General features: G+C 36.3%; 2 protein-coding genes across 3 annotated transcripts; one reads left to right on the top strand and one right to left on the bottom strand.

Annotated features, from left to right (window-relative positions):
* Window positions 1-38240: 38240 nt before the first annotated feature.
* On the top strand, window positions 38241-77725 carry LOC149822544 (uncharacterized protein At1g51745-like). 2 transcript variants are annotated; one of them, XR_016426221.1, is made up of 4 exons: window positions 38241-38880; window positions 41895-42946; window positions 76166-77405; window positions 77532-77725. XR_016426221.1 is itself a non-coding variant. In XM_089981623.1 (3 exons), exons 1-3 carry the CDS (start codon window positions 38699-38701, stop codon window positions 77272-77274), a joined length of 2343 nt encoding a protein of 780 aa, XP_089837749.1. In that variant the 5' UTR covers window positions 38241-38698; the 3' UTR covers window positions 77275-77725. The 2 variants fall into 2 exon arrangements, 1 of the variants encoding a protein (XP_089837749.1); XM_089981623.1 differs by having other exon boundaries at window positions 76166-77725.
* An 8896-nt stretch (window positions 77726-86621) lies between these two features.
* LOC149822543 (cyclin-A2-4-like) lies at window positions 86622-124672 on the bottom strand. The gene is made up of 12 exons (XM_089980299.1): window positions 124560-124672; window positions 113679-114024; window positions 113233-113443; window positions 112503-112636; window positions 102637-102729; window positions 101297-101430; window positions 88973-89048; window positions 87962-88038; window positions 87829-87862; window positions 87562-87714; window positions 87321-87467; window positions 86622-87153 (listed from the first exon to the last, which is right to left on the bottom strand). Exons 1-12 carry the CDS (start codon window positions 124670-124672, stop codon window positions 87097-87099), a joined length of 1575 nt encoding a protein of 524 aa, XP_089836425.1. The 3' UTR covers window positions 86622-87096.
* Window positions 124673-144179: the final 19507 nt, after the last annotated feature.

Raw genomic sequence — 144179 nt, 5'->3', positions numbered from 1 at the left:
AAAAAATATATCTCACTTCATAGAATGCTTCAAGAGAAGCTTAGCAAATACATGGGGCTGAGCCCCTTATTTATACACAGCAAGGGACCCAAGGAGGGGCTCCCATAGAGTCGTTGGAGCCCCTCCAACGGTCATATTTATGACCGTTGGAGGGGTCCAACGACTATGTGGACCCCTCTCAAGTGAATAAAAACAAAAAAGAAAAAAGCAAAAAAAGGAAAAAGAACAAAGGAAAAAGAAAAGGAGAAAAGCATATCAATGATATGCGTGTACAGGGTGAAATTACAGAAATACCCCTATTGGGTTTTACAAAATAAATATATATATATATATATTTATATATATAGATAGACACATAGACATATATATATATATTATATATATGTGTATGTGTCGTAATCTATGTATATAGATATATATATATAAATATACATCATATTTTAACAGAATACAATCAAGGAAAACAGGAAATTATAGTTGTTGGAACATATGCAGCATCATGTGCAGACTATAACCAAACCAACCATACTTAGCGGGAGTTACAACCTAGAACTACCTGTCAGTATATAATGATAAGTCACTTTTAGGGAACTACCACAGAGATGATTGTATTCGAACTGCTACCTTGCATCCTCTGCTTGTGGTACACATGAATCCCCATTGTGTGTAACATCCAACTTGAGGGGATAAAGATATTTGCAAGAAAACCGACTCAAGTATTTCTCTTTCACTTGCAGCATCTGCCCACAAAAATGGACATTCTAAGTGCCTAGTAGATTGCCAGCTTACAAATGAATATCTTTATTAGATAAGCTCATATGATGGTTCTTACTTAAACGCAGATGCTCTTCCAGACATATCACTGTTTCGTCTATCGCACTGCCTCCAAGGTTTTATTATGGCTCTTCAAGAGACCATTTTGTCGAGGAAAACGAAATAATAGAGAAAAGAGTTTACGACACAAAATCAAGACACTGAACGCGAATCAAGCTCGAAAACAACTACTCTGATTCAGAACCAGCAAATCTCAAGCGCAATTGACACTGGTTTAGCACAATCGAGTCCATCCGAACTAAATTACAAAAACCACATACAAAAAATTACCAAAAATGACAAAAAATACAGAGAAACGTGTTGCTGATCCATAGCAATTTCAGCAACTAGAACAAACAAAAACATAAAAAAAAAAAGAATATGAAGGATTTACCATATGGCAAAGATGGTCCAGTTGTAGAGAGAGAGGTATAGACGCCGGAGGGCTGAAGCGAAGCCCGCCATCAACAGAGCTTCCTTAGAGAGGAGAAGGCGAATCAGAGAAGAAAAGGGAGTGGAATTGGGTGGATTTCTCCTCCTTGTTATTGAGTAAGATAATTGGGGGAAAATTTTAGGGTTTTAAAGAAGGGGAAGAAGGGGAGAGGCAGAGGAGAGCATGTTCTCATTGATCCAAACATCCCCACCTCCATTAACGGCATCATAGAGAGCATTCAATTTGGAAAACGAGCAACCCATTTTCTCCCTACAGTGAACCCACCATGGTCGGTCGAACGATCAACCTCGTCGGTGCTGGCGCCCCTCCAAAAAGTGAACCCACCATGGTCGGCTGGACGATTAAGTTGCGATCATTCGGCGAGATTGGTTGGGTGGTGGTGCTGAGTGGAGGTGGATCGAAAGAGAGAGAGAGTCGGTGCCCCTCTGCCTTGCTCAATCGATGGAGAGAAGCATCGACGGGCATGGCGCAAATGCATTTTTTTTATGTTCTTGCAGTTCTTGTTCTTTTTGTAACGGGGGGAGGGGTGGAGCAAAAATTACACCAAAATGAACGTAGCGGACGCGTGGAACGCCGTCCGCCGCGTCCAACGTTTATTGAAAATCGTTGTTCCCAGCGTGATTTTCGTCCGAATCACGCTGGGAGCGGCACATCAAACATACCCTATAGGATTTTCCAAAGACATTGTTATGTTAAGGGCATTTAATTGACCATTGACAGTTTCCATCAAGGTTTTCGACACGAGTTAAGTTGATGGGCTATTATGGTCAGGTTAAACACAAGACAGGGATGATTTTGGAATTTGAAATGAGGCAGAGACAGATTTGGGATTAGCCTATAAGACAGGGACTGATTAGGAAATAAATATTATGCATTTTTAAAACATCTCGTGAAGCTAGTAAACTATGTCACATTGGTGTGGGTGCGGCAATGCGGCACTTTAAAAAAACTTGGGTGCGGGGGTGCGGGAGGGTGTATATATATATAACTTGGGGGCAATGGGGGGCACGGGCTCGAGCTAACTCCCCCCACCCCTCCCTACCCTATAGGATTTTCCAAAGACATTGTTATGTTAAGGGCATTTAACTGACCATTGACAGTTTCCATCAAGGTTTTCGACACGAGTTAAGTTGATGGGCTATTATGGTCAGGTTAAACACAAGACAGGGATGATTTTGGAATTTGAAATGAGGCAGAGACAGATTTGGGATTAGCCTATAAGACAGGGACTGATTAGGAAATAAATATTATGCATTTTTAAAACATCTCGTGAAGCTAGTAAACTATGTCACATTGGTGTGGGTGCGGCAATGCGGCACTTTAAAAAAACTTGGGTGCGGGGGTGCGGGAGGGTGTATATATATATAACTTGGGGGCAATGGGGGGCACGGGCTCGAGCTAACTCCCCCCTCCCCTCCCTCCCCCTATTTTTTTTTAATGTGGGAGGGGGCTCGAGGTACCCCCTTTCATAGATTTTTTTTTAGTCCAAAATGGACTCGGTCAGAGTTGATCGAGTTCGTTTTGGACAGATATGATCTTGGTGGTTGACCGCACCCAGGGTCATTTTGACCACACAGGGTGCCGCACCCGCATCACAACGATGTGTGTGCGGCACACTATTGGGCAAATCCATGTGGCATAGCTAGTAAACCTTAAAAACTGCCATATACTGCCACAAAAGATTATAGTTGAAAAAACACTTTCATAAATAAGCAAAAAAATGCATACAAAAGCAATGAGACCAGAATAGAAAATTCCATCATTAAAATAACAAAATGATAATAATGCAAAGGAAAACAAGAAGAAGAAAGACATAAGACTAGAAGGATAACCTCAAGAAACTTAAGATTGTATGAAAGTAGAAGCATACCAATAGCTGCTTTATACTGATTCACTTTCAGCTAATAAATTTGACACCTCGGGTAATGATGGCATGACAATTTGCAATTCCTCTCCATCAACACCAACAGCTTCAACCTTCAAGGAAACAATGGGGGCATTAGGTTTCTTGAGATAAAAAAAAACAAAGATTTTGTTCCAATCCATTTACTGCTGTTGACAAATGGCCACTAAATACCTTTGCTCCACAACCCAATAATAAATGCACATGCAGAGCTCGTCTTGGCCTTTTTCATGATCCTTCGCTTCTGGATACTTTTATTGTAGCAACTGAAGATTTAAGTTCAGCATCATAATGGGACAAAAGATATCTACCCTCATAGAAATCATATCCATCGCCATCATCCTCAAATAGAACACCCTTTGCTTTTCCTGTGTGAAAATACAGTTACATTCAATAACTATAACAAGTAATCTTAACAAGGCATAAGCAGCACATATGGCCAAACATGCACAGACAAAACTATGCTCCTGAATGCATTCGTCTGATAAACCATCCTGGGTTCTCAAATCTTTCTGGATGAAATATAACACAGTGATTCTAAGACCAGTAGCATCCATTTATACTGTTTTCTCCAATCTTTCTGGATTTATAATAACAGTGATTCTAAGACCAGTGGCACCCATTTCTAGCCTGAACATCTTGCTATGATGATATTCACAAATGGGAAGAACAACAAAATCAGAATTTTCAATAAGCAATACATAAACAACAATGCAAACTATAAATTAAATCCATAAAAATGACCTCAAAGAGATCTCAAGTTTACCTAGTTCATCTAACGCTACAATAAGAGTCAGGTCATCAGCTGTCTTTGCTTCCCCCACACTTTGAACAGGACAACCTACAGGAATAATTGATCCACCTTGCAAATACAGGACAGGCAAATCCTGCATTGTTCAGACAAGGCCAGAAAAATATATCACAATTATCCATGATGATTTAAGACATATCAACTCAAGATGACTAGAGATGCTTACAGGATGTGAATCGCCAAAATCAAATCTCAACCAAATTCCCTTTGGCAAGACAAACTGTAATTCATCTGATCCTTTGTCCGGCACAGTGCTGAAATTGTTCCAAGAAAAATAATGGGTATAGGATGTCAATATATACTCTATTTTTCTAGAGAAACAATGATGAACGGGACCATTCAGCATATTATTGAAGCTGAAAAAGGGTTGCCATGTGTAAAAGAAGCATTCGAGCCAAAAAATAAATTGCAAATCTGTTCTGAGAGCTTCCCAAAAAAATACTAATCTATTATCAAATATCAAGGAAGACCTTATTTTGTCAAAATAATCAAAGAGGAGTACCTAGCACACACTAATATAGATCCCAAAAGGAATTCATTTTCGACTTTCCTCAAATTCTGATCCTTGGAGTCTGCAACAGAACCAACAATTGATGAGATAGACATTCTCTCTGAGCACCAATAAGTACCAAGAGAACTCTTTAGATTAAAGGAGCATGCCTGCAAAAAAAATGGGAGCAGCCACAGGAGTACCCATTTTGTGAGCCATATAAAAAAGAGTATAAATGTATGGTATAAGCCGGTAGCGTCTCAAAAGTGACAAACAGCACACTTCTTCACACTAGAAGAGAATACACTGAGTTAGTATTGAACATGAAAACATAGGAAACTTATTCCACAGAAAAAAGAAAGCACATAAACATAGGCATGGACACACACACACACAACAAACAAGTACAGAAAGGAGGAGAGAGAAAAGGGTAAATCGAACAGAACTATAAAGAACTTTCGTAAAGGTCATTATACAACGCAACAATGACAAGCAAAACTATGATGCAGGACAAAAATATGTACTAATCAAATATGACTAAGAATAAAAATAGATGCCATGAGAGATGCTGCACCAAGGTTATCTAGGATACTCAAGCACCAGCAGATATATTTATTTGTGTCAACCAAGTTGATAGCCATTGGGTCAGCTTTGATGTTTTGTTGACAAGTTACTAACAAGGACCATATATAAACTAAAAGGAACCCCTAGCTGGTTCATTTTAGTGCAGACATAATTCTAAACTAATCCAAATGATATCACATCTGCAGCCAAGTGTTTTACAATACTATTTTGATTAAAAAGTGTGAACTTGTGATAATCTAGTTTAGTCTTTTAGAGTTTTCATAGTTATGCATGAGCAATCATGGAGCCAATGCATTATGATTTTGATAGGTGGCTGAAGCATTAGGTAAAGTACTTGACAGGCCAATAGACATTTGTCAAGGATTAGCCAAGCAAAGGCAAGTTATGACTGAATATAACCAAACGCAAGTCTGATCGTGCCTAAGAACTAATCAGGCTGGGTCAGGCCTAGATAAAGATCTTTTGCAACAGGGCCTCGTTTAGAAACCACCTACTGAAAACATGTCAAACATATATTAAAGCCGCGTAACTTGGGAATTTAAATTTTTAGCTTGGGGTTTGTTTAATTTTTTGTGTTTTGTTTTTTCCTTTGTTTTTATTCCTCAAATGATCCAATGCATCTTGAACATGTGCATTCTGTCTAAATAGAATATCTTGACTTCACTTACGTGGTACAATCTGTCCCTTAACAATGAGTTTGTACACATAAAGATAGACACATTTAGCTAGTTTTATAACTCTCCATGTGCCCAAACGATGGAGAAACAGGACTCAGCTGACCATATGTAGTTGGGATAAGGCTTGATGATGATGATGATGATACAATCTATGGCCATGTCCAAATCCAACCATTTATCGATATGCAACATAGGTTTAATTTTTATTCAATAATCTGTTAGGAGATGAGAGGGGTGATGGGAGTGGAGAAGGAAATAGGAGATGAGGCTGGGGTTGTAAACATCTTTGTGAGGATGTACTTGAAATGGCCTATCTCCACTCCCATCGCCATTCTATTCTCCCAAAACGGGGTTCCCAAGCACCTGTCAGGGTAGGTGGCATTTATTAAATCTTCATTAAATAACATCTCCCCTCTCATCTCCAGTTCCCAAACAGAGCCATAACTGCATTCAAATCAAGTCCTACCAACAGAACTACACTATTCCTATAGGCATGTATGTTCAATTTAAAAAGGAAAGCAAGAATAGTAACAATATATACTAATATATTGAGATAAGGAAACCTCTTCGCCGAAAGCCCATGGCTCATGATCGACTGTTCCTGTCTCTGAATGTCCACGGCAGAATGGCAACATAGTACCGATTCCCATCCATCTACCAAAAAGCTTCGGTGTTGCATTCCCAGCAAAACCACCGATATCTGGTCCTGACAATGGCTGTCCACTAAGACCCTAAACAAGACAGCGAATATTAAATAACAGTCAAAACACTAAAAGCAATGGCTTAAATAACAATTCTGAGAATAAGCATGCAACTATTCTGAGAATAAGCATGCATAATAAGATACCTCACAATTAAAGGCCCAGTAAATGAAATGCAGGAGATATCTAGTAATGTTTAAGCTCCCAAAAGAAACAAGATATTAACATGAAGATTGCAAATTATGTGATCTTGAAGGTCTCTTTTAGCCTGTCATAGAATTCTTTTCTAGCACTCATTTTTTTTCTTTTTTTTAAAAGCCTTTAGCATGTTGGATTAGGTGGGAAGAAGAGGAGGATAGATTAAAGCTATGTCACATGGATACTCCATTTTGACTCTTGTTCCCAGTCCCCTTATATATACAAGTCATACTAGAACCTCATAAAAATAGTCATATCCCCAGATCCACAGCCCTATCCATGTGACGTAGGACTAAAGTTGGTAGGGCAAGCAACTTCATGGTTTTCATGAACTGAAACAAATTATGAAACAAAAGTACAGTAGAGCATCCTGTCAAATCTTTTTTCTTGTTTTAGGATATATATATATATATATATATACAGAGAGAGAGGGAGAGAGTGGTGAATAGTTTAAATTTCATGGTTTAGAGAGTATTTTCCTGTGGATAAGCCCTTGCATTTCCTGGTATCTTATGTGAAGGCAAGCTACTACAAATCATAGGAATGAGGCACCAGAAGCATGCATGCACAAGTTTCACCACACTGAATGGATCAATTTCTTAAAGCGGGCTAATGGTGTGGGAAATCAGAAAAATCCTTGTCTGGCAACAAGGACAACAGGGATGAGCTTTCAGCAGTTCCTCCACTAACACGACAGGCATAGCTTTGCAGCATTGATGGTAGTGCAGGACTGGCTCATCTATCATTCTCCCGAAGCAAATTTTGTTCTTCATGAAGGAACAACAGTACAACACAAGGAGGTTGACAATCGTTCCTGTTTCAGAGATTAAAATTGTTGAAATTGAAAAGTAGATCTTCAAAAAGGAACTACCTTAAGAGAAACTTGAAGTTTAGATTCCATATTGTTTGTTGCAGTATGCTAGAATTGAAGTATATGTGAAAGGTCAATTGTGAAATTATTAATACAATAATGTTAGTTTAACTTTAATCTTCTATTTCTGGATTACTTTCTATCATAATCATTGATGAAAATCATGTGAAAGTTATATGATAACCTTTCAAATGTTGGAACTTTGTCCTAGGACAATCATATTGCCAGATATCACTCTAATGCATATAAAAAAGCTACTTAATGCTTGAAATGCTAACCAATAATCACATATTTAGAAGAGTATTCCATGAGACAAAACATTGTCTTTTCATAATGTCATTACTAATAAAAAATAACATGAAATTTATAGAACTGGAATGGTAATTGTGACACATGTGCCTTACTTACCAAGGAAAGTACCATTGGTATACTCATATGCAAGTGCTCCCTTGTTGACAGATTGTCTCCAGTCCATGTTGCAGCATACCTTTGGCTGCCGATGTAACCAGCCCTTGTGAGAACAAAAGGGCGTCTCTTTTCAGTAGCCAACTTCATTCCTTCATATGTAGACCTTGCCATCAGCATCCCATAAACCTATAAATAACTGGCTTGTCAAGAAAAGAGAAATAAAAAAACGAAAAAGATCTTGTACCAGCATTAAATATCATCTGTGAATAATTATTAAATGTCAAAACGAATTCAGAAACATATAAAACAAATGAATTGGTCAGCATATAAAGAAATTAGCCAGTGCCTCTCAGTGCCACATATTGAATAGCACAGACAGAAAACAAGTAGATGGATCATGAGATTGGAGAAAATTACATTGTGATAATGTGAGTGGTTTTGGCATCCACCAAGCTCACTATCCCCTTTATGAATGTTGCTCTCTGGCATTGTTTTTGTTACAGCCTGAAGGAAAGGCAAAGTTGATTTTATGAGAAGATGACATTCTGAAAACCAAAAACCAGTGGAGAGAAAGGACAGATTAAAAAACCTGATGAACCATATGTTAAATTATGTAATCAAACTTGTAATTTCGCATATATATTTTATATATATAAGGTAATACATATACATATATATAATATATGTATATGTATTTACCAATTATATATATAAAATATATATATTCCTAGTAAGGGTAGTTTAGGAATTTTACACATATTCTTTTTCAAGAATATGTTTTTCTAATTATTTTCTTTTTTTCTTTTTCTTTATTCTTTTTTATTTTTCGCATTTAATGCTTGTACTAGCATTGGGAGGGGCCCAACCCACTAGTCGTTGGACCCCTCCAACGGTCACATTTGTGACCGTTGGAGGGGCTCCAACGACTATGTGGAGCCATGGGCAGCTCCTCTTGTATTTTCTCAAGGGATTTGGGATTATAGCCCAACCTCTTTAGTGTTTATGAAACTTATGGGTGCAAGTGCACATTTGTGATTCGGTGTGTTGTGCTTGTTGTGCACAAGTGTTATTGGGTGTGTTTGTTCACACATTTATTCTTAAGGTGTTGCGTTATCGACTAAAGTATCTTGTTGAAGATACTTTCACATGGTATCAGAGCCTCGTTGAAGAAGAAGAATTACGATTCGCCTCCTCTTGCATTCCTCGAAAAGCGTGCCTTCATATTTTTTTAAAATCAAAGGGGATCACCTTCTTCGAGCAATATTTTAGGCTCCTCTCTTGTCAAGAAAGACGCGAAAAGTAATTAAGGTATGTACTATCCCTTGCATTCTTTCCTCTCTAATGGGCGAAAAAGACTCCCATTTCTCCCTTGGGTTTAAGCTTAATGGTTCAAACTATCATGTTTGGGCCGGTAATATGGAAGCTCATATTAAAGGAAAGGGGCTTTGGGGTTACGTTCATGGATCCATACCGGAACCGGAACCCAAAATTACCATTATTGAAGGAGCGGATATTAAGATCCTTGAAGGGGATGAAAGACAAAAGGCTCTTGAAGAGTATTCTAAGAAACATGATGATTGAGAAATGAAGAACTTCAAGATCTTATCTTGGATATTTTCATCCGTTGAGACCAAGATAAACGCCAATATCATCAAATTTAAAAGGGCCTCCGAAGCTTGGGTATATCTTGAGAAAATGTACACCTCAAGAGATCTATCCCACAAGTACTTTCTCCAAAAGAGGGCTTTGACTCTCCAACAAAATGACATGACCATTCGGGAGTACTTTGCCGAATTATCCTCCATTTGGGACGAGCTTGCCATCCTTGAACCTAAATGGAGTGGTGAGGCAATCGAATTAAGGCACAAACAACTTGAAGAAGATCGGTTCTTTAATTTTTTGAATGGCCTTAGACCCGAATTTGAACAAGTTCGGTCCTCTCTTCTCTCCGCCTTCACATCCCCCTCTCTTGAAGATGTTATCACCAAGCTAAGTGGTGAAGAAACCCGTATGGGGATTGGCAAAAATAATCCTAGCATTCTTGTTACTTCCTTTACTCAAGAAGATGGTGAAATGGCTAATGCCGTGTCAAGACTGGGAAATAACATGAGGACCTATAGACCTCCTCATTTCAAGAATCAAGGTCAAGGAGGAAATGATCGGTATGGTAAAAGAGACTATAGCAAAGTGACTTGCTATCATTGTAAAGAACCCGGACATATCAAACCTTTGTGTCCTAAATGGAAGAAATTGATTGCAACGGCTATGGCATCTCAAATTGAAGAACGCCCTTCCTCATCAAGCGAGTCTTTTTCTCTTCAACAAATCGTAGAAGCTCTACAACCTCTTCTCAAGGGAGGCACTTCTGGAGCCGCTATGTCATCTCCTTCCCCTGGTAAGACATTTTGGCTTTTAGATTCCGGGGCATCCTTTCACATGACCCCTAGCTATTGCTCTCTTTCAAATTTTTCTAAAAACTCTTTTCCATCCTTTGTATCAACCGCGGACGGAAAATCTCTTGAGATTAAAGGAATAGGGAATTTTGAAAAATAAGACTTCTTTGTTCCAAAAATTCGTTTTATTCCAAACCTTAACCTAAATCTTCTTTCCGTTTCCCAACTCTCGGACCATGGTTGCGATATAAAATTTTCTTCTAATAAGTGTTGGATACAGGATTGCCAGTTCGGGAGATTGATTGGGGAGGGCTCTAGAAGAGGAGACCTCTACTACGTTGATTTTCTTCAAGTTCCCAAGAGTCAATTTTGCAACGTCGTTCAAAACAAAGATATTCATGTATGGCATAAGAGATTGGGTCATCCCAATATAGTTAAAATCTCCTATTTGCCTTTTGTTAAACATCTTTGTAAAAGTGATTTTTTGTGTAATGAATGCATTCTTGGGAAAATGAAATGTTTGCCTTTTCCTCAAAGATCCATGTTTACGACAAAACCATTTGAAATTGTCCATTCCGATGTATGGGGACCGGCTCCGGTAATGTCAAAAGGAGGATTTTCATATTATGTGATCTTTGTGGATGACTATACTAGGTTTTGTTGGATCTATTTCCTTAAACATAAACATGAAGTTTTTTCAACCTTTAAAAATTTTCACATGATGATTTCAAATCAATTCAATGGATGTTTGAAAATCTTTAGGTCTGACTCTGGAAGAGAATACCTCTCAAATGAATTTAAAAGTTATCTTGAAAATTTTGGTATTCTTCACCAAAAATCTTGTCCGAAAACCCCTCAACAAAATGGGTTAGCCGAACGAAAGCACAAGCACATCATTGAAACAACTAGGACTTTGCTCATTTCTCAAAACATTCCAAAAAATCTTTGGGCTGAGGCAACCCTTACTTCTGTCTATCTCATAAACCGACTCCAATCGAAAAATTTAAACAAAATTTCCCCTTTTGAAAAACTGTATGTTAAGGAACCTGATTATAGCAGGTTAAGGGTCTTTGGGTGTAAATGTTTTGTTCTCACTGATAAGAATGACGAACTTTCTCCTAAAGCCATTCCTTGTGCCTTTCTTAGCTATTATGAAACCCAAAAAGGGTTTCGTTGTTATGATATCAAAAGTGATAAATTGTATGTTTTCAGAAACGTAAGTTTCTTGGAAAATATTAGTGGATTTGAACGTTGTGACCCCCATAATGAAAATATGGATTATTCTTTTTTATTTGATTTACTAAACAAGGACGATGACACTAGTGATAATGAGTCAGATCAAAGTAACACAAATGAATTTGAAACCGAGGAAAACATCTCCTTACCACCTTCGTCACATCAACCTATTGAATTACCTAGAGACCCTATCACCTACTCTCATAGAGATCAAAACAACTTTAGGAGTGCTCTTGACAGATATAATGATGCCAGTTCCAGTACCTCTCAGAATGAAGTGATCCTTCGTAGAACTGAGAGAAGTAGAAGGCCTCCTTCTAGGTTCATTTCCTATGACTATTTTTCACCAAGATATAGAGCCTGCCTTAGTGCCATCCACTCCTATACCGAACCGAGAAATTTTGAAGAAGCACGAAAGTCCCCTGAATGGATTAATGCCATCGACAATGAACTTGAGGCCCTAAGAAGAGCCAAAACCTGGGAATTTCAAAATCTTCCTGAAGGCAAGAAAATAATAGGGTGCCGATGAGTTTTTAAAGTAAAAACTAAAAGTGATGGATCCCTTGAAAGGTACAAAGCTCGCTTGGTTGCAAAAGGATATAGTCAAGAATATGGTATTGACTATGAAGAAACTTTTGCTCCTGTAGCTCGTATGGTCACCGTTCGATGTCTTATAACCGTTGCCTCTATCAACAAATGGAACATCTATCAAATGGATGTGAAAAATGCCTTTTTAAATGGCGACTTAAGCGAAGAAGTTTACATGGATGCTCCTCCTGGAATGACGACTCCTAAGGGAAAGGTGCTTCGTCTTCAGAAAGCACTCTATGGTCTAAAGCAAGCCCCCAAGGCTTGGTATGATAGATTTAACTCTGTTATGATTGAAAATGGTTTTTCCTCTTGCTTTACTGACACTGCTCTATTTGTTAGAAAATCCAATGCAGAGATTGTAATTTTACTTCTGTATGTTGATGACATGCTCATCACTGGGAGTGATTCTAACGGGGTTAAGAGTATAAAATATATCTTAAAAGATAAATTTGAAATGTCTGACTTGGGTTTTCTGACTTATTTTTTGGGAATTGAAGTAGCATACTCTCTTAGAGGATATTTCTTATCTCAAACTAAGCTTGCTTCTGAGATCATTGACAGGTCAGGTATTACAGATGAAAAGCTTTGTGAAACTCCTGCGGTTGTAGGAGCAAAGATGAAAATTGATGATGGGTTCCCCTTTTGGATCCGACACCCTACAGACAGCTTGTAGGATCTTTTGATGTATCTGAGTATTACCAGACCAGATATATCCCATGCAGTCCATACTGCAAGTCAGTTCTAGCATGCGCCTACATCCGTTCACATGAGTGCCATCTTACGGGTCGTAAGATACATAAAGGGTACTCTAAATAAGAGAGTTTTTCTGTCCTCTTCTTCTGACTTAAAATTGATTGCTTATACTGACTCAGATTGGGGAGGTGACCCAAATAACCGTCACTCCACCACTGGTTTTTGTGTGTTCTTAGGAGACTCACTAATCTCGTGGAGATGCAAGAAACAACAAAAGGTGTCGCTCTCCTCAACTGAAGCTGAATACCGGACCATGGCAACTACTACCATGGAGATTGTTTGGATTCACCAACTGCTAGAAGACATGGGGATCAAAATTGAAGGACCCACCAAGCTATGCTGCGACAACAAGAGTGCAATCTACATTGCAAAGAATCACACCTTTCATGAGCGGACTAAACACATCGAAATGGACTGTCACTATGTTCGTGAAGCATATCTCCGAGGAGTTATTGATCTTCCCTATGTCACGTCCGAATATCAGTTGGCAGACTTCTTTACTAAAGCCCTGTGCGCCCCACGGTTCAACTTTCTTCTTGGCAAACTTTCGGTCATCTTGCCCTAAGTTTGAGGGGGGGTGTTAAATTATGTAATCAAACTTGTAATTTCGCATATATATTTTATATATATAAGGTAATACATATACATATATATAATATATGTATATGTATTTACCAATTATATATATAAAATATATATATTCCTAGTAAGGGTAGTTTAGGAATTTTACACATATTCTTTTTCAAGAATATGTTTTTGTAATTATTTTCTTTTTTCTTTTTCTTTATTCTTTTTTTATTTTTCGCATTTAATGCTTTTACTAGCATTGGGAGGGGCCCAACCCACTAGTCGTTGGACCCCTCCAACGGTCACATTTGTGACCGTTGGAGGGGCTCCAACGACTATGTGGAGCCCCTCCAAAGGCCTCCTCCAAGCCCTATATATATGGGCAGCTCCTCTTGTATTTTCTCAAGGGATTTGGGATTATAGCCCAACCTCTTTAGTGTTTATGAAACTTATGGGTGCAAGTGCACATTTGTGATTCGGTGTGTTGTGCTTGTTGTGCACAAGTGTTCTTGGGTGTGTTTGTTCACACATTTATTCTTAAGGTTGTTGCGTTATCGACTAAAGTATCTTGTTGAAGATACTTTCACACCATATTACCTTAAAAATGGCAGGTTCATTCATATCGTTCCAGATACCATCAACACCATTGGATATGAAATCCTTGACCAATTTCGCCCACCAGAGACGAGCCTTTTGTTGTGGGAAAAACACAAGGCCCAGGCCACACCTCCCCTAAAATAGCACGAGAAAGGGAATTTAGAAGATTAGCAGTAGAAGGCTTTCCATCCACTTAGTACAACAATAAATTGTATTCTTAAGAGAAGTTACCAACAAAAGGTTTCCCATCTGCTTGTAGAATCCAGACATCACTCTCAGAGCCGCTATCATAAACGAAGTAACCATTTTCATACTTAATGCCAGGATCAAGCATCCAGATAGCATTGAAGCCATTCGAATGAAGATCATCAACCAAAGATTTTGGATCTGGGAAACTCTCCTGACAAGAAAATTGGAATAAATCAACAATTTAGAAATTGAAGCTTCCTAAGAATTCCCTCATAACTACAACTTAATGGATCCAACTAGAGTATCCATTTGAATAAAATATTTTCCACATGCAAATATATGATTCTGCATTAGAACATGGATATCTTTTGGGAAAATTTACAAGAACACCTTCAGAAACTCCACATATAAATATATACTGAAAACAAATACCAGACACATTCTTAAAAATAAAAAACAGAATTAACAAAAAAGGCCCATCACCCAAAACTTCGCTATTAGTAATGTGGTTCACATTTGGGTTGCTAAATTGATCAAAAGACACTAATGTAACATGACTATCAGTGCCATAATGAATGATGGCTTGTCCAAGGTCATATGCAGAGTGAATGAAGTCAGATACTCAGATATGTCTGGCATTAAGAACATCCTATATGAAGGTAGGATTTTGACATACTGCTATAGAATTTATCAGAAACCATTCAACATTTTAACAATCTTGTACATGCTATAAAGGGCTGGAAAGTGAATCATTCTAATTTTGAAGCTGCTGCATTCTATAGTCTGAAATATTGTTGTGTTGTAATATTTTTCCTTATGATGTATTTTACACACTCCTGTTTGCTTTGCACAACTTGGAGACTCATTCATACAGAAGGACAAACCTCCATACAGGGAGGGTGTATGATCATTTTTTGCAGTGTTGATCTTCAAACAAATAATGAAATCAAACAGCAGAATAGAATCCAAGCTGCTAATTGAAAGTAAAATCAGAAAAAAAGGTAAGAAAAAAAAACTTTCATTATTAGACCCGAATGATTGATGCCATTATCCAACAGTGAATTGCTCATTAGGATCTGGTGGATGAACTCCATAGACTGACTTCATTGTCAAAAATAAGAAACACTATTTTGAAAAGAGATCATATGAGAAGAATGGCATACTTGATCAAAGGTGAAACAGCGGAAGCCATCCATGTAGTCGATGTCCATCCACATGACATCACAAGGTATACCCTTTTCACGAAATGTTTTAGCCACCTGTGCAAACAATGCCAAGAGGTGAGTGAATATGTTAACTATTCTAATAATTAGACATAAGGAAGTCCAATCTGAAGACAGACTTGTGGTAGGTTAAAAATAAAGACCAAGAATATGTACCCAATGAAATTGCCAGAAAGCATTATCTGAACCAAGACCAATAGTTACTTAAAATGGTTTCAGAAAAGTAGGCGGGCTGGGCATGCTTCAGAAATGGTTCATACTAGATGTCTAATACATAAGAAGCATAAAAGCTTGCCTACCTTAAGAACTTTTTCAGCTGAGTCGTAACTCCAGCGGCATTGATGATAACCTAGCGACCATTTTGGTGGCATAAACACGGTCCCTGTAAAAATGGAGGGGTAGTGTGGGGTTTGATCAATTGGAGAACTTGCACACAAATTTGAAATGAAAAAATTATCTTCTGACCAGATAAGCCCAAAATCAAGCAGGTCCCCAAATTCATTAGTATAGCAGGGACAAATTCAGCATTGACTTGGAAATTAGACCAAGTTTCAGGTGAATCCAAGTTCAAGATGACCTAATCAAACCTACATCTAAACGGAAGTGGTAAAATTCCTCAGGCGGTGTGGTTACAACCATCTGAAGGCAGAGAGCCAGAGAAAACCTATGACTCAACTCATGGTCATAGGTTATCATCCATGGCATTTATTAGTTTACCAAGTTCCCAAAGATTGAATAGAATAATGAAAGAACCATATTTCCAAAGGCATGTTATTGAAGGACAACATAATTTCTTCAAATGTTTCATGCAAAATCACAAATCATATTCAAAGAGTACAATCATGTAAAAGGTATTGGGTAACTCACAGAACAATAGATGCCTTGAGTAAAATCATGGAAATGGTTAAAGATTTAAAAACTCAAGGATTTACCAATTGCAAGAGAAAGAGATGCCAAGACTTCAGAAGGAGAAGGAAACGGGCCAAATGTCACGACAGGATACACAGGAGGAGCTAGAAATCTTATTGTTGACTCTTTGCTTAGGTCAACCTGCTAAGAAAATTGTACACCAACTAAGAAATGTGTATCTGAAGAAAGGACTAAACCAATGGATATGATTCTTATCAACAATCTTGGGAGGAACAAAAGGACAAATAGACCTCACAACGACGGGTTGTGTCAGCAAGAATCCCTAATGCATCACCATTTGGCAGAAGAGCTAGAACCCAAGGATGTGATTGGTACAGTGATGTAGTTCCAGGTCCATAACCCCAAGCATCAGTATTCCAAGTAAACACCTGAAACAGAACCAAATGGGTTTTAATACATTACACAAAGTCAAAAGTATGATCCAGAAAAAGGAAAAAATTTGTTTACTTACTCTTGTTCCAGTCCGTTCAAGTTGCCCACTTACTTCTCCAGTCCCATAGAAAGAAGTTCCTGCAGGAAGCTAGAATAAAATAAAACAAATTAAATCTCATTAAAGCATACAAGCATATATAGTCTGAAAGCAAATTCAGTGACAAATAACTGATGAATGAGGTTCAATTACTAGAGAGAATAATTACAAACCTCAATTACAACAGTTTGCTGACCATTTGTACATTCACAAGAAGGAATATATTCAGGTGACCTGTGGGTTGTGACATCCAGATCTCTATCTTTAGCACTTGAAAATGAAAGACTGGGATATGTTGCATGCCTTTCATCCCCAGAACAATCAAATCTGAAAACTCCCTCTTCAATAACAGGCTGAAAAGTCATCTTCTTAGTCTCCATTGTGCATTCACGTTCAGCCATCATGGACATAAACTGATCCCCGTTCATATTTTTAACAGTCTCCTTTTCGCTCTTTTGAAATTTGGTTCTGCACGCCAAAATTCATATTAGGATCTTTCTTCATCTGTCATGTATCCTGTTGTTTGAGATCTGATCACGTATTAGTAATGTTAAAGCATGAAGCAAAATGACACACTTTTGACACATGACAAGGGATAAGCCACTTTAAAAAACACTAATCTTTTTCTTTCGCAGTCAGATGGCTAAGTTGGGCCCAAAAAACTAATTTTAGCAGCTTGTTGTATAAAATCAATATCAGATAATAGTTCTGATTTTTGAAGTGTTATATACCACAGGCTCAAATTTCAAACATGGCAAACATCCTAACAAAGATGCACACACACACAAGTGTGCATGCCTATATACATACAATGAAGAACTGATAGTGTTCTTCATTGAACTGATAGTGTTCCAAGTGTACATATCCTTGTACCATTATATTTTATTATATAAATGGAAATTTTGTCTACAAGGTTATACAGAATTCAACTTAATGAAAAACTGTTATAACAAGCTGTTAACAACCTATGAGCAGCTGTTCGGCAGTATCTTATACAAGAGAGATAGCTATAGTCTATACTATCAATATTCCATAAAACAATCCTACAACTCATGAATCAATTGCACTAGATTGCATTAAACAGTGCCTGACATATGGTTTCATATGAGAACCCTGATTTCATTGTGATTTGGAAAACACCAAGTGTTGAGCACCTCCTTGCTTTATTTAGTAAACTAACCTCTTTATTTAGTAAACTAACCTCTTTACCAATTTTAAGCAAATGGTTGAAGTTTTTGGGTGGGAGCATTGCTGGATTGGTGCCTCGTCGACCTGTGGTAATTTGCCTCCCTGCATTTGCATCACTGCTAGCTGGGTAAGGTCAATTAGAGCAATTCTGTCACCTGGAATGATAGGCTGCCACTGACAAAGGCTCACGACAAACACAATCCTACCTCATGGCCTCTTACTTCATTTTCTCATAGAAGCATTACATTGCCTCAAGTCTACAATAATCAACATAATAAGGAATAATCTCTCATACAGATGATCCTTTTCTCAGAAGGCTTGTCATGATATATGGCATGTCTTGGCACAACTATGAACTAAGATGCATCAAATGACAGTTCATCTCATCTCAAAGCATGCAGATGATTTCTTTTGGAGTGCCTGATACGTCATAAGACTCATAACCTATTTTGATCCTCCTTAAACTTAGTCCCATTTTTCAGGCTGCCCCCACCAGGGCTGTGGACAAAGAAACTTACAACCGACTAGTCATATCCACGGAGAATAATTTGGCTATTGTCCATGAAAAATAGTATGGCTGTAAGAGATTGTAAAATCTCTAAGTGGTTTATTGCATATAACTCTGACTATGCATGTTAACAACCTTGTTGCCCTCTAAAGAGTGAGCAGAACATAGTGCAAGAACACAGCGTGTTCAATTTTGTGGGTAAGTAGATGAGTATGAAACCTTGCACGTTAAATAATACTCTCAGGATTAAGAACTTCGGATTGCATGAATCAAGCCAATTTAAAGTCCCCTCACCGTCTTGGAAAAACCGAGTCTTTACTCATTAGTCATGCAGGAATATGTAGCTTGATCCTATTCTGACTCATAGGCTATCTGTGTTCTTTTGCTGAATATGGCCCATGTCAAGGCAGGAGACAAAGTCATCCACTGAGCCAGATCAATGCAACTAGGTTTCCAAAGAGAGGTGACGATGTTGAATCATTTGATTTCAAGCTAAGTAGTCCTTTTGCGAATCACATCCCTATGAAGGCCAACTACATCAAAAGAATGACAATTGATGAGAGCGACCAGTCCACACAATTCACTCCCTTTGTTATTTGCTCCACATAGTGGTATTCTTCAAGGCCAACATCACCAGATCTCATTAACGAGATTTCTTATAATGGGAATATCTCACTGTAAATTTGAAAAGAATTGTTTTCTCCGGAAATCCAGGAAAAAATATTGTCATATATAAAAATGTAAAAAAAAGAAGGAAATATATGTAATATAAATAAAAAAATATATACCATCGTATTTTCGGCAAATGATATTCATAGGTAAAATATTGCAATATTTTGAAAACATCACCAATTTGATCATATCACGATATTAGCAATTATTGTTACTGTTTTTATTTATTTTCTACATCTTAAATGTGTTTTTTTCTTCTTTATTTTGCAGTTTTTACTTTCTCTTTACTTATTTTTGTTATTTTTTTAAGACGTGAGAATTTTTTAAGATTTATCACCAAAACTATAATATCGCGAGAAATAGCCTCACGGAGATATTTGTGACTATGGTTAACATTGGTTTGTGAAAATAGTGCCATAAAATAAATCGCAATTTTTTTCAAAATATCATTCGATATTTGTTACTATGTTCAGAAGGTTTCAAGGCTTCGCTCGAGCTAAATGAACCTTCAGCTTCATGAAGTTCATTTCCAAGGGTTAGAACTTACCAGCAACCTTACACCAACGTTCCTATAATGGGCAATCAAGGCGTAATATATCTAACACACCGACATTGTGGAACTATTATATCAATCAATGAGAACGGTATAATTAGTGCTGAAAGACCACGATATCTTTTGTTATGCAGCTGGTTGCCTGGTGCACAACTCCAAATTCATCACAAACTTAAAAATGCTTGTGAATGAAAGTGATAAAGCACCATTAAGCCGAACAAGAAGCTCAATGCACCAGTCGTAGCAAGGCTCAGTCAAAAAATTCTTCCAAACAGGCAGTGCCATAAATAAAGTACAAGTTGCAGAATCATCTTTTATAAAAGCAAAACATAAACAATAAAACGAAACTAATCCATCAACCGATGATCTGAACTGCTCGAAACCAATCGGACAAATCGCAAACTACAAAAGGCTAAAAAAGAAGCTAAAATGCACTTCTCCAATTGATTTAGGGAGACTCAGACGGACCCCTAAATTCTTCCAAACGGACGTTACCATACACAAATGTATAAGCTACAGAACCATCTTCAACCAAAACTCACTCAGATTACTAAAAAAAACTCATAAAGAGGAAATCGGTCCATAATGATCAGAACCACTCGATTCTATCAGACCAATCCTAAGCTTCAAAACTGCACCCCTCACACAGTAAGCCGGAGAAAAAAATCCACACAAACAGCGAAGAGTAACTGTTTTGGAATGCAAAAGTACACGCCAGCAAGATCATAACTCCGGAAAAAAAAAACAGCAAAATCGATAAGATACAAGAACGCGAATTCACGCAACGATACCAAACAAATCGAACACGAGAAATTCCAGGAGAAAACCGGCGACGCTTTCCACGGGCTAAAGTTTCTACCTGAAGTGAGGAAACGGAGTGAAGGAACGACGGAAGAGGCCGATGAGTCCCCCCCGAAGAAGAAGAAGAAGAAGAGTGTGTGGAGTTGGGGAGTAGAGATCGATCGACGAAGAGGGCGACTCCGAGGGATTTAACGACGCCCATTTTCCGATTCCAAACCGAACCGTCGCGAAACGAAGAGGCTTTTTTTTTTCTGATTTGTTTGTTTCTTTTCCTTCCCAGTCCTTTATTTTAATTAAAGCAACCATGCACGCTGATTAAAGCAGAGCTGCCCACTTCATAGCGAACAGACGGCGGTCCATACGTGGCACTCTTTTATTGGTTGTCATTTTATCCCCCGGCAAACGGATGGTAGGCTCCATTTATGAGGACGAAATGTGGGGCCTACGTGACCAAAATTTTGGGCTCTGTCGTCCCTTGGCGGGGTCACCTTGAAGTCGATGTGCGACTGTTCAGTTCTCCTTTTTTTGGGGGGGATGTGTTCGTAAGATACCATGCTCGTCCATCTTGAGATAGACGCTCAGAAAGCCTGGCTGGAGATAAGAGTTTTTTTTCTCTTGCTCGTCCGCGGATGACTTTTTTGGTTTGGGGCTTTTATTCAAAGCTTATTTTGTTATTTTCTACATCGAAAGTAACAGTGATGGACGCGCATAAGTCAAGGTAACCCGCTCAGCTTCGGGGCCACGTGGCTGCCTTTCAAGGTCAGGTGTCATCACATGGTGCACCTGGATGCCTCCCATTTGCTTTTGGGCCCCACAGCTGACAGAGTGTCAAAAAAAAAAAAAAAAAAGATCGAGGACAGCCAATTACAGTGATCAAGTCCTTGCCAACGCGACAAGTTCTCAGACCTTGGATGTAGGGGTGGCAATCGGGGCGGGTCAGAATACCTCAACACAAACATGACCCATTTATTAAATGGGTCGAATGTCTCAAACACGAACACAACCCATTTATTAAGCGGGTAACCCGACTCGACATGATTAACCCGTTTAATAAACAGGTCGGATCGGGTCGACACGACATTGCGACCCATTTATTAAACGGGTCGACCTGATAACATAGACACAATAACTGGTCCGAGTAACCCGAATAACCTCTCTAACCTGAATAACACAATCAGTGAAAACTGAAAAAAAATAAAGATAAAATTTTCTTTTACAGCATATATAAAGGAAAAAGAAAAAAATATTAAGGAGAAAGGAGTTTAGATAATAGCCCGTTTTTGTTTTTCGGTTATTGACACCCTCTGTTGACGGTCATCGAAAATCCGGTGAATAAAGGAATCCAAGTAACTGCTCTAGGGTGTTCCCTAAATACATTAAAGAAAAAGGAAACAGGAAAAACAAAATAGAGTTAGTGGTCACCAGAGGCCGCCGTGTGTTTTCCCGGCTTGCAAATATTCTTGCTCATTGTTTTTATGCAGTGAGAGTCACCAAAAATCCCATTTAAATCAAAGGTCAAGCTAAGAAGAAGAAAACCCCTCTTTTGAGGAGAAGGAAATAGCGAGAAGAAGGGTCAGAGACCCTTCTCGTCAAAATTTTTAGGACGTCTCGAGGGATAGGGAGTATGACGACAACACTCGATGGAAGGTCCAGCTTGAATCGTCGGAGATCACCCATATCCTCCCCGAAAAAGCCCCAAACGTGTTGTGAAAGCGGAATCGGCTTGATCAACACCCACTAAGGCATCAGTCGAGACCTATAGTGGTTGGACTCCATCACCAGCTGACTGGGGCGAACTCCACCGGTGTATCATCGCCAAAACTTGCAACAGTGTTTTTGAGAATAGGTGAGGGTTTAACCCTCTTCGGTTTTCAGAGAAGAGAAAGGGTTGAGAGTACCAACATTAACATAAAACCCTAACACCTAACTTTAATGTTAACACTACTCTCGTAGGGTTAGAATTTAATATATAAATAAACGGGTTGCGGATTGACGAGTTCGTGTAAATGGGTTGACCCGCTTGCCTAACCCGTTTATTAAATGGGTTGGTAGGTTGGCATACCCCTAACACGAACCCGACCCGTTTAATAAACAGGTTAGGCAGGTCAACCTGTTTACGACACGAACCTGTTTAAAACAAACCCTAACCCGGCTTAGAAGCGGGTTGGCGGGTCAGGTTGGCGATTCGGGTCAGATTTTGCCACCCCTACTTGGATGCGGTTTCTCCGTGTAATATAAAAAAATAAAGTAATGAAGAAATTCTGGTGTACATGACATGGAGATGGATACAGGCAAGACTTCGCTAAGGATGCATATTTTTTTAGATATTTGATATAAAATACATTTTTTAAAGATTTTTTTGATATTTATACAAGAAAGAATCGTAGACCTAACTGTGCTAGCTTTGCCTACCCTACTTAGGGTAGCTATTCTAGCAGAGTAAAACTACATGGGCTTATTTTTTTTTAAGATAAAAAAGAAAATGATCTACGTGTTTCTCAAAATGCCTTATAATCTTCAAAATTACGTTTAAAATAAAAAATATTTAGATTTAAAAATACCTTTTTATATTTCGCACACGCTAACTTCCTTTCAAATATGTGACTTCTTTTTTGCATATATAATAGTCTTTCTTCTCTTCGATCCGACAACAAAAACTTGTGTTTTTATAGTTGTTGAAAAGCTAAAACACATGAATATAACTTTCATATTTGAGTTAGAGCCAAAAACTCTTCTATGGTTTTCATTTTTGAGTTTCAAAACTTGAATATAAACATACTGTGCAAACTAGAATAACCAAACAATCTATCTTCAGATGCTATTTTGACACATAAAATGAAGGATTATGAAAACACACATAAAAAAATAAACTATACATAAATACCTTTCTAATGACACCTGATTCGCTAGAAAATGATAAACGGGCGCTGAAATACAACCCCGATAGCGTTCATAAAACCCAAGATAAACAGGCACGGCTGCAAATTTTCTGTTTGTTCTATGATACTCTTTGACCACTTGTACCCGAAATCTGAAAAGCAGTAAAAAGGAAAAAGACATATCGAAACTTAGTTTTTCAATGCCACCAACATCACCTTGATCTAACGAGCGATTAGGGAGAAATGTCATCTAAAAGATAGACTGTTCAATATAGGTGAGAATGAGAAAATTCACTTAAAATATATGCCTGGATGAAGAAGTTCACATAAAATATACGCAAGGATGAGGAAGTCTGCATAAAATGAGAAAGTATGCACAAAATATACACATAAAATGAAGAAGTTCGCATAAAAATAAATGCAAACATCTTATTAAACTCAAACCTTGAAGGGTCGTAAATATCTAACTAAGTTTGCATATACCTCACAAGTTTGCATAAAATAGGTGTGAAACATCCTTTTAAACTTAGAAAACACATGTATTTAAGAGAAAATCGTGTGTTTAGAATGAAAATCACATGCATAAGAGGAACTTCATATAGATTTAGGAGGAGCTCTGCATATATAGGAAAAAAATCTCACATATATTTTTTGTATAACGGTCACTGTTATAAAATATGTCTCTCTCTGATCCGCCATTAAAAAACTATATTTTATAATCATTGAAAAAGTTGAAACACAAACTTATAATTTTTATGTTTTGAGTCAAAGCTGAAAACCCTTATAGGTTTCCCGTTTTTTAGTTTCAAAACCGGAATAGAAGCATACTCTACAAGCAAGAATAATCGAATAGTCTATTTCCTATAAATTTTTTCTCTCCAATATCTTATCAGATCAAAGTAATCTTGATGGCATTAAAAAGCTAACATCTTGATCTGTCTCTTTTTTTTTCTCGACTTTCAATGTAGGTAGTCAAAAAATATCATAGAACTGACAAAAAAGGTACAATTGTGCTTGTTCTAGTCTCTAGAATATGCTTTTATTTTGGTTTTGGAACTCATAAACAAGAAACCTCAAGGGATTTTTTATTCTAGCTCAAAACTGAAAAGTTACAATCTTATGTCTCAAATTTCTAATGATTATAAAAATGCAAGTTTTTTACGTCGAATCAAAGAGATACATGTTTGAGAACAGAGACTGTTCAGTAGAAAATAATAACATAATTGAGAAAGAATTTGCATATATTTAGAAAGCTTGCATGTGTGAAGGGTAAAAAAAACTTTTTAAAATAAGATATTTATGATTTTGAATATATGAAGAATAGTAAAAATTATAAGGCATTTAGAAAAATGTGTCGCATTTGTCATACGATCATTTTTCAGACTAAAAAGGTAGTTCTACCAAAAAGCTTCCAAAACTTATCAAAGGCATGATTCAATCCTGGGACCTTTGGATTAAGGCCACCACGATGCTGTTGTACCACTCTGATTGGTTAGTACATAATTAGTTTAATATCAAATCAAATAACATATTATGAATAAAAATTGCCTAAAATGGTATTGAACACATACAATAGCATGTTATGACCCAACCAACGTGTCCCTGGGACATAGATTTTGGTTTGGATCTGCCCTCACAGATTACTCTTTACCAGATTAGGATAAGCCCTTTCCAGGCCCAATAAATTAAGTGGTAACATAGGGTATGGGCTTTCTTCTCTAGATTCGATTAAAACACGAAACAGATAGAGATTAGAATCCATTCACATGCAAGTTCATGATTAGTGTAAACAGCTAGTTGAATCCCAATCTAGCAAAGACCCTCATTTGAGTCCACATCTGAATACAATAACACTGAATCCACTAATATTGAGATCCCTACCGAATCCAAACAATTTACACTCCTAATCTTGCTTAAGACGTAAGCACAAAGTAGATCAGCCTGCAGTCAATCTACAAAGTATGGATGTTAATCGAGTTTTATATATCAAAAAAGCATGAAAATCATATTTTAAAACATTTTATATATGTGACTTTAAGTTTTTTTTTTCATAGGTATATATGGGAAACTAGAATATTCTTTTACAAATTTGGGTATTTTTTATGACGTAACATGTCATTATTATTTTATAAAAGTCAAGTAATTTGAACACCATTATGACATTATTTTTTTAGGACAATATCACCTTGAGAAAGTAATTTTACATCCCATGAGTGTCACCCCGCGGTGACTCCCTTGGGGCGAGGGGTAAGCTCTCGGAGTTTTATGCTGCTAGGACAACAATTGTAAGTACGTCAGGCAAAGCCAACACGAATAGGTCTATGATCTTAGGGTGGTTTTTCAAATTAAAAACAAAAAGTAATTTGACATCCCTACCGTCCATGACATTGATCAATGGGCACCATTAAAACTTCCAATAATGATAGAGATCTGATCTGATATTTGTAAGACGTGGTTAGGTGATTGTGCCGAGTACTCTATAAGGTATTCGGGAGCGCACAAAACACCAACAATCACTATATGTGCAGTGATTTTTGTGTAAAACATAAAACACAGAAAACCACTACAATCACAATTGTTTTCTATGTTTCGTGTGGCCTGAGTACTATGTAAAACACAAAATACATAAAATCTCTATAAGCATGATGATTTTTTTGTGTTTTTATGGCCCAATACATTTATTTTTCAAATAAGTCAATTTGAGCTTTGTTCAACGGCTTTATGGTGCAATTATATTAGCTTCAACATTGAAAAAATGCATTCTTTTTTTTGTAAATGAGTCAGCTCGAGCTTGGCTCATTTAGCTTGGGCTCTTCATGTGCTTAAGTTCAACTCAGCTAGGTGCAATAATGAACCAAGCTTGAACACCCTCTCTTCAATTCATTCAGTTTGTTTACCAACCTTATGTTGGATTTTTTTTAGGTCGAATCATATCCAACCTAGATGTGTCACATATTGACTTGAGCACATCAAGGGTCTCAACAGTAGAGGCTGCAAGACAATTATGAGAATGTGAAAGGTCTCATAAATGTTCATGCATTGAAACCTCCCATTAAACCCATTAAGAGCTTTTCCACTATAAGTAAGATTCTAAGGGAGCTTGATGAGAGCAACAAGAGTGATACATATCTCTCATTCTTTGGGATTCAAAGGTCCTGCTCACCTCTCGATATAATGGTCAGGGCTCATCGAAGGCATCGATTGGCTGAGGATATTGCCGATAACCCACATCCACCAAAGCATCGTTTGGATCGACTATAGTCAGTAAGTAGCGTTCTCCTTGACTTTTTATGCTAACATTAGGTTATGGGCTCACACATCATACTTCTACTGCATGTATAATGCTATATTGTGTTGTGCATGAAAAATTTAAATGTAACGCCCCAAAATCTTGACTTGTTGACTTTTGAAAGATATTTAGAAAACCTTTCAAAATTCAGAGTTTTGGTTTTAAAAGTCAGCGGAAGCAGATTTTTCTTTGAAAGATGGACAAGTTGATAATGTTGGGTATGTTGGTATAAAACCAGCAGAAGCAATTTGGCAAAAATAGTTGGAGGACAAAAAATGTGTATATATATCTGACAAAGTTTAGTTGGTACAACTTTGAGGGTTTACCCGCGTGAGCAAAAGTATAAAAAGGCAAACCGAAGCAGGTAACCAGGATGCAAGCAGAGAAGGGTGAGATCTTGACTCATCCTGTATCGCGTCATCGATTGTGAGGGGTACCTACTTGTCACATGCCCATAAAATGGGTCATTTCACGAAAAACCAATATATGCGCAAAGAAAGGTTGACTCTGCAGGCAAAAAGTAACTAAATATAGAAACTAACTCAACAAAGCAGTCTAGCATACTCACCAAAGTAACAAAATAAGTTGAGCATTCATAGTAGAGCCCACAATGCATGCAATTATCAATAAATTCAAACAAGTAACTAAATACAGAAAGTGGTTAGGTACAGTAACACTCAATCCCTCAAAAGTCTACAACTAACTTGAAGTGTGGGCAGGTTATTTTTAGTTTCGATATTAACTAACCATACGGGTAAGCACATGGTACGAAACATAGAAACAACCGAGACTGGTCCAGAGGTTTATTATGCTATATATTTTATGATATCCCGAATAGTTGACTGAGTCCGCTCCTAAGAGGACAATCAGTGGTCGAGAGAGTAAGTATCCAAAGGCGTGTGTGGCCCATGAATGCTTCCAATTTTTGCAGAAATGCCTGTAAGCTACCTTTTGTAGCCCATTTTTTCTAACTTTGATGACTGAGGAAGCCAGACCTTTTGCCCGTGGGGTGGTGGTTAATGATTTGTCTATCGAAGTTTTGTACCATCAATCCTCTTTTTTAATGAACCGTGAGAGGCGAATGTGCACGACAAAGGTTTCTTAACCGCCGCCCCATTCTATATGCTCTGGTATGTTAGATCCACATGAGCATCTAGCTTGTGAAGGTGCATCATTACATTTTATGTGGTTCCAGCAAATATGCTCATTGCACGTTTCAAGGTTTCATTTACCGCTCATACTACCCATCGTAGTGCAATCGTCCTTTAAAAACACAGCCACGATGGTAGGCAAGGGTATCTCAAAGGGTAACCCAACATCATCATCTGATAAAGTAATTTATTATATGCTTAGTATGCATAACAGAATCATACAAGGCTTAGGATCTTCATGGATCCCCATGTACCTCCCAAGTGTCTCGACTTTGGGTAAAGCTAACTGCATCTAACAATGCATAGAGAAAGCTAGCTTAGCCAACTCGAGAAGGCAGGATTTTTCATAGAAGAAATCCCCTATTTGAGACTGAAGCGCCCGTATAAGATTTTGTGTCTTTCAAAAAGAGCGAGAATCAGTACGTGCACCTGCACGCCCTGCGAGGCCTGCAATAGCATGGTCATATAAGTCAAGGCCTCGTTCTGGGAGTGGTGGCTCAGTAAGAAATAGTAGCATGCAATAACAAAAATAGAAGTGAAAAACAGAAGCGTAAGATCACAAAGAATTCACCAAAAACCAATACATAATAAGTATTGAAAAGTACATACAGAAGGAAATATGTAAGGTAAATGCAGACAAATAATCTTTTTCATTTTTATAATTACACATTTTAGCATTTTGTTCATTTCTAGCCTTTTTGCACAATTTGCCCCTACCTTGGGGGGGGTTATAAGTGGGGCGAAGGAAATAAAATTGGGAGGAGAGGGGGGAACGACTGGACTTCTATCTCTCTCTCTCTCTCTCTTATGACGTTTTTGGCCATCCACCCTTTCCTTTCCTACTGATCGTGGGGACTCCATTATTGAAGTTGTGTAGGTCGCTCCAACGAAGGAACGAAATTGCAGTCGTGCCGTCATGAGACTCCAACGAGGTAAGGAGTATTGTGTTGTATGTAGTGGTCATTGGCTTGTCATACAACTATGTTGCGGCACCAGCACGGTGGATTGAGTCTGCACCATCGACTTGGGCTAGTGGTAGGATAGTGAGGCCGCCCAAGGTGAACTAAGCCACCTATTTGCCCATGGGGCGATCCTGGAGGTTCATCCAATGGCTTTTGCCATGATGGACCTCAGGGGAGCCATGCACTACTACTACAGACATGTACTTGGCTTAATGTTGGGCTCCATATACCTAAAAAAAGGGACTATATGTTTTACTTGAATTGATGTCGTGGAACTCAAATATATCAGGGTAGGTAGGCTTGAGTTTTTCTTTTATGTGGAATCAGTTCTTTCATGGAATGTAATATCATATATCTAATTACTGTTAGACGCATAACAAAATTAATGGGTAGTCTTAGTGATATGTCTAAACTGAGTCTTTGCAAATGCCAAAGCATGACCATACTTGATTCATGTGATACAGAATGGAAGTTATTCCGTTTAGTAAGGGTTTTCTAAGTTGGTATGAGATTTTTTTTGGGGTTCCATTTAATTATTTGAACAATTTACAGTTTTCTTAATTTATCGTGACGTTTATTTTTTTTCACTCAATAACCTCCATCACACCATGATCGACTTACTATAACTTAGCAGTGTGGAAATCTAAATTGCTGGATTGTTTCTTGATGTTTTTGAATAACCAGTAGCTCTTGTTAACTTCACACGAAGGAACAAAAAAAAAAACATAGATATACTATGCCTGACAATGAGGAAAATGAAATAATATTATGAAGTAACCCTTCTGAAATCCCTGCACAATCAGTTACTTACAAATGTTTGTTAGGACCCTTGAGTTATACTTGATCTCGCATGTTAAAGGAGGTCTATTTGTTTATTCATATGTGTTGTATAGATCTAAAAGTGTTGGGATATTGGATGATCTCTAGAAAAAAAAAAAAACAGGATTATAGTTTTCTGTGGATTCATATAAACACGGGTACTTTATAAGTGCCTCATAGATATTTTTGGTTTCTCTCCTGCATATACCTTAACCTCTTAAGGCCACAGTTACACAGGTGGCCTTATGTTTTGGCCCAAGCCCTACCAACACCAACCCATGTTCTTTTACCTGTTAGGGTGTGTGGGTTAAACCAAAACTAAGAAGGAAACAAATAACACTATGGGTTGTCTTTTCCTTTGAAACATCAAAATCGTTATGAACATTATCAGGTGGTTGGAAAAAAAATGAAAAAGAAAAGAATGCTTGGGTTATAACATGGGGTAACGTGATCCAATAGGATTCATGTAACCCTGACACAATCTGACTGTGCAGGTCACCCTGTGGGGGATCGGTTAGACCTGGTTGGTCTGGCTGGTTTGCTCCAACTAAGCAGGGGCATGGCCCATTGCATAGGGTAACACCTGCTGCTCCTATTGATGATGTCGACACCACTTGTGCCCATGACGCTGCTAGCCTGCGGGGCTGAGGAGCGTCGGCACTCGGGCTGCAGGCTGACCGAATCTGTTGGGTGATCACATGACGTCGACACCAGTGTGTTCGGCTGAATGAAATAGTGAATCACCACATTGGACGACACTGGCATTTCCAGCATGTGGCTGAAACAACAGCCTATTATTGTTGCTTCCGACTGAACGTCGGCATTGAGGTTGCAACTCTGTGTGGGTTTGTCGTAGACAGCAGAACCCCATGCATAGTTTTGGTGGGGGACGGCTTGACCCTAGCCTTGTTTTCGGTCACACCATGGCCGTGAACCGTGATGACGTGGTGGTCAATATGCTCTCAGGAAGTCATCATGGTGCGATATGGCACTATGACCGTAGACGAAGATATACGATATATATATATATATATAACAAGTGAATTAAGCCACAAGACTGACATAGCTCATGGGTTGCAGAGGTGTGTACCCTAGCAAAAATTCTAAATGTTATTGTGGGCCCCAGGGTCGAGCGAGTCTTGTGAAATCTCACTCCTTGGTGGTTCTTTTTATGGCACCCTGGCTCTAAGCGGCATACAATGTATGTGAACCCGGAGATGGGTTCGGGATTTTGGAAATCCCTTGTGGCGCGATGACTCGCACAAGAAAGCAAACAAAAAGGTGAAATGAATGCAAAATCATAAAATTGTGTGGTTCTGGGTAAACCTGAGAAATAGTATATGTTACCAGACCCCTCTTGGTGCGATGGTTCGCACATGGTTATAAAGAAAATGTGAAATGAAATATAAAAACATAAAACCTTTGAGATTCTGAGTATACCTGAAAGACGATATATGTTACAAATTCTCTGGGCTCTGGGTATACCTGAAAGACAGTATATGTTACCGGACCCATGGTCTACCTTGGAGAGGGTAGGTGGTACAAGCTTCGTAGATGTTCTTGTTTTTTGTGAGAGCTCGGCATCTCACCGGGTCCTCAGTCCACGAAGTTAGGGGGTCAGGACTTCCAATGTATCCTAGGTGGTAGATCCAAGTCTTCTGCAGAAGTGTCATAGGGTACATCTTGATTCTGGTTCAAGCCACTGAGGAGTTTTCTCTCGGTCATGGACTGTCTCCTTCACCACAACAAAGCAGTGGATTAGCGACAACCTCATTCCATCGTTATTCTGTCGCTAACCGGCTTAGCGATAGATTAGCAATGAAGTAGCGACATATAGCTTTCGTCGCGAATTTTTCGACGCTAACTGGCGACAGAATAAATACGTCGCCAGTTCCGTCGCTAATTGCGACAGAATAACGAACGACAGATTCCGTCGTAAATCCGTCGGTACTAAACGACGACCTCGGCTTGGTGACAGATTTACACTCGTCGCTAAATTATATGTATAGCGACGAATATATCTGACGCTAATCCGTCGTAAACAATAACAAAAATAAAAAAAAATATTTGAAAATTAAATATCAAGAACGCTATAATTTATATTTCCTGTACAATTTATATTTCCTGTAAATAAAAACAAAGTACACATAAAATTTCATATAAAAGGAAACCAAAACAATTAATCGTTCCACTTTAAAATTAACAAGTTTAATTATTTACAATTCAACAATTACATTTTCGAAACAAAAAAAAATAGAACAAATTCAACACATTAATCTAATCATCGCCAAGATTTTGTGTGTCTTCTTGTTCATTGCCTTGATATGTCCCTTCAGCTCCGTTACGCTAATTATCGCTAGCAACATACAAAAGAAAAGAACAGTCAGTATTGATAAACAAAATATATTGAAATAAATTATACATTATATGTGATTCTATCATGTGCTCATATGTGTTCTAAGGCAGTAAAAAAACTCTATATGTGATTCTATCATGCTCATATGTTCTCTAAGGCAGGCAAAAAACTCTATATGTGATTATATCATGAATGATATGTGTTCTAAGGCAGTAAAAAAACTCTATGTGTGATTATATCATGCTCATATGTGTTCTAAGGCAGCCAGAAAAACTCTATATGTGATTCTACCATGCTCATATGTGCTCTAAGGCAGGCAAAAAGCTATATATGTGATTCGATCATGCTCATATATGTTCTAAGGCAATCAAAAAATTGAATATGTGATTATAGCATGCTCATATGTGTTCTAAGGCTGTCAGAAAAACTCTGTATGTGATTCTATCATGCTCATATGTGCTCTAAGGCAGGCAAAGCAAAAATCTTTATATGTGATTCTATCATGAATGATATGTGTTTTAAGGCAGTAAAAAAACTCTATATGTGATTCTAGCATGCTCATATGTGTTTTAAGGTAGTCAAAAATTTGAATATGTGATTATAGCATGCTCATATGTGTTTTAAAACAATTAAAAAACTGAATATGTGATTATAGCATGCTCATATGTGTTCTAAGGCAGTCAAAAAAACTTTATATGTGATTCTATCATGCTTATATGTGCTTTGAGGCAGGCAAAAAACTTTATATGTGATTATAGCATGCTCATATGTACTCTAAGGCAGGCCAAAAACTCTATATGTGATTATAGCATGCTCATATGTGCTCTAAGGTAGGCAAAAAGTTATATATGTGATTCGATCATGCTCATATGTGTTCTAAGGCAGTCAAAAAACTGAATATGTGATTATAGCATGCTCATATGTGTTCTAATGCAGTCAGAAAAACTCTATATGTGATTTTACCATGCTCATATGTGCTATAAGACAGTTAAAAAGTTATATATGTGATTCTAGCATGCTCATATGTGTTCTACGACAGTCAAAAAACTGAATATGTGATTATAGCATGCTCATATGTGTTCTAAGACAGTAAAAAAAACTGAATATGTTAAGGCAATCAAAGTTACATGAAATCTAACGACATGCAATATATTTCATGAAACTTTCATACCTAAGAGGGACCTGCAATCGAAGTTTCCCTGTTCAGCAAATAACTGTTGAACTCAGCTCGGAGAACGTCGGTGATGGTTTCATGGAAGTAGTCACGCATTGTATCCTTAACGATCTGACGTACATCATCACCAGAAAGAATAGGCTGCTGCTTGGAGCATATGTCGACGGAAGAAGTCTGTGAGCCATAACTGGAAGAAGCAATAACAGGTGAAGTATTTATATTACTCCCAAACCCGAACACACGACCCTTTTCAGGTTCACCTGCTGCATGATCAAATGGTGGATGTTGAGTAGCATCATCGCCATATCGCTCTACCATTTGTTGCTCATATGCCTCCTACAAAATATTGTTTAAAGTATGCATTAATAATTAATGATAACATTATGATAACTTGCATATTGTAATGATTATTAATAAAATAAATACATATCGTTGTCATTCTCGCCTTCTCTGATACGAAGTCTCCCGTGGTCTTCTATTTATGTTTTCAACAAACACATCCTTATATGGTACAATGCCTCATTTTTCTACTTCCTGCGAAGTTAAATGATAAAAGATTTAGTTAACAAGTTTGCAACAATACTTATAAAATTAATATTATATATTAATGAGTTACCATTTTCTTCAGATGGCGCTCAAATGTCTTAGATCCATTTGTGTATAGATGGGCTTCGGGCATTTTTGCTCGATTTTGTGCAGCCTTCGCAGAGCGATTTCGAAGTGCATCCTCCACTCACTTATCGCACATCGTAATCATTCATATCAAACAAATGACAAACATGTACCTGCAACAAACACACTTCAATATTTCACTAACTACTACCATGCCTAGCATGGAATCCGTACTCAAAAAATAAGAACACTTCTATATTCATACATTAAAATCATGCTCAGCATGATCTCCGAACTCCAACAAAGCAACTCTGGATATCAACAACTAAGTGAGTGTGTGAACAATAAAGTGTTACATCTAATAAATTAAATAACATGTGATGTGCTTGCATCACTTACTCACCACGGGTATTTACCAGATTTGCATTGTTTTTGTCACTTACTTACCACGGATAGCTGAGCACAAGCGGGTTCCATTGAGAAATCTGCAAAAAACACTATTTTAAAATGAAGTAACCACAAAAAAAAACTAAGGCAAATGAAAACATCTTGCATATTCCTTGAGAAGCCCAGTACCCAATGACCTACCGAAACCACAGGGGGTCGACCCCCTGTCGGAACGCAGGGGGTCGACCCCCTGTCGGAACAGCAGGGTGTCGACCCCCTGTTGTCGACCCCCTGCCGGAAACTGCAGGGAGCCGACCCCCTGTCGGAACGTAGGGGGTTGACCCCCTGCGTTTCGCAGGGGGGCCGACCCCCTTAAGGTATTTTAGAATTTACCTTTTTCCGGGCGGCGGCAAACGACGATCGGTGTGGCCGGCTAACGGTGGATGTTGGGGCCGGCGAACGGTGGACGGTGGGGCCGACGAACGACGGAAGGCTGGCGGGAGTGAGAGCAACGAAAGAAGAAAAGAAAAAGAGGGTTGGGATTAGGGTTATGCGACAATTTGCGATGGATTAATTCCGTTGCTAAGCCGCCATAAATCAAAACATGTAAATGGCCACGAAATATATTTTGTCGCCAATTCTGTCGCTAATTAGCGACGGAAGATTTTCCGTCGCTAAATGCTGCGTCCGTTTTGACAAAATATTTTATCGCAAAATCCGTCGCTAATTAGCGAAGGATTGTGAGATGGGATATATTCCGTCGCTATTTTCGTAAATTTCATTGATTATAGGGACGGATGTGTTTCCCTCGTTAATCTGTCGCTAACTAGCGACAAAATTATTCCATCGCTGATAACCTATTTTCTTGTAGTGCTTTGGATTTTCGTACGGCTAGTCATACGAGTTATTAAATAATAGACCCTTGTATGGTCTCGGTCCGCTATGAGGTCTATGCCTCTGCATACCCACAAGGTAAGAGTAAAATAAATATTAAATAATTTTAGTTGATTGAAAAACTCATTTCTGAATAATTATGAACTATTGATATGACATTTGTAGAACTTATGGAACTACAACTCATGCTACTGTGACTAAATGTACTTTTAATTCAGTTATCATGAATTAGAGAGCATAATTATTTTCTTAGAATGATGTAAATTTCCATGCTAGTTATATCTGCAGATGTTGCATATATTTGTACACAGGACACTGAGCACCACATATAAATATAATGCTTCTTACGCAAACAGGGGAGTCTGACCCTTCTGCTTGAAATATTTTTAAGGTAACAAGTCGTTTAAAACATCGGGGCGTCGTTCTGGATTGGGTCAAGAGATCTCCATCATTTAGTGTTTTTGGTTGTGTTGGACTCTGATTAGTGTAGTTACTTTTAATTTATATAAGGGATATTTTAATGAATGAATGAAGTTATTTTGTATTACTTTGTGACTTATATGTAATGCACTCGACTTGTGTTTTCACACTTCCGCTATTTCAAAAAAAAAAAAAATTTACTCCAAAAATTTTTACTATAAAAAGTTGGGGCGTTACAACATACAGAAAAAAATATGTAAGGTAAATGCAGACAAATAATCTTTTTCATTTTTATAATTACATATTTTAGCATTTTGTTCATTTCTAGCCTTTTTGCACAATTTGCCCCTACCTTGGGGGGTAGTGATCCTGTGTTCGTCTGCGAGCGTAGGTACAAATGGCCTCGGGCCACAGGGTGTGAGCGGGCTCCATTGCTCACACTGCAAAGATACAACGAGTTAATATGATATTAAAAAGACAAGAGAGGGTCAGGACAGGAGCACAACGCTCTGCCATAAACTTAAATTCGACATAGGTCCCGCCCCTACACGCCGAAAGGGTAACAAAAGTAGGAGGAAAACCTGCAGCCAGACCGAGCTCAGCCCCGCCAGATAGCCCAAAAGGAGGCAGAGGCTACCCTTGCTTGCGCGCTAGAAACAACTCTTGCAGACTCTATGGGCAAGCCGAGAGTGGCAGAGCCTGGCCCCTGTCGACCTGTAGAAAGACAGTCAGGGGCAGGGGATTGGCCCCTGCCAACTTGTCGGAACATAGAAGACAGCAGGGGCTCAGCCCCTACCGACTTGCCAACAAGAAGTAACAGGAGGCGGCAGGGGCTCGGCCCCTGCCGACCCACAAAAGCCTAGGCGACAAGGGCTTGGTCCCTGCCGTTCTGTCGGAAAACACCAAGGCAAAGGGGAGGGGAAGAGCCCCCTCCCTTGCCTGCCGAAAGATCACAGAGGCAGGGACGGAGCCCCCCTGCCTGATTGACGCAAGAGGCAGAGAGGCTCCACTCCCTGCCTGCCAAAAAGATTATAGAGGTAGGGGGCAGAGCCGCTTGCGAGAAGATTATAGAGGCAGGGGGCTTTGCCCTCCTGCCAGACGAGAGGTGGCAAGGAGGCTTCACTCCCTGCCTGCCGAAAATCTTGAGTGGCAGGGGCTAAGGCCCCTGCTTGACAGAAAAACGAAGGGAAAGAAGACAAAGAATGAAGAAAATGAAGAAGGAGAAAGAGAAGAATAAGAAGAAGACGAGGTGGTATGGCCATCAGGCTGGAACCCGCCTCGCCTGCCGGACAAATAGGAGAACGAGGAGAAGGTGCAGGGAAGGGGCCGAGCCCCCTCCACTGACACTCGCACCCTGGGCGAGAGAGAGAAGAGGGCCTGACGCCCTCCCCTCTGTTGTAGACAGGAAAGAAAATAAAGAAGTTGAAGGAGACAGTTAGGTGAGCGAGAGAAAGAGAGGTGTACCTCAGAGGGCTGGCGGGGGTCGTCGATGCGATCACTGGAGAGGGGAGCAACATGAGGTCATCGGTGAGGGACTCGGTAGGGAAAAAACTCAGGGAGGGTGATAGAAAATGGGGGAGGAGAGGGGAACACAGGGTGGCTGACGGTGCTACAAAAAAACAAAGGAGAGGGGGAGCAACGGTGCAGGGGACACAGGGAAGAAGGAGGGCGACATGTGGGAGAGGGGGCCTGCCGCCTGCCCTTCTCCCCCTGTGTAACCTATTAAGGTTACGCAGGTCGGTGGGTAGGTGGGGTGGTGCCCCAACCTCGATGCCCTGTAGGATCCGAGTTGGGTCTGAATATGGGTCCAACTATTTCTATTTTTTATGTATATTTTACATTAAAACTATACTTTCATTCAAAAAATATTTTTATAGAGAAAACATGTAAGTAATCAGAGTTCAAATCCTAAACTCAAATGCTTCATGTATTGAGATATTTCTTCTACAAGTTAGCACAAATTTTTTGTCTTGATAATGAGTTTGCAGAGACATTATTTTGTAAAAATTATATCTCTCAGAATACTCAGGATTTGTGGCTCAGATTTTAAGGTATGTTAGTCTAGATACGAAAGAACACACTGTCAAAAATCTTAAAGGTCGATTCCTCATAATTTGGAAAGAAAAATTTATGAAGATAGTCCAAAATTTATAATTTTTTGAAACACGTTATGTCAAATAACATAAACAATGTGTTATAAGCTTTTTAGCTCTATGCTAGAATAAAATTAAATTCTAGATTTTTTGTCGGCATTATTTTTTTTTTTGAATGATTTATATTGTACCATGTATATATACATTGCAATATTTGAAAGCCTCAAATTTCAAAATATGACTAGATTTTTTCTTGCCCGTATTTTTTTTCCAAGAACAAGATTCGTCACTATGAAGTCTACCACACGAGGACTTGCATCAAGGGTCAGCCGGCTAGCTCAGACGAACCGAGTCTGTAATAAGATTCCGCATCGCCCGAGACAAAACGAACAGAATCTAATAAGATTCCGGATCACCCGAGACAAGACTAACCGAGTATCTTTCAAATCACGTTTTTTTTTACGTCACCCAAAAGATTCAGTGGGTAAATAACCGCGGTGAAAAAGAGTTTGCCCTAATTACCTTTCCCCATTTGTTCTTGTGAGTCTTAACCCTAACCCTAGGTGGGGCTTCAAACCTCTGGTTAAGGAAACATACCCAGGGCAGACCCGCCCTTCCCCTTCCCCTTCCCCTTCCCCCTCTTCCCTTCTCACACTGCAAATCTCGTGTGCTTCTTCTGCACCTCTGCACATCTCCGAAAGTACCCACGAGGGAACAGGAAGAGGAGCGAAAGAAGCAAAAAATTTGAAAAAAGTCATAAATCTCGTTGGGAACATGTTTGGATCTCGGGAAACATTGCACCCATTATGAAGAAATCCCGGAATTTTATGATTTGGATGGTTTTATCAGGATTTCGCAACTACCCACATGGAGAAAACGAGTGTACCGGTTGGATTCCGAAACCCTAGTTCGTGAGCGATTTGTGGGTTTTGGGACAACTATGTGTTATTTTCATGGGTTCGATGGAGGTTGAGCTGATGGGAGGTGACGATTTGATCAGATCTGTGTGCATGTGAGGTTTTTTTTTCTTGGTAACTAGGGTTTTTTTTGTTTGTGGGTGTTGGTGGTTTTGATCGGAAGGATGGGAATTCCGGAGGACGAGGCGGTGGATTGTGGCGTGGGCACCATAGTGTGGGTGAGGAGGAGGAACGGGTCGTGGTGGCCAGGAAGAATTCTGGGTCCGAACGAGCTTTCGGCGACACATTTGATGTCGCCGAGGTCAGGGACGCCCGTGAAGCTTCTTGGAAGAGAAGACGCGAGCGTGTAATCTCTCTCTCTCTCTAACGTTTTCATGCGGTGGTTGAATTTGATCATATTTATTTGTATCTGTTTTTTGTTTCTGATGCATTTTCATTAAGTTTTGGCTGCGTTTTTTACTTTCTCTGTGTGGTTTGCATGAGTTCAGGCAGATTGTATATGGTTTCTATGTCTCTCTCTCTCTCTGTGGTTTGCATGAGTTCAGGCAGATTGTATATGCTTTGTATGTATTTTTGTCTCTCTCTCTATCTCTGGTTTTCATGAATTCAGGCAGATTGTATATGGTTTGTACTTTGTATTTCTCTCTCTTTCTCTCTGTGGCAGATTGTATATCGTTTATACTTTGTATTGTTGGCGGAACCGTTTTCCTGAATGTTGTGTTGGTTGAATGCTGAAAATGGGTTTAGATGCTCATTTTGTTGCCGGTTGGAATTGGGTGTCATCTTTAGCATATTTTTCCATATTCTAGCTTGATGTGGGTATGCGTGAAAGATGACAAGCTTAAGCAACTAACCCTTTTCTAGATATCGTACTATTTGCTCTGAATCATAAGATCAGCAATGATTACACTATTGGAACATGATGGAGGTTTTGCTATTCATGTAGTTTGATGGCCAATGTCAAGATACTTCTCATCCACAGCATTCCGACACCTTGAATTGGTTGCAGAGAAAACTCTACCAGACATTCTTTCTATGTCTACTTGTTGGATGTGCTGGATTTCTCTTTTTTGTTTTCCAGATTAGTTGGAGTGGGTTATTGTGGGAATAATTAGAATAATGCTGATGCAACCATGTAGTTGTCTATTTAGTAAATGATTCTAAAGTCATTCAAGCTTCATGTGGCAACACTTAGATGCTTCCGCCACAGCGCTTGGGTAGTGATCTTGAAAAATAAAACACAAGGACTTCACGGTTGTTGGACTAATTTGCTGATTATATGGGCCATTCAGTGAAACTTATCTGTTATTTTTAAGGTGTTGCATGATTCTTTGTGAGGAATCATAAGAACTGCATCCGAGTGTACAATTTGTCACTGCTTGGCTTGGATTGTTGTGGGAATCATTTGAGCATGGATGCTGGTGTCTATTCTGTGGTTGTCCCTTTAACTAATGTTTCATGTGATTTAATCATCCTTTTGGTTTGTTCATGAAGCCAAACACATAGTAAACACTTTCAATTTGACTCCGTGAACAATCACTTATATCCTAATCTTTTTGTACCATGCATATTTTCATTTAAGTAACACTATATATGCCGTGTGGATTGATGAATAAGTCTTCCTTTTACGGAAGTTGGAGTAGACCATATTCTTGATATTTTTGTTGGTGATCTTTTCCCTTTTCTATCTACTATTAAGAATAGTTATGTAAAGGTTTAGCTAGAGCTGTTGAGCAATATTGCATATGTGCTTTGTCTCTTTTTTTTGTGCTCAGGGTTGACCTTGTAGCTTGTGTAGCTATATCCTTTTCTATTATGAATGTAAAATTCAGCCTTGAAAAATTGGGGCAGTTCTGATAAGAACAGTATTTTTTGCTTTTGAATGTTTTTATTGGTCTCTATCTATTTTCGTTATTTCGCTGCTTTGAATTTGTTTTCTCTCATTTTCAAGTTCAGTTTCCATTTAGTTTGGCTTTAAAAGTTTCTAATGTTTTCAAAAGATTACGTTGCCTGAAAGAAAAAAGGCCAGGCCTTTAGAGTTTTCCAGAGGCCTACAGGCATAGCTTTCTTGCTCCAGATTTTTGTTGAGGTGTACATTTGATAAAGTCTACCACTGAAATTGTCTGTGTCAAAATTTTTGAAAAGTATGACATTTATAAAACCCTGTTTCTTGGGTAAAAATTTTGGCAAACACTTCATGTGGTAATTGGATCAAAGAAAGAATGTAAAAAATAATTAATGTCTGATCATTCAAAACCAGTTGTGGTAAGAAAAGTGAAACAATTGTGGTCTCTAACCAATTACTATTTCTTTTCTCTTAATTATTTTGTTGACAAGAAAATTTTCTTTTTCTATGAGACTTTGTTCTCATATGTTGATTTTTTTTTTGTTGAGCATCTGTTGACCTGCCAAATCAGCAACCTTTGTGACTGCAAGTGGTCCATCTCGAGTCAGTTGAACCTTTACAAGCACAAGATTTGAATTTATTCAATTGGTCAAGTAGCCTTGATGAGCTGCCAAGTTATGGCTTGACTATGTCGCACATATACTCCATTTTTCCTTGATCAAATTTCAAAAGCAGTTACCCAACGTTCCACTCAATTGGATCAAAGAAAGAATGTCAAAAATTTGGGCATGACATATTTGGGAATTTGTGACTAACCATGCTTATGATCCGGTTGAAGTGTTTGAATTCCTTGGGTTTTCTTGAGCTCTTCTGAAATAGTGTAATGTTCATGAGCAAGAGTTAGAGAGATGTCTGTTACCCATATCAACATGATGCTATTTTAAAGGAGCTTGCTTTTCTTAATTTGATCATAGTTGTGATTTTATGCCTCACAAGAAAAAGTTTTAATTGCATTTGGTGGGTCCGGAAGTTAATAATCTACTTGGCTGCACCATAGCCTAGGAAGGAAGAAGAGATGTATTCTTGGGAATGAAAAACCAGACTGGTGCCTATGCCATTCAAATTTGTGTGCATGCGTGCTGAAAGATTGAAGGGGTTTCACTTGATCCAAGCATTTTTCATCTGGCCATTTTCCAGCCATGGGGATGACCGAAAAAAATGCATGGTATTACTGTTGCTAGGCAATGCCATTTTCATTTCCAGTGACTTCCCTTGTATGAGAAAAGGGAGGAACAGGTTGGTGGTTGATCTGACAGATGAAGAGAAATGATTGGGGTGGGGATCAGGGGAGAGCGACCAATTGGGTCACAGGTGGTGCACTGGTGCACCTACACTTCGGTGTGTGTGTGCACTTATATGAAATACTGTAGCATTGTGGAGTATTTGGAGTTTCTTTTATTCAAATTAAAATTTCTACCACTTAAATGTTAACGTGTGAGGGTTTTACTTTTCAGGGATTGGTACAATCTGGAGAAGTCCAAGCGTGTGAAGGCATTTCGATGTGGTGAGTTTGATGACTGTATTAGAAAGGCTGAATCTTCCCAGGGCCTTCCACCAAAGAAAAGAGAGAAATATGCCCGTCGAGAAGATGCAATTCTTCACGCTCTAGAGCTTGAAAAGCTGCAACTTGAAACCAAGCAACAGAAATTTGGTGGTGTATCTAACTCTATGGGTGATAAGAGGTTTTCTATTATGAAAAAGGATTTGGAGCATTCTTTTCCTTCAAATACTAAATTCAGGGAAGATGATGCTAGAGGTACTGGTAGATATATAAATGTAAAATCACACTCTCTTTCTAGAAAATTGGGTTCATCCATGAATGAGGAATATAGGTCTAGTCCTTTAGCCATACAAAAGATTAAACAGGGAAACCAACTACACTGGGATGATAATACTGAAACCATGCCTCGGATGAGGGGCCTCCAAGATTTTGGCCTTAAAACTGCATCATTAAAGAGAACAAATTCTACCTTCACAACATGTGAAGGTAACAGAAGAATGCCTTCATCTGAAAATCTCATTAGTGCTATTTGTCCCACTCTTCGTGGCACTGGAACTGCAAATCAGACAAGCAGCAAGAAAAGTTCTTTTGCTATAAAAAGGAAGCGGTCACTTGGTGGCTCATGTGAAGAATCACTTGTTAAAAGGCGTGATAGGCGGCGTACTCTTGTCCAGGTATTGCAAAGTAGTGCAAAACTACAAGCATGCCAATCATCACAATCTGATGATATGGGTTTGCCTATTTCAAGGCCAGGAGAAAAAGTGCAGATGGGTATTTTGGGCTCCTCAACAGGGGAGAAAATTCCATCATATGATAATGATAGTATGGACCATGCAGAATATTTTCCAGATCAAATGCACACATCACACCAGTTTGGGATGGATAAGTCTCTTCTCTATCCCAGTTCTTTGACAGAGGATAGGTTGGTGGATGAGGGAGAATCTGATTCTTGTGAGCGAGATCCACTTAATCATGACATGGAGGAAGAGGATACAATGCTTTCAGGTTTGAATTATTAACTTCTGCTCTATCAATTGTCCAAGAAAACTTTTTTGTATTAATGGTCCATATTTCTTCTTTTTGAAGACTTCAATGTTTATTAGTATACAATGATATTGCCCTTGATGTCCCAAGTGTTTGATTTATTGTTACATGCTTATATGTGTTCATAGTTATGGTATATATGATTTAATATAAAATTCATGGGTCTTCTTGTATTTTAGTCGTTTACATTGTATGGTATATTATTGACTGTGAACTGCGATCAAGACATATCTGGATGCTTATACATTACACATTGGAAATAGCTGGTTAAATTTGAAAATGGTTTTAAATGTTTATGTATTTTATCTATTATTTAAAGTGAATTGGAAATAACATATTACAAATATTATAGTTGCTTTGGAAACTATATATGGAGCTTCACTTGTATAGCTTCTGCGTGTGCATGTGTGTGTGTGTGTGTGTGTGTGTATAGGGCGCTTCTATGGTGGTACCTTATGGTGGTGCACACTTGATTTACAAAGATCTGAGCTTCAAAAGAAAAATATAATCGTTTGATCATGATTAGTATATTCTATTTATTATTTTCATGTGTTAAAGTTGACTCAAATACGATGTTTTATATCCAGATTGTAAAAAGTGTATCCTAGCTTGTATTGGTCGGGCCCGAAATAAGATATCATAAAAAATGTAATTTTTCAATAACAAATAAAAAAATTGAAAAAAGTCCTAGAAATTCATAACACATGAAACCAAGGTTGTAAGTAGCGAATAGTTACCCGTATCGGTCGGGCCAATAGTAACATCGTATCGTATCATAAATTTTTAATAAAAAATCCAAAAAAATCAAGAAAAATCAAGAAAAATCAGAAAAATTTAGTAATTAAAAAAATCATATCACATGAAATAATGATGAATTGCACAACGTACAACTATAAAATCACATATGAAGCATTTATGTCTCTATAAGCTACATAAGACATGATCAAACATTAACTATCTCACATGAATAAATCAAAATATTAAATATCTTGCAATTAAGAACATGCCACAAGACTCATGCTTTCATACTAAATAAATAAAAATATTATGGCAATAGTTGCACTCGATTTTCAATCGGTTTTCACTCATTACTTGAGTGCCTTATTGCCATGTCGGATCATTTGATGCCATATTTGTTGGAGGAGTGTGGAGCCTGATTTCTACCTTGATATAAATTTTTTATTTTCACAATAATTTTAATCATAATAAAGATTTTTTACCTTAACCCATTTTCTTGATTGGAAACATGGTGAAAATGCATTTTTTTTACTTTAACCCACTTCTTTATGTGAAAAACATTGAAAATGCACTTCTAATCGCCTCTAGACAAACAGAGAAGTTGGCCCTCAAAAGGTATTTAAAATCCAAAACGAAAAAAATAATTTTTGGCCTTTTTAAAGTGTGTTGAAGGTGTATCGTACGACACGATACAAGGGTGTACTGTACGATACAGGTACAATATGAGTGTGTATTGTATCGTAAACCCCAAAAGTAACGATACATATTGTATGCTACAACACATTACCGACAACCTTGCATGAAACAATGATGAATTGCACAAGATACAACCATAGAATCACATATCAAGCATTTATGATAAGACATCATCAAAGATCAAATAATAAAGATATTAATGCATGCATATCTTACAAAACAATGCGAAATATAAAAAAAATCTTGCAATTTAGAACATGTTACAAGACTCATAGTTTAATAATACATAAAAAAAACAAAATAACAAATTTATGAATACTTACGTTTTACATAACCAACTTTTTCCAAATTATAAACAAAAGCAAATGTATATGATTTCAATCATCATCATTATCTTCCTCTTTTGCTTGTTCTTCTCCTCGTTCATCATTCACATTCACATCCTCCCCAATATATGTAGTCTCTTCATCATCTATCTCATGTGCTCCTTCCACGTTGATCCATTAAATGTCCTTTTAATTTAGAACACTTGGTTCTTTTTGAGCCCATGCATCCAACACATTAAAATGTTTTAGAATGATGGGATCAAATTGCTCCTTATACCTCCTTAATGATACCTTCTCAATTTGTCTAAAAAGATGACATGAAAAAATTAAAATTAGTTGAGTTTTAATGACATAAAAACAACTTTAAATAAACATATTAAAATGATAAATAAACTTGATAATTTTATATACTTCTGCCATAGCCGCAAGTTGTAGTGAACGTAGACAAGGTCATTGAGCCTTTTATGCTCCAATCTATTTCTTCTTTTTTGATGGATTTGTTCAAAGACACTCCAGTTTCTTTTGCATGTTTGACTAAGAATGCGAATGAAAAATACTCTTAAATTTGAAACATCACTCTCAAATCTAGTCCACCACACCTCTAAAAATAAAAAAAGGAAATGAGAAAATAATAGATACAAAACATCATAAATAAATAACAAAATAAAATTGAAATAAACAAAAATAAATTACTTGGATGCATTGCGGAACGGTTCCACACTGCTTCAGGTCTTGCCATATCATACATTTCATTGTCATACATCTTTATTTCTTCATGAATTTTATATTGGATGCAATATTCAAGGATCGACCTCTCGATGCAATCCAATATTCTCTTGTTTACTTGTCCAATTTAAATATAGGGGAGTATCTAAATGCAAGATTCAAATAATATGATGTAACATGAAGATGTTAAAGAAGCTCCTCAGTCCACCTATGACCTATGTGGTGGATCATTGGTCATAGGTGGATTGAGGAGCCTCTTCAACATCTTCATGGCCTATAGAGATAAACTATAATTGGCCTGTCTTCACTGTCAACCAATCTAAGCACCTTCACTAAAGGTACGATGATTCTCAATAACTTTATACGAGAGTCCCAGAATTCACTTCTAAATACAACATTCATAATTTTTCTTGGCTTTCTTTTTGTTGCATTGGGATATGCATTTCACTTATCTACAAACAACAACAACAACAACTACGCCTTCATCCCAAAACAATTGGGGTCGGCGATATGAACCAAAAAAGAAAATCATTCTGGGTCATCCACATGAATCCTTCTCCTCCAATCATTTCTATCCAATGCCATGTCCTCGGTGAGGTTCAAAACATTCATATCCTTTCCTATCATCTCCATCCAAGTCTTCCTAGGCCTACCCCGACCTCTTTTAACTAATATATTTTCCCATTTCTCCATCCTTCTAACTAGAGCATCATTAGGCCTTCGCCGAATATGTCCAAACCACCGTAAACGATTCTCTCTCATCTTATTTTCAATGGGTGCAATGCCTACCTTCTTACGTATCGCCTCGTTCCGAATCTTATTTTTTATTATATTTTCATACATCCATCTAAGCATACGCATCTCAGCTACACTCATTTTTTGAATATGATGTCTCTTGGTAGCCCAACATTCTGTACCATATAGTAAAGCGGGCCTGATAGTCGTCCTATAAAACTTTCCCTTCAACCGCAATGACATTCTACGATCGCACAACACTTCAGTTGCACTTTTCCATTTCATCCACCCAACCTTTATTCTATGATTTACATCTCCATCAATTTCTCCATACTTTTGAATGATAGATCCTAAATATTTGAAACAGTCATCCACTGGTATTTCTTGCTCACCAAGCTTCACTACACTCCCATCACTACTTCGTTGCTTACTAAACTGACATTTCATATATTCTGTCTTACTCTTACTCAACTTAAAACCTCTTGCTTCCAATGTCTGTCTCCATAATTCTAACTTAGCATTAACCCCAACTCTAGACTCATCAATCAAAACAATATCATCAGCAAACAACATACACCACGACACATTTTCTTGAATTGATCTCGTAAGCTCATCCATCACTATAGCACATAAGAAAGGGCTTAAAGCAGATCCTTGATGTAACCCAACCATTATAGAAAAATTGGTTGTCACCCCTCCACAAGTACATAAATTGGTTACTGCTCCTTCATACATATCTTTAATTATACCAATGTACTTGGGAGAAACACCTTTCTTCATCATTGTCCACCAGAGAACATCCCTAGGTACTCTATCGTATGCCTTCTCCAAATCAATAAAAACCATCCTCTCTCTATATCTCTCAATAAGTTGTCTAAGAAGATGTATCGCTTCCATAGTTGATCTTTCAGGTATAAAACCAAATTGATTCTTCGATATCATAACAACCTTCCTCAACCTAGATTCAATCACCCTCTCTCAAAGTTTCATAGTATGACTCATGAGTTTTATACCACGATAGTTTGTGCAATCTTGTATATCACCCTTATTCTTATATAGAGGCACCAAAGTACTCTTCCTCCACTCATTAGGCATCTTATTTGTCTGCCAAATCTTGTTAAAAAGATTTGTCAATCATTCTAAACCTTGCTCTCCCAAGCATTTCCAAGCCTCGATAGGTATACCATCTGGCCAACTGCCCTTCTTGATTTCATTTTCTTCAAAGCCTTTGCAATTTCTTTCTTTTGAATCTTGCGTATGAAGTTACGATTCATCTCATGAAAAGGAATGGAGAAGTCTCCAAGATCCTGAGCATGACTTTCATTAAATAGCTTATCAAAATAATCTTTCCATCTCTTCTTAATCTCCTCATTTTTGGCTAAAACCCGTTGCGTATCATCTTTGATACATCTAACCATACCCAGATCCCTCGATTTCCTATCTCTCATTTTTGCAAGCCTATAAATATCCTTCTCGCCCTCTTTGGTATCCAACTTGTCATAAACCTCCTTATATACCTTATCCCTCACATTTCGAACTACTTTTTTTAGCTTCCTTCTTTGCTATCATATACTTTTCCAAATTCTCATTATCACGACTCTTACTTAGATTTCTATAACACTCTCTTTTAACCTTAATAGCTAATTTGACATCCTCATTTCACCATGATGTATCCTTACCTAGCGGTGCACCGCCTTTAGACTCACCCAATACCTTCTTAGCCACCTTTCTCATGCCTCCCGCTATCTTATTCCACATTGATTCTGAATCCTCCTCGAGACACCAATCAGCTTCCTTAACTACCTGCTCTACAAACATTCTTTATTTAGCTCCTTTCAGTGCCCACCACTTAATTCTAGGATCTATCCTATGTCTAACCCTTTTACGACATTAGCTCCTTTCGGTGCACCCTCCTCCTTTATCCGGGCTTGGGACCGACAATGTATAAACTAAACAGTTATACACGGGCAGAGATATGCATTTCACTCATCTGATGAAAATAATTTTTTAAGTGCAGTTTTATTCTTTATTAGACTTTGCATTGTCAGAAAGTTCGTAGCAAATATAATAATTGCTCTACGAATCAATTCATCACCATTGGTGTTCTTTTTCATTAAGCTCAAACTCATGATTGTAAATAAACTTTGTTATTTCTTAACAACATTTAACTGTTTGTTTTATCTCGTCTATGTTGCTGATATCTTCAAGCATGAGGTCTATGCATTGGGCAACACATGGGGTCCAAAAAAATGTCCCATAATTTTCTACCAATTCTTTACATGTTGCTCTATAATTTGTTGCATTATCAGTGATAAATTAAACTATATTTTTAGTCTTCACCTTTTGCACAATTTCATCAAACACCCTGAGCAACACATTTGTTGTCTTGGGTGTATCAAATTTATAGATTTCAAAAGCATAGTTCTTTTCAGGTAATAGACACGAAAATTTATCAAGGTCTTTGTTTTTCTGTCAGTCCACCCATCTGCCATGATGTTACATTCGGTTTTCTTCCACGACTGCCTCATCTCATCTCATCACAATATGCCTTCACTTCATTTACATTGACATTTAAAAAATTTCTCCTCAAATCATAATATGAAGGCATTTTATATCTAGACCCAATACCAGTTATGACATCTGCCGTGGCTTAAAAAATGAAATAATTTTGCCAGAATGCAGACATCATAAAACCATCTCTCAACCGTGACATTCGCTTGCTCGACTAAATGTTTTGGGGTCATAGCAGTGCGAATGTCGGGCTACGACCCAGAGCCAGTCCTAGGAGGGAAAAAACTCCTAATAGAGCCTTTAACTCTACCTCCTCTAGAGGAACTCCCTTCTCCTCTTCTCTTTCTCCACACACTACCACTACTATTAGCACCAACCACACCTTTCCCCTTCGTTATAGAGCTTAGTGGTTTTGATGCTATGTTAAGGACTTTAGGATTAGAAGTAGGAAGCTCATCATTTACATCATAAACATCATTCCATTGCTGCACATGCCCCATTTTTGCTTCATTTATCTCCTCTTGTTTTTTTCTTCTTCTCAAAGTGGTAAGCAACGGTTGACATTGCCATTTTCACGGCCTTCGGTAAATTCCTTGACGTACATGGAGAAACATTGTGATGTGTTCTGGCCAAATGATGCTTAAACTGGGAGATACCACTAGAAAAAGTATTATGGCAAAACTTGTACTCGATTTTCAATTGATTTCCACTTGTTACTTGAGTGCCCCATTGCCATGCCGGGTCATTTGATGCCATCTTCCTCCAAAAAAGCTCAATAAGAAGCAAATAATATGGTTTGTTTTACCTAACCCACATTCTTGAGTGGAAAAAGGGTGGGAATGCATTCTTTCTTGAGCAAACTGCAAAATCCCTCTTCCTCGCACATGGATCGGCCCCCAATTCTCTCTCACAGTACGGCGTGGGTTCTCCTATAAATCTATAATGGTCTCTACACAAATGAGAAACTCGACCCTCATGAGGTCTTTAAAACCCAAAAAATAAAAAATAAGATTCGACCCTTTTTACTGCGTGCTGAAGGTGTGTCTTACGATACATGATTGTATTGTACAATGCAATTGATATGAATACGATACACACTTGTATCGCGATGCGAGTATGTATTATATCGAAAATTCTCATAGTAACTGCACATATCATATGATATGGTACAAAACTTCTGTTTTATACAATTTCAAAACCACCCTTATTTTCATGAATTGTGGACCGTTGATTCACTGTCTAAAAAAATGAAATCTTGGTGTATTAAACATGAAAAAACCTTCTAATATACTAAATAAATCATACTAAATACATATGCATGGTTAGATTTACCATTTGGTGGCTAGATCTATGCAAACAAGAGTGTGTACCACTGTGGTATCATGGTACAGAACCACCATATATTTTTCCTATATATATAGGCTTATGTAACACACCTTTTAACTTAACATGGTGAAATTGAGTGAAGTCACAATAGGATGCTGAAAAACCGGCATCTCCTTGGTTCATGTAAAACTATCTAATTTTAGGTAATTTAAATAACAAGGATATTAGAAAAATGTGCAATCACATGGTGAATTTCTTGTTAAATAGATTTGAAGGATAAATAACGGGGAAAAAGAGTGGGATTTCTCGAATCCAATTCTTAATAGAATCAATGTGGATAGGTGGGTTATTTTGGCATCATCTTGAAGGGATGCAAAGATGATTAACAAATACATTCAAGGGGTAGTCCGGGATGATTAATTTAATCATCATCTTACATGTATAAATTTCAATGATTTAGATTTAATCATCTTGTAAATATAACAAATATGCTAGGAGTCTAGATTGTCTATGGACCTTGTGCCTAGATAAAATTTGGAAGGAAAAACCATTTCAGTGGTTTCCCATTCTAAATGATGCGTAACATATAATATGTACATCAATGTTATTAAAAACGCGCCTCAAAGCGCAAAAAGTGCCTCTCGCCTCAAGGAGAGGGCCTTTGTGCCTTGAGGCGCAGGTATAAAGCGCAATACCCCTAAGGCGTGCACCTCATAGGCCGTGAGGCGAGTCGCGCCTCGGACTGAGGCGCACACGCCTCGATTTATTTGGCTTCCAAGCCCTTATCTCACACCGTTTTCAAGGGGAAGGCTTAAAGGCTTCCATATTAGTGATATCTCCATGTATCTTCATAGCAATAAGGGCGAAACACGTTGCATTTCACAATCGTTGCGGGCCAACATACTTCCAAGATCGTTAACCTTTGTAACGGTTTGAACGCTGGAACGTTGGAGCCGATTCTCAATGATATGGAGCACGACCCAGGGTCTAGCCCAGCATTGCCAAGTGGGTATTCAAAAGTCCAAAATTGGTTCATTGGATAAGGTTCTCATGGACGAAATATGGAGGAACTGCAATTACGCGGTGCGTCCAACAATAGGTAGGGCAGAGGGAATTATAATGGCCTGGCACGAGGATTTGGTTGGTCTGTGGTGAATTTGGGAGATTTCTCAATTTTCATTCTTTTCCTGAATGGTGATCCCTTATCGTTCATCTTAACGGCAATCTATGAACAGTGCATAAGTGCCCGTAAAGAACTTTTTTGGAGGGAGATTGAAGAGGTTGCTCGAGTATTCACCCCCACAAACTTTGAACTGTTGGTGTGGAGGGTGACTTCAACTCACTCTTGATAGTTGACGATTCCAATGGTGTGCAGCAATACACAAGGAATATGCGGAGGTTTGCTAAATTTTTTAGATTTCAAGCTAAGTCACACAGACTCGGCTAGGGAGGCGCCGCACCCGAGTCGACACGCCCCGACACGGGTGCGGACACTGTTGCGGCTTAGGACACAACCCAGACTCGGTCAACGAATCGAGGCCGAGTCCATCCTCGTTTTGGACTCGATCAACGTTGACCGAGTCCAAAATGTCCATTTTAGGCCAAAAAAATGTTTTTTTTATATTTTTTTAAATATTTATATATATATATATATATATATATATATATAGCATGAGTCTCAAACATAAGCCCCAGGAAAAAAAATTCCGGGGGGCGCTGCCCCCCCCCCTGGACCCCCCTGAAAAAAATGAATTATTCTTTTACTAGGAAACATACTTTGGAGTTGTTTCAACATAGAAAACCTTTTACTTTCTTGTAGTGTGAAGTTTTTATGTATTATGCCAAAAATCTGTCCAAATATCAAATATCACAATCTAAAATACGTTTTTACTAAACTACAGAGGTCACGTTTGTAGGGTCTAATCCTTCAGGCTGTCAGTATATTGTTAGAAAACCCAATGGGGTTTGTTACTATATTTTGGACCCATTTTTCTTAGGCCCCTGCAAAAACATAGTTGCAGGTGTTGTTTGCTTGATCTAAACCAATAGATCTGTTTGTCATTGCTTATTTACTAAAGAACATGCTTTGGTTGTTTTAACAAAAAAACCTTGAATATTTTATAAAGTTTCAGTGCAATATGAGCCATTGATTTTTCACCTCTCTAAAAAATACATATGGGCATGAAAAGTACCTAATCTAATACATGTTCTCTATTGAGGAAACTATGATAAGCACACCTAACACTTTATATAAGCAAAATCACCTGCAACCTTTTGTTTTTTTGTCTAGGGCCTAAAATGGGTCCTAACTAGTGTGTTTCCTCCCTTTTATGCTATGAGCAAATTTATACCCTTAACAAAAATTAAAATGACATGTTGGTTTCAGGCGCCACCATGAGAATTTTAGTGATTTATAAAAGTTACATTTAATAGCTAGACTTCAGAAATGCACAATATATTTTGTAAAATCATTAAATTGCTCATGGGATGGCAATTAATGCATGAAAGTCACATTTTTCTAAAATTTATTAGGGATGTAAATTTGTGGTGAACTTGCTAACATCCAATTGTAGAAGTTTACAACTCCTATTTTGTGATTTTACATAAACGTATAAAATTTGTTAATTACTTCAGTTGTTTTCTATGTCACATGGGTGTGGGTGCGGGTGCGACACGGGTGCGGCGTAATTTTAAAATTTTTGGACACGGGGACTCAGCTATATATATATATATTATTTTATTTTATTTTTTTAAAAAAATTATTTTATTTTATTTAAAAAGTGCACAGTCACAGCACTGTGCACTGTGCACAGGCACTGTGCGCACTGTGCACAGGCACATCACTGTGCACAGGCACAACACTGTGCACAGGCACAACACTGTGCGCACTGTGCACATGCACATCACTGTGCACAGGCACAACACTGTGCGCACTGCGCACTGTGCACTGTGCACTGTGCACTGTGCACTGTGCACTGTGCACTGTGCACTGTGCACTGTGCACAGGCACAAGCACAGTAAACAGGCACAGGCACAGGCACATGCACTACGCACTCTCTTTTTATATAAAAAAATCGTTTTTTTAGTTTTTTCAATAAACATTTTTGGACTCTGTCAAAGTTGACCGAGTCCAAAATGTGGACGGACTCGGCCTCGACTCGTTGACCGAGTCCGACTCGGCGTTGACCGAGTCCGACTCGGCGTTGACCGAGTCCGACTCGGCGTTGACCGAGTCCGACTCGGCGTTGACCGAGTCCGAAGCCGCACCCATGTCCGCACCCGTGTCGGGGCGTGTCGACTCGGGTGCAGCACCTCCCTAGCCGAGTCCGTGTGACAGGTTGTTTTCTGATTCATTTACTTGTCCCTCTTTGATTCCTTCTCATTTATTAGTGTAACTTGGTGGCTGCCCATTTAGATTAATACCTAATGCTGTTTTAATTAGTTCACATTTCAGTGACATTATCTATATATATATATATATATAAACCACCTAACATTTCACTTATAGTGTTAGCTGCCTGCTTTTAGAATTTTATGTTTCAGACACATTTGGTAAAATATATACATATTTATATAGGTATATACTTGTTTATGTATATATATACATTTATATCTGTATATATTTATATATATTATGACGTGATTAGTAATGTTCTCTAGGGGCATTTTAGTCTTTTTTATTTTACATAATAGTAGCTGCCCATTAGGGGCAGCATTGTAATTCCCCCTTTTTCTTTTTCTTATTTTTGTCCTTTCACTAAAGTGAAAGGGCACTTTTGTAAAGGGCTCATAGAGTCGTTAGGGGACATTCCATCGACTATATTTATAGCAGTTGGGAGTCCCCAAGGCTCTATGCACCCTCTTGTTGTCTATTTAAAGGGGCTTCTTGCCTCTTTCTTGTATGCTTTTCTCAAGCATTCTTAATAGACTTTATTTTTATATTTTGTGTGCTCTCTCTATCGTATACTCTTTGTGAGTTGGTTGTGCTAGCCTTTGTGGCTTATTGTATCTTGCCTATTAGAGGCTTTTGTGTTTATGCACTCTTTGTAGCCCTTGGTGGCATTGTATTCGTGGATATTTGGGTTTCATTACATGGTACAAGAGACCCTAAGTGTCTACACTCTTGGGCCTAATTGATTGAAGTACTTGTGAGCGATCTACTCAAGCGAATCTCTTTTCTTCATCTCTCTCCTCTTTTTATCGTCATGGCCGACAAAGATGCAAAGATCGATCTTTCATTCAAATTGAATGTAACCAATTGCATAATGTGGTCGGGCGCTATGGAGAACAACCTCAAAGGAAAGATACTTTGGGGCTAAGTGACACAGTTCCCGAGCAAAAATTGAAGCTCACAAAGAATGAAGGAGGTCAAGAGAGCTTTAAATGAAGAAGAATAAAAAAAGCTATTCAAGAATACCAATCCAAAATGGTGGATTGGGAAAGTGACCATGATAGGATATTGGCATGGTTCATGAGCAACATCGAGTTTAAAATTTGTGCAAATCTTACAAAGTTTAGAAAAGCCAACAAAGCTTGGTTTTTTATAAAAGGTATGTCTATTTGAGACCTTTATAAAAAGGCCTTATTAGGCAATTTTTCTTAAAAAAAAGATAAGATCTACAAATAAAGGAGATATGTCTATTCAAGACTATTATAGCACCTTATCCCCATTATGGGATGAACTTGCTCTTCTTGAACTCATTGGGGTTTAAAAAGCGATTGAGATGAGGCAACATCAGATGGAGAAAGAAAACTTCTTTCAATTTCTTCACGGCCTCCATCCTAAATCTGTGGAAGGGGATCTTTGCTCCATAGAATCGATCCTCTTCTTCTTAACGAAGCACTTGCCCAACTTTGCCAAGAAGAGACAATGTAAAACATTTAAGCCTCCTCATTTTGGGAGGAATAACTATGGAGGAGGAAGAAAAATTGTATGTCATTTTTGCAATGAGCCAGGACATATCAAACCCGATTGTCCAAGCTTAAGTAGTAAGCGACTTCCATTGGAGAGAAGACATCCAAAGCAATTAAAGAATCAAAGAGGGATGAAGACATTAAAGCATCCATTGCTCAACTTACGAAAACTCTCCATAATTTATGAACTTTTCTACTCCATCTACTTCTGGTGCCGCAATCTCATTACTTATCGGTATATCTTCTTGGATTCTTGACTCGGGTGCTTCTTTCCATATGACTCTGAATGACTCCTTTTTACTCGAACAAAGCACCAACTCTTTTAAATCCTTTATTTCTACCGCTGTGGTCATCGCAAAAATTTTTCCCTTCCCTACGGTAGAGAGGGGAAAACGTTTCCGCGAGTCAAACTTTGACCAAAGTTTGAAAATTGTTTTGAAATACTTTCCTCCGTTTTGAAAATAGCGGGAAATATTCCGAAGAATGAGACTCAACCTGTCAGTACGAGGTTCGACCGTTCCTGCCGCCTTTAACAGGGTTAATCGAACCAATGATCAAATGTGTGCTTGACTTAATTAAATCATCAAAATTGTGTTCTATCCTAAACGCACAGAGAATTCAGGCATGTACTTGAAATTTTGTAAAATGCAAGTTGAAAAACATGATGTATGCTTGGAAAAGGTTTTAGAGTTGGAAAAGATTTCTAAGACAAAAGGTGGAAATCGATTTCTTGAGGAAATCCTGGGAAAATGGAAAGAATTCTCGAGAAAGGATAAACATTGAAGGGAAAATGTTTGTCTGGAATCTCCAACTTTGCAAAATTTCTTTAGAAAATGATTGAAGATTCATAGGAAAATTCTTTTGAGACAGGAAATCGAATCTTAGAAAATGAGAATCTTAGCCTTGAAGCATTGAAAATCGATTTTTGATTTTTGAGAATGATGAAAAACTCTTTTTTGAAATAATTAAAAATGAATTCTAAGAAAAGAATATTTTCCGGGAAAATCACGGGAAAACTAGGTTCGGGAAAATCCAACTTTGAAAATTTTCAGAGTCTCTTGAGGAATCGATTTCCTTAGAATGAATTTTTCTTGTGAAAAAGCATGAGAAATGCATGTAATTTCATGATGCCAATGATTTGAATGGATGGAATGCACTTTGATAAAGATATTCAGAAAATTTCTGAGAAATTCATTGGGAAAATGTGTATTAAACCAAAGTAAATTCTTTACATATTCCTGTTAAAATATATGTAATATATATATATATATAAATATATTTATCATACACTACCCGATAAGGGGTATTTCTGTAAACTCGCCCAATAGGGGCATTTTAGTCTTTTTCTTTTTCTTCTATTTTCCCTTTTTCTTTTTCTCTTTTCCTTATTTCTTTTTTGCTGTTTTTTTAATGTACTTTTTGTGCATTTAATGCACAGACATTGGGGGGCCCAACAAATAGTCGTTGGTCCCCCAACGGTCACAATTGTGACCGTTGGGAGCCCAACGACTCCTTGTTGGGACTCCCAATGGTCCCTCTCTCTTGCTTTTCTCTAACTCTCCCTCACTCCTCTCTTGCCTATAAATAAGTGGGATCTCCCCCTTTGTAAAGTGTGGCTTCTTCAAGCCCTTTAGTGCATTTATAAGATTTTATGCTTTCTAGCCATTATTGGCTTTTGTGTATGTCCTCTTTTGGACTTGTTCTTGATTTCTATATGTGAATGTCCATTGTAGGACATACTTTTCTTTTTCGCATATTTCATTACATGGTATCAGAGCCCTGGTTGTGCTCTTGATTCATATAGCTAGTTGTCTTGTTTTATCTCTTTCTTTGTTTGTCCTCCATTCTTGATTATATAATGGAAGGAGAACAAAAGATTGATCTCTCCTTCAAGCTTAACGGTACTAACTACATGATGTGGGCCACCGCCATGGAGAACAACCTCAAAGGTAAAAAGCTTTGGGGATATGTTATGGGCACCATTAGGGAACCTCAACTTGAACTTACAAAAATTGATGGTGATCAAGAAAAAGCTCTAGAAGGAAATGCTCGCATGAGGGCTATTGAAGATCACCAATCCAAGGTAGAAGATTGGGAGAGTAAGCATGCAAAAATTCTTGCATGGTTCATGAACAACGTGGAGCTAAAGATTTGCGCTAACATTGCTAAATTCCGCCTAGCAAATGAAGCATGGTTCTTTATGAAAGGTATGTATACCCAAAAAGACCTTGCTCGTCAATTCTTTATCCAAGAAAAAATCCGTACCATTAAGCAAGGTGAAATGAGTGTAAGAGATTACTATAGCACTCTTGGACCTTTATGGGATGAGCTATCCCTTCTTGAACCCAAATGGGTATCTAGTGAAGATGTGGAGATGCGAAGAGAACAAATGGAAAAAGAGCACTTTTTTCAATTTTTACATGGGCTTAGGCCCGAATATGAACAAGTTAGGTCCTCCCTTCTTCATAGGTCTAAACCGCTTCCTTTGGAAGATGCCATAGCCGAAATATACCAAGAAGAAACACGTCTTGGCATGATTAAAGTAGGAGTTGAAGTTCTTGCCGTATCTAAACCCGGCAATCATATGAAAACATATAAGCCTCCACACTTTGGGAGGCAAAACAACTACAATGGCAATTATAGGAAAGCCATTTGCCATCATTGTCAAGAACCGGGTCATATAAGACCTAATTGCCCAAAGATAAATGAACCTCCAAAAGGGAAAGTTGCTATTATTGAAGGAATCCCACAAAAGAAGAAGGAGCCAATGAAAGGGAAAGAGTCCTTTTCTCTTGCTCAACTATCCGAAGCACTTCAAATTCTACTCAAATCGCCATCAACTTCGGGAGCCGCCATTGCCTCTTCTTCTCCTCCAGGTACGCCCTCTTGGATTCTTGATTCTGGAGCATCTTTTCATATGACCCCTATTGAAAATGGACTATCCAATGTATGTAGCAACTCCAAAAATTCTTTTGTTTCAACCGCCGATGGTACCTCTTTACAAGTTAAAAGTTTTGGAACCTTAGATTTTTCAAAAGATTTTTTTGTGCCAAATGTAAGAGTAGTACCTCAACTTAATTTAAATCTTTTATCCGTCTCTCAAATATGTGATCATGGATGTGAAATCTCCTTCTCAACCAAGGGTTGCTCTATACAGGATCTCCAGTCCGGGAAGCGGATTGGGCAAGGCCATAGGAGGGGAGATCTCTACTACATGAACCATTTGAAACTTCCCATCAACTCATTTTGTAATCATGTCCAAGATAAAAATATAGAAACTTGGCATCAAAGACTTGGACATCCAAGCTTCTAAAAAATGTACTCCTTTCCTTTTGGAAAGAAATTTTGTAATGAGAAACATTTTGTTTACAAGAGTTGTATTTTTGGAAAAATGAAATCCACCCATTTTCCAAAGAGAACATTTGTGTCCAAAAGACCCTTTGAATTAGTTCATTCGAATGTTTGGGGTCCTTCTCCGGTCATATCAAAAGGAGGATATTCTTACTATGTTACTTTCATTGATGATTTCAATCGATATGTGTGGATCTATTTTCTCAACCTAAAATCCGAAGTTTTTAATTTCTTAAGAAATTTCATATGATTGTCAAAAATCAATTTTCAACTAATATTTTCATTCTTCGATCCGATTCCGGTGGAGAATATCTATCAAATGAATTTTAAGAATACTTAGAAACCAATGGCATTTGTCATCAAAGGTCATGTCCTAGGACTCTCCAACAAAACGGTCTAGCCGAAAGGAAACATAGACACATCTTGGAAACCACTAGGACTCTTCTCATTTTCAAAGAAATTCCAAAATGCTATTGGGCCGAAGTCGCCTTAACTTCCACTTATTTGATAAATAGAATGATATCCTCATCCTTACAAAATATATCTCCATATGAAAAACTCTTTGAAAGAACACCCGATTTTAATAGATTAAGAATTTTTGGGTGTAAGTGTTTTGTCCTCACACATAAAAGAGATAAGTTGTCTCCCAAAGCTATCGAATGTGTGTTTTTAGGATACGGAGAAAATCAAAAAGGTTTTAGGTGCTTCGACCCCAAAAGCAACAAACTATATGTATCCAAAGATGTTACCTTTTTAGAAAATGAGAATGGTTTTGAGAAAAATAAAGATATTGATGAAAGCGAATATGCCTTCTTATTTGATCTTCTCTCTCAAGAAGATGTGACTCCTCACATAGAGGATGTTCCTAATGATTTAGAGGATACTCCTCTTAGTAATGATGAAAATGGAAGTAATGATTTTGAAAATAGGTCAGTTCAAACCTATGCTAGGCGTGGTCAAGAAACTCCCATAAGCGCTTTAGAAAAATATTCTCAAATTTCCAACATAGAAGAAACCTCTTTAAGGAGATCTAGCCGAATCTCCAATCCTCCTAATAGGTTTGTTTCCTATGAGTCACTAACACCTAAATATAGGGCATGCCTAATTGCATTACATTCTTATCATGAACCATCACACTATAATGAAGCCAAAAACATTCCTCAATGGGTTGAAGCCATGAAACTAGAACTTAGTGCCCTTGAAAAGGCTAAAACTTGGGAAATAACTTCATTACCCACTGGGAAGAAGTCTATTGGATGTAGATGGGTCTTCAAGATTAAAACTAAAAGTGATGGGTCATTAGAACGTTATAAAGCTAGGTTGGTAGCCAAAGGATATGCTCAAGAGTACGGAATAGACTATGAAGAAACCTTTGCTCCCGTAGCCAGAATGACTAGTGTTAGGACTCTTATTGCGGTTGCATCTGTTAAAAAATGGCCTATCTATCAATTGGATGTTAAAAACGCATTTCTTAATGGCGAACTAAGTGAAGAGGTCTATATGGATCCTCCGCCAGGAGTATCTATTGGAGAAAATAAAATTCTTAAACTAAAAAAGGCTCTATATGGGTTGAAACAAGCTCCAAAGGCTTGGCATGACAGATTTAGCAATGTAATGACTAGCTTAAATTTTCGTTCATGTTATATTGACACTGCGTTATTTGTGAAAAATACAGGGTCTTCTGTAGTTATTCTACTACTATATGTTGATGATATGATCATCACTGGAAGTGATGAGCAAGGAATCCATGATATTAAGAAAATTTTAAAAGAAAATTTTGACATGTCTGACCTTGGTTTCTTAAGATATTTTCTAGGTATTGAAGTTGCATATTCTCCCCGAGGATATATTCTCTCTCAGATGAAACTTGCTGCTGACATTTGCTCCAAGTCTGGAATTTCGGATGATAAGAAGACAGAAACCCCTGAGGTTATCAATGCAAAGCTAAGGTTGGAAGATGGGACACTTCTTGAGAACCCTACTCCCTACCGTCAACTCGTTGGGTCTCTGACATACTTATCCATCACTCGGCCAGACATAGCTCATGCAGTTCACTCCGTCAGTCAGTTTCAACATGCACCTACAACTGTGCACATGAGTGCAGTCTTAAGGATTGTCAGATATATTAAAAACACCATAACTAAGGGAGTTTTTCTTTCCTCTTCATCATCCCTTGATTTAATTGCTTATACAGATGCTGATTGGAGAGGAAATCCCAATGATAGAGTCTCAACTACCGGTTTTTGTGTTTTCTTAGGTGACTCTATGATTTCTTTGAGATGCAAGAAGCAGCATAAAGTATCATTATCCTCAATTGAAGCGGAATATCGTGCAATGGCCACTACAACCATGGAGCTTGTGTGGCTTAGAAGTCTCCTTTGTGATATGGGCATCGTCATCTCAAATCCTTCGAAGATGTGTTGCGATAACAAGAGTGTTATCTATATTGGAAGCAACCACACCTTCCATGAGCGTACTAAACACATTGAGATGGATTGCCACTATGTTCGAGATGAGTACCTAAAAGGAACCATAGCACTGCCCTACGTCACATCCGAGTACCAGTTGGCGGATTTCTTCACCAAAGCTCTTGCTGCTCCTCGCTTCATGTTTCTTCTCAACAAGCTTTTCGTTGTATCCCCGTAAAGCTTGAGGGAGGGTGTTAAAATATATGTAATATATATATATATAAATATATTTATCATACACTACCCGATAAGGGGTAGTTCTGTAAACTCGCCCAATAGGGGCATTTTAGTTTTTTTTCTGTTTTTTCGAAGGGAACTCCATAGATGTTAAGCGAAGAGATCGTCGAGGACGACGATGGCTTGAGTGGGGGAGGATGTTGCACCCAAAATCTCAGAGAGCTTTGCAACGTGCCATAGGTATGAGACTTGGTGCGGTGCATGGGGTTGAAGAGACGCATGCATGCCACTGATAGTGCTCTGTGCCTAAGCTTGGCACTGGGTTGTGCAACCATTTAATGCACAGCCATTGGGGGGCCCAACAAAGAGTCGTTGGGCCCCCAACGGTCACAATTGTGACTGTTGGGAGCCCAACGACTCCTTGTTGGGACTCCCAATGGTCCCTCTCTCTTGCTTTTCTCTAACTCTCCCTCACTCCTCTCTTGCCTATAAATAAGTGGGGTCTCCCCCTTTGTAAAGTGTGGCTTCTTCAAGCCCTTTAGTGCATTTATAAGATTTTATGCTTTCTAGCCATTATTGGCTTTTGTGTATGTCCTTTTTTGGACTTGTTCTTGATTTCTATATGTGAATGTCCATTGTAGGACATACTTTTCTTTTCCGCATATTTCATTACAATTCCGACTGTGGCCGTGAACATGTTTAGAATTTAATTGATTTAATTCCACAATATTTTGCAAAATGGAAATATGATATGATTTTGAAGATAGCCTAATAGTGTAGGCTCAGTATGACTAATAGGAAGACAGTAAATCTGGGATTCGTCCGTATTCTGACTAGGGCCAAAAATACAGAATCCTCCGAGTTTACTAACTCCTTAATAGCGGGTGCACGTGCCATTCGTGTTCATCCATAGTGGTTTTCAAAGAAAATGCATGATTCATATAATCAGAATATTACAGAAAGAAACTATATGATATGCACCATAATCTAGGCAGTAAAATAAATCTTATTCCAAGATTACATTTGATTGTTATACTGCTGACATAAAGCAAAATAAAATAAATAATAAAAAAAATAGAGCCAAAAGAGACCACATCTTCTGGATTTTCCTGCAAGGTGAGTTAGTACGGGAAATACAATGTACAGAAGAGAAATCAGAAATCTCAGTTTGACTCCAATGAACAGATGATTATGCCTAAATTGTGATGGAAATATATCTATACATGAAAACATAGTTTATAAAGTGTGATTGGAATACACATGAGAATGCCTGAATGCAATGCTTCAATTAAATGAAAATTTGCCTTTTCTCTGAATGCATGAGAATAGGTATATTTAAATGCATATACATCTATCTAAGGTAATGTATATATTCAATGAAGAGAGGTCGTGCCCATGTTTAATGAGGAGATATGTGGGGATATATATAAATAACACTAACACAAAAGGGGAAATGGCTATAACATGGACTAAATGTAGACACCTAAGATTGCCTAATAGGTTATATATGAGTAATCTAGGAATGCCTAAGTAACCTAAGTAAATGTATACCCTATTGAAATGGAGAATGCCTAGATAGCTTAAATGCATGTATTGCTATAATTGCAATATATATGATCAGATTTTTATGCATATGCAGAGATATCGACATATAGAGAATGTATATACAGATGTGCATACCAAAAATTAGGGTGCATATGTTACAAAAATATACAATGATATACCATGAAAACCTCAAACAATATTCTATGGATGTGTACAGTGATAAGCTGTGGGAACTTCATGTGATGGACATTATGAAGTGCAGGCGATGGTGGTTGGGTGATTAGTGCAATGAGGAGGTGCTATACTAATGGAGGTGCAGATATTCCAACATAGGAAAAGGCATTTTTAGGGCTTGGTGACACAGTGAGAGAGCTATTTCTATTAGCTTCAGAAACACTATTAACCTAGGTTTCATTTTCACATACAGAAAATTCTGAAGTATGAACTGTCTCCACAAAAAAAAAAATTTGCTCCTGTTTGAGGGATACACTAATATCATCCACAGGAAACTGTGATATTCATCTTTTGTAATACAATAATTTACATTTGTGGATGGCACCACAGTGGCAGGCTCTTTGATTCTCCTTCTATTCTGATCAGCTAGTGTGATCTATGAAATTCCAATTCCTTGGTGGAAATGAAGATGTATATGGGAGATCATCTTGTATGATAAAGGGACAATCTGATATACACATATTTGTGAATCAGTCCCACTTACCATTGTTCAGCAGAAAGCACAGATACACAGAGCATTAGAAAACATTGCAGGATCTCTGTATATATTAGCCTTTATAATCATATAAACACTTCTCTACCTGAATTATAAGTTCCAACCCTCCAACAACTGGAGATATTAGATCCAATGAACAACATACGGATTCAAGGAATAGTGCACACAAAATTCTCCAAAAGTTTGATCAGATCACTTTTAGGACCAGGTATTAGTTAAACTAATCTAAGATTTTAGAACAGCAACACAAACTTTCATGTTTTGGATGACCCGAATGAAATCAGTGATAGCTCAGGTTATTATATTTCATATAGTAAATCAATTGCAGGCACCGGTCCTTCAAACCCAGTGTAATAAACTGATTAGCAGATATCAGATTTTCAAAATTCAAACAATAGATTGTTCAGCGAATCAGACTCTGACATCAGACTTTTGGAATTTAAGCAGTAAAATTGACTTCTGCGGCTCATATACACAGAAGAAGGGGTATGACCATATCGGTCATGTTGCTGAGCTGAATCTGATATGAATCAGATCATCTTTAGTTCCTGAAGGTGATTTAAATCAACAAGAAAATCCTGAGCTTACTCATTACGGGAGAGACTCAGAGAAACCAACTGAATCAGTTTGGTGAGACACGATCAACTCCTCATTCTACGAGTTAGAGATGGAAGCAGATGGGTCGTTCTTTACTTCTCTCTTACATTGGAGAAATTGAGGGGATGTGGATATGGAACGAGAGATTAGTAAATCGAATGGCAGCGGAAGTGATGACTTGAGGGAAACTTGAGAAATGTAGGCCATGATCAGGGTATACTGATCTGATGATACACTGCAGATGGCTTGCAGGCATCATTCAAGGCCCATTTTTTTTTTAGACAGATCGGTCTGATGGCCAGGACAAGATCGTGATTTTTCAGCAAATCAGATCTGATGCTCCCACCCTCGAACCATAGGTGTGAGCAGGGCAGATCGATGATGCTGAATGAATGGCCGACCAGGGGGATATGAATGATGACGCTTGGGCAGCCTATGAGATCATGAAACACGTCAAATTTAACCAAAGTGCACAGAGTTATAATAACATGCTGTTAAATAACAAATGAATGAAGAACAAGGCTGCCAATAAAGGGGGTTAAAAAAAAAACGATGGAAGGGATGTAGCCAACAAAAGGGGCTATAACTCCTATCGCACGATGAATATCAATACTGCTATAGGCATATTGATATTGCATAACATGCTTCAATGATGATGGGAGACGACTGTGAAAATGTCTACGAAGAGACAATAAGCATATAAGCATAAATACTTAAAAAAGAAGTGCACGAAGGCACTCTCACAACACTTGAACACAATACGCAAAAAGCGTATAAATAATAAACATGCAATAATGCATGTATTTCATAAAAAGGAAGCAAGTGCTTGAGACTCTCAAGCTTGTTTTACAACAAGGGGGAACACCCCTATTTATACAAGAAAGAAGAGGTGCAAGAGGGGGCTCCCCAACGACTCTATTGGGGAGACCCCCAATGCACCTTTTTGAATATGCAAAAAGGAAAAAAATAAAATAAAAAGAATTACAAAAATAAAAGGAAAAAATTACAGCATATTCCAAATGGAATATGCGCAAAATGTAAAAAGACGGAAATACCCTTTTCGGGTAAAAAAAGAAAAATGTATAAATATATATACTTATATATAGAGATACGTATACATATAACATATGTATACGTATCTCTATGTATATAAGTATATATATTTATACTTACAATAATGTTTTTGAGTATATATTTTAACACCCCCCTCAAACTTACGGTGTGATAACCGCAAGTTTGTCAAGAAGGAAATGAAATCTAGGCGAACAAAGAGCTTTTGTGAAGAAGTCCGCAAGTTGATACTCAGACGTCGCGTATGATAGATCAATGACCTTCAAGTATTCTTCCCTGACATAATGGCAGTCCATCTCTATATGCTTTGTTCGCTCGTGAAAGGTGTGGTTTTTGGCAATATAGATTGCACTTTTATTGTCACAGCACATCTTTGTTGGTTATCTGATAGGCACTCCCATATCTTCCAAAAGGCGTCGAATCTATACAATTTCCATGGTAGTGGATGCCATGGCTCTGTATTCGGCTTCAGTGGATGACAGAAAGACCTTCTGTTGCTTTTTACATCGCCATGAAATCAAAGATTCACCTAAGAAAACACAAAAACCAGTGGTGGAGTGACGGTTACTAAGGTCACCTCCCCAATCTGAGTCAGTATAAGCAAGTAATTTTAAATAAGAAGAAGAAGATAGAAATACTCCCTTATTTACTGTGCCCTTTAAGTATCTGATGATGCGAAGAACAACACTCATATGAACGGTTGTGGGAGCGTGCTGAAACTGACTGGCGATGTGTATAGCATGTGACAAGTCAGGTCGAGTAATACTAAGATACATTAACGAACCTACCAACTGCCTGTAAGGGGTAGGATCGGTTAAGGGAACACCATCGTCAATTTTCATTTTTGCTCCCACAACTTCAGGAGTTTCGCATATTTTGTCATCAGAAATCCCGGATCTGTCAATAATCTCACAAGCAAGTTTAGACTGAGATAGAAAATAACCACGTTGCGAATAGGCAACCTCAATTCCAAGAAAATATGTCAGAAAACCCAAGTCTGACATCTCAAATTTTGAAGTCAAGACGAACTTAATACCCTTGTCTCCTTGAACATCATCACCTGTAATTAACATATCATCAACATAGAGCAATAATATGACAATCCCTGCCTTAGATTTTTTAGTAAATAGAGTAGTGTCAGTATAACATGAGGAGAAACCATTTTTCAACATTACACTGGTAAATCTGTCATACCAGGCTTTGGGAGCCTGTTTCAAACCATAGAGAGCCTTTCGAAGACGAAGAACTTTATCTTTAGGAATCTTCATGCCTGGTGGGGCATCCATATACACTTCTTCGTTAAGATCGCCATTTAAAAAAGCATTTTTCACATCCATTTGAAAAATGTTTCAATTTTTAATAGATGCAATAGTAATGAGACATCTAACTGTAACCATTCGGGCTACAGGAGCAAAAGTTTCTTCATAATCAATTCCATACTCTTGCCCATACCCTTTTGCAACTAAGCGAGCTTTATACCTTTCCAGGGATCCGTCGCTTTTAGTTTTAACTTTAAAAACCCATCGGCAACCTATAGTTTTCTTTCCTATGGGTAGAGTTTGGAAATCCCAAGTTTCAGCCCTTTTGAGAGCACTAAGTTCATTTTGCATGGCTTCTTGCCATTCTATACATTTTTTAGCTTCTTCAAAATTCCTTGGCTCAAAATAAGAGTGAATGGCACTAAGACAATCCCTATACCGGGGTGAAAAAGAATAAAAAGAGACAAAACGAGTTGGCGGCCTCCTATTTCTCTCAAATCTTCGGTGATCGAGAGTAGGTACAAGCTCACTATATTGGTCAATGACACTTCTAAAGGTGTCTTGGTTTCTACGGGAGTAGGTTATCGGATCACTTGAAATCCTGTTTTCTTGATCATTGAGAGGGTTATGTTCTTCAACATCACCATCATTTCCCTCATCGTGATTTGATGATACATCATCATCACTAGATATATCATCATTACTAGCCAATAAATCAAAAAGGAATGAGTAATCAAAATTTTCTTGTTGAGAAACATTTTTTTCAAATCCACTCTCATTTTCTAAAAACGTTACATTTCTAGAAACATATAACTTATCATCTCGGAGATCATAACAACGAAACCCTTTTTGAGTTTCGGAATACCCAAGAAAGGCGCAGGGGATAGCTTTGGGAGAGAGCTTGTCATTTTTATCCGTAAGTATAAAACATTTACACCCAAAAACACGTAACCTATTATAATCAGGTTCAAGTTTATATAAGATCTCAAAAGGGGATATTTTTCCTAATATCCTAGATGGTAAGCGGTTTATCAGATAAACAGAAGCGAGGGCTGCTTCAGCCCAAAAGTTCTTAGGAATGTTTTGAGAAATAAGCAGGGTCCTAGTGGTCTCAATGATGTGCCTATGTTTTCTTTCGGCCAATCCATTCTGTTGAGGGGTTTTAGGACAAGACCTTTGGTGAATAATTCCGTGATCCTCAAGATATGTTTTAAATTGGTTGGAGAGATATTCTCCTCCAGAATCACTTCTAAAAATCTTTATATTACTGTTGAATTGATTCTTGATCATTGAGTGAAAGGTTTTAAAACATGTAAAAACTTCATGTTTGTACTTTAGGAAATAGATCCATGAATACCTGGAGAAATCATCCACAAAAATAACATAGTAAGAAAAACCTCCTTTTGAAACAACAGGTGCGGGTCCCCAAACATCGGAATGAACAATTTCGAAGGTTTTAGATGAGAACATAGTTCTTTGCTCAAAAGGTAAACTTTGCATTTTTCCGAGAATACAATCATTACAGGAAAATGAACTTTTACATAGATCCTTTGCAAAATGTAAATAAGATAACTTGGTGACATTAGGATGACCAAGTCTTTTGTGCCATATGTTTATATCTTTGTTCCGGGCAACATTACAAAATGATTTTGGAACTTGGAGAGATTCCATATAGTATAAGTCTCATTTTCTAAAGCCTTCCCCAATCAATTTCCCGGACCGGCGATCCTGTATTAAACATTTGTCACATGAAAATTTAATATCGCATCCATGGTCCGAGAGTTGAGAAACAGAAAGAAGGTTTAAGTTGAGTTTAGGTATAAATCTAATTTTTGGAATGAAAAAATCTTGAGTTTCAAAATTACCTATTCCTTTAATTTCAAGAGAGGTTTCATTCGCAGTGGAAACAAAGGATGGAGAAACATTTTTTGAAAAATCGGAAAGTGAAAACATGTTTGGGGACATATGAAAAGATGCACCTGAGTCCAAAAGCCAAGAGACTTTACCTGGAATGGAAGAGGTAGACACGGCGGCACCGGATGTAGCTCCCTTGAGAAGAGGTTGAAGGGCTTCCACTATTTGATTCAACGAGAGTGACCCACTTGATGATGCCTCTTCCTTTTGTGGTACACCGATGGTGGCCATAGCGAGAAGCCTCTTCCATTTGGGACATACGGGCTTGATATGCCCCGGTTCCTTACAAAAGTGACAAATAGTCTTGCTATAGTCCCTCTTTCCTCTTTGTCCACCATCTCCTCCTTGATTTTGAAATTTGAAATGAGGACTATAGGTCTTTACATTATTTCCGGGTCTTGACACGACATTGACCTCATTGTTTTCTTCATGATTACAAGGAACCACAAGAACATTTGATCCTTGTTTACATAAACTCATACGAGTTTCCTCACCACTTAATTTGGTGAGAACATCTTCAAGAGATGGAGGAGTAAATGAGGATAGAAGTGATGACCTTATTTGCTCAAATTCCGGTCTTAACCCATTCAAAAAGTTGAAGAACCGATCTTCTTCAAGTTGCTTGTGGCGGAGTTCAATTGCCTCTCCACTCCATTTTGGTTCAAGCATGGAAAGCTCATCCCAAATGGAGGAGAGATTGACATAATATTCCCTAATGGACATTTCACCTTGAGTAAGGGAGAGGGCCTTCTTTTGAAGGTAATACTTATGGGATAGATCTCTTGATGTATACATTTTCTCGAGATAATGCCAAGCTTCCGATGCTTTTTTGAACTTGATAATGTTGGCATTAATCTTTGTTTCGACGGATGCGAAGAACCAAGAAAGAATCTTGAAGTTCTTCATTTCCCATTCGTCGTGCTTCTTGGAGTATTCTTTAAGAGCTTTGATCCTTTCCTCTCCCTCAAGAATCTTGATTTCATTTCCGTCCATCACAGTTATTTTGGGTTCCGGTTCCGGAATTGTGCCTTGCACATAACCCCATAATCCTTTACCTTTTATGTGAGCCTCCATGTTCCCGACCCAAATATGGTAGTTGGACCCATTCAACTTGAAGCCAAGAGCGAAGTGAGACTCTTTTTCACCCATTAAGGAGTAAAGAAAAGAAGAAGGCGTACCAACACAATGCTTCAACTTCTAGCTTGCACAAGATCCTTTTAAAATATTTGAGAAGCAAGATCCACCACTTCAACTTCTAAGAATCCGAAGGCACGGTTTTCGAGGCACTCGAAAAAAGAAGAATCCCACGATCCTTAATCACCAACCGAGCTCTGATACCATGTGAAAATGTCTACGAAGAGACAATAAGCATACAAGCATAAATACTTAAAAAAGAAGTGCACGAAGGCACTCTCACAAAACTTGAACACAATACGCAAAAAGCGTATAAATAATAAACATGCAATAATGCATGTATTTCATAAAAAGGAAGCAAGTGCTTGAGACTCTCAAGCTTGTTTTACAACAAGGGGGAACACCCCTATTTATACAAGAAAGAAGGTGCAAGAGGGGGCTCCCCAAAGGAGTCGTTGGGGAGCTCCCAACGGTCACAATTGTGACTGTTGGGGGCTCCCCAACGACTCTATTGGGGAGACCCCCAATGCACCTTTTTGAATATGCAAAAAGGAAAAAAATAAAATAAAAAGAATTACAAAAATAAAAGGAAAAAATTACAGCATATTCCAAATGGAATATGCGCAAAATGTAAAAAGATGGAAATACCCTTTTCGGGTAAAAAGAGAAAAATGTATAAATATATATACTTATATATAGAGATACGTATACACATAACATATGTATACGTATCTCTATGTATATAATATATATTTATACTTACAATAATGTTTTTGAGTATACATTTTAATAACGACAGGAGGAAAATAATAGCGTACATGAAGAAAACAAGGAAATCTAGAAAAAGAAAATGCTCAAGACACCAGTTAACAGAACAATAAAGAAAGAGATGGAGTATTCATTTACCGTGACTGGTGCTTCAGGGTCGACTTTCGAGAACCAGTCGAAGGGTAGGCTTCTGCAGGAAAAGGGGTATTTCTTCTGTGTGCCTTGCAGATCTGTTGGAGTCCCTTGATTCTTCGGCTTGAGGAAGATGGAAAATAGGAAACCGTGAGGTGCGAGTGAACGAGAAAAGGGGGAGGCGATTGAAGAGCCAGGGGAGACCCCATAGCCAGCGAGAAGCCCCCTTTTTAATGATCGCCCCCTCTCCTTTATCCGAGAAATCCGAGCTTTTCAAAGCTCTTCAACCAAATTTTGAAGAGGTTTAAAAACCTTAAAACCGAAGTTCAATTTTTTTTTGAAAATTCGCTCTTTTAGAGGGGGACGACTTCCTAGCTATTTGAAAATTTCGGTTCATTTTACCTAAAGTTTAGGTAAAGTGACCATTTTTGAGGAGGGCTCAGATGTGGCACCCTCTAGGGAGTGGGACCCACATCTACCTTTTATTGTTTTAAAATTCAAAACAAAGGCTAAAAAATGAAATTCGAGACTTCTTTTTTTTTGGAATTTTCAAAATAAAAACTAAAAAGAAAAAAATGAAATTCAAAATTTCTTTTTGGAATTTTCATAATAGAGACTAAAAAGAAAAAAATGAAATTCAAAACTTCTTTTTGGATTTTTCATAAAACTTTAGACTAACTTACAAATGAGAAATAAAATTTTGCTTAATTGCGAAAATTTTGAAAGAAAGGTGGCCTTTCAGGACAAATTCCTAAAACGATTTTTCTCTAAAATTGCTGATAGAGGGGTAAAATGGAGAGATTTTATAAAATTCAAATTCCGTTGGGAATAAAATTCTACGCTCAAAAAAATCATCCCCTTCTTTAAGTAGAATCGATCCATTTGATAAAATTTGAAAATCCATATTGAAAACTATCCGTTTTCCTAGAAAGTATTTTGAAATTCGGGGCCCTGGGGGTTAAAATGAGAGAAATTGGCAATTTAAAAAACCCTGAGATTTGAAATCAATTTTGAAAGAGTTACAAGTCGAATCTGGATTGAAAATTTTGAAAATCAAGAGTTATGGATCTCGAGATGACATGTTGTGCTGTGAAGTGATATGAAATGTTCATGCGATGATATGTAAAGACATGTCTTATGAAATGCAATTCTGGATCAGGAATTGGTGATTTTAGTCTCCTGTCAAGGGTAAGACTTTGAAAATTTATGATCTGAAAATGCTTCTGAGCCTAAATAAAGAAATTTTGAGAATCGGGGTGAAATCTGGACTCCTGCGGGATCCGAGCTCAGAAAATGACCATATTGCCCTCTGAGAATCTCGGGGGACAGACTCTGATGATTGTATGGAAGTGTGAGTGAAAATTTTAGGGTGTTTACAACCGCCAATGGTACATCCTTAGATGTTAAAGGAATAGGAAACCTTTAAAAAGTTTTGGGCAAATCAAAAGAATTTTTGGTTCAAAAAATTTAAATTATTCCAAAACTTGACTTAATTTTCTTTTCGGTTTCTCAAATATCCGGTCATGGTTGTAGAGTTTCTTTTTCACCTACGGATTGCTTTGTACATGATCTTCGGTCTGGGAAGCTGATTGGGTAATGCCATAAGAGTGGAGACCTCTATTATATGGACTTTTTGTCTTTACCTTTCAAATCTTTTTGTAATCATATTCAATCTAAGGATGTTATCACTTAGCACCTATGTCACAGGGATTCGGCTAGCAGGGTGTTGCACCCACGTCGACGCGATGCAGGTGCGGCATCGGGTGCGGTCAACACACCTAGGGACATTTTGGTCCAATTTTTGGACTTAAAAAAAATTTGCCAAGAATTTTTTTTTGCCCTATATGTCAGGGATTCTCCAACTAGGTGTTGCACCCACACCCGATGCGGTCAAGCTGACCCTGGGTGTAGTCAACACACCCAGGGTCATTTATGTCCAACTTTTGGACTTTATATATATATATATATATATATATATATATATATATATATATATATATATATATATATATATATATATATATATATATATATATATTTTGCCGCACCCCCGCACCGAGGTTTTTTGAAAGTGCCGCACCCCCGCACCTAGGTTTTTTGAAAGTGCCACGCACCCGCACCCATGTGACAGCTTAGCACAAAAGATTTGGTCATCCAAGTGCCTCCAAATTGTATCTCTTTCCATTATTGAAGAAATTTTGTAATGAAAAAAAATTTACTTGCAATGATTGTATTCTTGGCAAAATGCATTCTTCTCCTTTTTCTAATAGTATTTTTGTTTCAAAAAAAACCTTTTGAGTTAGGTGCATTCAGATGTATGGGGACCGATGCTGGTCATGTCAAGGGGAGGTTACTCTTACCATGTTATTTTTGGTGATGACTATATGAGGTATACTTAGGTTCAAACAATCACCTGTATCGTTAAAGATAATTTCTTGGCGAGGGTATTTTTCAGAGAGATTTTCAAAAGTTGATAAATCTCGAGAAAATCTTGGGAGTTTAAAAAATTGAAAAAATATAAATAACAACAAAAAACCCAAGAAAATAATAAGTTTTGTATTAGTTTTTTTTTTTTAAATATATAAAGAAACATGTTTTAAAGGTTTTAAAATATAAAAGAAACAAAAAATAGGAAATGCAAACTTAAATTTTAAAACAAAAAAACTCAGAAAATATCGCGTTATTATCGCTATATGTTCTATTTGCCGATATTTCAAAAATGTCGCAATATATTTTTGATATTATCGACAACCTTGAAATTGCTGATAATATCGCAATATTTTCAAAATATCGACGATATTGGTGACTGGGTTCAAATCTTTGATGTTTTTTCAATCTTTAAAGAATTTCATGTTCTAATCAAAAATCAATTTCAAACTAATATATCTATTTTTAGATCTGATTCGGGTGGTGAATACATATCAAATGAATTGTAAAATTATTTTAGACAAAATTGAATTATACATTAAAGATCTTGCCCCAAAACTCATCAACAAAATGGTCTTGCTGAAAGAAAATAAAGGCATATTATTGAAACAACTAGAACACTTCTCATTTAAAAAAATGTTTCAAAAATATATCTTATCAATAGAATGCCCTCTTCTTATCTAAAAAATATTTCACCATTTGAAAAATTATTTTAAATATCCCCAGATTTTAAAAGATTAAGAGTTTTTAAGTGTAAATGTTTTGTTCTTTTTTAAAGAAATGATAAAATTTCACCAAAAACTCTTGAATGTGCTTTCATAGGGTATGGTGAAAATAAAAAAAGATATAGATATGATTTCAAAAATAACAAACTTTACATTTCAAGAAATGTGACATTTTTAGATGACCAAAATGGTTTTGATCAAAATGAACCTAAGTAAGAAGTTGATTACTTTTCTTTTTGACTTATTACCTAAAAACAATTCCGATGCATCAATTGATTGTGGTAATGAGAGTATCTCTCTTGATATTGATAAAGATAGTTCCTTTGACCGGGATAACTCCTTTAATGAGAACTCCAATGAAGTTTGTGTACTCGGCGTGAAGGAGAAAGTCATTAAAATGCTTTTGAAACTTATTCACAAAATCTTCCATTAGAAGAACCTTTACCTATAAAAACTCCTAGGATTTTTAGGCCTCCTCAAAGGTTTGTGTCCTATGAATCTTTTTCCCCGAGACATAGGGCTTGTTTGATGATGCTCTATGCCTTTCATGAACCCTCTAACTTCCATGAAGCCAAATAACATTCACATTGGGTAGATGCTATGAAATAAGAATTAGAAGTTCTTAGCAAAGCCAACACATGCGAAAAACTAAATCTCTACCATTAGGAAAAAAAGTCTATTGGGTGTCGATGGGTTTATAAAATAAAGACCAAAAGTGATGGCTCTTTAGAAAGATACAAAGCTAGGCTAGTTGTAAAGGGATATTCGCAGGAGTATGATATTGATTATGATAAAATCTTTGCTCCTGTTGCTAGAATGACTAGTGTTATAACTTTAATTGCCTTAGCATCCATCAAACAGTAGCCTATTTACCAATTAGATGTAAAAAATGTTTTTCTCAATGGTGATCTTTGTGAATATGTCTATGTGGATCCTCCTCTTGAGTTTGATATAAAGAAAGAAAAAGTTTTTAAACCAAAAAAGTCTCTTTATGGTCTTAAGCAAGCTCCAAAGGCTTGATATGACTATTTTATTTAAATTGTTATTGATAGTGGATTTGTTTCTTGTTATACTGACATCGCCCTTTTTGTTAGAAATACAGGAAGTAGTATAACTATTTTGATATTTTATGTTGATGATATGATTTTCACTGGAAGTGATAAGAAAAGCATTGAAACAATTAAAAAATGTTCTTAAAAGAAGTTTTGATACATCTGACATTGGATTTCTAAGGTATTTTTTAAGTATTGAAGTTGCATATTCTCCTAGAGGGTATGTGTTCTCCCAGAAGAAACTTGCATCAGATATAATTGGAAAATCTAGACTAACGGACAAAAAGAAGGTAAATACTCCAAAAGTGGTTAACGCAAAGATGAGGGTCCACGATGAAACTCCTTTAGAATATCCTACTCATTATCGTCAGTTGATTGGGTCCCTTATATATTTATCTATCAATAGGCCAGATATATCACATGCGGTTCACAATGCAAATCAATTTCAACACACCTACAACTCGTCACATAACAACTGTCATGCGTATTGTCGGATATCTGAAGGAGACATTGACAAAAAGGCTTTTCTTATCCTCTTCTTCATCTCCTAGTTTAATTGTTTATACTGACTTGATTGGGGTGGTAATCCCAATGATCGTATTTCTACTACCGATATTGTATTTCTTGACGATTCACTGATATCATGAAGATGTAAGAAACAACAAAAAATGTCATTGTCTTCCATTGAAGTTGAATATAGGGTGTTGACGACCACTATTACTGAAATTGTATGGTGCAGAGTCTGCTTAACGACATGGGAGTCACCATCTCTACTTCTTCGAAGATGTGTTGCGACAACAAAAGCGCAATCTACATTGCCAGCAACCACACCTTTCATGAACAGACAAAACACATAGAGATGGATTGTCATTATATTCATGATGAATTTTTGAAGGACACTATTGAACTTCCTTATGTTACATCATAATGTCAACTTACCAAAGCATTGCCATCTCTTCGGTTCTCTTTCCTTCTAGGCAAACTTTCGGTGATCTAACCATCATTTTGAGGGAGGGTGTTAAAATATATGCATATTTATATATGTATATACTTGTTTATGTATATATATACATGCATTTATATGTATATATATTATATCTATTATATATATTATTATGTAATTAGTAATGTCCTCTAGGGGCATTGTAGTCTTTTTCATTTTACATAATAGTAGCTGCCCATTAGGGGCAGCATTGTAATTTCTCCCCTTTTTAATTTTTCTTGTTTTTATCCTTTCACTAAAGTGAAAGGGTACTTTTGTAAAAGGCTCATAGAGCTGTTGGGACGTTGGGGATATCTCTATGAGCCCTCCTTGTGGCTTATTTAAAGGGGCTTCTTGCCTCTCTCTTGTATGCTTGTCTCAAGCATTCTTTAAAAGACTTTATTTTTATATTTTGTTTCTCTCTATCCTATACTCTTTGTGAGTTGGTTTTGCTAGCCTCTGTGGCTTATTGTATTTTGCCCATTAGAGATTTTTGTGTTTGTGTTTGTGCAGTCTTTGTAGCCCTTAGTGGCATTGTAGTTGTACACATTTGGGTTTCATTACAATGTTTAGTCCTAAAATCATCCAGTTTGCCTTTAGTTAGTAAAAAAAAGTGACTGACACTTTCATTATTTGATTTGTGTAACAAAGACCATAAGATGAGTTGTTTTGTAAACAAAGGACAAAAAAGTCATTTTATACATCAGGCAGGTATTTGAAATGCATTTGAAAAAAGTAGGCGGTCAAATGTAATAATGCAAATATTGGGCGGCTTTCTTTGAGTAGCCGATTTAGGGTTTTTTTTGTAAATTATTCATTGTCTTCACCTCTTTTCTTGTTAGCCTGATTACATTTCTTATGATCTATTGTGCACAGATACCTCTCAGGTACTCACTAGACCAGGATCCAGAAACACAGACAGATATATCCGATATGGTTCCTCTTATTTTCGAGCTAAAGGGAAGTCTGCAAAGATGAACAGTGAGGATCTTGATGATTCAGGATATTCACGTTATGCATCTCAGTCCCATCCTTTCAAGCAGCGTGCAGCCAATGGCATTGATGGCGTGTCCAAATGGCAGTTGAAAGGAAAGCGCAATATGCGGAATCTAAGCAAGAGGCATACGGATGTAGCTGATGGATGTGCTGATGAAGATTTCTTTGAAGCAGAGGAGAGTGTAATGGGCATGAATCCAAGGCCTTGGTTATCTCAGGAAGCTTTGGGTGGGTATTGGGAAGAATCTGATGATTGTTTTGATCCAAGGTTTTATGCATCTGAACTTGACCCGATGTATGATAGTGGTCAAGATGGTGTGTCTGAATCCATGCTAGTCAATGTCGACCTGAAGGTCCAAGCAAACTACCAAGGTGAGCATGTCCCTCTAGTTTCCTTGATGAGCAGACTGAATGGAAAGGCCATAATAGGACATCCCGTGCAAATTGAAATCATGGAGGATGGTTCTTCTGAGCTGCTTCTTGCTGACTCTGGTTTCCATGATGATTCCAGTGAGAAAAATGAAAGCACACCAGTTCCACCTGTTTGGCGAACAGCGAGAAGAACAGCCATGCAACGAGTACCCAGATCGCAGCCCTCCGTGCAGGAGAATGAGAGCTTGGCAAACTACTCATCTCTTGAGTCTAGACCTCCACTGAAGAAACTCAACAATGGAAATGATCATCACAAGAGTGGGTCAAGAAGAAACAATAACCATGCTCCTGTTCCTATTGATAAGTTGTCAAGAAAGCTCCCGAAGAAAGTATGCTTATCTAACCAGAAAATCCGGATGCTTTCTTCATTTGCTACTGAACAGGAAGGCAGTAGTAAGAATGGGAAACTGGAGTCAGCACCTTTAGTAACAAGCATTCCTGTGGAAGCTGTTTTCGAGAGGTTAAAAGAGTCCTTTAGCGTACCTTCTGCTCATGTATCCATGAACAAAGATGCAGCAACACAACCTGATCCACAGAAGGATATAGCAGAGTCCTAATCCATAATCACTTTCTTGGTTTGGCCTGGTTCTGTGGCTTCCACTATATGAATGGGGCTTCCTTCAAAGTGGAGTCTGCCTCTCCCTCTTCTGGGGCTAAAGAGGTGCATCTCCCATGCTACCCTTTATAGGTAAATTTTGATCAATCAACTATTGTAGATGGAAATTCTTCCATGTTCTGAAACATGATTCATCTTGTATACCATTCTGGCTTTGGAAGAGTGGTTGTGATTTACTCCATTTGCATGAACCTCAAGGTCGGGGACTGGTGGCCATAGCTGGATTGTTAACACTGCATCAATTACAGAGCCTTTCTTCTGTATAGTACTTGTTGAACATGGAGGGGGAGGGTCCAAAGAAGTTTTACATGGATTATGGACTAACTGGCTCCTTGTAAATTACTGCAACAGTTTTTAGCATATTGATCTAATCTAATCATGCTTCCAGTGCAGATTAAGTTTGAACAGAATTCTGTCATCCAACAATGGTGGTAAGGTTTTTTTTTGTATTTATAGAAAATGTTGTGACCATTGGTTTCCCACGTCTTCATCTCAATAGTTCATCTGTTTTTTGTCGATGTACTCATGTAGGTGATGGTTAAATTCACGTAGTTGCGATTTATTTGGTGTTTATTTTGCAATTTGTTAAAAAGGAGGATTATTCAACCTACTAATGAGGATTCATATGTGGGTCCTCTCTAAAAGAGAGAAAAGAGGATACACGTGTGATTGGTTTGAAGTAACTTAGCATATTTCCTTTGTTATGAACGTGCCACATGAAATGTCCTTTTTATTGTTATCAAAATGACAAAATTCTGTAATTCAACTTTTTGGTTCGTTACGTGTGTATGTGCTCACGCATTCACTTTCATGCCACCCCTCTGTTGGTTCGTTAGTTGTTTATGATAAAAAAAACTGGCTAAAATTCAAAAATTCGAAGCCACCAAGGATCAATTGATTTGTGATAGTAGGTTGAATGACAAAACCTTTTCAATTTTGATTAACTTGTATAGGTTGATTACAAAACAATCCTTGATGCAGTGAGACGACATATGAGAGAGAGAGAGAGAGAGAGAGAGAGAGAGAGAGAGAGAGAGAGAGAGAGAGAGAGAGAGAGAGTCATTCTTATATTGGGAAGCGAGTCTAAGGCAGTTGTGAGTTGTGGCACTTGGAATATCCCTGCGACTAATCAACAGGCAAATAACTATTGTACAGTAAAAATAATGTGTTTCTCTAAAAACCCCACAATTTGTTAATATCTGCTCCTTGACAAAAACAGCAAATAGCTAACTTTGTTAGGACAATTTTACCTTTTGCATGTGTGAAACTGATGAAGTTTGAGACTGCAAACTCTTAAAAGGAGATTGTTACTTTTTTTTCATGACATCCCGAAGTTCACAGACATCCTTTTAAACCCAAGCATTGAAACTTGGCAAGTACTTGATTAAGTGGTCATGTATATCTTCTTAATATGTGAAGTACTCAAATATGCGATGTTTTTCACAAATATGTGATTTTTTTTAAGAGATAGTAAATACATATCGATTTACGCAAATTTTTGGCATGCGAACTTCGCATGTTTTGCTACATAATATATAAAGTTGATTTTGTTCATTTTGTTTCTCTTTTTCATTTGATTTTGAAAAAAAATATAACCCTTTTCCCTCTAGAATCATAATAATTTTTTCTCTCCCCTTGCAGTGAGTCTCGTGAAATTTTTTTGCTACATTCTGACAAGGTTGCATTTTCATCTTTTCATTGATTTTCTCGGTTATGTGAATTTTATACGAACTATATATATATATTGTTATATTTTATTTCAAACTTTTTTTAGATATGAACATTTAATAGCCCAATGCTTATTTGTGTTTGATTGTTGTGGATGTTTTTTTATGTTTATTGTGTTTTATTTAATATTTGTCATCGAATTTACCGTTTAGGGTTTACAATGTTCAAGTTTTTTCATAGATATATATTTATTTGTGTTATAGTTGATTTATGTTTGTTTTCTTGTCCTTTAGTTAATATTTAATATTTTTTTGTTAGTATAATGGAGCTAGGGTTTACTCTGCATAATCATTGAATAGGAATTAAGGGGTTGTTATATGGGTAGTTGGGTTTTAGAGTGTTTATTGTAGGTAGTTATGTTAATTAAATGTATGAAGTGTATATAGATGATCTTTTCTCACATGCTATTTTTATTAGATGAATGATATGTTGTGTGGTTGGTGTAAATCGTTAATGATAAACTCTGAAATTGTTAGAGTACACTACTATAATACTAATCACCCTACTTGGAGATCTATAATCGTTTCAAAAAATAGTAGCTATAAAAAATTTATGACTTTGATGTCTCGTAAAACCAGATATGTGGAAGAGTCAATGATCCTCCGATACAAATTTTCTCTGAACCTTGATAGCTAATATAAATTGATGAATGTGTTGTACGATGATGATGTGAAATCGATGTTATTTTGTGATGACGTTTACTTAGTTGCTCATAAAGCTAAAGAATAAGTGGATAATGCACATATATCTAAGGCACCATGTATCGAGCTCAGTCTTTTGGCGATCATCTAACGGTCCCAAACAATGAAGGATATTGACGTCCCAACATTTAGCTTAAGCACACAAAGGGCATGCAATTGCACGAACCGATTAGAAATATAGATGTTTGACATATAGGGTAATGAAGAATGAACAATTGATGTTATACATGATCAAAGATCACTGCAGAGAATGTGGAACCACATGGGCAAAACAGTACCAATGATCTTTATCGTATTAATTTGAATGACATCCAGCCTTCTCAGGCCGATGACAAAACTTGCTACAAGTTGCTGGACTTTATAATTTATTCTTGAGATGTAAGTATTATGATGCATGTTATATTTTATGGTTAATTTTGAATGTTGGAGATGTAAACATGTTAATGCATGGAAGCAACATAAGAACTAGATACAATACATTTTGAATTAGTTTGTGCAACCAAATAATCAATTGGTGGTAACAACTATCATGTCAATGGTGGAGAATCGGATGATACCAACAATGATGACTATGCCATGTCAATGGGAGAGGAAGACGTCAGTGATGATATGGGACAAATGGCATTTGAGAAGCTGATCCCTTGGTATGTTGTATATATATGGACATTTATTGGGTAGTATAATTATTTTATGATATTACACTAATGAGACGTAGTTGAATATGTTCTCATTTAATGAATTCTCCTACAATGAAAATCATTGAAACAAAGGATCTCGTTTGTATGACAACTTGCATAGCGAACATTTTAATGATTGTAAAAACTTTTAGTAGCTAACAACATGCTCAAACAATAAAGAATTTGCTTTTGACAAAATGTTTAATGATCTCTAGCACTATCGCGAGTTTGTGAAATATCATATGATTAAGAATAACTATAAAACAAAATTTTTAAAGAGATGCAATAACATTCACTGTCATATGCACAAAAAAGAACCCACAAATGACACTTGATTACTCTTGAAAAATCCATTGCACAAAAGTGCATGGAGTAGGGTTTTTTCAAGTGAAGAAGTATCAAAGCACACATACATGTGGTGGATCACTAAGCAACCTTATAGTGAAAAAAGTGCATTCTAAGTGGATTTCAGGTGTTATCCGCAAACATATCCACGGCAACCCGAAGATAACTCCAAGAGAAATCATGAATAACATCAATCATGAGAAATGTGTGGAGTTTACTTACAAACAAGCATGACATGGACGAAAACGAACTAAGAAGACAATATATGGTTTATTCAAAGAGTTCTTCAGGATACTTATCGCCCATTTGAATCATTTGATGAAGGCTAACCGAGGATTACTAGAATACATTGAGATCGATAAGAAATATCAATTTTAGTACATGTTCTTATCCTTTTGTCATAGATGGATTTTTGAAATGATGCCTTCCCAGTTCTTATGGTAGATGATATATTCCTAAAAAAAATACATAAGCATATTATTGTCGGCCTAGTATTGATTCTTGTGGTGATATGTTTTGATAGCATTTGTTGTTGTTGATAAGGAGTGAAATAATTCATGGGTGTAATTTTTTAAGCATCTAAAGAAAGAACTCACATGCTTTGATGAATATAATAAATGAATACAACTTACATTTATTTCAGATAAGCATGAAGGTCAAAAGTATCTTGTCCCCCCCCCCCCCCATGGCCAACATGTCATGTTGGATATTGCATGAAGCATTTGACATAAAACTTTTCTAAGAAATTTGGTTTAACACTCAGTGCACTTTGGTAGAGTGTAGTTCGAGCAGCCATGAGACGACAATGTAATTATTTTCTTTAAAAAAATTGAGGGCAAGACAAAGTTACATACAAATATGTTGTCACTGACGTGAAATAAGAACATTGGACTAACAGTCACTTTCCAACGAAATACAACAAAGAGCTTCAATTTATGGATTCTCGTCATACGTGACAAGCCCCTAATTTCTCTTATTAAAATGCATCATTTTGTGTTGACGAAATTTTTTTAGAAAAGAAAGAATACTATGTAGTATATGTCAGGCGTTGTAGTGTCGAAGGTAAAAGAAAAGCTAGAGGAACTGAAGAGAAAAACACAACTATGTATGCAGGTAGTGCATTGACACCAACATCGATACGAAGCCCATGCCCAATCTTATGGTTATAGTGTTGATCTTGATAAGCAAAAATGTTCTTGTGAAGAGTGATAGGGTAGTAAGATTCAGTGTGAACATGTGATCACATGCATTTTGTATAAAGGAAAGCTATCGGAGGATTACTGTAACAAGTTCTTCACAATTGAATCGTATCAAACTGCATATAATGCATACATTAATTCTGATGATAGATAATGTCTTATACATCGCTCCATTGACTCTTATATTTGTCTATCCATCAAAAGTGATTTGTAAAACAGGGCCACCTAAGGTGAAGAGACGAAGAACAAAATATAAGGATGTTGTGCTATAGAAGTACAATATATGTGGTGAGGTACGGAAGCATGAATAGCAATATGTTAAAGTACGTATGCTTTGTTAAGAGTTGTTTAATAAATTACTTCAATGACTCTTATATCTTCTATGCATATATTAGATATGTCTTAACTTAGTATATGATTATTATATATATAATTATGGTATATATTTTTTACTCTACATGTAATACTTGGGCAAAAATCGAAAATTGAACTTTACACAAGTACGATCATATGGTATGGGTGAGATAGGAAAGCAATGGACAACGAACAATCACAATTGATTAGTAGTTGCAATTGATCACAAAGAAGGGCAACGATGTGAATTTCGATCTATGGATTCATGCACAGACGACTAATAATGTATGAACATGCTTATTCTTTTGAATAAATAAAATGAATGCAATGTATGAGCAGATTCAAATTTGAATGAATGAATGCAACATATGATCATGCTAATTTTTTTGAATGAATAAAATGAATGCAATGTATGAGCATATTCAATTTTGAATGAATGAATGCAATGTATGAGCATATTTTTTTTTGAATGAACAAAATGTATAAGTAGGTTCATTTTTTTGAATGAATGAAATGAGTGAAATGTATGAGCAGATTCAATTTTGAATGAATAAAATGAATGCAATATATGAGTATATTTAATTACATAAAGTTTATTTTGAATAGTCAATGTAAATTTGTATGAATGGTCAAACTTTAAGAATATAAATTATGAGTTTAAATTTTGGATGTTCTTTAAATATTCTATAATATGTAATTTATGTTTTATAAGTAAAGATATTACTTAAACAGTTAAATTGTAAACTTGCGAGGATGACGAATTCCGTATAAAATATAGGTGAACAATAACAAGCATTTGCGGGGATGAAGAAGTCAACATAAAATATAAGTGAATAATGACCAATATTTGCGAGGATGAGGAAGTCCATGGGGTATATGCGAACTTAGTCAAGTATTTACATAAAATATATGTGATCTTTGTTCACTATTTGCAAAGTTACATAGTTTAGTTTAACTTCACATATATTTTCATAAAATTCACATATATAGAACAAAGTTTGCACAAATGTATTTGCGAACTTCATGTAACTGAAACATGTCAAAACTTTACAAATAGCGCACAAGAGATTTACAAATTTATCGAAACCTTAAATGCAAGTGTCCTCATATTTTTGCAAAAGTCCTTACCAGCATTAATTGTAATGCTTTGATAGTAAAAAAATAATGGTTCACATTTTAGGATTTGTTTTCGCCTTTAAAAAGCAACGATGGAAAAGATTTTGGAACAAGAGGAGGAAGTTGTAGTTGAAGCGAACAAGATTTTGGAGAAGATAAGAGGTAGAGATGCTGACGTGATGAATGATGTTGATCGTCATCAACAAAATGAGCAGTCCCCGGTTATAGAGAGTGCGAAGAGTGTTGGCAGTTTCACCTCAATCATTTGCTCGAGAGAAGAGAGGATTTGTGAACAAAAACAGTAAGCCTACTAATATTAAGAAGTCAAATATTAAACCATTGATGTGAAGCTGTGTCTGATTGAAAATGAGCTCTTGGAGGAACAAGTGTATGCTCTGGGTCAGATTACAGAATTCACAAGCTTAAGAGTCGGATTGTAGAGGAGGCAATTTCACCTCAATCATTTGCTCGAGAGAAGAGATGATCGATGGACAAAAACAATAACCCAACTGGCATTAAGAAGACAAAGAATGAACCCTTTGATGTTGCGCCTTTCTCTATTTCATCAATTAATGACCTTGTGCGACATAGTCCGTCGAACCCTCTAATATTGAGCTATGTATTGTGAATGCTTGTAACATGTGCATTTTTTGAATAAATGAAATGAATATATATAAGAGAAGGTTCATTTTTGAATGACTAGAATGACTATATATTTATGGAAATTTTTTTTTTGAATGAACAAAATAATTATAATAAATATATTATAAGCACATTTAGTTTGAATGAATTGAATGAAGTTTTATCGCACCCTTAGACTAAAAGGTACATTTGTAAAAAAAAATTATAGACATCACGAAATCCACATAAAATATAGGAAAAAATGAACAGTATTTATGATAATGAAGAAGTCTGCATAAAATATATGCGAGGATGAGAAGGTTCACATATATTTTATGCGAACTTCCTCATCCTCACAAATATTGATCATTTTTTTCTATATTTTATGCAAACTTTGTGAGGTCTTCTTGATAAAATATATGCAGATTTTCTCAACCTCACATAAAATATATACGAACTTGTTTGCATTCATTTTATTCTTTCACAAAATAAAAGCACTCATATATTGCATTCATTCTATTCTTTCAGAAAATGAAGTCGCTCAAACATTGCATTCATTGTATTTTTTCACAAAATGAAGTCGCTCATACATTGCAATCATTTCATTCTTTCACAAAATAAAGTTGCTCATACATTGCATTCATTCACAAAATAAAGCTTCTTATAAATTGCATTATGTCATTCTTTAACAAAATAAATGAATAGTAATACATTGCATTTATTTTATTCTTTTACAAAATAAAGTTGTTCATACGTGCATTCATTCTATTCTTTCACAAGAATGTTGATTCTCACTGCCTCTTTGATGGAGAGAAAAACATAGTATTTGTAGAGATACCTCCATCTCTTGAGCCTCAAGAATGCTGCATATCACCGCATCTTTAATGAAAAAAAAATACAATATACCATCATTGATTTTAAATTCTATGTTGTTATCTTAATTTTTTTTGTCCTACCCATACCATGTGATGGAATGCCGACTTTGAGATATACCAACTCTATGTTGATGAAGAGAAAATACACTATACCTTCAATTTTATATCATCATTGTTCATGTTCACTATGATAAGAATAAATTTCCAGATGATCAACTCAAGCACTACGCGAACCTCATGAGTTTTACACATGCAAGTATAGGGGTGGCAAAATTTGACACGACCCGCCAACCCGCTTCTTAGCCGGGTTCGGGTTTGGCTTAAATGGGTTCATGTCGTAAACGGGTCGACCTGCCTAACCCATTTATTAAATGGGTCAGGTTCCTGTTAGGGGTATGCCAACCCGGTTGACCCATTTAATAAACGGGTTAGGCGAGCAGGTCAACCCGTTTACCCAAACCCTACCCGCCAACCCATTTACTCAAACTCGACCCGCCAACCCGTTTACCCGACCCGACCTGTTTATTAAACGGGTTAACCGTGTCGTGTCAGATTACTCGTTTAATAAATGGGACAGATTCGTGTTTGCCACAACCGACCCATTTAATAAACGGGTCAGGTTTGTGTTGAGGTATGCTGACCCGCCAACCCGACCCGATTGCCACCCCTACATGCAAGGGGTAAAAAGGTCCTAACAAAGTTGGCTATTTGTGGTTTTGGTAATCAAGTGAATTTTAGCAAATTCTGAGGTTTTTAGAAAAATGTGGTCATTTTCTGCTCAATCAACTCTCTTGGTGAAGCTGACCAATCTTTTTTGTTTTTAAGTAGAGAAATCTAATCCAATAATTTAAAATTTATCCTATTCAAACTATCACAACCGTAGCCTTCCTCTAAAAAAAAGAAAGGAAAAACAATTCTATACCCCAAAAAATGCCAATATGCATTCAGGGGATTGGTTTCCTTTTATGTATGACAATCGATTATATGCTTGTTCATTGTTCAAAAGATTCAGGTCATTCACAAGACTTTCTTTTATATTGATTGTCTTCTTACATAAACTTTTCAATATGTAAATGAAACCCGCAAAGACTACAACTCCTTGCTATTTTTCATAAACCTTGGATTGTGTTTTGTCCACTTAAAATGGTTTTACGAGTCATAAAAAATTGGTAGAGAGAGACTATCGTATTCTTAACCACGATATTGTAGATGGTACACTCTTAATTGCATTGGATCTAGCCACCAAATCTTGGATTTTTAACTGTATAGATGTGCATGGCATAGTTCACTTACTATGCTAATAGGCTTAATCATCTTCAGCATACCATAAGATCCAGTTTTCAAAATGTAAAAAATCAACTGCTCACAGATCCTGAAGATGACGGCTTAAAAATGACCCAAAATATTATAGTGAAAACAATAACTAGAACAATGTCAACATTGTAGGCTAACTTTTGTTTTTAGAATTTACATCCACATAAATTAAGGTGTGCCACCATAAGTTATGATGGTTTAATACCATAATAGACAACAAAATGATGGCCGCTAAAATATTATAGATTTACATCTGTCAATTAGGTCTGTACCGAACAAAGCAGCAAAGCAGAGCAATTATATTTAAGCATGTATATGTTCATCAAATGATACAAATTTTTTTTGCTGGATCATCAAAACAAAACCTCATTTTTTAGTGGATTGTCACAACAATTTTGTTGCTGGATTGAAAGAAAAAGAGACTAGGAATTACAGTTACCACATACACAATTGCTTGCAAGCAGTTAAAGCCGCAGACTAGAACAGACTCTTTTTTTGATAGGCCAAACTAGAACAGACTCTGTAGCACTAGTATGACAAAAAATGATAATGTAGGAAAGCTTGGTTAAAGTTAGTCCCTGTAATTTGAAATGTAACACTGACTGCCTCCTGCATATCTTTATTCATGGTCAACAGTTCATGGACCAATCTATGGCAAAGAGACATGAAAAGATGGCACATTGTGGCCCAGATCGATATGTTCGGATCTTGGTCACCTAAGGGTAGCAGCTGCATTACTGGACAGGATAAAATCCATCCTAAAATGCACGGAGAGAATAAAATTGCAATGGTTCTTCAAAACTAGCAGACAGCCAATTGGTTGAGTTTTTGTCTCAAAGAAAGAGCGTATCAAGTGGTTTTGTAAACGACAAAGCTGCCACGGACTTGAACTGCCACCATCACAAGAAAAGGTAATTCAAGACAGTATATAAATGACTTTGTTAACAATGCAAGCTTAATATCCAAAAGCTAATAATATTAGCCTATTTTACCAGGTGGAGGGTTGAAAGCTTAAAATAGACAAACCAGAAATCAGGGTACATTATCAGACAAGTACCTTTTGTTGGCTATACTTCTCTCTAATTGCTTTAAGAGAGATACTGGTAGTGGGATCATTGGCATCCATTTGCAGACGATGAATTTCAAACACTACATGTTTTAGATCCAATGCCTTATAATTGGTGTAGTGCTCCAGGGTTGAATTCTGCAGAATATATCAAACACCAAATAGACAAATTTTAGAAGTTGTGGCTTGTCTAAAATTATGAAACAAAGATAAAAATGCAAAAAGAAGAGACCCAAGGGTGTGATGATTGGTCCAGCGTCCATTTGGCTAGGAACACAGCAGATGCAGCTATAAGAGAAGGGAGGAACTTCAGGAACCCATAATCAAGTAATGTAAGTTCTGCTAGATAATTTGCCAAGAACTCCAATGCATAAGTTTGATCCATCTGAACCAGGTCATCAACTTCAGTAAACAGGATCCATGGTCAACTGTGACTAGAATTTTAAGAAATTCCATATCGAAAAAAAAAGTGACTAGAAGTTCAAGAAATTCCATATACCATATGTGAAGCTTGTGCTGCTCGCAGAAACCGCCTGAAAAAATCACCATGACATAAAAGACAATTCTGGTAGACGTTACTTCAATAGATAACCAAAATAATTGCTGTTAAAAACTGTAAAACGATCATTCACCGGAGAAATGTCTTTGTAGTGGGTGCAGTCAACTCAAAGCACAAATGGTTCAAGACATCAACCTCCATCTTCAAGACCTGTTACATTTTCATAAGAATGAGGGAAAGCCCTTTAAAGGTCCCACCATCTGTAAGGTAATAGCAATTTGACTAGGCCTAGGCCAAACAATCTCTTGCAGAGCCAAGTAACAGACTAACAGGTCCTGCCAAAAATTGGTGACCATGCTGACTAATTTTGCAAATACAGATCCGTCAGAAACAGTCACAAATATCTAGTCACAGATACTGGCAATCTTTTGATTTTCTTGAAAAATGTGAAAAATATATTTGCCACATTTTCCCTGGTCTATATGCAATATTTTGAAGAAAACTTACAAATTGATTTTTTTGCATTTATTTATTTTTTGAATAAAACGTGATGAAAATGCTTGGTAAAAACCAAAACATTTTTAGCTCCCCCACCCCCTCCACATGAGCAATTTAAACATTAGCTGTATCCTAAGTCCCCCTGCTAATTACTTGATAAATTTACTTATTTGTCAAGATTATCAACCTAGCAAGAAAACTTATTCCCAAGCCCATGACTGAAAAGTCACTCTTTTCTTCAATGATAAGTAATCCAAAGACCCATCTTCCCTAATATCTTAAAAAGGACGCTTATAGTGTTTGGTTTTGTGAGTCTTGAAACTTCAAGCAAAAGGCAACAGTAGTTGCCTATGAAAATTTTTGCATGATTGAATATAAAAGAAATGTTGTTACATCATAAAGGAACAAATGATGCAAGATAAACTCTTCATTCTAAATAGAAATTTACTAACTGGTGAGGAAATTTTCTGGATCTGCACAATAATATTTTATGGCAAGAATCCCTATTTGATACTTGAGGAAATGCTTCATTTGTTCAGGTTCGCTCTTTGTAAATTGCAAAGATGAAAATAAAAAAAGTAACGTTAACAGGTTTGGTATATAAGTGCAACATGAACATGTTCAAGATCAATGAAAATGAGCATACCTGTTCCCTATTGTATGTATTATCCGTAATCAAGCAAAAATCCTCCACACGAGGTGCACATATTTCTTCATACTTCCTGAACACCAAACCGGTAACAATTGTAATGAAATCTCAAATAGAAATACACTCACAATGCTACTAAGAGCATACAAGAAAGTACTCAAGCACAAGGTCACAAAGGCAATACACTAGCCACCAATGGGCAAATACAAGGCCACTAGGGCACACTCACAATAGCTCACAATGGCACACAAAAGAGCACAAACAATATAAATTTTTTTATTTTATTCACTGTAAAATGCTTAAGAAAACCATACAAAATATATGGGAGAGATCCCACATATATAGAGAATAGAGGGAGCAAGAGGACTAGCCCAACTAGCTGTTTGCCTAGTCCCAATGGTTAGAAAAGATTCAAAAAAATAAAAAATGAAAAGTATAAAAATGCCCCCAAAGGACATGATCTATTACAAGAAAGAAAAAGACAAAAATGCCCCTAATGGGCATGACCTATTACAAATACAAAGAAAAAAAAAATACATAGGAATCCTATATATATATATAATAACTATACAAGTTAACAACAATCAAAGTATTGATCACCATGACTGATATTAGCAAGGAAAATTTTATTTGATGTTCATCCAAAATACTGAAATACTGCTGGTTCATGATATATATTAAAATTTAATTGTTAAAACTGTTAAAATAGAACATGAGTATGGGTCTGGATTCCAGATCCATATGCACATTAATACGCACGTTCTATTTTAACATGTTAACGTGTGTAGGGTTTTCATTAATGGCATTTATGTAATGTAGCCATTGTATTTTGTTTATATGTAATGTTTAGGGCTCGGTGGCTGTGTTGTTGAAAACATTCAGAGCAGTCCTAGCTTTTGTGCAGCTTGAAATGAAACGGGGATCTTCGAAACACGAGCTTAGATTCACAAGGGCAAGTGTCAAGAATGACACTAAAGCATAACCCTTAAAAAGGGTATAACTGAAAACAAAATAAAAATAAAAATGTATTCTTTATTGATATGAAAAATCAATTGCTTAAGAAGCATTGGAATTAAAATACAAGAGGGGCTGCACCCCTTTATATACACAGCTGAAAGAGGACTCAATAGAGCTGTTGGACACAGTCCAATCCAACAACTCTATTAAGAGTTGTTGGACTGTGTCAGTCCAACAGCTCTATTGCTAGTCAAGTCTGGACAGGACTTGACTAGCAACAGTCATTCTAGTTCAAATTGAACTAGATGACATAAAGACAAAATAAAAATAAAGAAAAGAATTATAGAAAAGAAAGAAATAAAAAATGTATTTATATATATATTATTATATATATGTACAGTTTTACATTTTAACACTCCCCCTCAAACTTACGGTACAATGAGCGAAAGTTTGTCTAAGAGAGTGAAATTGGAGAGTAGCGAGAGGCTTTGTAAAGAAGTCTGCTAACTGATATTCTGAAGTGACATATGATAGATCAATAATCCCGTGTAGATATTCCTCTCTGACGTAGTGACAATCCATTTCGATGTGTTTGGTGCATTCGTGGAATGTTCTGTTACTGGCAATGTAGATCGCATTTTTGTTGTCACAACACATTTGTGAAGCCTTTGTTGCTTCAGCTCTCATGTCAGCAAGCAGTCGTCGGAACCAAACTACTTCCATGGTCGTGGTTGTCATGACTCTCTATTCAACTTCGGTGGATGAGAGAGATACCTTCTGCTGCTTTTTACACCTCCACGAGATCAATGATTCCCCTAAAAAGACACAAAAGCCAGTGGTTGAGTGTCTGTTATTGGGATCACCTCCCCAATCAGCATCAGTATATGCAATTAAATCAAGAGAAGAGGAGGAAGATAAGAAAAGTCCTCGTGAAAGAGAGGACTTGATGTATCTGATAATACGCATGACTGCTCCCATATGAACAAAAGTAGGAGCATGTTGAAATTGACTTGATGTGTAAACAACATGTGTTATATCTGGTCTGGTAATGGATAGATAGGAAAGTGCCCCGACAAGCTGTCTGTAAGGAGTAGGGTCTGCAAGAAGTTCTCCATCATCAATCTTCATTTTAACATTAACAACTTTTGGAGTGTCAACTTTCTTATCATCAGTAATACTAGACCTGAAAACAATATCAAAAGCAAATTTAGTCTGAGATAATAAATATCCTCTAGGAGAATAAGCAACTTCAATGCCTAAAAAATATCTCAACAAACCCAAATCAATCATTTCAAAATAAGATTTAAGAAGTGTTTTGATTGTTTCAACTCCCTGTTTATCGCTTCCGATGATGATCATATCATTCACATAGAGAAGAAGCACAATGATCCCTGCATCAGAATTCTTAATAAACAAAGCAGTGTCAGTTAAACAGAATTGAAAACCAATATCATTCATAACACAACTAAACTTATTATACCAAGCTTTTGGTGCTTGTTTAAGTCCATAAAGAGCTTTTTTTAAGTGGACTTTACCCTTAGGAATACTTAGACCAGGAGGGGGTTCCATGTATACTTCTTCAACTAGCTTTCCATTTAAAAAAGCATTTTTGACATCCATTTGAAAAATAGATCATTTTTTGATAGAAGCTAAGGCAATTAAGGTTCGGACAATTGTCATACGAGCCACTGGAGCAAAGGTTTCTTTATAATCAATCCCATATTCTTGGGCATAACCTTTGGCTACTAAACGGACTTTATATCTTTCAAGAGTACCATCACTCTTGGTTTTAATTTTATAAACCCATCGACATCCTATAGTTTTCTTCCCTAGAGGAAGATCTTGAATATTCCATGTAGAAGCCTTTTCAAGTGCATCTAATTCAGCTTTCATGGCTTCTATCCATTTGATATTATTTTTTGCTTGAAAATATGTGGATGGTTCTTCGTATGAGTGAATTAATGCAATAACTGCCCTATATGTGGGTGAAAAAGACTCGTATGATACAAACTTTCCTGGAGGCCTCGAGACTCGGGATGATTGTCTAGTTGGAATGTTAGAATATTTTTCAAGTGCAGATGGAGGATTAGACTCTTGTCGCCTGGAATATTAAATACTAGTATCTCACAAAGATGGGGATCGTTCCGGAACCTTAACTGAAGCTCACAAAGATGAAAGGAGATCAAGAAAAAGCTCTTGAGGGAGATCCTCGTCTCAAAGCAATCGAAGACCATCAACGTCAAGTGGAAGATTGGGAAAGCAACCATGTAAAAATTCTAGCATGGTTTATGAATAATGTTGAACTTAAGGTATGTGCAAATATTGAAAATTTTTGCTGAGTCAATGAAGCTTGGTTTTTTATGAATGGTATAAATACCCAAAAAGAACTTGCAAGAGCCTATTTCTTGCAAGAGAAAGTTAGAACTACAAAACAAGGGGATATGAGCATCCAAGATTACTATAGTGCTCTAAACCCTTTGTGGGATGAATTGGCTCTTTTAAAGCCTAAATGGGTGGCTATGAAGGATGTTGAGATTAGACAAAAACAAACGAAACAAGATAGATTGTTTCAATTTTTATTGGGCTTCATCCCGAATTTGAACAAGTGAGATCCTCACTCCTTCATAGATCCACTCTTCCTCCATTAGAAGATGCCATTGCCAAAATTACTCAAGAAGAGACTCGGCATGGCATGAGTAAAAGCGTGGATGATGTTCTTGTCGTATCTAAACCCGACAATCATGTTAAAACCTACAAGGCACCTCATTTTGGAAAACAAGGGAATGGTGGAAGGAAGATGATTATATGTCATCATTGTTATGAGCTGGGACATATCAAACCCACATGCCCAAAATTAAATGGAACCTTCAAGCCTAAGGTGGCATCCGTTAAGGAATCCTCCACTAAAGAAGATGAAGGCAAAAACAAGGATCTCAAAGACACTCTTGGTCAAATATCCTTGGCTCTCCAACAAATACTAAAGGCTACTTCCTCCACCTCTGGTGCCGCCATTGCCTCTTCATCTCCTCCCGGTATGTATTCTTGGATTTTAGATTTCAGAGCATCTTTTCACATGACTCCCCATGAAAATGCTTTAAACAACGTATGCATCAATTCAAAAACATCTTGTGTTTCTACGGCCAATGGAACCTTTCTCAAAATAAATGGCATTGGAACTCTAGACCCTAAAAATCTTCAAAACTTTTTTGTTCCAAAAGTAAGAATAGTTCCTAAACTAAATCTCAACCTTTTTTTCCGTGTCCCAAATTGCCGACCATGGATGTAAAATATCTTTCTCATCTCAAGGGTGCTTTGTGCAGGATCTCCAGTCCGGGAAGCGGATTGGGCAAGGCCATAGAAAGGGAGATCTTTATTACATGGATCACTTGATACTCCCTACAAAATCTTTTTGTACTTATGTCCAAGATAAAAGTATTGAAACTTGGCATAAAAGACTTGGACATCCAAAGTTATTCTAAAATGTATCTTTTCCCTTTTGGAAACAAGTTTTGTAAATAAAAAGATATCAATTGCAAAGATTGTATTTTTGGAAAGATGAAGTCTACTCCATTTCCTACAAGAACCTTTATTTCATCTAGACCTTTTGAATTGGTGCATTCAGATGTATGGGGACCATCTCTGGTTCTATCTAAAGGTGGTTATTCATATTGTGTAACATTTATTGATGATTATACTAGATATGTATGGATTTATTTTCTTAACCTTAAATCGGAAGTTTTTACCTTTTTTAAAGAATTTTGTGCAAAAATTAAAAATCAATTTCAAAGTCACATATCCATTCTTAGATCCGACTCCGGAGGAGAATACTTATCAAATGAATTTCAAACATATTTAAAACAATATGGCATTTGTCATAAAAATCATGCCCTAAAACTCCATAACAAAATGGTCTAGCGGAAAGAAAACATAGGCATATCCTAGAAACCACTAGATCATTACTTATCTCTAAAAATATTCTTAAAATTTTTTGGGCCGAAGCTGTGTTAACATCCACCTATTTAATCAATAGAATGCCATCCTCAAAATTAAATAATATCTCTCCTTATGAAAAACTTTTTAAAATTTTACCTGATTACAATCGTTCACGCCGGGTATAAACATGTAGATTTTCACCATCAATTGGCGATATTTCAATATTATGTGTGTCTTCACTATTATGTGTATTTTCTAATATTTCCGAATGACTTGAAGATTCATCATTTGTATCTTCTAAAAGATCATTTAAAAACATATATTCAATTTCATTTCGTTTGTCTAAGATTTCAAATCCGTTCTCATCTTCTAAGAATGTCACATCCTTTGAGACATATAACTTATTGTTTTTATAATCAAAACATCTATAGCCCTTTTGATTTTCACCATATCCCAAAAATACACATTCAATTGCTTTTGGTGATAGTTTATCTCTTTTATGTAAAAGAACAAAGCATTTACATCCAAAAAACCTATTAGTGCTTTAGAAAAATTCTTGCGACTTAATGAACCTCTAGAAGAAACTTCCCTTAGGCGCTCTTCTAGAGAATCAATTCCACCTAATAGGTTTGTTTCATATGAATCTCTCTCACCAAATTATAGAGCTTATCTAATAGCCTTGCACTCATATTATGAGTCTTCTCATTATAATCAAGCAAAAAATATATCACATTGGATTGAAGCAATGAGGGTAGAATTAGATGCCTTAAAGAAGGCTAAAACTTGGAAATTGGTTCAACTTCCTCCAAATAAGAAAGTTATTGGTTGTCGTTGGGTTTACAAAGTAAAGACAAAAAGTGATGGTTCCTTAGAACAATATAAAGCAAGATTAGTAGCTAAGGGGTACTCACAAGAATACGACATTGATTAAGAGGAGACCTTTGCTCCTGTCGCTCAAATGACTAGTGTTCGAACTCTAATTGTTGTGGCATCATCTAAGAAATGACCTATAGTTCAACTAGATGTTAAAAATGTCTTTCTTAATGGTCAACTAAATGAAAAAGTATATAAGGACCCTCCACCGGGAATTAAGCTTGAAAAAGGTCAAACTCTTAAATTATTAAAAGCTTTATATGGTCTCAAACAAGCCCCTAAGGCTTGGTATGATAAATTTAGTACTATCATGATTAAGTTAGGATTTCGTTCTTGTTATACTGACACTGCTCTCTTTGTTAAAAGTGCAGGTAATAGTATTGTTATTCTTCTACTTTATGTTGATGATATGATCATCACAGGCAATGATGAAAGTGGTATTATTGATGTTAAAAATATGTTAAAAGATAACTTTGATATGTCTGATTGGGGTTTTCTCAGATATTTTCTTGGCATTGAAGTTGCATACTCTCCTCGAGGGTATATATTATCCCAGATGAAGCTTGTTGCAGATATATGTTCCAAATCTAGAATTTTTGATGACAAAAAGGTAGAGACTCCAGAGGTTATCAACACTAAACTATGGTTGAAGGATGGGGTTCTTCTGGATGATCCTACACCCTGCAGACAACTCATTGGATCTCTCACCTATCTGACCATCATCAGGTCAGACATCGCTCACGTTGTTCACTCTGCCAGCCAATTCTAGCATGCTCCTACAACTGTGCATATGAGTGTTGTGCTTCGGATTATTCGTTATATAAAAAACACTATAACTAAAGGGTTATTTCTATCCTCACTCTCTTCATTAAATTTGCTTGCTTATACTGATGCTGACTGGGGAGGAAACCCAAATGATAAAATCTCAACGACGGTTTTTTGTGTATTTTTAGGAGATTCGCTAATTGCTTGGAGATGCAAGAAACAACAGAAAGTCTCATTATCATCTACTGAGGATGAATACAGGGCTATGGCAACTACTACAATGGAACTTGTGTGGCTTCGAAGTCTTCTTCAAGATATGGGAGTTGAAATTTCCGATGCTTCGAAGTTTTGCTGTGACAACAAAAGTGCCATCTATATTGCCATCAATCACACCTTCCATGAGCGGACCAAACATATAGAGATGGACTATCACTATGTCCGTGATGAGTATCTCAGTGGAACAGTTACACTGCCATACGTCACATCCGAATATCAGCTTGCAGACTTTTTTACTAAAGCACTTCCTGCTCCTCGCTTCCTGTTTCTCCTTGACAAACTTTCGGTCATCTCCCCGTAAAGTTTGAGGGGGGGTGTTAAAATACATACATACATATATATATACACACATACCATAATACCTAATAGGGGTATTATGGTCATTTCACAAGTACCCAATAGGGATACTTGTTTTTCTTCTTTTTTATTTTTCTGTATTTAATTTATTTATTTTTGTTTTTTTATTTTATTTTTTTAAGCCACATAAAAGGGGCCCACCATAGAGTCGTTGGGGGCTCCCAACGACTCTATGGGAGCCCCCTTTTGGCGCACCTTTTGAGGCCCTTGTGGCCTCCCTTCCTCTCTTCTTCTTCTTGTATAAATAGGGGTGAACCCCTTTGTAATATGTATTCTTAAGAGCTCTCTCTCTCTTTTTAATAAAGAGATTTTTATATTTTGTGTTGTGTATGTATTGTCCCTTAGTGGACTTGGCTATTGTTTGTCCATTGTAGGACATTGTAAGTACTTATAGCACTCTTTGTATTTCCGCATATCTCATTACAATAGTGACTCCCATGTCATTAAGCAGACTTTACAACAATACAATTTCAGTGGTAGTGGTTGTTATTGCCCTATATTAAGCTTCGATGGAAGACAATGACAATGCCTATTATTTCTTACATCTCTATAATATCAACGAATCACCAAGAAAAATACAATATCCTGTGGTAGAAATACGATCATTTGAGTTACCGTCCCAATAAGAATCAATATAAGTAATTAAACTAAGAGATGAAAAAGAAGATAAGAAAGCTCTTTTGTCATTGTCTCCTTAAGATATCTGACAATATGCATGACGACTGCCATGTGAATAGTGGTAGGTGCGTGTTGAAATTGACATGCACTATGAAACACGTGATATATCTGGCCTAGTGATAGATAAATATGTAAGAGACTCAATCAATTGAAGATAAGGAGTAAGATCTTCTAAAGGAGTTCCATCATTGATCCTCATGTTTGCGTTGATCACTTCTGTAGTATCCATCTTCTTTTCGCCAGTTAGTCCAAAAATTTCAATTATATCTTATGCAAGTTTCATTTGGGAAAACACATATCCTCTAGAGGTATATACAACTTCAATACCTAAAAATGCCTTATAAAGCCAATGTCAGAAATATCAAAGTTTCTTTTAAGAACATTTTAATTGATTCAATGCCTTTCTTATCAATTCCAATGATAATCATGTCATCGACATATAATAACAAAATAGTTATATTGCGTTTTGCATTTCTATCAAAAAGAGTGGTGTCAGTATAACAAAAAACAAATTCATTACCGATAACAATTTTAGAAAAACAATCATACCAAACCTTTGGAGCTTGCTTAAGACCATAAAAAACCTTTTTAAATTTAAGAACTTTTCCTTTCTTAATATCAAACCCAGGTGGAAGATCCATATAGACTTCTTCACAAAGATTACCATTTAGAAAAACACTTTTGACATCTACTTGGTAAATAGACTATTGTTTGATGGATGCCAAGGCAATTAAGGTCTTAACAATAATCATCTTAGCAACATGGACACAAGTTTCATCATTATTAATACCATACTCTTGTGAATATCCCTTTGCAACTAGCCTAACTTTATATCTTTCTAAAAAGCCATCAATTTTGGTCTTTACTTTATAAACCCATCGACACGCAATAGACTTTTTTTCTAATGGTAGATTTATTTCTTTGCAAGTGTTGGCTTTGCTAAAAGCTTCTAATTTTAATTTCATAGCATCTACCCATTGTGAATGTTGTTTGGCAAGTTAGAGTGTTCATGATAGGCACAGAGCATCATCAAACAAGTCCTATATCTCAGAGAAAAAGATTCGTAGGACACAAACCTTTGAGGAAGGCTAGAAATCCTAGGAGTTTTTCTAGCTGAAGATTCCTCTAGATGTTCTAATGGAAGATTTTGTGAATAAGTTTCAAAAGCATTTTGATAACGTTCCCTTTCACGTCGTGTATACACACGAACTTTATTGGAGTTCTCATTAAGGGAGTTATCCTGATCAAAGGAGTTATCCATATCAACATCAAGAGAGATATTCTCATCACCACAATCAATTGATGTATCAGAATTATTTTTAGGTAATAAGTAAAAAAGAAATGAGTAATCAACTTCTTCCTTAGGTTCATTTTAATCTTATAGAAATGTCATAACATCTAAATCCTTTTTTATTTTTCAAATCATAACATCTATATCATTTTTTATTTTCACCATATCCTATGAAAGCACATTCAAGAGCTTATGTTGAAAGTTTATCGTTTCCTTAAAAACGAACAAAGCATTTGCACCAAAAAATTCATAATATTTTGAAATTCAAAGATATTTGAAACAATTTTTCAAAGGGTGAAATATTTTTTAGAGAATAAGAGGGCATTCTATTGATAAGATATATAGCGGTACATTTTTTTAAATGAGAAGTGTTACAATTGTTTCAACAATGTGCCTATGTTTCCTTTCCGCAAGACCATTTTGTTGAAGATTTTTTGGGCAAGATCTTTGGTAGATAATTCCATTCTGTCTAAAATATTTTTGAAATTCATTTGACATATATTCACCACTCGAATCAGATCTAAAAATAGATACGATAGTTTGAAATTGATTTTTTATAAGAACATGAAATTCTTTAAAAATTGAAAAAACATCAGATTTGAATCTAAGAAAGTACACTCAAGTAAACCTAGTATAGTCATCAACAAAAATAACATAGTAAAAATAACCTTCCTTTTACATGACCGACGTCGGTCCCCAAACATCCGAATGCACTAACTCAAAAGGCTTTTTTGAAACAAAGTTATTATTAGGAAAAGGAGAAGAATGCATTTTGCTAAGAATACAATCATTGCAAGTAAATTCATTTTCATTACAAAATTTTTCCAAAAATGAAAAGAGATACAATTTAGAGGCATTTGGATGACAAAGTCTTTTATGCCAAGTGATAACATTCTTAGATTGAATATGATTAGAAAAATATTTGGAAGGTAAAGACAAAGAATCCATATATTAGAGGTACCCTCTTCTATGACCTTGCCCAATCAGGTTCTCGGACTGGAGATCCTGCACAAAGTAATCCGTAGGTGAAAAAAAAACTCTACAACTATGATCGGATATTTGAGTAACCGAAAAAAGATTTAAGTTTTGAAATAATTCTAATTTTTGAAACAATTTTTTTTTCTCAAAATTTTTCAAGGTTTTGTATTCCTTTAACATCTAAGGATGTGCCATCAACGTTAGAAACAAAGGATTTAAAAGAGTTGGTGCTTTATTCGGATAAAAGAGAGGCATTTGGGGTCATATGGAAAGAAGCACCCGAGTCAAGAATTCAAGAAGACATACCAGGTGGTGATGAGATTGCGGTACCGAAAGTAGATGAAGTAGAGGAGTTTTTCATAAATTGTTAAAGAGTTTCCGTAAGTTGAGCAATAGAAGCTTTAATGTTTGCAGCCCTCTTTGATTCTTTATTTGCTTTTAATGTCCACTCTCTAATAGAAGTTGCTTTCCACTTAAGCTTGGGACAATTAGGTTTGATATGTCGTGGCCGACAATTTTTCTTCCACCATAGTTATTCCTACCAAAATGAGAAGGCTTATATGTTTTTACATTGCTTTTCGATCTAGAAAGGATATGTACTTCATAAACTCCCTTGTTCATTGAAAGACAAGTCTCTTGGCAAAGTTAGTCAAGTGCTTCATTAAGAGGAGCAGAGGTTCTATGGAGCAAAGATCCTCGTACTTGCTCAAATTCGAGACAGAGGCCTTGAAAAAATTGAAAGAAGTTTCCTTTCTCCATTTGATGTTGCTGCATCTCAATAGCTTCTTCAACCCATTGAGGTTCAAGAAGAGCAAGTTCATCCCACAATGGGGATAAGGTGCTATAATAGTCTCGAATAGACATATCTCCTTGCTTTATAGATCTTATTTTTTCTTGAAAGAAAAATGCTTAGCAAGGTCATTTGTGTGTACATACCTTTCATAAAAAACCAAACTTTGTTGGCTTCTCTAAACTTTGCAAGATTTGCACAAATTTTAAGCTCAATGTTGCTCATGAACCATGTCAATATCCTAGCATGGCCACTTTCCAAATCCTCTATTTTGGATTAGTATTCTTGAATAGCCTTTTTTATTCTTCTTTATTTAGAGCTCTCTCTTGACCTCCTTCATTCTCTGAGAGCTTCAATTTTGGCTCGGGAACCATGCCACACACATAGCCCCAAAGTTTCTTTCCTTTGAGGTGGTTTGCTATAGCGGCCACCCACATCATGTACTTGGTTCCATTAAATTTGAATGAAAGATCGATCTTTTCATCTTTGTCAGCCATGATGAGAAAGAGAGAGAAGAAAGATAAAGAAAAAAGATTTGCTTGAAGAGTAGAACCTTCACAAGTACTTCAATCAATAAGGCCCAAGAGTGTAGACACCTAGGGGATCTGATACCATATGATGAAACTAAATGTGCACGGATACAATGCCACTAAGGGTTACGAAGAGTGCACAAACACAAAAGTCTCTAATGGGCAAAATACAATAAGCCACAAGGGCTAGCACAATCAACCCACAAAGAGTATAAGAGAGAGAGAGAGAGAACACAAAATATAAAAAACAATATCTATTGAAAATGCCTGAGACAACCCCACCACAAGAAAGGGATTAACCCCCTTTATATAGAGAAGAGAGGCCATATAGAGCCCTTAGGAACCACCCCAACAGCTATAAATATAATTGTTGGACAGCTATAAATATAGTTGTTGGGGAGGTCCCAACAGCTCTAATGGCTAAGGACCATTATTGTAATGAAACCAAATGCTGCCCCTAATGAGCAGCTACTATTACATAAAATGAAAAGACTAAAATGCCCTTAAAGGACATTATTGATTACATCCTAATATATATATATATATATAATATATACATATGCATGTATATATATACATAAACAAGTATATACATATATATATGTATATATTTTAACATCTATGTCCAATAATACTTGTACAAACAAGTCCTCCCAAGAGAGCGTTCCTCACAACTGCATCTGTATGGATCACAGCCAATAGGATATTTGGCAAAATTTGAAAGTATGCAGTGCAACTATAAAATAAGAACTTGCAAAGTGATCTCCATGCTAATACTCACAAGTGACAAAAACACTAAATTCTTTATATGCGATGCAAAATCTTGTTATAATAGATCACAACTTCACAAAATAAAAAAATTGAAGCAGTAATCTGGTTGGAAAATTGCTCACGATGCAATAAACATGCATGTAATCCCAACTAGCTGTAGCATCTTCCTTTCAACAGCATTGCCAGAGAGGAACCTATCAATGTAGTAGACAGTGAGATGAAGAGTATCTGGAACAAGTCTATATTCTTCACAGACCTGAAACCAAAAGGAAAATACATCATGAGATATATAGTAATCTCATACAAGATCACAGTTTTCACAAACCTAAAGCCAAGAAAAAACTACCCTCTCAACCAAAAACGTTAAAAGTCAAATTAGAGAGAAACTGCAAATTGTTCATATTAGAATTCCAATATGATTCAGATATGATGTGCTTAAGCTGATGTTAGTCAGATTTATGTATCCATTTGTTTGACTGTGTTTGTATGCATGAGAGAGAGAGAAAGAGAACACTTTGGTGTTCAAGATGCCCCAATAGCGTCAGGGAACTTGGAGATCCCAAGGGTTTTGTGACATAACTGCGGCAACCTAAACTCATGAGAGTGGCATACTTGTGAAGCATCTACCGACACTTTCCATACAGGTTGACTGCTCTTCTTTAAAGTAATAAATCTGCTTACATAGTATTTGTTGTAGTATGTAGAAGCTACACATTTTTTCACAATAATCATGTCATGGATGCTGATTTTTTGTTTATGTTTATTATGCATGGATGCATATTTAGAAAATCAAAGCAACTCACCTAATAATCTTAAGACAATTGATTCGTGCATACATCTGTATGCATGAGATGTGTGTTTATGCAGCAAACTTCTTAGCAAAGTGAGTCTCTAATCCACAAAACTTGTGATTTTGTTTGGTATTTTCCTTCTGTCTATAATTGGTCTCTTCATAACAGATGGCAAAAGAAAAGTTATTTGATGATCCTCTGTTTCTTTGGCAGATTTTTCTTTATAATTGGACTCTACATACCAGATGGTAGACTTTTATTTATTTCTATATCAGGTTCTAATCCAACTAGCTATAGTGTTCTACTAAACACAAGGCGAATACCAGGCCTCAATAACATGCAAATGTTGTTTCTACTCATAAATAAGATATTGCATGCTCTTGCAAATTGATGGTTTAGATCAAGCACATATAATCTCAATAACCATGAAAACAGCTAAAAATAAAGGACATGACCCTGGACCCAAACAGAACTGCAGGATTACCTGCTAAAGCAACTCAACACAAAATGCTTCTAACTTGGAAAATATGGCCATTTAGGTTACTCCTTTCCAACAGAGAGATGGGCCAAGTTGCTTCATTCAAAACCCAAGACAAATATTTATTCGGACATTTCAAATAATAGCATGAAGCAGATAAAAACCAGAGAGAGAGAGAGAGAGATGGACCAACCTCAACAAGCCAGTCTACAAGAATTGCACGCATAGCTGGAGAAATATCTCGTTGTACCATATTCATGTAATTATTTGATGGCCTCCGCTTCAACTGGAGATACAATGGAGAATCAAAATAAGAAACTAAATGTCATCCGACTAACAAATCAAATAACTTTCACAAAGATTCATCAAAGGACCAGTTTTCATGTGAGTGTGTGCGCATGTGGAGGGGTGGTGTTATAGAAGCGACATACTGACTTAGGACAAGTTTAGATTGCAGCCAGCCAGTTTATGAGTGTGCCTACTGTAATGAAGTGCCGAATAAGAGAAGCGAAGTCTCCAAGAGCAAACAAGAGAGCACGCACATGCACAAATAGCCACTAATGGGCAAGAGAACAACAAAACCACAAAAGTGGCAAAACACCCAAAAAAGGAGGAAAAATATATATTCCACTCAAGAAGGCTTCAAAGAAGCATGCTTTCCAATGGGGGAAAACCCCTTTATTTATAGACAAAAGAGGAGGCCTTGGAAGGGTTCCTAGAGGGACATTGGAGCCCTTCCAACGGTCATAAATATGACCGTTGGATGCTCCAACGTCCTCCTAGGGGGGGGGGGGGGGGGGGGCTTTCCAAGGTGAAAAAAGAAAAAGAATAAATAAAAAAGCAAGAAAGATTACAATATGCGAGAAAATATAAAAAGACTGTTTTACCCCTAGTGAGTATTTACAAAAGAGATATATATTTATATATGTAGATAGACACATAGACATATATAATATATATGTGTATGTGTCATAATCTATATGTATAGATATATATGTATAACATATTTTAACACTCCCCCTCAAACACACGGTGAGATCACCGAGAGTTTGTTAAGGAGAAAGTAGAAACGAGGCGATGGCAAAGCTTTGGTGAAGAAGTCCGTCAACTGGTACTCGGTAGGAACATATGGCAATTGAATGGTGCCCCGTAAAAACTCATCACGAACATAATATCAATCCATCTCAATGTGCTTTGTTCTTTCATGAAAGGTGTGATTGCTGGCAGTGTAGATAGAGCTCTTGTTGTCGCAGCATAGCTTTGAGGGAGTTGAGAATGAGACTCTCATATCTTTAAGCAAACTTCTTAACCATACGATCTCAGTGGTGGTAGTGGTCATCGCACGATACTCTGCTTCAGTAGAAGAGGGGAAAACTTTCTGTTGCTTCTTACACCTCCATGAAATAAGTGACTCTCCAAGAAATACACAATAACCTGTGGTAGAAATACGACCATCGGGGTTACCCCCCCAATCAGAGTCAGTATAAGCAAGTAAAGTAAGAGGTGAAGAAGAGGGTAAGAATAATCCTTTTGTTATGGTGTTTTTCAAATATCTGATAATTCTCATGACTGCAGCCATGTGAATGGTGGAGGGAGCAGTCTGAAATTGACTTGCACTATGAACTGCATGGAAAATATCGGGCCTGGTGATAGATAAATATGTGAGTGACCCAATCAATTGACGATAAGGTGTGAGATCAGCTAAAGGAGTGTCATCACTGGCTCTCATCTTGGCATTGATTACTTTTGGCGTCTCCACCTTCTTGACATCTGTCAACCCAGACCGATCAATAATGTCGGAGGCAAGCTTCATCTGAGAGAGAACATACCCCTTTGGCGAGTATGCAACTTCAATACCTAAAAAATACCTTAGATAACCAAGATCAGACATATCAAAATTTTCTTTAAGAATATTTTTAATAAGGTCAATACCCTTCTTATCATTACCTGTGATAATCATGTCATCAACATATAGTAATAAAATTGTAATGTGATCATTAGAATTTTTAACGAACAAAGCAGTATCAGTATAACACAAGGAAAAACCATTATCGAGAACTACTTTACTAAAAAGATCATATCAAGCTTTTGGTGTTTGTTTAAGACCATAGAGAGCTTTATTTAACTTTAGAATATTTCCTTTACCAATTTCAAGACCTAGCGGAGGATCCATAAGGACTTCTTCACATAAAGTTCCATTTAAAAATGTGTTTTTAACATCAAGTTGATATATCGGTCATTGCTTAATGGAGGCTAAGGCAATTAAGGTTCGCACACTAGTCATTCTAGCTACAGGATCAAAGGTTTCTTCATAATCAATCTCATATTCTTCGGCGTAGCCTTTTGCAACCAAACGAGCTTTGTATCTCTCAAGAGATCCATCACACTTGGTTTTGACTTTATATACCCATCTACACCCAATTGTTTTTTTTTCTAATGGTTGACAAATAATGCTCCAAGTTTGAGTTTTGTTAAGAGCTTCTAATTCAACTTTCATAGCTTCAATCCAATGTGGATGATCTTTAGCTTCTTTAAATGAAGTAGGTTCATGATACAAATGTATTAACATGAGACAAGCCCTATAATTAGGTGAGAGAGATTCATAAGATACAAATTTTTGTGGTGGTCTACTATTACGAGAAGATCTCCTAGGTGGATCAATAAGTTCTTCTAAAGAGAGGTCTTGAGAATATCTCTCAAGAGCAGGTTGATGTTCATTTCCTAACCGCCGAGTATATACATTTATATTATTAAGGTTCTTATTTTGAGAAACATTACCATGTTGTAGTATATCATTATGATGTGAGATGTCATCACAAGTATCATCGCAAATAATTGCATCAGGCGACTCAATTCTAGGAGCTAGATCAAATAGGATGGAATAGTCAATGTCTTCTCTAGATGTGTGAACATCAAATCCATTTTGTTCTTCAAGAAAGTTTACATTTCTTGATACATAGAGTTTATTATTTTGAACATCATAGCATCTATAACCTTTTTTTATTTTCACCATAGCCAATGAATACACATTCAAGAGCTTTGGGTGATAATTTATCTTGTTCTTGAACAAGCACAAAGCATTTACATCCGAATATCCTTAATCTATTAAAATCTGGAGTAATTTTAAATAATTTTTCAAAAGATGATACATTTTTTAAAGAAGAAGAGGGCATACGATTGATAAGATATGTTGCGGTAAGAAGAACTTCGGCCCAAAAGTTTTTAGGAACATTTTTAGAGACAAGAAGTGTTCTTGTAGTTTCAATTAAATGTCTATATTTCCTTTCCGCAAGACCATTTTGTTGCGGGGTTTTAGGACAAGGTCGTTGATGTAAAATTTCATTTGTTTTGAAATAATTTTGAAAATCTTTAGACATGTACTCTCCTCCAGAATCGGATCTAAATATAGCTATATTGTTTTGAAATTGATTTTAAATAAGAATATGAAATTCTTTAAAATTAGTGAAGACATCAGATTTGTTTTTAATAATGTATACCCATGTATATCTAGTAAAGTCATCAATAAAACTAACATAGTAGGAGTAGCCCCCTTTGGACATAACGGGTGTCGGCCCCCATACATTGGAATGCACAAGTTCAAAAGGTTTTTTTGACACAAAGTTACAATGTGAATACGGAAGCGAATGAATCTTTCCAAGGATACAATCATTACATGTGAATGTATTTGTATTACAAAATTTTTCCAAAAAAGGAAAGGGATACAACTTGGAAATACTAGGATGTCCAAGCCTCTTATGACAAGTCTCAATATCTTTGGATTGAACATGATTACAAAATGATTTGGACGACAATGACAAAAAGTCCATATAATAAAGATCCCCCTTCTATGGCCTTGCCCAATCCGCTTCCCGGACCGGAGATCCTGCACATAACAATGGGTTGGTAAAAAGGTGACATCACATTCAAAATCGGTAATTTGAGAAACGGAGAAAAGATTTAAATTAAGTTTTGGAATAATTCGGATTTTGGGAACAAAAAAGTCTTTGTTTTGATCATAAGTTTTCTCAAGGTTCCCAATGCCTTCAACATCCAAGGATGTTCCATCGGCAGTGGAAACATAAGATTTGAATTTGTTGAGACTTGGTTTTGACAAAAGTGATGCATTCAGAGTCATATGAAAGGAGGCACCCGAGTCAAGAATCCAAGAGGTCATACCTGGGAAGGAGGAGATGGCGGCACCGAAAGTGGATGGCGTAGAGAACGATGGAGTGGAATTCATCTTCATGAATTGTTGCAGAGTTTCGGTAAGATGAGCAATGGACTCCTTTATGTCTCCATCTTTCTTTAAATCTTCATTCGAAGGAATTTCCCCAACAGAGGCCACCTTTTTTTTAAACCTTGGACAATCCGGACGAATATGGCCTGGTTCATTACAATTATGGCAAATAATTTTTCTTCCTTCTCCGCCATTATTTTTCAAAAAATGGGGTGGTTTGTATGGTCTTACATTGTTGTCGGGTCTAGACACGGCATGAACTTCATCAACATTCTTTTTTAGGGCCAAACGAGTCTCTTCTTGACACAAGTCGGCTAAAATGTCACTTAGAGGAATAGAAGCCCTATAAAGGAGTGATCCTCTTAATTGTTCAAACTCGGGACGAAACCCATGAATAAATTGGAAAAAACTTTATCTTTCCATTTGATCTTGCCTCATGGCAATAGCACTACCTTCCCATTGTGGTTCGAGAAGGACAAGTTCATCCCATAAAGAAGATAGGGTACTGTAATAGTCCTTAATACTCATGTCACCTTGTTTGGTTTCTCTTACCTTTTCTTGTAGGAAGAAATGTTTAGCAAGATCTTTTTGAGTGTACATGCTTTTCATAAAAAAACAAGCTTCATTGGACCTCTTAAACTTTGCAAGATTTGCACAAATTTTTAACTCAACATTATTCATGAACCATGCTAAAATTTTAGCATGCTCACTTTCCCAATCTTCCATTTTGGAGGAGAAGTCAAGAATAACTTTCTCCTTTTCTTCTTCATTCAAAGCTTTTTCCTCATCCATTTTGGAGGAGAAGTCAAGAATGGCAGCATTGAGCAGTACAAGGCAAGACTAGTGGCAAAAGGGTATACTAAAGAACATGGCCTAGATTTTGATGAGACATTTAGTCATATTGTGCGCATGGTTACTATTCGTATGGTTCTCTATCTAGCCACTAATATATGGATGGAACCTTAGTCAGATAGATGTAAAGAATGTGTTTCTACATGGTGCATTACATAAAGAAATGTTCATGGAACACCCCCTGGGTATCTTGAGGCTGATCCCAAGACCACGGTTCTTCACTTATGGAAGACCATCTATGATCTGAAGCAAGTCTCTCGTGCGTGGTTTGAGACTTTTAGTGTTGTTTGATCCTCTGGTTTTGTTCAAAGCCAGTGTGATTATTCCTTATTTGTACATTTAGATCAACTTCATGTTACCATCATTCTTGTCTATATGGATGATCTTATTATTAATGGCAGTGATGCAATCAGGAATTCAAGCTTAGTAAGCAGTTCCATATGAAAGACTTGGATCCCTTGAGGTATTTTCTCGGTATTGAGGTTGATCACACAAGTCGTTCTCTTGTTCTATCTCAACAGAAATATGCTTTAGACATCCTTTCTCGCTTTGGGATGGCCGAATGTAAACTGGTTCCTACTCCCACAACAATCAGCATTAAGTTGGTAGATAATGACACCCAGGACCCTCGCCTGTCTTATCTCGAACAGTTCAGGAGTCTAGTTGAAGCCCTCCACTATCTCACCTTTACGAGGGCTGAGTTGGTATTTGCTACCAATCAAGTCTCTCATTTTATGCGGTCTCCTTGGCACAGTCACATGGAAGGTGCAAAACAGATTCTGCGTTATGTGAAGGGCACAATTAGTGATGAGCTGGTTTATAAGAGGCACACTCCTAGCCTTCATGATAGGTTAGAACTTGTTATCCTTGCTTACTCATGTGCAGATTGGGCCAGTGATCCTTCTTCCCGGTGATCTGGCACAGGTTATGCAATCTTTTTGGGACAGCACCTTATTTTTTGGTCTAGTCGGCGACAGAAGGCCGTTGCCCGGTCCAGTACAGAAGCAAAATACCGTGCTATGGCATCCATCACAACCAAAGTTTTCTGGAAAAGATAGAAAGTAAAGAGATCCAACCAATGTTTATCTGTGGTGAGGATCAAGTGGCAGATCTCTTTACCAAACCCCTCTCATCCTTGCATCATTGGTTTCTTAAATGCAAGTTCTCCATGGTCATTCAACAACCATGCACAGTTTGATAGGGCTGTTAGAAATACACATGAAGGTATTATGGATATTTCTCTTTGTTGTAAATCAGTTCATACCAAAAGGGTATTATTGTATTTTGTTATGTAGTTTTCTCACTTAATATATATTCAAGAGAGGCATCCCTGCTAGGGCATGACCTCAGTTCATCTCCTATTCTTTTCTTTCTTCTCTATTTTCTTTGTGCAGCAGAACACACAAACCGAGGGACACAGCAGTCTTCACAAGTTTGAGGGAGGGTGCTAATATATATATATATATATATATATATATATATATATATATATATATATATATATATACCTTTTTGTAATGCCCACTAGAGGCAATTTAGTCTTTTTAGTCATTTGTAAATAGACATGTCCATTAGGAACATTTTTGTATTTTTTGTTTTTCTATTTTTCCTTTTTTATTATTTAAAGGGGTAAAGGTGGTTCCCTTAAAGAGTAGTTGGGACTCTCCCCAACAATCATAGAAGTAACCGGGAAATCCCAATGTCTCTTTTGGGAGCTCCCCTTGGCCCCTTTTAGGTGTATAAATAGGGGACTCCTCCCCTTCTCTCCTTAATGCTTTTTCAAGCATTTTATCAATAAATTCTTTATTAATTTTAAAGTTCTCTCTTCTCCTTTGTGTGTTTGGTGTTTGTCCTTTATGGCACATTGTATCTTGTTCATTAGAGACATCTTGCTAATGTGATTATGCCTTCTTGTAGTCATTTTGTGACATTGTTCTTGGCACTTGTATTTCATTACATGGGGGTGTTGTGTATCTTATATATCCAACCTTTGGATCATGTTTAGCATTTTCCTTTTATGATGTTCATGTTTTAAAGTTGACTGAAATATGATGTTTTATACCATTTCTAAACCTCCTTTATTTTCATGAATTGTGAGCCATTGATTTTTCACCATCTTGAAAATGAAATTTTGTGGCGTATCAAGCATTTAGTTAAACAAGGAATGTTTGCAGAGAAGGTAGTTAAGGAAGCTGATTGGTGTCTCGAGGAGGATTCAGAATCAATGTGGAATACGATAGCGGGTGGCATGAGAAAGGTGGCTAAGGAGGTATTGGGTGAGTCTAAAGGCGGTGCACCACTAGGTAAGGATATATCATGGTGGAACGAGGATGTCAAATTAGCTATTAAGGTTAAAAGAGAGTGTTATAGAAATCTAAATAGGAGTCGTGATAATGAGAATTTGGAGAAGTATATGATAGCAAAGAAGGAAGCTAAAAAAAGTAGTTTGAAACGCGAGGGCTAAGGTATATAAGGAGGTTTATGACAAGTTGGATACCAAAGAAGGCGAGAAGGATATTTATAGGCTTGCAAAGATGAGAGATAGGAAATCGAGGGATTTTGGTATGGTTAGATGTATCAAAGATGAAACGCAAAGGGTTTTAGTCAAAGATGAGGAGATTAAAGAGAGATGGAAAGATTTTTTTGATAAGCTATTTAATGAAAGTCATGCTCAAGATCTTGGAGACTTCTCCATTCCTTTTCATGAGATAAATCGTGACTTCATGCGCAAGATTCAAAAGAAAGAAATTGCAGAGGCTTTGAAGAAAATGAAATCAAGAAGGGCAGTTGGCCCAGATGGTATACCTATCGAGGCTTGGAAATGCTTGGGAGAGAAAGGTTTAGAATGGTTGGCAAATCTTTTTAACAAGATTTGGCAGACAAATAAGATGCCTAATGAGTGGAGGAAGAGTACTTTGGTGCCTCTATATAAGAATAAAGGCGATATACAAGATTGCACAAACTATCGTGGTATAAAACTCATGAGTCATACTATGAAACTTTGGGAGAGGGTGATTGAGTCTAGGTTGAGGAAGGTTGTCATGATATCAGAGAATCAATTTGGTTTTATGCCTGGAAGATCAACTATGGAAGCTATACATCTTCTTAGACAACTTATTGAAAGATATAGAGAGAGGAACAAAGATTTGCATATGGTTTTTATTGATTTGGAGAAGGCATACGATAGAGTACCTAGGGACGTTCTCTGGTGGACAATGATGAAGAAAGGTGTTTCTCTCAAGTACATTAGTATAATTAAAGATATGTATGAAGGAGTAGTAACCAATGTCCGCACTTGTGGAGGGGTGACAACCAATTTTCCGATAACGGTTGGGTTACATCAAGGATCTGCTTTAAGCCCTTTCCTATTTGCGATAGTGATGGATGAGCTTACGAGATCAATTCCAGAAAATGTACCGTGGTGTATGTTGTTTGCTGATGATATTGTTTTGATTGATGAGTCTAGAGCTGGGGTTAATGCTAAGTTAGAATTATGGAGACAAACATTGGAAGCTAGAGGTTTTAAGTTGAGTAAGAGTAAGACTGAATATATGGAATGTCGGTTTAGTAAGCAACGAAGTAATGATGGGAGTGTAGTAAAGCTTGGTGAGCAAGAAATACCGGTGAATGATTATTTCAAATATTTGGGATCCATCATTCAAAATATGGAGAAATTGATGGAGATGTAAATCATAGGATAAAGGTTGGGTGGATGAAATGGAAAAGTGCAACTAGAGTGTTGTGCGATCGTAGAATGCCATTGCGGTTGAAGGGGAAGTTTTATAGGACGACTATTAGACCCGCTTTACTATATGGTACAGAATGTTGGGCTGCTAAGAGACATCATATTCAAAAAATGAGTGTAGTTGAGATGCGAATGCTTAGATGGATGTGTAGAAATATAATAAAAGATAAAATTCAGAACGAGGAGATACGTAAGAAGGTAGGCGTTGCACCCATTGAAAATAAGATGAGAGAGAACCGTTTACGGTGGTTTGGACATATTCGACGAAGGCCTAATGATGCTCCAGTCAGAAGGATGGAGAAATGGGAAAATATATTAGTTAAAAGAGGTCGGGGTAGGCCTAAGAAGACTTGGATGGAGATGATAGGGAAGGATATGAATGCTTTGAACCTCACCGAGGACATGGCATTGGATAGAAATGATTGGAGGAAAAGGATTCATGTGGAAGACCCAAAATGAATTTCTTTGTTGGTTCATATCGCCGACCCCAATTGTTTTGGGATGAAGGCATAGTTGTTGTTGTTGTTGTTGTTGTGGCGTATCAAGCATGATAAAACCTTCTATCATAGTAAATAAATCATGCTAAACCCCTTTGTATGGTTAGATCTACCATTTGGTGGCTAGATCCACACAAAAAAAGTGTGTACCACCGTATGAGATCATGGTACACAACCACCATATAGAATCTAATATAAAATATAAAAATCAATGTTCTCGTATCATATTTTTCAAAAAAAAAATTGAACTAGCAAGTCAAACCTGTTTTGCATGTCAGGTTGTACCCATATGTTTGCGACATGGATGCATAGTTGCTCATCCTCCAGCATTGCCTTGTATATTTTAGACAATGGCTGAGGAAGCTGTTGTTCAAGGCTTTTCAGGTGTTGTGTGGTGTTTCATAAAAGTATGCCTTTGATGTGTTTGTATGCAAGCATATGAATTGTTCATGTGTGTCTGTTCGTGCATGCAAGAGAGAGAGAGGCATCTGTAGGTTTAATCAATAAACATAACTGATAAAAAGCATAAATGGATGTAAAAGAAATCTATTAATGTCAGCTACCTTTAGAGATCAACAGAATTGTAATAAACAGTTCATTGATAACCACTTCAAAACACAAAACCCGTAATTTATGACACTACAAATTAGTCAGAGAAAAAAAACAAAACATGCAAAACAACAAAAGAAACATCAGAAGGTATTTATTGGGAGTTGCACAATACTGACCTCAGCCACCCGCAAGTAAGCATAAATCTCTGAGGCATAAAGGCCACATATCTGAGGATCCTTGTGGTCAACATCAATGTCTACAAAATCCACTCCAGTTGATTTTTCCCCTTTTTCCATGTGTGCATCATTGACTGCAACACCCAATCAAAACAACTGAACAATTTGCTATTTTGATTACAAAAATGCCAATTGAAACACTTTACTCTCTTGATCATGAAAAAAGTTCTTCAATCATCTATCTAATAGGTAAGCATCTCAACCAACTAAATTACACAAAGACCAGTTAGCATTAATCATTGTAAGCAAATAAAAGAGCAAGGAAAGATGGATGCTCAAAATTACAAAAATTTCCAATAAAGGTATATGGAGAGAAAGCCACATTTGCTTTTCATGGACTTAGATTGCCTGATTCATTTCCTAAAAAAATCAAAGAGATTATCCCAGTTAATTTATAGAGTAGTTTCATCAAGATATTAACACACACACACACACACACACACACACACACACACACACACACACACACACACACACACACACACACACACACACACACACACACACACACACACACATATATATATAAACACTTTTCTCATTTAAGAACATAAAGCCAACCTGGTCCACGCAATGTGTAATCAAAGTGGAAAAGAATCATAAATCTGGTGATTCTTTTACTAAAAAATATTCAATCTTATTGAGCATCAAATGAAAGAGTGCAGCAGACCTTTGTCAGTTGAGACCATGTCTTCTAAAGTATCTTCAGGGTCCTTATTCACTTTCTCATACTCAAAGTCAACCACATCATCAGTGTGTATACTTTTCTGTGTTGTGATTTCAGAATTTTTTTGACACTCTGCAACCTCTCCATCAACAGAGGGAGCCATCTTGGATTCCCTCATCCCAGTTTTCAGCTTGACATTCTTGCAAATTTTAGTCTGAAGTTCAATTTAGAAGAAAAGGATTCAGAACCAGCAAACTGCAATGGAACTAAAGGGAACCTAATATAGGTGTTATAATCAACAGTAAAGAAAAATAAGATAAAGAATGCATAGCAGAAGTTGAAATATTAGTCAGTTTTCACTCTGACCAGCTCTTTGTACTTTTATCACAACAGGTATTTATGTCAACATGAAAACCAGGAAAAAGCAAAGCACATGTTCTGCTTCTGACCTTCATTCTGGCTGCTTTAATGCAATTAACATATGAACTCTCACAAATAACATTAGACACATCCTTTAGCACTGCTTGCCTCTTGTTCTGCAAGCTGGCACTGCCAAGAGAAGGTTGGTTCTCATCCAGGGCAACTCTCTTAGGATATCTGTGGAGAACCTGTTTCTTGTCTTGCTTTATAGAAGAGATTGCCATACCATCAGCATGCGTAGCTGCTGCTCTTGCCCGGGTAATTCGGCCTGTAGGCTCTGGAGCTCGATAACATACAATGTTTTCTTTGTCCATTGCCACAAAGCCCTCAACAGAGGATAACAGGAAGCTGATGAATGTTTTCAGTTCAAGGAACCTGCACACAAAAACTTTAAGCAATTCAGTATAAAAAAATGGAAGTTAGCATAGAAACAGAAAGCTAAAACCGTTGGCTGCAGCAGTGATTAGCCTAAAGATTGATTCACATGCAAGTATTCAAGGGAAAAGAACACAGTGATCTTTATGCATGGATATCATCATCACTATATGAACAAGTTTAAACAATTTCTTAATCAGGAAAGAAATCAAGGTCCAAACATCATTGCCTTGCTAAACCAGTTTGAGATATAGATATGATTTGTATTGGAATAAAATCCCAACAAATGACAGCAAGATACCCATGTTGAATACTTTGAAGTTTGATAAAAATTTAATTTCCAAATTCAAAATACCAGGTAAGACGAAAGGAAATGAAATATGAATTACAAACATTAGATTGTGGATAAAAGAGTTGGAAAAAGTGTGAAACTAAAGCATTTATTGAGGACTGTGTTCTTAGAGAAAAGGAGGCCTCAAGGCCATATTTCGCTGGTCCATATATAACACCCTAACCAAGTGAACAAAGCAAACCGACATCATCTATAAAGAACCTAAGAGGTAACAATCAGTCAAATACAAGAGATTGAACATAAGAGAACTAAAAGCACCTACAATAAGAATGTAAGACCACGCAACTCAAGGATTCCAAAGGGAGGACACATATCTAAGGCAGATGCATTCATCCTGAAATGAAATAGCCACTACAAACAGAACTTTGAGAATGAGGAATCTCAACTCTGATTTTGTGTTTTATTGTTATCTTAGTGGTGGGTTGCAACTACATTTGCTTTGTTATCATTTCTTTTCTCTTGTCCCTTTCTTATTTTCAAGTAATTTCTTCTCACAACAGATGCAAATGTGCAGCTTCTCATCAGCAAAGATGTATTTAGCAATTTCATTAGCAGTGATTTTTCTGCTGATAGCATCACAATCTCACAAATAGCTTTCCACCCCAAAACTCCTACTACTGAAATGCTCCCACTCACAATTTCTGCACTTACCAGACACGGTCTAGGCTACATTGACAATAAGCTTAAAATTTATGCTCCTGAAATATTCCCTACCACTAAGGAAAAACAACCAAATGTAGGTGTGCACAAGCAACTGTGTTAGAGTCTTAGACCTATCTATGCAAGCAATGAACCTTCATTAGTACAATTTCAATAAAATTTCTTCTTCCTGTTAGAAACAAAAGAAGTTAACTCCCTCTTTATGGATACATCCAGATAGGATACCCGTATACCACAGTAAGGTTACCCACCACACGGCTTTTTGAAAAGCTTTAAGAGGAAGAGACATACTGCTACCAGCATGGCAGTCTGCCCTCACCACTTGAGAAATTTCACTGGATGCACATTGATGTGGAATTCAATTGATGAATACAATACTTTTTATCATCATATGATGATCCATTAGAGACTTACATTCACTGCAAGTAATCAGGCACAATGTAGTAGGGATTAGGGAACAATTGTATTTTCACGAAGGTAGATGTATACGCATCCATCCGTGTCAGACTAAGACACAACAAACATCCATAAAATGGTTTTCTTCTATACTACATTGCGATCTTATCGCTACTATATATGAACTTTAAACTGCCAACCATGCAATCAAATCACAGGCTCAACCGCATGTTTCATTGGACTCGAATCCTAATACAGCGGCACACGGGTCTTTCATGTTACATTTAAGACAAAACATTCAACCAAGCCAATGTCTGACGATGGGATTATGCTCAACCAAGTGTGTGCAGAAACCCAGCTCAATGAATCCATCTTAGCTGTTGGACAAAGTTGCGTTGAGCCAAGTCTTGCTCAAAGAAAAGCAAAAGCACCATGCACAACTGCATGACAATAACCATCACGACAACGACGCAGACACAGAATACAGTCGTCTTGATCCTAGAAGGCACCAAATCTTACAAGGATTTCAATCCCACCAGGCTTAAATATTCAGTGCTCACACCACAAACTCAATCCAGAAACTATTCACTTCAGTACCCAGAAAAACAAACCAAGAAAGACGGGGCAGAAGCATCATCATGCATGATGCATTGAATGGTGAGTCTAAATCCCAACGATTCATCGCTCAAATCTACAAATGAAGAAAAGAAAATAGAATTGATATAATGCAAGAATTTAAGATCGACAGAAAGAGAGAGAGAGAGAGAGAGAGCATTTTCATAGGAAAAAAATCAAAGAAAATAATGCAGGGGAATTCCAAACGCGCACACAGTCCAGAGTCAACACATTGACAAAGCAAGACAGACACCCGCTACTACAGGAAGAGAAACACTGAACCCTAGAATTTTCTGGAAGAAGGAAGAAAAGAAAATGAGAGAGAGAAGGGCGACGATCATGCCTTCCTCTCTCCGCGTGGGAGAAACCGCTAGAAGCAGAAGCACCCTCTCCTCCCGTCCCCGCGTTCTTCAACAGAAAACGAGGACCCCTTCCTTCTCTCTCTGTGGGAGAGGATGAGAATGGTGGTCGCAGTAGCAAAGCCCAGCGGAGCCGAAGAGGAGAGAGAGAAGCGACGTCGTGTGGGCGATCCCCCAACTGAGCCCTTTTAAAAAGGCCAAACCGAGCGGGACAGAGATCCCAACCCTCATTTCAAATCCTCTCTCTCAACAGTTTACAAAAAGGCTTTCAACATTTCATTACATTTAATCGCGGTTTTGAAAAGTTATATTTCAAGCACATGCTTGGCCCTAATTCCAGCCAGTTCATGTTGACTCAGTAAAGGAAAAGACCAGAACACCCCTATTTTTTAAACAACAAGAGAGAAGGGGGAGAGGAGAGGGAGATGGGTTACTCCATCTTCACCTGAGTATGGTGGTGGCTGTGGGTGGGCGAGCCTCCTTCCCTCTTTTCTCTCTCTCTCTCTCTGAAAAAGGTGGGCAGCCACAACAGTGGCAACGGTGAGGTGAATTATTTCTCTCTCTCTCCAAAAAAGGGGGAAGACACAACAGTGGCAATGGTTGCAATGGTGAGGTGAATTATTTGCCTCCTCTCTCTCTCTCTAGGCAAAACACTTTCTCCTCCACAACATATCCACTTACTGTGGTAGTAATTGCTGCACATAGTATACTTGTATGGGATCTTGTTTGGTACATTTGTTTATCTTCTTTTGATTTTTTTTGTGGACCTCTGTTTAAGCAAGCAGCATTATAACCATAAGTTTATCAAGTGAAGCCTCATAAGAAATGTTATTTGGTATTTTCATAAAAGAAAAATTGTTGTAAGTCTTCTCAAGGTTGACTTTATACTTGTGAGGACTCACACATGCTTCAAAATATTTATCTAATATAGGTAGAACATTTATACACAATTATCTAGCCTTATTTTTCAACTCTTTTAACTTTTAGTCACTCTTGGTACAATAATGCATCTCATATCATTGGCACGTTGCATTCTCTCTCCAAAACTATCATGGTTATATGTCGAGTATGCTCAACAAATGTGATGATTGGTTTATCATGATTATGATCCATGAGTTGAAATTCGCTTTTACATTTGTTTTCAAATTGTATTTTTTCTTAAGAAAATGAGAGTTGACCTAAAGTTTAGGGTCAACCAATGTGACATAATCATACTTGACCAATTTGTGCTCTTGATCTTTACTAATCTTTTATTGTATTAAGTTTTAGTGTATGCCTTAGCTGCATTCCACTAATGTCTCTTAAGTGCTTATCCAAAATTATTTTTTAAGTTATAAGCAAGGTGTTTCATGTAATAGTCGACATGAACATTTTAAAATACCGGAAGTAAGACATTTTGCAAGCTTTTCTGTTTATCGGATAGTATAGGCAATCTTTTTCAATTGACAATGCACATTGAGTTGGTTTAGTTCTTCTTTTAGACACTCTAAAAACTATGTGCATGATACATTAGTCTCTTTGTCTACAACTCAAATGTTGTGGTGAACATTACTGCAAACAATGTGACATAATCATACTCGGGCAATATGTGCTCCTTGATCTTTACCATTTTTTTATTGTATTATGCTTTAGTATATGCCTTAGCTTCATTCCAACAATGTCTCACAAGTGCTTATCCAAAATTGTTTTTGAAGTTAGCAGAGAGATGTTTCATGTAATAGCTAACATGAATACTTTGAAATACCTGAAGTAAGACATTTTGCAAGCTTTTATGTCTATCGAATAGTATAGATATTTTTTTTCAACTGGTGATGCACATTGAGTTGGTGTAATTCTTCTTTTAGACACTCCAAAAACCATCTATATGATGCATTAGTCTCTTTGTCTACAACCCCAAATGCTACGGTGAACATCTGCCACAAACATCAACAGAATATGCGACCAAGTATACGCCCATGTGCTTTTCCTTAAACAAGGTATCATCAAAGAAAAACAATAGTGTATAAACCCTTCAATGCAGGGTCTTAATGTAACACTATAAATTTTTAAATCCTGAAAATCGTATAAATTTTTTTAAAATAACTTTTTATAAAATAACAATGAAAAATAAATGAGACAAAAACTTGGCGCATTACATTCTCGTTTATACTTAAACCATAATACACTTAAATTCAGGGCTTGAACATTTAAAAATTGAATAAAAGTTCATGCATGTTCAAATTAAATATAAATATCTATTTAATAAATTAAATTAAATTATCAGAGTCTTTGAGCAACTAAAATTGCTCTCAATCCAAAACGTTCAGAGATTGGGAAAGGCATGGCTCGATCCTTGTCACAATCTCCCGCTATGGCATATGAGTTCACTTACTTCCTGAAAATATTAAAATTCATAGGGTCAGACAAAACTTGTCTCAGTAGGAAAAATTATACAGAACATGTAAATTGGAATAAACAGGAATTATTTTAAATTTTTATGCGCTTAACAAACGTAAACACAATGAATTTAAGCATGCATTTCTAATATCTCATCAAGCATACATTTGCGAAACTAATTTTAATTTATTATTCATTCAAGCATAAATAATTAAAATTATATGAACATAATTAAAATTGAATGAATAGTTAAAAATGCATGCACTTACCATTGCAGAAGTCAATCATATGCATGAGTCAATTCTTATCTTTAATTAAATTTTCTTTCTTATGTGATGCATGGCATGCCTATCTAATGCACATTCATTTAGGTTTTAATTCTTAACCCTATGGCTATAAACACAGGCTTATGCCTGGATTAGGGTCGTGGTGCAAGCATTGTTTTCATACATTAGTGGCATTGGCCTGGCCGAATACCTTTCACCAGTATCGAGTGAGGGATGACAAGAGCGAGAGAAACTCTCAACACCACCAACCCGATGCATCAGACTTCTAATGAGTTTCTTCCCTTTACATTGCAGTCTCGTGCATAGAGTTTTCCCTGTCTTCGTGGTTGAGGATGAGTAATCTTCAATACTCAAAACATATTTTCACGAAGCCATATGTACCACTTGCCCTCTTCTTGCAAGCCCTTGCTTTAGTGTTACATGTTTCACTTCATTAAATTAAATGTCTTACATGCAACACCGTATATGAATCCATAAAAGAGGATTCAATCACTACACAGCCAATAGAGGCATATTTAAAACATTACATTCAAACTCATGCTTCATTCTTGTCAATCATATGCACATATGCATAAACAACATGACAAAATTCTTAAGCATTGCATGCACCCATTATATTAACATCATCATCATTATCAATATGATCATCATGGCAGTCACATAAAAGAGAATGCATCATAAACAATATATTCAAACATGTTATTAATTAATAATACAAACACCTTGGTCCCTTAAGTAGTGAAAGGCCATATATGCGAGCACATTCATTCGCTTAACATTCTTTTCAAACCCCAAGTATGGGCATACAATTTCCTACAAAAAATTATCTTTTGGCAGTGCATATGCAGGCTGACATCCATTCGTAAAAGCATGCATATCAACACGTAAGTTACACAAGCATTCGAGGGTCAGTTCTTAAACCAGTTTCAAACTTGCAAAAACCCAACCCTGTTTGACTGCTATAGAAGCTACATAAAAAATTTCATTCAATGGTCAAAGCTAAATTTTTCACAATTTATAGAAAATTTTGTCAGCTTTCCGATGTCGTAAACTGTTCATAAAAATTCATCCATATGAGGGAGTTACAAACGTTTTGGTGAAGACATATATTTTTTTGTTCTGACTATCATAAAACAGTGCTTAGTTAATAATCAGAGCTCAAATTTTTTCAATAGCTGTGAAATTTTGTTAGCTTTCCAACTCAACAAACATCTCCTTAAAACTCTCTCGAAAGAGAGAGATACGAACGATTTACCGGTCATGTGTCAAGTCAGAAATACGTATTAACGAGTATATGCATTCGAGTGGGCCCAAAATAGGCCACCCGAATTCATATTTCTGAATTTTCTCACATTGACATGTTACAAAAAATCATAAAATCTATACCTACATTAGTTCTAACTAATCCACCATGGACAAGTTGGGTTTTCGCAGCTGTTAGGTCAAAAAACAGACATGTCTCCTCAAAGCCTATTTCCTCAGAAATAGTTCCGGTAAAATTATAATACGATAACTAAAACACATAATGTTTTCATAGAATAAAATTAAAAAAATCATGCTATAATTACAGAGCATTCACATGCACAACCACTACAAATTCTAAATTAAATTTACATAAAAGGAATTAAATATAACATGATAAAATTTATTTCTAAGAAACTCAATAGCATAGAATACATATTTTTACATGAAAGATATAACGAAAAACAACCAATTTTTTTACAGTACATTCATGTGAACCTAATCTACTATTTTTAATTAGAATTTGCAAGAAAATAGCTTAATAATAAGTGAAATTTCTAAAATTTATAGATTTTATTTCTGAGAAACTGATAACATGCATACATGATTCCTTTTCGATTTTTATTACAAAATTTCGGCTACTTTTGGGGATGAATCGATTTCTTCTAGAAGAAATCAAAATCTACCCCTTATTCCAACATCCATTATAACTTTTTATTGTAAATTCACTTTTTATTCCTTTTCAAAAAAATTATTTCAAGTCCTCATACCCGATTTTTGAAAAAATCGATTTTTAGTAAGGTTTTCTTTCAAAATACCCTTTCTATCACATATTTCGACAACCCTAAGCCAAACTCATGCGTGAGAGAAATAATTTAAGGTTTGCCCTTACAAAAATTTAGAGAAATTCGTGCCTACAAATTCCTATCTACGTGTAGAGCATAGAACTCACTACCTTTTGGCGAAATTGGCTCTTATGTGTGTGAATCAATCTTCTAGCACGAATCGGCTGTCCAACACATGCAACGACCTCACCGATAACCTCCTTTCACTCACGACATGTAAGTAGAAGCACTCCTTGGTGAGCCAAAAGAGAATGCACCAAGGATTTTTGTAGAAAAGCGAGAGAAGAGGGAAAAGGAGAGGAAATATGGAGCAAGGGGGGAAATTCTTAGAGATGCAAATAGGGGGGGCATGTGCCCCTCCTATGCATTTATAGGAAGTGGGGATTAGGTAAACGGCTGGGTTAAGCCTCATCCCTTTATCTCTCTCATACTTTCTTTCCTTTTATCTAATTTTTTCTAACTATTTTTTTTCCTTTAATTTTCTCTTTCTTTTGTACTCTATTTAGCTTAGGTTATATACTATATGTATGTATGAGATATAATATAGTATATATTATACCTCATTAGGGGAAGATATGGGCTAGACGTCACCCCCTTATGGGAATTATTATTTTCATTTTGCAAATTCTCAAGTCTAGGCAAACTTGCTTGCTTGGCAAGCAAGTTTGATTTAGCCCCCCATTTTTTTCTTTTTTCTTTCTTTCTTTCCTTTTCCCAATTCAATTTCCTTTCTTCCAAATATTTCAGCCCCATCCTAGAACAATTTAGGATGGGACGTCCCCTACCCACCCCACTTGGAAGGCCTTCCCTCTTGGTCTTTTAGTAATTGTTGACTTTGGCTTTACTTGGTTTGGTTTTTAGTAACTTTTAAAATCTTTAAATTTAAAGCTTTAACTTAGTTTTTCTTTCTTAAGTCAACAAAGAGGTGCCACATAGGATGTGATGGCTCACCTATGGACATCTACCACTTAATACAATTTAGTTAAATTAAAATTTCTATTCTATTTTAATTATTTTACTAATAAACTTTATTTATTATTTTGAATTTCAATTATTTCAAAACTAGAGTTTACATTTTATATGGAAAATTTCTAAATGCAACTCAAATTATTTTCAAATGTATGAAAACTACTTCTAAACCAAATTTGTCTAGCCTAATTGTATTATTTTCTAAAATTCCAATTTTTTAGAAATGTATTTCAAAAATAATTTCAACTAGGGTTGACAGGACCCCATGGCATTTTAGATATATATATTTTTTAATTGGATTTCAAACTCACGAAACTAAATTCAAATTTATTGAAATTATATTACATATATATCAAATTATCATAAATTCGTCTGAAATCCTATTCGACTTTATTTCAATGAAATTTATCAATTATTTTATAAAATTTCATCTTTTTCATAAATTCGATTTTGAATGCAAATTTCACAAAAATTAACTTTAATAAACTTTACATTTTTATAAGATATTTCTTATAATTCATCTTAGGCTAATTTACATTTTTACATCTCTTTCTCATAAATTTCATCATTAATATTATTTTATTTATTAAAAATACACTAAATAATCATAGGTATTACATTTAAATTTGATTTTATAATTCCAAATTCAATTTTGATGAAAATTTAAATTATAGTATAATTCTAACTTGAATTAACATTCAATTAAATCTTAATTTAGGTTCAACTCAAGCCCAAATCCAATTATAATTTTTGAAACGTATTTATTAAATTCGAATTCAAATCCAAATCCGACCCGAATTCAATTTGTCAAATTGAAATCCAAATTTGATAAAACTTCACAATTTGAAATCAAAATTCAATAAGATTTCAAATTCAAAAACACACTCAATTCGAATTCAGACTAATATTAAAATTAAAATTTATTTTAGTTTAACTTAAATCCAGATTAAATCTGATTACAAATCAAAAACCCGATTCAGAATAAATTCCCAATTTGAAATTTATTCTAAATCCAAATTAAAGCTCAAATTGTGATTAAATATCGTCTTAGTTGCAATAATATTTTAGCCTTCAATTCGCCTTTATTTCTCTTTAAAATATCAAAAATTTACAGGTTTTACACTTAAATAAATGAACATATACTTAAATTGACTTGTCATTTCAATTTTAATGATTCCATATACGCTTGGATTTGTGGTCTTCGACTGATGAATATACACATGAAGCTATTTGAAGGATTCTTTGAAAGGACCATAAAGCATAGTTGGCAAACCCAACAAGTTGACTCAAAAGTCACCAGAGTCGACCCGAATCGGATCCCAATTGAGTCACCAATTCAGGACGACTGGTCCACATGCCTCTTATGTGTCTTCTATCATGCATTTCATAGTTTTAATGCATAATTCTTATAAAAGGATAATTTTTATATAGAATTATATATTTTTAAATAATAAATATCAACAATTATATGTAGTTGAATACTTATATAGCTTAGTCATTGATTTCATGTGTTAAATTTATTGATTATACAATTTAGAGTTTGATTTTTTTCATATCACATTATCCATGTTCTCATCTTCAAGTGTTGCATTTAGAGTATGTGAGTCATTATGCAACATGTATACGTGCAACCTGTCCTTTTACAAAATGAAGTTGCTCATACATTTCATTCTTTCACAAAATGAAGTTGCTCATACATTTTGCATTCATTTAATTCTTTCACAAAATGAAGTCACTCATACATTTCGCATTCATTCCGTTCTTTCACAAAATGAAGTCGCTTTTACATTGCATTTATTCAATTCTTTCACAAAATAAAGTCGCTCATACATTGCATTTATTTCATTCTTTCACAAAATGAAGTCACCCATACATTTTGCATTCATTTCATTCTTTCACAAAATAAAGTCGCTTATACATTGCATTCATTTCATTCTTTCACAAAATGGAGTCGCTTATACATTACATTCATTCTATTCTTTCACAAAATGAAGTCGCTCATACATTATATTCATTCCATTCTTTCACAAAATGAAGTGGCTCATACATTTTGAATTCATTTCATTCTTTTATAAAATGAATTTTCTTATCCCACTCATACCATGTGATCGAACACTGACTGTGAGATACGTTAACTCTATATCATCGTTGTCTAATACATCTTTGAAGGAAACTCATATGTATAAGTGCAATTTTCTCATTCTTTCACAAAATGAAGTCATTCATGCATTGCATTTATTTCATTCTTTAACAAGAATGTTGTTTCTCACTGTTTCTTTGATGGAGAAAAAATAGAGTATGTGAATAGGTACTTCCATCTCTTCGGCCTAAAGAATGTTGCATTTCACTACATCTTTGATGTGGGAGAAAACACAAAATATCATTGATGATTATACACTTTGTGTTCTCTTAATTTTTTCTATCTTATCCATACCATGTGGTTGAATGAATACTGACTGTGAGATACATCGTCTCTATATCATTATCGTCAAACACATCTTTTCGGCTATCACAGTTTGTTAGAGCGGAGGCCTTCTGCATCATCATCCTTCATGTTCTCTATGATGAGAACAAATTTTCAAATGATCAACTGTAGTACTCATGAACAACTCGTAAACTTTTGATTTCTTATCTCACCCATACCATAAGATCTCATTGTCAATGCCTTTACAAAAAAAACTCATCATTGATGAAGTGGGGTTTAGCTTTTTACCGTCGATGCTTTTATTAGAAAAATCACCATCGATGAAGTGTCACTGATCTTCTCACTGTCGATGAAGTGTCATACATGCTTTTACCAGAAAAACTCACCATCGATAAAGTGTTGCTCATGCTTTCGGGGTTTACCACCTCCAATGAACTGCTATCGATGAACCACCACCGGTGAGGAATTTTTGCAAAGCGTGAATGTTGTCAAAATATCCTTGAAATATCATCAAAAGATCATCAGAGGAATTGAGGACCACTGATTGGAGACCAAAAGAACCCTAGGGTTGCAAAAATAGAGCTTCTGAATGCAAACAAGAGGTTAAAAAAAGAAAAGTCATTTATATAGAACAAAATTTCTCAAGAAAAAAGAATTCGCAATATCAATGTAATACTCATCTTAATTTTGCAATATCGGACTTTCGCAAGTTTTTCATAATTTCAAAATACCTCATGCGATACTCTTTTGAAATTTTACAAGGTATGGACTTCCACAACACTTTAAGGATTTTCAGAACGTGCCTTGCGATACACGTCACGAGTTTTGCAAGTGCTTGAAATTTCATAATCTTTTTTGAAATATGGCAACCTCATATGCGATTTTGTTGACGACTTTCGTGAGTTCAACTTTTAGCATCGTGACGACAACAATTAGAAATTTGCAGCTATGAGGGGTAAAAGCATAAAAAAAGAGAGAACCTATAGAATTGTTCATTTGGAGGATTTGGTAAATTATGGGGTATTTGTTTTTAAACATGACATTTTTGTCATACAATACAATCATTTTCCGTAAGAAAAAGACATGGGTGATTTTAGGAATCAAGATAATGCAGGGAGCTTTTTGTGAATGGATTATATGGTGACAATGATTTTGAAAAAAGGAATCTCAAAAAAATAACGTGCCTATGCACCACATTCACTACTTGAAGCATATTTACAAATTTCATTATATATTGGGATGCTAAAAATCTCATGATAAAATAAAAAATTGGATTTGTCAAGAAAATCTTGGTATATCTGAATTTTAAAATTTTAAAAATGTAAATATAAGAAAGCATTAAAATATAAAATATATAATATTACATTAGTAACATGATAATATAATCATAAAACACAATGTTTAAAATGGGTAACATTTTTAAAATGTCATATTTTTGAAATATATAGTTTTTTAAAATCTTGCAATAAGTCACAAGATTTCAAAAATTGTCTTGTATTTGTGATTATGGCTTGAAGATATATGTAAACTTAAACACAATTAACATGACTAATAATTTAATCAATTATTTGTTTAATAAATAATTTAGATATTTATTAGTTGAACAAATAAAATAAAAATTCATTAAAGTAGATTATATAGCCCAAACAACCTATTTAGAAGTAAATTAACTTGACTAAAAATGTTAATCAACTAAGAGTTCACCGCAATAGGCTAATATATGGTTAGGTATTCATTAACTAGGCAATTAAATAAAAGTTAATCAAGTCAGAGTTCAAATATATATATATATATATATATATATATATATATAGAGAGAGAGAGAGAGAGAGAGAGAGAGTAACTGGAATATGAGAACTGAAAATATGAAAACTAATGTGTGAACCACTATTTTCATAGATTTTTTATTCTTTCTCTTGAATTTGACCGTGCAGATGTGATCTACATGTGTGGTTTTATAAGAACCTGCTCTTGAATAATCCGATTTTGATGCATAAATGAGATTTTTTTAAGGCTTTAAAATCAATGGCTCGTAAACTTCATAAATATTAAAGCATTCAAAAATCACATTTTTCATCAAAAATACACGATTGAGTGGTTGATTCCTATCAAATTCACCATGCCAAGCACATTCACATGGTTGAATTTGCAAAAAAAAAATGCTGAAAATGCCCATATTTCTAGTTCTCATATTTCAGTTCTCATATTCTAGTGATTATATATAGGGTAACTGAAATATTTTTACCAACCAAATATGTGTATTGGTATGAACCAATATTTCATAGGTTTTTTAGTTTTTTTTTTAATTTTACCATAAGGATGTGATCTAGACATTTGGTTTTATAGAAAAAGACTCTTGAATCATCCAATTACAGTGTGTATAAGAAGGATCTTTTGAAGGTTGAAAATTAATGGCTTAAAATTTTCATAAATATTCAAGCATAAAAATAGCATTTCTTGATCCTACTAAGATGATGTTTATAAATTAGAAGATGACACTTATACATGATAGTAGGATGCTTAACGCATCCTGTAAAGAATGAATATATTTTTCAGGAGAATGGTTATATAATGAAGGTTTATTTTAATTTCTTAGGTAATCAACACACACACACACACACACACACACACACACACACACACACACACACACACATATATATATATATAGGAAAACTGAACTGTGTTTACCAACCAAATATGTTTTCTTGTATGAATCACGATTTTCATAGGTTTTTTCGGCAAATCTAACCTTGCAATTGAATTCGGCGTGGTCCGTTTGCTAGGGATCGACTGTTGGATACTACAAATAACCTAGAAAACCCAATTTTTTAGCAAATAACAGGTGACACACTGCCAATCTAGAAGTAATGTGTTTATGCCTATCTCTTGCAATGTTTAAGTATTTAATATTAAATCCTATTTACATGACCTAAGAAAATAAGTTATTTTTTCTCTTATATAGTGCGACCCATGTAACATGACTTTTTGACTGCTTCTATAAATACATTTCAAAAATGAGAAAACAAGTTTTTTTGACTAGGCGAGAAAAAGGTTGGCATCTCTATGCAATGCCTTTTTGCTTGAAGATACATTTAAACATAATTAATGTTACTAAAAAGCGTAATATATATTTGCATGACATTAGATGAGAAATTAACATAAAATCATATTAAAGTATATTTTTAGCCAATTAAATTTAGTCATTTTACTTGAAGGTATATTTACAAGTAAATTAATTTCACCCCAAAAAAGTTATTGAAGAGCCCAAAAAAAAAAAAAATTGGTTACATTTTCATCTGTTATCCAATGTTTCAACTTCTTTTTTTACCATTCTTTTTTTTTTGAAAGGTAAGTTGGGGTTAGGCAGACCCCACAATTATTATTCAACATACCACTGGAGTTTTGAACCTGCACAGTCCCACCATAAGGAGACGTGCACTGTGATCTCCTACCAACCACGCGGAGCCCGGAACTCTTGATAATTCCATAAACCAATTTTCTATCCACCTCTCTCTTGTGCTTAATTTCTATATGCATATGCACAAACATTTTACTAGTAAATGTTAAATCCCTAAACTGTAGAAGCTAATTCTTGGCTGCTGCTCCAACTTGTGCTACTTTTGATATTAAAAAGTTGATAATCATCAATTCTAAAAGCAAAAAAATCACCTTTCAATAGTCACAGAATACACACACTAGGGTTTCAAACAGATCAGATATGGTTGGATATCCAATCCGAGTTTGATATATCAATTTTTTAATACAGATATTTTAAATAAATTCTGAATGTCGATTCAGATTGGAATCAGATCTGTTCAATTGGATCATTTTTTCCATTCGGGTTGGATTCAGATCAGCATTTTAAATTGGATATGGAGTTTATTCGAATCAAAATCCAACCTGAATGCATTTTTACATGTAAATTGCTTGTTTGATTCTAATTGTTTCCGGATCCAGTATTACCATGTGTATTTCGGATTCAGATTCAATCTAACATCCACGGATCTGATTTGAATTCAGATTCAGATCTATTGTTTGCATTTCAGATTTGGATTTAAATATGACAGAATCCATCCCGACCTGTTTGCACCCCTAACACACACACGAGGGCTCTTCATCCACCACTCAAATTGTGTTTCTGTCTTGGAAAAAATGAGAGCAATTGCAAAGTTGTCATGCACATACAGCTTCAAAGAAGCTATGCTCTATAAAAAGGTGATTTTCAAGGTGAAGCTTTTCATTATAATCAATGTAAGAAAGATAGAATCTCCTTGCCTAATGCCTCTATTATTCTTGAACTTCTTACCATATTGGTAGTTTATCATGATTGCAAAGCTTGTAGATTTGACATTTAGCATTGTAATTGCAACCCAAGTAGTATGTTGAAAATATCTAAATGGTTTTTCCCTTTTAAATTTATTTTAAATATTTTTTTCTTACTCAATCAAAGAATCCACTAAATCATGTATCATGTGAATACTTTCTTAAATACACATCCTTTAAAAAAGATGGTCATATAAAATGATTTGTTGAAAACTCCCACCTTTCTATTCACCATATTTTGATATGATTTCACAAATGAAATTTGCATAGATGGTCTGAAATTTCAAAAATTTGGATGCACAAAAATGTTAAAAATTAAATCATATAGGTTGGAAAAATCTTTGCTTGCTTGAAAAATTTCATAATAGAAATGCACTTATTGTTACCCCTAATATGCCAATAATCCTAACAAAACACCTAAGCAACCATCTGGATCCAGAGCACAATCGCTTTTTAAGTTAAAAAACACTTAGCTGAGTTTATGAATTATTCATAAGGGTTGTTAAAGGATTGTTTTCTCCATCTCAAGCTTCTAAAAACAAAAACTGATTAATGCAATTTTCTGAAATAGCTTGTTGCTTCTTGAGAAATTCCTTGCATATCAAATATTGGCATGCCATCCTCACTATAAAGATATAAAATATTGATCTTTTCAATATTTTGTTTCACCTTTTTTTTGTTTTAATAACAAGGAGAAACCACCATTTGTTTCGGACTTTTCATTATAGACCGAGGTCTTAGATTGACTGTGGCATTGTTTCAATATCTGTGGTGTAAAACTCCCCACAAGTATTTTTTTTTTTGAAAGGCAAGCTGGGGTTAGGCAGACCTCTAGCAGATCTCTCTTAAGCCTCATGTGGTAGAGGGATTTGAACATGGGCCTTTAGCTTGGCAGAGGACCCTGATTACCACATGGGATACAACCTCGGTGGTAACTCCCTAGAAATATTGCCCCCACACATTGGAGATAGTTTCCTCTTGGATTCAAATATATTGTTTCACTTTTTTTTAGTTACATGGAGAAACCCACAACCACGTAACAGGTAGATCATAGATCACCCCCCCCCCCCCGAGGGGGAAATTTCAATGTTAGGACCCTTGCCCCCAGGTTCTATGCTGGGTTTTGGATTATGCACGGAAGTGACACCCATAAGATTCAAACCTTGAGCACCCGTATGGTAGCCAAGGCCCAATCCCACTATGCCAACCCCCTTTGAGGCATATATTGTTTCACCTTGACATCAAAGAATGTTTACTTTTGATGTCCTCCTAAGACCACGTATACTAATATTGATGTTCCTAATTTTCTATTCTCCTGGGGACTGATTTTCTTTTAGAAAATAACCATACTATCCTGAAAATAATGTTCAGAATAGCATCAAGATATCACAATATTTCTTGAATATTCATCCGCTTGATCTTCGCTGAATATGGGGTTATTTTTTATGTTTTTATCCTTCCACTAGAAATGAAAAAAAAAAATTTTGCTCTCCTAAAATTTTCTTGAGAAACTATTTCCTAGCAAAACTCTAGAATGAAAACATAACCGAGAAACTAAACTTTTAAGGAACTAAGAGCAAAACTCACAATCATCATGATAACATCCTTCAACTGAAATATATATAGCGGCTTTTACGTCACAACACTTTATGCGGATACAAGTTTCGCCTATACATTCAAATTGTGAAGCTCATTCTTCTTTGGTCAACATTTAGTGGAACTCTCTGTTGTTCAACGTAACTTATTTGTTAGTGAAACTCTTAAAGACTCTAGTGGAACTCGCCTTTCTTTATAATTTAAGCATAACTCTGTTTTTGCAAAACAAGGTTTTTGACGAAACCCTTTTTCATATAAATGCATAAATTAAAATGTTTTTTTTGGTTGGCTACACATCAATTCTTGTGGAAGAGCTTTATGTCGATTCTGTGTCCCTGCGCCCCTATGGCATTTATTTCTGGCAAGTTTTCCAATGGGTTTCTCCAGCGACCTTTCCATCAATTGTTCTAGTGGGTTTCTCTTACCACTATCCCCCTCTGGTCGATGTTCTTTTGTATTTTCTCCCTATGGATTTTGATGTTCTTTTTTGAAGTTATTGTTCATTTTTGAGATATTGTCAACCTCTTTTGTGAGATTTTGATGAGCCTTTCTTATAAGATATGCATCTATATTTTTTTTATAGAATGTTTCGCTCTTTCTCTACGAGATGTTGATGGACCTTTCCTGGTTGTAGCATTTCTTCTAAGATATGATTTTTGTTGTCAACCTTCTTTTGTAAAATTGAATTGATAGTTTATTATTTTATTTAAGTATTCTTAAATGAGTTATTTTTATTATTGGAAGTTATTCATGTTTTCATTTGTATTATTTTGTATTTGATGGTCACACTGTTGTGTATTTCCTTGTTTACTATTGTATTATTGATTATTTTTGTCATGCTATTCTACTTAACATGGCATCAAAATATGCTTTGTATTATAAGTATACTTGTTGCTTAAGATTGTAATGCTGATGACTCTGAAATAAATTGTGAGTCATTAGGTTAAGTTACGATTAATCCAAAAAATGTAAGAGTTTAATATTGCTATGTTGATGATAAGGATTAGAGAACATTATTGTTGTTAAGAAGCACCAACTTTAATGATGTTGAATTAATGAAACAAAAAATTGTGTTGATCGAGGGAGAGTTTAGGTTTTACTTTAGCTTTCAAAGAGAGGTTTTTACGGTAATATAAGGTTAACGCATATTGAAGATGATGATGACATGGTTTTCATGTTTATCAGTATCGATGTTTATCTTACGAGTTCACATGATGGAGATGACAGGTTACATAAGTGCAAAGATGTAGTCCCAGTGAGCTTACACACTCCAAGGATAGGAGATTTTACTAAGGCATTATTAAAACACATAAGATTTAAATTAAGCGATGTTGCCGATAAAGACCCATCATTCAAGATAATGACTACACATGATAAAGACATATCATGAATGATAAGTATAGGGAAAAAGCACAAAGATGTTAGATTTGAAGTTGTCATGCATGTTCGCAATAACACAATCACAAGAAAAGATATGCATAAGAACACAACAAAGTTCATGTGTCTTGATTTAAATTATGACTATTATGATGATAAAGACTTATTCTATGTAATACATTTTCTATACAAATTCACATGTATATATGCAATTTTTTTTCAAAATACATGAATTTTTTACTTATGCAATATTTTTGCTTTAGATTTTACTCTTATAGAATAGATCTATATGTTTAACAATAAATACAAACATAATTGAAACTTACAACTAAAATTCATCTACAAACATAATAGAACAACTATAAATTCTGTCATCCTTATATGCAAAATTACAATCAAGTTTTTAAATACAATTATAAATGAACTTTATATCCAAATGCCATACAAGTTTTTATTTATTCTATCAAAATTATATTCACAATTTTTATTATCAAAATATAATATAGTAGTACAATAAATGGTCTTTGGTAGGCTGCATCTTGCTTGCATTTGCTCTATATGGTACTTTTGGAGTCTTTCTATGAATCATTCTAGATGTTAATTAGACTATCAAAATAAGTGATACATTCATGTCAGATTTAAATGAGACTACACAAACATAACAAACAAATATGCATCAAATAAGTAAATATACTCATGTTATTTTTAAAAGAATTCACATACAATCAGAACAAACAAACACATCTAAATAAACTTTCACTGACCATTAAAGTTTCTTCGAATGATAGTAGCACTTCACTATATTTTGGCTTTGTCGAAACAACTTTTTCAGTCTCAGTTATCATAATTGTGTTAGGTGATTGGTAGTTGACTCCTTTGCTTGCACTATATTTAGACATCACAAGCTACCTATGATTTAAATAACAAACATTATACATTATAGAAAATAAAAAATTGAGCATTTAATTGAAAAACATTATGTAAATTATAAAGGAGCATGTTATAAACTACTTTCAAAATGCATCAAATACTCACAAAACTAAATTTCTATCTTGCAAAATTTTGATAGAAAACGTAAAATTAGAAACGCATGACAATAAAATTTTTTGATTCACCATTGAAAAATGACTTTACCAAAAAAACTCGAAGGATTGTCTGAAATAGTCGTGGATGAAGTGTCATCAATGCCTGTTTTGTCAAAAATAGTAGCAAAAAATTTTGTCAAGAAGGAAGAGGTTTGGGGACTACAAGAAACCCTGGGTTATGCAAAAATAACCTTCAATTGCGCATAAAATGTTTTAAAAAACAAAAGAACACATTTAATGCTTGCAAAATTCTCATACTAAAAAGGAATTTTGCATCACCACATGCGAAACTTTGTGATTTCTACAAATATTTCAGGAATTTTGTAAACATTTCAGCAATTTCACAACCACTAACGCAAAACTCTTGACGAACTTTGCACATTAATCACTTATATATATACAATGAAATTCGAACGCTAAACAAAATATCACATCACTTAAAGTTGACTGCATGCTAAAGTTCATGAATTTTATAAACTTTTCATGATTTATGTATTGAAAGTAGACTTTTGCAATCATCAAATCAAAATTCTTGATGAAATTCACATATAAGGGATTTTTACAAGTATCTCATGATTTTCGTACAATAGATGGAAAAATCAAGGGGCTTTTGCGAAAGTGAGGAGTAACCATTTTCGCAACATGAATTGTGCAAAAATCATAATTTATGTAAAAATATCATGCAAATTTTGTTATAGTGATATTTAGCATGATCGAGGAGCATTGCGACGTAATGCATAAAAATTGGGAGATCCGCTTATGTTAAGGGTAAAAAGGTCCTAAAAAGTAGAAAACCTGTGAAATTGGACATGCGATGCATTTCAAAATTTATGGGGCACTTAGAAAAACAGGTCAAATTTACCATACAATACAATCATTTTCCGTATTTCTTATCCCTCTCAAGCCACCCACCAAGTTAACTATTGTCCAACTCCAACCCCTTGATGGAGATCATTTAAGACTATTAAATGACAAATTCGCCTTTCACAAATAACGATTTTGGAAAACATGAATAAGGGATGGATTCTTTTGGAAAGCTGTTAAAATGATCCAATCTCTCTGTTAACATCCCTAAAATGTTGCCTATACTCAATTAGGAGTAACCCAAGATCTTTTGAATCCGCATCTCCAAATGGTGCCCATTTTTTTGTTTCAAAAACTTTGTGACCAAAACTTCACTCAAGTTATCACTGGGCACTTATAATAATTAGTGTTCCCACCAACAATTTTCTCAAGTTATAGTCAATCGTATAAAATTTATCAAAAGCATTAACCAACATGGTTCATTACAAATTTTCAAATAATTGTTTTGCTTGTATAGCATGCAAATTCTCCCTTTGTCAATAAATAGATTAAAAAACAAACACATGAATTAAAAACACAACAACTGAAATTCCCTTCTTTTTCTTTTAATTCAACCCATAAATTCAAATTTAAATCTTAAAGAAAGTTTATTTTTAGCTTGAAATTGTCCTCTTTTCAACAAAGCCGCCAAATTCCATTTGTTATTATTATTCAAAAGAACTTAGCCTCATAGAAGACTCCATTATTATTGTTAATAGAAATAATAAACCAAATCATACAAAAGTGAAAGCCTTACAACTCAAAGCCCTCAAAACAACCAAATAATTTACATTAAGAAAATATAAAAACTATGTCATCTATTGCAAACATGACTCATAAAAGTACTCCCCTTTAATTCTCAATTGGAAAAAAACCTTTCTTTTGTCATTTCAAGAAATCAAACTTGAAAAGAGCAAGGAATTGGATCATATCATATGGCCTAAAACTTTATTCTTTTTTTTCCCTCCTCACAACAGATTCAAAATCTAAAAAAAGATCATTAAATGTGAACCTTAAAAAGTTCTTGTCGTCAACAGAAACTAAACCACAGAGCTCCTACTATTGCTACTATATTATCCAAAAGCATTGCCTGAAGCTACGTCGTGGGGGGCTTAGCTGCTAAGCCCATGGCAGAGAAAAACATAGATGCACCAGCCTAACTACTTCCATTGATGTACTCAAAGCCCTTGAAAACACTCATCATCATTATCATTAAGAAAAACACATTAACACAATCATAAGATCCATAAAAAGGCTTGCGATAGCTCTATGAATCAAAATCTCAACTACCATCAACATAATTTTAGCAAGAATTATTTTAGTGTGGGTTCTAAAAAGAATGATGTTTATTTACTTTTTTAATAGTCAAGGAAGGACTTAGGAAAGGTAGAGCTTAAGGGTTATTTCATAATTTGTCCCTTTAACCATCCATACTCAAGCCCAAACTATGGTAAATTGGACAACTGAAGAAAGATCAGAAGTATCCTGAAATTTTGAAAGGTGGGGGTGGTTTTGGGAATCAAAATAAGGCAATGACGTCTTTGGGTATGTCTTATAAGGTAGGGTTGATTTTGGAAAAATCCTTACCTCTTCTATATTTGGATCAGAGTCTAAATGAGATGATCTTATATGATTGGTTCAGATTATAAATGGGTCTAACTTGATTTTTCTTTTTTACTTGAAAAGCAATAGATTTTACCTGCTTTTAATGGGACTTTATTTTTAGAATCAAGATAGATTCAGTCTCATTCTTTAAAATGGGGTCAAAATCAAGTCCAGCTTGACCATTTATTTTTATTTTTCTTGAAATAAGACATTACCAATTTTCAACAAATCTAGCACACATGGTCTCATTTTTTGAATGGAAGAAATTGTTTCATCTTCTTTGAGTTTTTATAAAATTTAACTCACCATTGTGTGCAACCCGCTATCTTTCATTTTTTTTTCAATGGGATGATTAATGGCATCTTTTGAGAAATTACAATTTAACCTATTAGTGGCTTACACATGTTGGCATTTCCCACAGTTACATCCTATGCTTGTTGACCCTTTGAGCTTGGATTTGTGGCTCTTGAGGCTGTTGTTGTTGTATGGGTGCCTTGACCAAACATTATTACATATCATGCATTGTAACAAGAAAACTATATTTAAACTAAACATACATATGAAGTTCAAACATTATAAATTCTAGTAGCTGCAAAAAGACTTTACTGGGTAGAACCAAAGCATTTATTTTAACAACCAATGCTTTGTTAGCAAAGAAGATAATCTAAATGATAAACTCGAGTTTATCCAAGATCATCCTGTGTCAAATGGGAAACTCGAATTTAATCCTACGCCAAATGAGAAACTCGATAAAATCGAGTTTATCTCCTTAACAACAGGTCACAATAATGATAAACTCGATAAGCTTGAGTTATCATTCCAGCTCAAGAGGCCAACGTGATTGAGGATAAGAACAGAGATAAAGAAGATCAAGTTACTAAAGAAAATAACAAGACAGCTAAAGAATTTGTTGATACTCTTATCATATGTAACTGAATGGATAATAATAATTTGGTTAATGATAATCGACTAAGGAAAGTCAATAGACAATGTAACTATTTTTATAACTATTTTAATAGTGGAAAACTCCACACGTAGCGTGTTGAGTGGAGTATCATGGACGTGAGTGTTCACCGAACCACATTAATATTGTGGACTTTGTCTCTCATGTGTTTCTTTTTATGGTATCAGAGCTCTTACATATTGGGTAATTGTGGTTGTCAGCTTCAATGGGTTGAACATCCATCGGTAGTTCTATCAAGTTTTTGTACATCTTCAACTTGAATATGACAAATTTCATCACAATCAGGCTCAATTACTCAAATTTTCTGTTGTGAAAAACAAGTTGCTTGTTCTCATCGAGAGCCAAGACATGATTGCCTTTGTAGACGGTGAAACTCCAGTTCCAGTTCAAACCATCGATGGTGTCTCAAATCCGGAGTTCATTGCCTGGAAGAAATTCGATCGACTGTTGCGAGGATGGATCATGAGCACTCTATCAGAAGAAGTGCTGGGTCTCGTCATTGGCCATCAAACATCTAGTGAGGTATGAAATACTCTCATTAAGGCCTTTTCTCACGTTTTCAAGGAACATGATTTTTTATTAACACAAAAGTTACAATCCTATTGAAAAGAAATCTTTTGATAAATGAATATGTCAATGGATTCAAAAAAAATTGTGATGAACTTGCGACTATTGGCAAGCTTGTGGAAGATGAAATCATGGTGTTCTAGCTCTTGAATGAGCTTGGCCATGAGCATGATGTCTTTATAACAATAATGCTAAAGCCACTCATTCCATCATATGGTGATCTGGTCGGCTTGCTTAATGGGCGTGAAAACATGCACACCGTGTATGGAGTATGTGTGTGAATGAGAACTTTGCCTTTCTCGAAAAAAAAAATTAACAATAAAAAAATTTGATTCAATCCAAAGCAACAATTCAGTTCAAAGGATCGTGGCTTTATCCAAGCCGGCCAAGGTGGTAGTCAATTCAATCAAAACAAAGGCAAACCTGATTTACATCAGCCGAATGCCAAAACCAATCGAGGAAAGAAAAAGGGGGTCTTGTGTCAAATATGTAGAAAAATGAATCACAGTGCCATTAATTGTTGGCATTATTTTAATCATGTCTATCAAGCTGAAAATGTTCTACAGACTCTCACTGCCATGAAACTAGCAGATAGCCAAGATCAAGATTGGTTCCTTGACACAGGAGCTACCTCTCACATTATGGCCAATCTAGGTAATCTCCAAACTTGCTCCAAGTATTATTGTTCAGAAAAAATTATGGTTAGAAATGGTGCTAGATTAAATATTACCCATGTAGGGAATACTAACATTGAAAATGGTGACCACTCTCTTCACCTAAATAATGTTTTGGTTGTTCCTGAAATTAAAATGAACTTGGTGTTTGTAAGTCAATTAACCTCTCTGTTTGTTTGAGTTTTCATCTGATGGTTTTGTGATTAAGGACAAGAGGACAAACATGCAAGTGGCGACAGGGAGTAGAGTAGGAAATCTGTATGGATTCGACAACTCAAAGAACAAGATTGGTCGTGAGCAACAAGTTTTATTTTCTTTAAGGTTTAAAAACTCCAGTTAAAAAGTTTGGCATCAACGACTTGGTCTTGTGCATGCGCAAGTTGTTAACTTTCTTGAAAAGAAAGTTTATTTCAATAAAATCGAAGTCTATTAAACGTGCTATATGTGCAAGCTACCAAATGGGTAAAATAAGTCACCTTCCTTTTCTCTCTATTGATGATCATTACACGTTGTTGTTTGAAAAAGTTTACTGTGACTTATGGGGACCTGCTCCTATTACCTCCCATCAAAAATTTAGATTTATGCAGTTTTTATTAATGAATATTTTCATTTTTCATTAATATTTTCTCTAAGACATAAATCTGAATTATGTACAAAGTTTATTGAATTTTATAAATATGTCCAAACTCAGTTTGAAAAACAAATGAAAATATTTCAAACAAATGAAGGAGGTGAGTTTGAGAGTGTTAAACCTTGGACATAGTTAAAGATGAATGTGATTGTTCACTATAAAAGTTGCCCAAAAACCCGAGAACAGAATGGAATGGCTGAATGAAAGTATAGGTCTATCATCGAACTAGGGTTGACTATGCTTTTTCATGCTCAAATTTCAATTCGGTTTTGGGTTAAAGCTTTCTTAACTACAGTGTGGATAATCAACCTGTAACGCCCCAACTTTTTATAGTAAAAATTTTGGAGTAAATTTTTTTTTTTTGAAATAGCGGAAGTGACAAGTCCAAGCGTCGGGCGAGTTACAGGTAAGCCAGAGAGGTACTGAAATCATTTCATTCATTTATTAAAGCTTTAAGTACATCTCATAAATGGAAATACAAATCTAACTATTCAGAGTTTAAATAGAAAACATTGAAAAACTAAGATCTCTTGACTACTTCCATACACGACGCCCACGATGCTCTGATTTAGTTGCTACCTGAAAAACATTTAAATGCAGAAGGGTCAGACTCCCCTGTCTGCGTAAGAAGTATTATATTTATATGTTGTGCTCCGTGTCTTGTGTACAAATATGTGCAACATTTGCAGATATCATAATTGTAAAGTTTCAGGCAATATAACTTGCTAAGAAGGAAAATTCTACTGAAATAAGCATGCTTTCTACTTTCCTATGAAACAAGAAAATACCAGGTGTGTGTTCATTCTTACACGCATTATGTGTTTTTATCATTTACAAGATCCACTGCAAGGATTACAACATTTATTCACAAACATCTACGAGAACAATGTAAACTTTTTATGTTTATCTTTCCATTACCCTATGGGTACGCATAGGCATTCGACATCGTATTCGACCCTCTCCACGGTAGATCATGGGTCCGGTAACATACACTGTTCTCTCAGGTGTACCCAGAGCCCGAAGAATCCAGTAACATACACCTTCTTCTAGGTGTACCCAGAATCTCAAAGTTTTTTTTATATTTATGTATACATTTAACATTTCTTTAAAACCAGGTGCGAGTCATCGCACAACGAGGGGTCCGGTAACATACACCGTCTTTCAGGTGTACCCAGAGCCTCAAAACTTTATGATGTTGCATACATTTTCATTTTTGTTTATTTTCCCGTGTGAGCCATCATACCACAGAGGATTCTCAAAATCCCGAACCCGCCTTGGGGTTCACACACATTGTATGAACTTAAAATTTTTTTTGTCAGGGTGCCATGAGCACCATCAAGATAGCATTTTTCGGAACATGGCTCGACTCAGAGCCCACAGTCATCATTTTTTTTTTGAAGTTATGAGTTAGGGTGTAGGCATTTGTACCCCATGAACTAAGCCAACTTTATGGCATAAATTATTTGTTTTATACATTCTTTTCTAGAGTATTCTCTGGTTATGGTCATCGCAACTCATCGCGTCATGGCTACTACCCGAGTCCTTGGTACCATAGCCTCCTGTTACTTTTATTGAAACAAGCCGTTATAGTAGTGCTCATCTTGTCACAAACTGTCTGACAAGAAACGGGACCCATTGGTCCCGTATGTCACACCTACGTATGTAGGATCCAGCTAGCACCCCAGTCAATGGTGCTCTGTCACCAGCGGGTCCCGTAGTTATGGCAGACCCCGAAAGGTCACCCCAATAATGCTCAAAGGCTTGCACCGTTGCGGTCACCAAGGAGAGGTAACCTACGGTTTTGCTCCAGCCGAGTGTCACTCCTAGGTAGTACGCAATGCCAGCTCCTCCAGTCCGCAACTGAAGATGGTAACGTCACAAGACCCATGGCCCAACCCAATTAGACAAGAGTGGCCTAGCCACTGGTTGGGACCAAATCAGGTCCCCAACCGAGCCTCTCCCACCACCAGCCGAAGCCAACCAAATGTTGGGTGCCATCAAATTTTTTTTTTTATTTTTTTATTTTTTTATGAGAAGCATAATATGCTATAATAACATGTGCGTGTTGCTGTTCAGCCTCTTTCAACCGGTTGTGTGTCACCTTGCTATTCATATGTGTGCAACTACTATTTAGCTACAATATTGGCAATATACTGTAGACACTCACAGCTACTAACCATCCAATATTATTTTTTTTTCAAAAATAAGAAATAAGAAGTAGCTTTACATGTTGTGTTAACCTTAAGTCATGGTTGTTAATTTTTTTCCAGAATAAAAAATTACATATTGTTTTAACCTTAAGTCATGGTTGTTATTTTTTTTTTCAGAATAAGAAATAACATATTGTGTTAATCGTAAGTCATGGTTGTTAATTTTCTGTTTCTTATAACCAGAAAATGACATGCTTCTTAATATGAGCACACTGTAATGTATCAAATAAATTTTCTGTTTCTTATAACCAGAAAATGACATGCTTCTTAATATGAGCACACTGTAATGTATCAAATAAATTTTCTGTTTCTTAATACCAGAAAATGACGTGCTTCCCTCACTAGTATGTCCAAACCCAAACAAATTATTATGTGAACCAAACTGTAGCTTCCAGTCACTAGGCTGTACTGCTATTTACTCACCAAGCCCATAGTTAGCAATAGATGATGAACCAATAAGAATTCGTTGAAGGAATAAATGAATGATTAGAGATAGTTTGCATAAAAAAATGGATGAAAACAACACAAGAGGAATAAAAATAGTAAATAAGAGGCACACGGGATTGACTTGGTTTTAAATTATATCAAACACAATAAGTAAAAACCAGCATGTATATAAATGCTTTTGTTGTAAATAAAGTTGGGCATAGAAACTAAGATGTTAGACTCCGTAACTCTGTCTGATTCGATATAACTGGATCCACATTAGAGTCTTCATTATTGTGTTCTACAAGGTCAAGTTAACAGAACCATCTTTTTCTTTTTCTTTTCATGACTTAACCCAACGTGAAGGCTCATGTATCCACTCAAGAAAATAAGAGCTAGTTCAATACAATGAATTATTGTTCAGCATCAAATATGTAAATCACCATTTTCAAATGCTCAATCATGGTAATACACATTAGAACATAATCTAATATCAAAAGACTCATTGGGTTAAACACTTTTGACTTGAACTAACTTATATTTATATGAAGACACATAGCTTATCTAGGTGAAGGGTTTTTGAGCAGCTCACCGGCCTCTTATGAAGCTCCATACGTGAAGGAGCTGGCACTCCAACACCCAAGGGCGTATACAACACGAGACCCTTGTGTTAGCCAAGACAAGGGTGGTTCGCTGAACCACCATGAATTTATTATTTCGTTGAAGGGATGACTCGACCCATTCCGAGCACGAGCCATGACATCGATTGTCAAGAAGGCAGATGGTGTTGTTCATAACAAAGTGGGTGTTGCTGCGACATTTTTGCGCAATAGGACATTAAACACCTACACACAATATATAGCACCCCTTACCTATTTGAAGTCTTACAGCTGCACTCTCGTTCCTTCGTTGGAGCAACCCACTCAACTTCAATAATGGAGTCCCCACAATCAGCAAAGAAGAAAAGGGTGGCTGGCCAAAACGTCAAGAGAGAGAGAGAGAGAGAGAGAGAGAGAGAGAGAGAGAGAGAGGTCCAGCCGTTCCCCCCTCTCCTCCAAATTTAATTTCCTTCCCCACTTAGGGGAGTTTTGATTTTCAAAAACCTAACCTTCAGCCCACGTTTTTAGTGGGTGCTTGGAATTTCCAAAATCGCCCCCTTCCTCTCTTTAGCAAAATTATCTTAACCACCTATACTTGTTGCTTTAGTGGTACCCTTCTCCCTTATTGGTGGGATTTCCCTTACTTTTTGGTAAAGTGAGATGAAAAAGCCACATAAATAGGCTTGGCCAAGATCTCACGTTTTTACCTTCTTTTTTTTTTCACCAAAGTAAAAATTATCACTTTTCTTGTGCAAAAAGGAAAATCCATGCATAGGGGGTTTTGAACTGAAGACTTCAACCTAAGGGGTAACAAGCCCCACCACTTGTGCTATGTTACTTTTCGTTGCAAAGGGTGTGAATTAAATTGTATATAACCCTTTTAGTTTCGTTCCAGATTTCATAAAAAAAAACATAATGCTTTTCACTTCTACGTGGGCACACTGTAAGTTTTAAACTTGGGTTGTGGCTCCAACAACCATGTGCCCTACCACTACACCACACCATCACTTGGTGTTTACTTTTGCAAGAAAATTCCTTTTATGTCATATTTGGACGTTTTTCCTTGTTGATGGATTTCTTCCATTTTCAAGTGGATTTTTCACCCGTTGGTTCTAAACTTGCACTCTCTCACCATAAATGTGCTTCAGATTTCACGCTATTATCTCGAAACCATCGGATTTCTCCACTTGGCCTCGTGAACCAGGTCGGATCATTGGATCTCGCTAAAGTCCGGATCCAAGTGCCCTTTCTAGTATTCGTTACCGGGTTCGCTCTACTGGCCTGAAATCCTCAAAATCACATTGAATATTTCATAAACCATATTATTTCACATAAACACACGTTTTTATTTCATTAAAAATTCCTTAAAATTCATGGGTTTTACACAACCATTTTCCAACACCAAAATTGTCTATGAAAACTCGATATGAGAAGGTGTTTAAGAAGAGACCAGTCTATGCAAGTTTGAGAGTTTTTGGTTGTCGATGTTTTCCCTACTTTCGAGACTATGCCACAAACAAATTTGACCCAAAAATGTTGTCATGTGTATTCCTGGGTTATAGTGATCACCACACGGGCTATCGCTGCCTATTTTCTCCTATTGGCCGAGTTTATATACATCAAGACATGTCATATTTGATGAAGGTGTCTTTTCTTACCAAAACCAGGGTTACTATTTTAAAAAAACTAACGAGTGAGTTAATAAGTTTGGAAGAATGGTCAAACGAGAAAGACTCATATTATCATCACATTCCAACCGAATCTAATAACCAACAGTGATACATGGTGAGCTGGTCATACAAAGAGAGAGTGTTCAAAATGACCCAGCTGGTGTTCCATCTCAGGGTACTCTGGCTAGCAACCTAAGTCTTGATGACAGTAGGCAGACAATTGCTAATGAAAGAAGTGAAGAAGGCATCTCTAATACTCATAATTCTTGAGTTTATCATATGGTTACTCGTATGAGGGACAAAATAGTAAATCCCAATCCCAAGTCTTTTGTTGCTTTATCCGTTCTCCTAGAACCCAAGGGTCTCAAGGCTGCCCTTGCTTATAAAGGGTAGTGTGATGCTATGCATGAGGAGATGCATGCCATCAATATCAATGATACATGGGATCATGTGTCAAAACAACATGGAATTCATATAATCCGAACTAAATGGACCTACAAAACCAAATTAGAAAGTGATGGCTCAGTAGAACACTTAAAAGCTCATCTTATTGCTAAGAGATTTAATCAAATCCCGAGTGTTAACTTCATGGAAACTTTTTCTCCAGTTATAAAGCCAGCTATTATACGTATTGGCCTCACTATTGCTTTCGCCTATAATTGGGATATTCGATAGTTGGATGTTAAAAATGCATTTTTACATGATCATCTGAATGAAACAATATTTCTTGAATAGCCTCCAAGATTTCAAAATCCTCAATGTTCAGATTTTGTTTGTAAACTGAAGAAAGCCCTATATGGGCTAAAGTAGGCTCCTCGGGCTTGCTATGATCAGTTTGACACTTTCCTCCTGTCTCTTGATTTTTTCTCAAGCATTGTTGATCCCTCATTATTTATCTGCAAAAGTGGATCCATAATAGTCATTGTCTTACTGTATGTTGATGATATTATTCTTACTGGCAATGATACTCAATTTCTCAGTCATTTTATCAAAACTGTAAGTCAAGAATTTGCAATGAAAGATCAGGGGTTCTTGCACTATTTTCTGAGAATTGAA

The sequence above is a fragment of the Nuphar pumila genome, chromosome 11 (genome assembly GCF_984573655.1).
Source record: "Nuphar pumila chromosome 11, dmNupPumi1.hap1.1, whole genome shotgun sequence".
Classification (NCBI taxonomy): domain Eukaryota; kingdom Viridiplantae; phylum Streptophyta; class Magnoliopsida; order Nymphaeales; family Nymphaeaceae; genus Nuphar; species Nuphar pumila.
The sequence above is the reverse complement of the archived record's forward strand: the minus strand, read 5'-3'. Positions and strand labels throughout refer to the sequence as shown.

Bases quoted from the DNA above. Each gene is read 5' to 3' on its own strand.
- LOC149822544 (XM_089981623.1), top strand. From the start codon at position 38,699: ATGGGAATTCCGGAGGACGAGGCGGTGGATTGTGGCGTGGGCACCATA. The intron at 38,881-41,894 runs GTAATCTCTCTC...TTTACTTTTCAG, and splicing joins GGAAGAGAAGACGCGAGCGT to GGATTGGTACAATCTGGAGA. The intron at 42,947-76,165 runs GTTTGAATTATT...TATTGTGCACAG, and splicing joins AGAGGATACAATGCTTTCAG to ATACCTCTCAGGTACTCACT.
- LOC149822543 (XM_089980299.1), bottom strand. From the start codon at position 124,672: ATGATGATGCAGAAGGCCTCCGCTCTAACAAACTGTGATAGCCGAAAA. The intron at 89,049-101,296 runs GTGAGCAATTTT...TTTGGTGTTCAG, and splicing joins ACATGCATGTTTATTGCATC to GAAGTATGAAGAAATATGTG. The intron at 87,154-87,320 runs GTACTTGTCTGA...TGATGGTGGCAG, and splicing joins AGAAGTATAGCCAACAAAAG to TTCAAGTCCGTGGCAGCTTT.